Below are 112,935 nucleotides of genomic sequence, written 5' to 3' on the forward strand. Positions count from 1 at the left end.
CTTATTCCAAATCACCTCACATTTTACTCTGTACTTTACATTCCCTGTTCCACATCACCTATTTCTGTACTCTATACTGTACATTGCCTATTCTACATCACCTAATTCTGTACTTTGTACTGTACATTACCTATTTCGCATCACCTAATTTTGTACTCTGTACTGTACTTTCCCTGTTCCACATCTCTCCATTGTCTACAATGCATTGTACTTTTTCTATTTTGCATAACCTCATTCTGGACTCTGTACTGTATATTTTAAATTTCACATCCCATCATTCTATGCTCTGTAGTGTACACTCCCTATTCCACATTGCCCTATTATGTACCCTTTACTGTACATTTCCTATTCTACACCACCTTATTCTGTACTCTGTACTGTACATTCCCTATTTCACATCTCTCCACTCTGTATGCTGTACTGTACATTCCCCATTCCACATCACCTCATGCTGTACTCTGTACTGTACATTCCCTTTTCAACATCACCTCATTCTGTAAACTGTACTGTACATTTACTGTTCCACATATCTCCAAACTTAAAAATTTCATAAAGAAAAACAGTGTTTACTTGAGGCTGCTTACCTGCCCCTTCACTCCTGTCAAATAACGACATGTGGCTTGTCTGTACAGCCACTGCATCCCCAAAGAGTAACATAGGTTGCCTGCATTCATATTCAGGTGGCTTCAGCTGTATAAATTGTGTAACATTGCCCCTTACATTGTTGGTCAATGGAAAATAATAAATGCCCTGATGTGGGCCGTCAATGGGAGGGAAATGCCTGGTGTTCTAGGTCAGTGGAAGGAAAATCACCCTGCCATCAGTGGAAGAAACAAAATGGTCCAGTTTCAGTGGAAGGAAAATGCCTGGTGTTACTGGTCAGTGGGAGGAAATACCTGCCATCAAGAGGGTGGTCAAAGGAAGAAAGAAAAAGGCTCTGCTGTTTGTGGTCAATGGCAGGAAAATTGTTGGCCAGTGGGAAAAAAAATGTTCATTGATCAATGGACAAAAAATGCAGTGCTTTTTTTTGTCAGCAAAGGGGGTCTGTACTGAGTGGTGTCTATACTAAGGGGTGTCTTTACTGAGAGGGTCTGTACTGAGGGGTGTTGGTACTGGTGGGGATGTATGAGGGGTTAGGCTGCTCTGTACTGTGGTAGTGGGCTGGGGGGGGGGGATTTACAAAGAGAGCTGAGATCGAAAGGACTAGGGGTGGGCCAACATCCCTGTGTACTCGATACAGAGAACAGGGTTCCCCCTTATGGGATTTTAGAGGCCCTAGTGGTGATATAGCACCTACAAACAAAATGCGTATTATATATAAAAATAGAAATGTATTATGTTAGAAATGATTTCAAAAGATACATGGCATAAAAATACTTGCTGCGAAGACAATGGCTAATACAATTACATGACAACGTGACATAATGTCTAGATGTTGTGGGTCCTGAGAAACTGCAATATAGAATGCAGGGAGGATTTAGGGTTTTGGAGGAAGATCTCTGCTGGGGGAGATTGGAGCTATTGATTGAAATATTTGGGGAATATGGGCTTTCGGGGGGATTTGTACTGACAGGAAGTGGTCTTTCAGCTGTAATCTGTGCAGCGCACTGTGCGTTACTCTTTTCTGAGCCCTGCACATTGTGTGGTAAAGCGTAGGTACAATTACTGTGACATGTATGTTGTCTATACAGTGAGTAGGTTCCGGTTTTATTAACCATGTCCATTTAAGCCCCTCCAACTGTCTTCCTGGATCCTCTACACGCTTTGTAGCTTCTCATCTGCCATTTACTTTGGATTTCCCAGGACTACATACCCCAAGGTACCTTGCTGCCTGCAAACAGTGATTCCTTCACTTTCCCTGCCTCTTGAAACTCCTCCTCTTAGCAACTCTGCAGCTCAGAAGGCAGGCTCTGTGATTTCTGTTGCACAGCAGTCAAAAAAAATTAAATAAGGCACTGCACGCCCTATGTTGAAAGTATCAATATGCCAATACACTTTATATACATCAGTGATGACGTGAAAAACATGCAAATCATAAATAAATCACGCTTAAAGGGTCACTAAAGGAATTTTTTTTTTGCCTAAAATTAATGTCTGCAAGGTAGACAGACAGAATAGTGTAATGATTCTGTTAAAAACTAGTAAATACCTATTCAATTCCTTCATCTATATCACCTCCGGCATTCTAGTTTGTATTCTCTCATTCACTTCCTGGTTTGCATCGTTCGTTCATGTAAGAACTACATTTCCCAGTATGAATTGCGGCACACCCAGTAATTCACACCTCCTTGAGGTCTCTAACACATAAAGAGCATCCTGCCACACAGATGTAGTTCCCAGGAGGGGGCGAGCACGTTACTGACCACCGCAGTAAAGCCTCCCTTCACGGTGGTCAGTAAAATCAGACAAGCAGGAAGTGAACAGAACAGAGGGGAAATAGAGCAACTTCTGAGCAAAAACGAACAATGGGGAAGTGAAAAAAGGAATGTCTGCAGGCAAAGGATGCTTATTATGAAAAAAAAATGTTTCCTTTACAACCCCTTTAAAGTCCTTGAGTGTCATGAGTGTTTTGTTTTTTAATTGTGAAAATTCGTTTTTTCCTGCAGTCCAATATAGTGATCTACTCCACACCACCACAAATGATCACTCTCAGGTCATTACTCAGTAGATATCCATGACCTCTTGGTAAAGAAGGTAAGGAAGGTCAATACACCGCTCCTAAAGTGCCCCCACCCACTGAAATCAATGGGCAGTTGCGCTGCAGTGGCGCTGCAGCAGCGCTTTTAACCCTTTTTCGGCCATTAGCAGGAGTTAAAAGCACTGCAAAAACTACGGTAAAGCACCGCTAAAAATGGTGGCGCTTTACCGCCGACGCTCAGCCCAGTGTGAAAGTGCCCTTAGTGTGCAAAAAGAAACGCTGCCACTCCGCTCTCACCGGAGCCGGAATGCTTTATGCTTTCCAATTACCTAATATGGCTGTCCCAGAACTGTCTACGCATTTCGCCCATTCTGACTTTCTCATGAAGCTCTCTGGCCACCATTTTGCTGGAAGCTTATATTGCTTAGGCCGATCACTGATTGGAGAACTAATTAGTAGTTATAATACCAGTGCAAGCTGGCTGCATTGTTGAAGAAATGGGCAAACATTATATAAAAAGTTGAATGGTACCTCAATGTACCTCCACAACATACCTGCATTGCAGTGCAACAGACCTCAATGTGTGACTTTGGGCTTTCGGGGGGATTTTTACTGGCAGGAAGTGGTCTTTCAACTGTATTCTGTGCAGCGCACTGTGGGTTTCTCTTTTCTGAGCCCTGCACATTGTGTGTTAAAGCGTAGGTACAATTACTGTGACATGTGTGTTGTCTATACAGTGAGTAGGTTCCGTTTTTATTAAAGAGGAAGTAAACCCTGATGGTGTTACTTCCTCTTTGTTTCCCTGCAAAGGTAAAGCATAATGGGCTACTATGCATCGCATAGTAGCCCATTATGTGACACTTACCTGCATGAGAAGCCCGCAATGTCCCCATCTTCCTCACTAGTAGCGAGCGTCCATTCTTCACCCCTCTTCCTTCTGGGGCCACGAACTCTGGCTCTGTGACTGGCCGGAGTCGCATGAGCCTTAATCTAGGCTTACCTGTAGGTTAAAGTGGTTGGAAAGGGTTTACAACCACTTTAACCATGTCCATTTAGGCCCCTCCAAGTGTCTTCCTTGATCCCCTTAACGCTTTGTAGCTTCTCAGCTGACGTTTACTTTGGATTTCCAAGGACTACATATCCCATGGTACCCTGCTGCCTGCAAGCAGTGATCTCTACACGTACCCGGCCTCTTGAAGTTCCTCCTCTTAGCAACTATGAAGCTCAGAAGGCAGGCTCTGTGATTTCTGTTGCATAGCAGTCAAAAAAAAGAGAAGGCACTGCACGCCCTATGGTGAAAGCGCCTGTAAAGTGCCTCTCCTCTCACTCCAGTGTGAAAGTCTGAGGGCTTGTATGAAAGTGTCCTTAGTGTGCAAAAGGAAACGCCGCCACTGCGCTCTCACCGGAGCCGGCATGCTTTATGCTTTCCAATTACCTAATATGGCTGTCCCAGAACTGACGTCTCTGAAGGTAACAGCTGAAGACTCCAGCTCTAAGCATTTCTACACATTTCGCCCACTCTGACTTTCTCATGAAGCTCCCTGGCTACCATTTTGCTGGAAGCTTATATTCAGAATACATTTTTTTAAATACTGGTAATTGTTTCATAAAAAAATATTATGAACAAAATTATTTTAAAAAAATTGTTAAAAAAGAACAGAATATCTTTTTTTTTTATGAAAAAAATATTTAAAAAAAAATAATAACATAAAAAAAAACTACTGACACCAATGTCATCCCTACTAACACCATCCACTGCTCGAATGCGCATGTGTGTTCTTAAAGTTAGGGTGCGTGTTATACGCCTGTGTGTGTTATACGCCTGTGCTTGTTATATGCCGATAAATACGGTAATTGTTTCATAATAAAATATTATGAACACAATTATTTAAAAAAAATTGTAAAAAAATAAATAATAAAATAATAAAATCAAAACATATTATTTTATTTTTTAAATTATTTTGTTCATAATATTTTTTTTTAATGAAAAAATTATTAAAAAAATAAATAAAAATAACAACAAAAAAAAAACTGCTGACACCAATGTCATCCCTACTAACACCATCCACTGTTAGACTGCGCATGTGTGTTTGAACTTTGGGGTGCACACCCTAATGCAATAGGCTGTGCACACCTATGATCCTTTACCTGCAGACATTCCTCTTTTCATTTCCTCATTGTTTGTTTTTGCTCAGAAGTTGCTCTATTTCTTCTCTCTTCTGTTCACTTCCTGCTTGTCTGATTTTACTTACCACCGTGATGGGAGGCTTTACTGCGGTGGTCAGTGACATGCTTGCCCCCTCCTGGGAACTACATCTGTGTGGCAGGATGCTCTCTACGTGTTAGAGACTTCAAGGAGGTGTGAATTACTGGGCGTGCCGCAATGCATACTGGGAAATGTAGTTCTTACATGAACGAGCGCCGCAAATCAGGAAGTGAATGAGAGAACAGAAACTAGAAGGCCGGAGGTGATATAGATGAAGGAATTTTATAGGTATTTACTCGTTTTTTAACAGAATCATTACACTATTCTGTCTGTCTACCTTGCAGACATTAATTTTAGGCAAAAAAACTTTTCCTTTACAACTCCTTTAAGTTTTCAGTTTTCTTTAAATGGCTTGTGTTTGGGCTCAGCTGATGCAAATTAACTATTTCCAGTAGATATTGATAGAACCACTGTGTGTGCTGCAATGTACTGTAGTAGCATTGGAAAAATACAGTAAACGGTGTCATTTTGCGGCAGCAGTACAGCTCCCTTCCCGCCTGCTACCAAAATTAAATAGCTTCAGCCTAAGTGCTTGTCCAGCATTCAAGAGAAGCCTTGTATTTTTATCATTGTAAATTGTATGAATGATGGGGCAGAGTCCATGTCTGATGCAGTGGCGGCTGGTGCTCAACCTTTTTTAGGGGGGCGCAAACAAATGAAAGAAAAAAAGACAATTGCAGCCTCACTGTGCCCATCAAAGGCAGCCACTGTGCCCATCAAAGGCAGCCACTGTTCCCATCAAATGCAGCCACTGTGCCATGCCATCAATTGTCGCCACTGTGCCATCAATTGTCACCACTGTGCCATTAATTGTCACCACTGTGCCATCAATTGTCACCACTGTGCCCATCAATTGTCACCACTGTGCCATCAATTGTCACCACTGTGCCCATCAATTGTCACCACTGTGCCCATCAATTGTCACCACTGTGCATGCCAAACGCAGCCACTGTGCCATCAAATGCAGCCACTGTGCCATGCCATCAATTGTTACCACTGTGCCCACATCAATTGTCCCCACTGTGCCCACATCAATTGTCCCCACTCTGCCCACATCAATTGTCCCCACTGTGCCCACATCAATTGTCCCCCACTGTGCCCACATCAATTGTCCCCACTGTGCCCACATCAATTGTCCCCCACTGTGCCCACATCAATTGTCCCCACTGTGTCCACATCAATTGTCCCCACATCAATTGTCCACACATCAATTGTCCCCACTGTGCCCTGTAAAATGCTGCCAGTCAGATTGCCCCCCGCTGGCTCTGATATGCACTTCCGCACAGCCAACCAGCTGTCCTTATTCAGATAATCGGCGCACAATGTCCAGTTATCTGAATAGGCTGGCCACAATAACATACAATCATGCAATGCATAAGGCCTCGTACACACGACCGAGTTTCTCGGCAAAAACCAGCAAGAAACTTGCTGGGAGATATTTTTTTGCTGAGGAAACCAGTCGTGTGTACATTTTCGTCGAGGAAGCTGCCGAGAAACTCGACGAGCCAAAAAGAGAGCATGTTCTCTATTTCCTTGAAGGGAATGGAGAAAATTGGCTTGTCGAGTTCCTCGACAGCCTAACAAGGAACTCGACGAGGAAAATGATGTGTTTCGCCCGTCGAGTTTCTCGGTCGTGTGTATATTATTTGCGCGCAGGGCTGGATTCCAGACAAGGCCAACAAGCCAGGCCTCGGGGCGTCAGTGGGTGCAGGGGCGGCACTGCAGCTGAGAGGAGAGGACACTTTCATTTCTGGAGTCCCCCCCGTCATGTCACGGATGGTGAGAGGAGAGAAAACAATTTTCGGCAGCAGCACCCCCCAATGATCAATGTCATTTTTGGCAGCAACATCCCCCCCGGTTCTCAATGTCATTTTTGGCAGAAGCACCCCCCCGCCTCTCAATGTCATATTCTGCAACAGCACCCCCCCCCCGCTTCCCAGTGTCCTGCCGGATTTACTCCCTTTGCCGCCCCAAGGCCGGGTCCTTCAATGCCGCCCCTGCCTGCGCAGTACAGGGGGGGACATAATCCGCCGGGGGACTTTTTAAGCAGGACACTGGGAAGCAGGGGGGGGGTGCTGCTGCCGAATATGACATTGAGAGGCAATGAAATTTTCGTCGGCAGCAGCACCCCCCAATGATCAATATCATTTTTGGCAGCAACATCCCCCCCGGTTCTCAATGTCATTTTCGGCAGCAGCACCCCCCCCCCCCGCCTCTCAATGTCATATTCGGCAGCAGCACCCCCCCCTCCCCCCCCCGCCTCTCAATGTCATATTCGGCAGCAGCACCCCCCCTGCTTCCCAGTGTCTTGCCAAAAAAGTCCCCCGGCGAATAATGTCCCCCCCTGAACTGCGAAGGCGGGGGCGGCATTGAAGGACCCGGCCTTGGGGCGGCAAAGGGAGAAAATCCGGGCATGTTTGCGCGCTGCTGCAAAACGAATTTTTAAAAGCCTTAAAGGGCCCGTTCTTTTTTTTTTATGACTACAGGAGGGGGGGGGGCAGCGCCCGGGCGCCCTCTATGGACGGGCCGCCACTGGTCTGATGTGACTACGCAACTCAAAGCTGTTGACTAACAGACAAGTTCCTGGGAATTGACTTTTATCTGGGTTTCTGTAAGTTCTTAGCAACACTTTGTCATCATACATTTTTACACTATGTGGGCGACTTCTTTCTTTCTCATGGGCTGTGAATTGAAGCTGTGAATTGCTAGCCATGACACCATTCGCTTCAGCCTAAAGCAGAGGGAATTGCTCTGAATTGTTGGTTTACCATGTACTGCATGTCTCATCAACCTAAAGAAGAGGGAATTGCTCTGATCATTGGTTTACATTTTACTGCATGTCTAGACTCTTATAATTTGGAGTCTAGTGATCTGGTAAGCAAGCATTTTCTATAATCCACTAAACCAATAAACCTTTTTTGGAGCATCACATAAACGGTTTCACATTGATTTTATACTTGTTTCACTTCTTGATTATTTAGTGTGGCAACTTATGTTGTATATATAGTTTAATACAAATTGTTCTGTTTGAGTGTTGCCAGAAGCTTTCAAATATTTTGGTTAATTTATTTTATTTGTTTTCTACCAATCATTTTTCTTTATTTACATTGCATCTTTTATCCATCTTAGCAGAAAGACAGGATCTCTGTGAGCTCCCCTGTCAGAAGGGAGATTTGCCTTGTTTACACTGCGGGGAACAATCGCAGGTGGCCGGCGGACATCGAGTCCGCCGAACCCATTGATTGGCTCTCCTGCTGGCCAATGGGAGCGCGCAAGCGCCTCCGGCAGCGCGAGCGTGCCCACAAAATCGAGTTCACAAGCCGACTTACACCTTCGGTGATTCGCGGGATGAGCTAACCTGCCGCAATATAATGATGGCGGTTGGTCGGCAAGCGGTTAACGTAACGGCCCTTTCACATGTACGGACAAACGGTCAGTTTATTACAAGTCCGTTTACGGACTTGTAATGTATCCCTATGGGATTGCAGACGTTAGCGGATGAGTATCCGCTAACGTCCGCAACCATCCGCGTCCGCAAAGATCCGCTTTTGCGGACGGAAGAAACCCCTATTTTTCTTCCGTCCAGCGGAACGGATCGGATGAATACGGACAGACGGTCCGTATTCATCCGATTCCCCATAGGGGAGAGCGGAGGAGAGACAGGGCGGTCTCTGCACTGTGTGCGGGGACCGCCCTGTCCGCCGACAGCTCAGCGGGGATTACGGAGGAATCCCTGCTGAGCCAAACGGGCTAACGGAGCAGATCAATTACGGATCCGCTCCGTGTGAAAGAGCCCTCACTGTTTTGGGGAACAGTTAAATTGATGGGTTTAGTTCCACTTTACCTGCAGGTCAAATTCACCTGTCAATAAATTCTGAATGATCCCAGATATTTTTCAAACAGATGTCAAACTGATGTCATCGACACAAGCCCATCAGCAAAGGCACTAATTGTTTAATTATATTGTAAACCGCTGCGTAAACTGTTGACGCTATATAAATCCTGTATAATAATAATAATTGTTTTAACATTCCAACAATCCCAAAATTATTGCCTAAATTCGATTTCAGTTCTAGATTTATAAATGAGTGGTGCCCCCCCCCCCCATTCTTGAAAAGATACAACGAAGTATACTTGTGCTTTCCCCCTTTTTCATTTCTATGCAGTGCACTTCTCGTGATAGAACAGGCGTGGCTGGATTCTGCTTATAATTTCTGTGATGTCATGATGCCACAAGGTATGAAGAATTTTTTTTTTCTATTGTGAAAGAAATGCTATTCAGCATGTCTGGGTACATCTGCTGCTATGTGCTGCCGCGGCTGAAGAGACCCTGTATGTCACCCCCCCCCCCCCCCCCCCATTAGGCTGGCTCAGCACATGTCTGCAGCAGCAATTTCTGGAGAGAATGTCACCCTGCCATGTCTGTATGTACCTCTCTTGATGCATGTCATTAGCAAACTCTTGTCTGCCTCTGGCTAGTCGTGAATGCAGTACTGTTCCCTGTGTGTTTTCCCTGCAGGGGGCAGTTGCTAGGGTGACCAGCATTCCCCCAGCTCAGCCACAATCACACACACACTGGTTACTATTGCTTCTATTGTATGCAGACTGGAGGTGACAAGCAGGGAAGCCATCCAATACACTCTGAATTCTAACCACACATTACACACCCACCCTCAGCACATGCAAGGGGTTAATCATCCTGTTGTTTCTATTTCGCACCGCAAGCTAATGAACTTTAAGCATATGCTTCACATGAAAGGACATAGTATGACCAAAAAATTCTATTTGCTTTAAAAAGGATGCCAAGACTATAGAGCTTTTTCTTGGATCAGCCATGAATTCTTCCTTTGTTTTCGGCGTCAGAATGGAGAAGACCTGCGCTAAGTAGCAAGAATTAGGTAGGTGACATAAAGAACATGACTCTCTTTTGTATGGAAATGCTATAGCCTACTGGGTTGTTTTTTTGGCTGCTACACATATCACTTGTGGTATACATTCCATAGGTTGTCTTACTGCATAACCCTTTTTTGAACCGGTTGCTTACTGTGCATTGCAGAAGATTTGGGAAAAGGGAGGTTATGTAGAGAGCAGAATTTTACACAATGTTTTATCTCTTTATTCTATAAAAATGGGAAAAAAATATTGCAATAACGCGTACAGGACAGCTTTGAGTTATAGCTATGGTTTTATTGATTTTGACTATAAACTAAGGTGTAATCTGGCAACAAATGAACGGGCAATATTAGCAATATAAAGCTACCTATGTGATGTATATACTGTAGCAGCCTTTCTCAACCTTTTTACCCCCATAAAACCCTTAAAATAATTGTAAAAATCTCAGGGAACCCCTGCTAAAAAAATGATTTTATATCCAGCTCATGGTACATTAGCATAATTAGTAAGCTCAAAATAAATGAAATAAAAAGGAATATGAGTTATTTGGTGAATGTGACAACCAGGGCAGATCATTTTATTACCACCCCAAACCATCATAGACTAAATTGTTTTCAGTAAAAATGATCAAATTAAATATTAATAATGTCCAGAGAAGAAACACAGACATTAAAAACTGTGGCGGCTTTTTACATTGGTGGTCAATGAAGGAGTGACCCCTTTAATTCAGTGGTCAGTGTAGGGCTTTTTACAATGTATGCCAGTGGGAGAGGTACCCTAGATTAGTGGTCAGTGTAGGGCTTTTTACAATGTATGCCAGTGGGAGAGGTACCCTAGATTAGTGGTCAGTGTAGGGCTTTTTACAATGTATGCCAGTGGGAGAGGTACCCTAGATTAGTGGTCAGTGTAGGGCTTTTTACAAGGTATGCCAGTGAGAGAGGTACCCTAGATAAGTGGTCAGTTGGAGAAGGATCCCCTTAAAATTGTTGGTCAGTGAAGTGTCAGGCAGGAGATAAACCCACCCAATACTCTTAAGGATCCACTTAAGAGTATTGGTCAGTTAAGTGTCAGGCAGGAGATAAACCCACCAATGTGCCCGCTGCTCAAGGAACCCCTAGCAGCTTTTGGATCAAAGCTAGTTGAAAAAGCCTGGTATATAGTAATCTAATCAGGTAAGGTTAATTGTTTATAGGAGGAGGGTTTTTAACATGTAAACAGCAGTTTTTATACTTGTATGTGATTAAAAGTACCTTTTATCTTGTCACTGTCTTGAGATGATATCAAGGTACGCCTTGACAAGAGAGCAGTCAGATAAGCCTTTCTTCTCATTATGGAGCACACACCAATACTGAAAAACACACTGGGCTAGATTCAGATAGCCTGGCGTAATTTTCTGCGGGCGTAACGTATCTCAGATACGTTACGCCGCTGTAACTTAGGGCGCAATTTCCGTATTCATAAAGAACTAGAACTAGTAGCGTATGTGGTCCGGCGTAAGCCCGCCTAATTCAAATATGGATGATGTGGGCGTGTTTTATATAAATTACTTATGACCCCACGTATTTGACGTTTTTTACGAACGGCGCATGCGCCGTCCGTGAAAGAATCCCAGTGCGCATGCTCAAAATTACGCCGCAAATCGTCAATGCTTTAGACGTGAACGTAACTTACGTACAGCCCTATTCGCGAACGACTTACACAAACGACGTAATCGACGAAAAATTCAACGCTGGCCCGACGTCCATACTTAACATAGGATACGCCTTATATAGCAGGGGTAACTTTACACCGGAAAAAGCCTAACGTAAATGACGTAAAAAAATGCACCGGGCGGACGTACGTTTCTGAATCGGCGTATCTACCTAATTAGCATATTCCTTGCGTAAATCGACGGAAGCGCCAGCATAAATATGCAACTAAGATACGACGGCGTAAGAGACTTACGCCAGTCGGATCTTAGCCTAATGTCGGCGTATCTTGCTTTCTGAATACAGAAAGAAGATACGCCGGCGCAGCTTTGAATTTACATGGCGTATCAATAGATACGCCAACGTAAATTCTTTCTGAATCTAGCCCCCTGTCAGAATATCTTTCAATGCCATTCTCAAGAAAGATCTACATCCTGTCCCACACTGGATTACATGCATATAGAGTATTTGTACAATTTGAGCTACATAATTCAATATATTTTTATATAAAAAAGATCTCTGCTTGTGAGCAAAAAGAGATTTTTTTTACAGGTCTGCAATGAGTTCCATAAATCATGGTGAAAGTAAGCCATTCCTTTAAACTATGGTATGCTCTTCAGACATTAATACAGAAGTTGCGTTACTAGAACACACTAGAGTGCAAAATCTGGTGCAGCTCTATAAAGAAACCAATCAGCTTCCAGGTTTTTGTAAAAGCTTAATTGAACAAACTGAAGTTAAAAGCCTATTGGCTACCATGTGCAGCTGCACCAGATTTTGCACTCTCCAGTTTTAATAAATCAACCTCACTTTATCAATATGTGTAAATATTTAGCAGATAGTTTACCTTCAGATTCTTCCATGCAGTGACAACATCACAATCGTTACCGCCGAGAGTCAATGGAGGGCTCTTAGCTGTTCCCGAGTATGCAGGGGATTTATTATAAAACATATGCTATTTTTCATCAATGTCGGGAGATTTACTAAAACTGGTGCAGCTGTGCATGTTAGCCAATCACCTTCTAACTTCAGATTGTTCAACGAATATTTGAAAATAAAACCTGGAAGCTGATTGGTTTCCATGCAGAGCTGCACTAGATTTTGCACCATTCAGTTTTAGTAGATAACCCCCTAGTAGGTTTGGGTTGCTTGAGTTCACACAGACCAATCTGAAAATAAATGGCCAGTTTAATACTACCATACATTGGGGCAGATCCACAGAGAGAGTACGCCGGCGTATCTACTGATACGCCGGCGTACTTTCAAATTTCCCGCATCATATCGTTGTTTTGAATCCTCAAAACAAGATACGACGGCATCTGGGTTAAATCCGACAGGCGTACGGCTTCGTACGCCTTCGGATCTAAGATGCAATTTTTCGGCGTCCGCTGGGTGGCGTTCACGTCGGTTTCTGCGTCGAGTATGCAAATTAGCTATTTCCGACGATCCACGAACGTACGAGCGGCCGTCGCATTCTTTTACGTCGTCTCTAGTCGGCTTTTTCCGGCGTATAGTTAAAGCGGGGGTTCACCCGTGCATAAAACTTTTTCCCCCTAGATGGATGCTCGTTTTGTCTAGGGGAATCGGCTAGTTGTTTTAAAATATGAGCATTACTTACCGTTTACGAGATGCATCTTCTCCGCCGCTTCCGGGTATGGGCTGCGGGACTGGGCGTTCCTATTTTGATTGACAGTCTTCCGAGAGGCTTCCGACGGTCGCATCCATCGCGTCACGATTTTCCGAAAGAAGCCGAACGTCGGTGCGCAGGCGCAGTATAGAGCCGCACCGACGTTCGGCTTCTTTCGGAAAATCGTGACGCGATGGATGCGACCGTCGGAAGCCTCTCGGAAGACTGTCAATCAAGAAGGAACGCCCGCTCCCGAAGACCCATACCCGGAAGCGACGGAAAAGATGCATCTCGAAAACGGGTAAGTACTGCTCATATTTTAAAACAACTAGCCGATTCCCCTAGACAAAACGAGCAGGAATCTAAGGGGAAAAGATAAAAAAAAAAAAACATCATTGGGTGAACTCCCGCTTTAAAGCTGCTGTTTTGTGGCGTATAGTTAGACCTGCTATGTTAAGTATGGCCGTCGTTCCCGCATTTAATTTGAATTTTTTTTTTTCGTTTGCGTAAGTCGTCCGTGAATCGCGGGATGGAGGTAATTTACGTCCAAGTCAAAACAATGACGTCCTTGCGACGTCATTTCACGCAATGCACGGCGGGGAAATTTAGGGACGGCGCATGCGCAGTTCGTTCGGCGCGGGGACGCGCTTACTTTAAATGAAACACGCCCCCCTACTTGCCGATTTGAATTAGGCGCCGTTACGCCGCGAGAGATACACTACGCCGCCGTAACTTACGGCGCAAATTCTTTGTGGATTCAAAGCTACCAAAAGTAAGTTACAGCGGCGTAGCGTATCTCACATACGCTGCGCCCATCTAATTGTATGTGGATCTGCCCCATTATCTGCATATAGTAGAGGAAGCACTACTGAAGATCACCAACCTGCACCAAAACCTACTCGAAGGATGAACCCAAGGTATTCTTACCACAAATCTGGGCACGTCTCATGCTAGATCAGCTTTTCTCAACCAGGTTTCCTCCAGAGGTTGCTAGGGGTTCCTTGAAAAATTTGAAACTTCTGCCTTTTAGATGAGTAACCACTGATGACAATGATATTTTTTGGCTACTTGTAAGTGGGGTTATTCCCAATGACCACAAATATAAGTGACCATCACATCACACTAATGTACTGTAAGCTGTAAATATAGTAATTATTAGTTCCCTGAAAGATATTTTAAGTGGTCCCTTCGTGTTAAAAAGGTTGAGAAAGGCTATGCTAGATGTTTCACAACTATAGAATCATGTTTATATACTTGATTAGCATTTCAGTTATGTCTGCATTGATTTGGGTGCATTTGACCTGGGTTTCTTTAGAAAAAGAACATATTTTGGAAACACTTCATTGAAATCCACACTACAGCATTTAACCAAGTGCACTGTATGCAGCATTGTTCGTTTTAGGTGTGTTCCACAGCTGACTATAGTGCTTGGTGAATCCTGCAGAAAAGAGCTCTTGGTTGATTTTTTAGTGTGGAAAGGATGTATTCACACTCACTATGGGCCAGATTCACAAAAGAGATACGACGGCGTATCTCCGCATAGATAGCCCTAAGATCCGACAGGTGTAATTGACTTACACTGTCGGATCTTAGGATGCAATTGTGGGCCGGCCGCTAGGTGGCGATTCCATTGCAGTCGGCGTAAAATATGCAAATGACTACTTACGGCGATCCACGAAGATACGCGCGTTCGTCTCAATCTCTTACGTCGTCGCTAGTCGTTTTTTCCCGTCGCAAAGTTAGGCCTGCTTTAACATGCCTTATCTTTAGAACAGCCATGTTAAAGTATGGCCGTCGTTCCCGCGTCGAATTTCAATTTTTTTTTTTTGCGTAAGACGTCCGGGAATACGAAACGCCGTAACGCACGTCGCCGTTCAAAAAAAACGTTGGGGCGCCATAATTTCACGCAAAGCACGTTGGGAAATCTCCTAACGGAGCATGCGCAGAACGTTCGGCGCGGGAACGCGCCTAATTTAAATGGTGCCCGCCCATTTGAATTAGGCAGGCTTGCGCCGAGCGGATTTACGTTACACCGCCGCAAGTTTACAGGTAAGAGCTTTGTAAATCAGGCACTTATGCTGCAAACCTGCGGCGGTGTAACGTAAATGGGATACGTTACGCCGCCGCAGGGTAACGTAATTCTTTCTGAATCTGGCCCTATGCTACTGGTTTGTTGGCTTTATTAAAGTGTACCAACACCCCACGAAACTGGTTTTAACAAATATGACCATTGGGAGAGCTACATTTTACTTTGCCAACCGCATACAATTTGTTGCAGTGAAGACCCTATGATGACTGGGGCAGGAATGTCTGTGTGCTTTTAAGAAGTTTGGATGTAAAAGAAGTTATATTTCTCTGTCTTCCAAACCCCTTTAAATACTAATTTGAAAACGAAAAAAGCATGCAAACCTATTAAATCTGTGATTTTTTTTGTGCTTTCACTTAGGTAAATAATGGTTAATTGAAGCACACAAATTAAACTTGAAAAGCTGTAAACATGTCACATAAACTTTGGAGGCATTCTTTAGTCTCAAGGCCACCAACAGCAATGACAGATTTATGTAAGCTTTGAGGTTTTACAAGGTACACCCATCAATACTCCTTATTAATTTGACACAACAGGTCATATGAAATAGAGGATACTTAGAACAGCGAGTTCCGCCGCTGCTACACAGACTGACAAGATGGAGAAATATGAAAACTTGGGTCTGGTGGGAGAAGGTTCTTATGGCATGGTGATGAAGTGTCGGCACAAGGAAACTGGAAGGATCGTAGCTGTCAAGAAGTTCCTAGAAAGTGAAGATGACAAGATGGTTAAGAAAATAGCAATGAGAGAAATCAAATTACTGAAGGTAAGCCTGGATTTTCCATGTTTGTAGGATCTCATGCAGAGAACAATGAAAATCTTCAGGAGTTTATACATTCTTACTATTTTCCAATTTCAATGTGAATAGTATTTACTAGGGTTGTCCCGATACCGATACCAGTATCGGTATCGGGACCGATACCGAGTATTTGCGGGAGTACTCGTACTCCCGCAAATACCCCCGATACTGAAATAGAATACTTGTTCCCCCCCCGTCGCCGCCGCCGCAAAGCCGCCGCCGTTAATCAGCTGAATAGCTGTATCCCCGCCGCGTATAGACACTCCCCCTTGATCTGTCCAATCCCGCGCATGGGGGAGTGTCTATACGCGGCAGGGATACAGCTATTCAAACGAAAGCTGTAATGTTCCCCGCGCGCTGATTAACGGCGGCACGTGCGGCATCATCAAGGTATGTAGGACATGGCTGCATTATGTGGGGGACATGGCTGCATTATGTGGGGGACATGGCTGCATTATGTGGGGGACATGGCTGCATTATGTGGGGGACATGGCTGGAATATGTGGGGGACATGGCTGGAATATGTGGGGGACATGGCTGGAATATGTGGGGGACATGGCTGGAATATGTGGGGGACATGGCTGCATTATGTGGGGGACATGGCTGCATTATGTGGGGGACATGGCTGGAATATGTGGGGGACATGGCTGGAATATGTGGGGGACATGGCTGGAATATGTGGGGGACATGGCTGGAATATGTGGGGGACATGGCTGCATATGGGGGGAAATGGCTGCATATGTGGGGGGACATGGCTGTATTTGGGGACACATTTAAAAAAAAGTATCGGTATTCGGTATCGGCGAGTACATAAAAAAAAGTATCGGTACTTGTACTCAGTCCTAAAAAAAGTGGTATCGGGACAACCCTAGTATTTACAATGCATGCCTTGTCTTATTACGTAACATATTTCCTGATTGTGTAATTTATAACAGATCATTGTTGGGGATGGATCTTCATTCTAAACTTCATTCGAAACTCCATTGCAAAAGCAAACCTCCTCACATGCAGTACTCTTGGTTCTGTTTAATAAACACCCAAGGGGAAACCCTGTGGACTGCTATGACAGTAGTACCATCTCTGGCACATACTGTAGAAAAATGGTTGGCTATATATTTAAGTGTAATTCTTTCTGGGACAAGTGGTTCTGCTCAATAAAGACCTCAGGGAAGGCATTCTTTCCTTAAATCCATAAGAGTCCTGTAGAATGGCAGTAGTATCAACGTTGGTACGTGTACTGTAGGAAAAAAAGACTGGATCTATAATTGCGTGTTATTCATTATGGGATACGAATTTGTAAACTCTATGGGCCAGATTCACGAATAATTACGGCGGCGTAACGTATCCCCTTTACGTTACGCCGCCGCAAGTTTTCGGCGTAAGTGCTTGATTCACAAAGCACTTGCCTGTAAACTTGCGGTGGCGTAGCGTAAAGCCGTCCGGCGCAAGCCCGCCTAATTCAAATGGGGCGTGTACCATTAAAATTAGGCGCGTTCCCGTGCCGAACGTTCTGCGCATGCTCCGTTAGGAAATTTCCCGCCGTGCTTTGCGCGAAATTACGGCGCCCCAACGTGTTTTTTGAACGACGACGTGCGTAACGTACTTTCGTATTCCCGGACGTCTTACGCAAAAAAAAAAAATTGAAATTCGACGCGGGAACGACGCCCATACTTTAACATGGCTGGTCTAAATCTAAGCCATGAAATCTTAAGCCTGAAATAGCAGGCTTAAGATTGCGATGGGAAAAACCGACTAGCGACGACGTAAGAGAATGCGTCGAACGCGCGTACCTTCATGGATCGCCGTAAACAGCTAATTTGCATACCCGACGCTGGAAAACGACGCAAACTCCACCCAGCGGCCGCCGGAGAATTACACCTACGATCCGAAGGCGTACGAAGCCGTACGCCTGTCGGATCTTAGCCAAAAGCCATCGTATCTTTGTTTGTGCATTACAAATAAAGATACGACGCGGCAAATTTGAAAGTACGCCGGAGTATCAGCAGATACTCCGGCATAATTTTTCTCTGAATCTGGCCCCATACTTTTTTTCAATATAAGTAGACTGAAGCAGCAAGAGATGAATATCTAAGTTTTGTGATCAAATATTTATAGTTGCAGGAAAATGAACTGGCTTTATTATGTGTACCATCCTCTCTATTTAAATAGTGGATACCACTATTTGAAGTGACACTAAACAATATCAATATTTGTCAACAAAAAAAATCCATACGCAACCTCTACCTAATGGCACTGTAATCAATTTTTTTATGAAATTGTTCTTCTACTTCCTGGTAATGTCCTCTGTGAGTTCCTGATCCTCTCCTTTTCCTCGTCACTTTAATTGAAAAAAGCACTGTATGTCACTGCTCTATGCATGCTATGTGGTTGATTTACTAAAACTGGAGCATGCAAAATCTGGTGCAACTCTGGTGCCGAGCACACGCAAATATAAGGGCCTACTGGCGCCAAGGGGGCGCATATTTGCATGCATTAGCACGGATAGGCAATAAGCTTCTAATTGCTTCTTACGATCAGTGGTCACAGGGTCACAAGCCCCGTCCCTCCTATGCTAAACCCATAAAGGGCCAGCGGGAGCCAGCGAAAGGGGGTTAAGCTTTGACAAAAAAATAGAAGCTGACTGATTTCTATGCAGTGTTGAACTAGAATTTGCACTCTAGTTTTAATCAATCCCTATAGTCTATAGCCCCTAGTCCATCTCAGGAGTAAGCAAGCGAGGGAGGGGATATTCCTATATACATTGGGACCATGGAGAACAAATGTAGCCACCCTCTAATAGAAAGTCAAATCACAGCAGCAAAAAAAAAAAAAGAATTTGAAAATGTTGAGTAGAACTAATCCATCTGATGCAGCACATTTTCAATATTCCCTGATTTCCACCATTAGACTCTGACTCAGCTTCATCCCTCTTTATCCCAACACATTCATTTCTTTATCACAGACAGCAGGTGGATTCTTCATAGACTTCAGATTTAGGACTACATTTCTGTAAAAAAAAACATAGCAACCTCATTCGTGCCGACACACGCAGTTGTAAATAACATTTTTTTTTCCAGAAAGTAATTTAGAAATGCCAAATAATTATATTTTTAATTAAACAGTTTATATGAACAGCTTGTGAAGCTTATATAATACAGTCATAAAAACACAGACTAATAAGGAATCTTTCTACACATGTGGAGATTCATTGCAACATTTTACACACTAATCTTTGTCTTATTAAGTAGACGTGCATCTGTAAATGACTATTCCCTCCATTATATCATGCCAATAACATGGGTCAGGAGCAGAATAGGAAAAAAATTACTTTGTTATGGAACTGAGCTACTTTTTTTGGTCCAGTCCTATTCTTCTATGGCCTCGTACACACGACAGAGTTTCTCGGCAGAATTCAGCGAGAAACTCGGTCAGAGCCGGATTCTGCCGAGAAACTCTGTCGTGTGTACACTTTCAGCCCGATGGAGCCGCAGAGGAACTCGTCGAGAAAATAGAGAACATGTTCTCTATTTTCTCGTTGTTCTATGGGAGAACTCGGCCCGCCGAGCTCCTCGGCGGCTTCAGGGCTGAACTCGCCGAGGAACTCGACGTGTTTGGCACGTCGAGTTCCTCGGCCATGTGTACGAGGCCTGTGACATCGTGAAGAGCAAAGACTACATAAAATAACTTGCACAATTCTGTTTATATGTCTATGGGGTTGTTTTTCCGAAAAAAATAAAGGGTTATGTTATGTGTCCATAGTAGATGTCATTAGTTGTCAAAATGGCCTATATTATGAAATAATTATTGGGTAACAGGAAGGCTACAAACCGTCACCAATGATATCAGTTCACTTGAAACAAGCTTTATCCAAGCTCCAAGTACCTGCTGCAGAAACCTGCCTGAGATTGGTTCATCTTGGTGCATTTCACCCTTAAAGCGGAAGTAAAGCCATCGATTTAACAGTTTCAAAAAGCAGTTACATTTCAGGCATGCCGGGATTGCTAACTGTCCCATTGGTTGGGCTCTCAACCAAACGGTCAAACCATCCAATGGCTGGTGTCATAACTGATCACATGTGCAGCACCATGGCAGTTGAAGATTAAATATAGGCCAAGATGGCAGCTTCCTTGGCTGAAAATGATAGGTGGGTTTACTTACACTTTAACGGCTTAATCCTAAAAACAGGAACAATCTTAGGGAAGAGTGTTTTAAAACAGTATTTAATTAAGCCTCTTAAGCATCCTTAATTGCATGTTAAGGGCCTGTTCACACCAGGTCCGGTAGGACTTCGTTGGGTGGCTAATCCAACACAGTCCCACCGCAAAACAAAGCAACATGTCTTGTCTTCTACCTTGTTACTATGCTGTGCGCTCATAGGTCAAACACACATGAACGCCACCTGCTGCCACATGGAGGAGGCTCTGATGGTGGGAGACAGTTTATTGGGAGCATGTTATGCTACACTCTAAATACAAGTGTAGTGTGTTCCTATGGTTGAACCTAGCCTTTAATAAAATAGGGGCATTTACACCCCAAACCACCCACCTGGTGCCACTCCTAGATAATGTTCATGTACATGGGGTGATTATAGTGTGCCCAGGCACACCCAGCACACCCTGTGTGCACACCTATGTGTGTGCTGGATAAAGTATTACAAATGCTAAGCTGGACCAATATAATTATGTAAAAATATCCACACATGAAATTCTTCTTTAAGTATCCAAAATACCTCTCTACTACTCAGCAGGGAAAATTGGTCACCCTCTCTAATGGGGCGAGCATCGTTGTCAATGATTTTCATTCTAAACAATTGCACAGTAGATAGAGAGTATGTCAAGAATTGAAATAATTATTATCATAAGGTTCAATTATGGTGAAAAAAATATACCCTCAAAATATGAATGTACTTAACCACTTTAGCCCCGGACCATATTGCTGGTCAATCACTTTTTGCGATTTGGCACTGCGTTGCTTTAACTGACAATTGCGCGGTCGTGCAACGTGGCTCCCAAACAAAATTGGCGTCCTTTTTTTCCCACAAATAGAGCTTTCTTTTGGTGGTATTTGATCACCTCTGCGGTTTTTATTTTTTGCGCTATAAACAAAAATAGAGCGTCAATTTTGAAAAAAATATATATTTTTTACTTTTTGCTGTAATAAATATCACCAAAAATATATAAAAAAAATATTTTTCCTCAGTTTAGGCCGATACGTATTCTTCTACATATTTTTCGTAAAAAAGAAAATCACAATAAGCGTTTATTGATTGGTTTGCGCAAAAGTTATAGCGTCTACAAAATAGGGCATAGTTTTATGGCATTTTTATTAATATTTTTTTTTTTTTTTAGTAATGGCGACGATCAGCGACTTTTATCGGTACTGCAACCTTATGGCGGACACTTCGGACACATTTGACACATTTTTGGGACCATTGGCATTTTTATAGCGATCAGTGCTATAAAAATGCATTGATTACTATAAAAATGCCACTGGCAGGGAAGGGGTTAACACTAGGGGGCGAGGAAGGGGTTAATTATGTTCCCTAGGTGTGTTCTAACTGAAGGGGGGGAGGGACTGACTAGGGGAAATTACTGATCGCTGTTTATACATTGTATGAACAGACGATCAGGCATTTCTCCCCCTGAGGCCGTGTACACACGGTCGATCCATCCGATGAGAATGGTCCGACAGACCGTTTTCATCGGTTCACCGCTGAAGCAGACTGATGGTCAGATGTGCGTACACACCATCAGTTCAAAAACCGATCGGGTCAGAACGTGGTGACGTAAAACACACGACGTGCTGAAAAAAACAAAGTTCAATGCTTCCAAGCATGCGTCGACTTTATTCTGAGCATGTGCGGGTTTTGAACCGATGCTTTTGTGTACTAACCATTGGTTTTGACCGATGGTCAGCCTCCGGCGGCTGCGCACACGCCCCTAGTGTCTGATTCGCGAGGTGACGTAGATCTACGTGACCTCGCGCAGGGGAGCCAACCTGCCGCCCTATAACTGCGGCGGCTGGTCGGCAAGTAGTTAAAATGGTTCTTTAGGCTGAGAAGACAAATACATTAAAGTCAGCAGCAACAAATACTGTAGCTGCTGACTTTTAATAAAATGAAACTTACCTGTCCAGTGATCCAGCACTGTCTTCACCCTGTCTGCTTCTTCTCTGTCTTTGCATCCCTCTTGTTAGGAGGGACATTTTATTCAGTTTGACTTTTTATTGTTATAATTGATATAGACAAGGATTGTAATGCCGCGTACACACCATTACTTTATGTGATGAAAAAAAACGACGTTTTTAAAAACGTCACTTTAAATGACCGTGTGTGGGGGGAAACGTTGTTTTATGTTTTGTGAAAAAGGACAAAAAAAAAATTGAAGCATGCTTCAATTTTATGTGTCGTTTTTCAAAACGTCGTTTTTTACTTCACAGAAATTGACCGTGTAGCAAAAAACGACGTTTAAAACAACGTTTTTACACCCGCGCATGCCCAGAAGCTAGTTATGAAGCAAGCTTCAATGGAAAAACGTGGTGAACGTAACCTCGCTTTGCTAGAGCATTGTGAAAAAACGATGGTGTGTAGGCAACTTCGTCTTTGAAAATTGAAGTTTCAAAAACGTCATTTTTTACTTCACAGAAATTTTTTTTTTTTTTCATCACATAAAGTGATGGTGTGTATGCGGCATAAGGATTGATGGCTGTAACACATGTATACATTATACTTATGGACACTATACTATGGACACTATGCTTTCTTTATCTATTTTTTACCAACGATGAATTCAAAATATGTATGTTTGCATTGCATCTTATAGCTTGTACACATGATCAGAAAATTGTAAGAAAAATACTGCTTTCAAGGCGATAATCGTAAAAATACTGTTTTCGTACGATAATCTGATCATTAGTACACAGCTTTCTAGAGCCGCTCACGACAGTTTATCAGATATTATCCGATAAGACAAGCACAAAACTTTCTCTCGTATCGTACAATTTTCATTTAATCAGTACAGTTGTCATTCAAAAATACAATACAATACATTACATCACTTCCACATTTTTATTCTGTCGGAAAAAACGGACGACCATGTATCCAATAATCTCATCGTGTGTACCAGGCATACGATGCATATGAAACTAAGGGCCAGATTCACGTAGACTAGCGGCGGCGTAACGTATCGTAGATACGTTACACCGCCGCAAGTTTTCATCGCAAGTGCCTGATTCACAAAGCACTTGCAATGAAAACCTACGCTGGCAGCCTCCGGCGTAAGCCCACGTAATTTAAAGGGGCGTGTGCCATTTAAATTAGGCGCACTCCCACGCCGGACCTACTGCGCATGCTCCGTTTCGAAATTCCCGCCGTGCTTTGCGCGAACTGACGTCATTTTTTCAAACGGCGGCGTGCGTAGCGTACTTCCGTATTCCCGGACTTCTTACGCAAACGACGTGAATTTTTAAATATCGACGCGGGAACGACGGCCATACTTTAAACAGCACATACGTGTGCTGAGTAAAGTTAGGGCACCCAAAACGACAACTAACTTTGCGACGGGAAACTAGACTAGCAGCGACGTAGCGAATGCGAAAAACCGTCGTGGATCGCCGTAACTCCTAATTTGCATACCCGACGCTGGTTTACGACGCAAACTCCCCCCAGCGGCGGCCGCGGTACTGCATCCTAAGATCCGACAATGTAAAACAATTACACCTGTCGGATCTTAGGGATATCTATGCGTAACTGATTCTATGAATCAGTCGCATAGATACTCTGAGAGATACGACGGAGTATCTGAGATACTCTGTCGTATCTCCTTTGAGAATCTGGCCCTAAATGTGTACTTTGCCCATACTTATCTTCTCTGCAGGGTGCAATTAGTATTAATAAAAGTTACCTTTTAAAAAAAGTGAGGGCGTCCCTGTTTGGTACCTGTAACCTCGTTGGAAGATTTCCCCTCTTTTCACCAATGTTTAGGATTTTTAAACACTTTTACTTTCAGTGATATCAGTAAACTAGACAGAGCAGGGGAATCTCCCTAACTATGCCCACTTCATCCAAAACGAAAAAAAAAAAACCTTATACTCACCACCCAAACTTACTCAATCAAACCAGCTGCATCTGTCTCCCGCCAGCTCTGCAGTTAAAACTGACCGATCCAACACCACTGATCACTCAGTTCTCCCCCTCCACTCTGAGTAGCGAGCTGTGACTGTCAGTCAGCGGCTCTCTGCTCTCCCCTCCAGCGCTCACTGGAGCACTGAGCTGTGGAGAAGGCGGGAGGGACTGGCTCAGGCTCTCAGCGGGTCACTAAGATGCTGAACCAGGTGCCAGTCCAGGCTTCTAGGTGGGTTCCGACCATGTGGTCAGGATCTTTTCAGAGCCTGGACTTGCTATGTGACGTCAGCTGACAACAGGTCACAGGAGTGCAGAAAAACTACTCCTGTGACCCATAGGAAAATAGTTTTTCCCATACTCTTCCTTTTAAAGATTTAAAGAAGTAAGTGTGAAACATTGTATGAATGCAGAGAGAAAGCATGCGAATAATACCCAAGAAGCCAGCTCTTATATGGGAGTTTTGCTAAAACAGCAATTTTTAGTTTGCCAGAAGAACCTGCACAGGCAAGATAACAAAACAATATTTCCATCCTCCCCACTGCTCTGTTATTGTGTTGGCATAACAGAAGCAGAGAGACTATTAGACAGGCAAGATCACTCAGCGGTATTCACTTAGCACCTCTGGAAATGCTGTGTTGATGAGCTGGGATACTTTGTCTTACTAATTAATTACTTTCTCTTAGAGGGAAGGTTGAAAATGCAAACGTCTTATATTGATCAAACAGTTATTGTGATCCCTAATATATATTACAGAAACCAGACCTGTGACATGCATAATGCAGTAAGATGAATTCTGTGTATGTTATTATTCTGTCATCATTACATTTTATGTATTTAGACAAATTTGTCATGAGTGGAAACCTACCTTCTGAAAATGCTAGTTGACCGGTTGTTTTGCTGATCCCTTGGTCTCTATTGGTTCTGATAGCCTATATTGAAAGTGTTTACTCTGATGTGTGCAATAGACACTGCAGCAAGTCAGACAGACCCTTTCTTCCCCAGTCTTACATTCCAGCCTGCCCATTTCATTCATTGGATTTTAGTCCTTACAATCCAATTCAGCATTGTCTAGTGTAGTCCCTGGTCCACAGTTCTGGTCTGTCTGTCTGTAGGGACTGGGCTACTGTCACTACTGCGGCCCTGCACTTCCTGCACACATATCCAGCTGTTGAGGACTGTATGCAGCCAAGGAGGAAGCTAAAAGAAAGCCCTACGCACTACCCAGGAGCAGTGGCAAAGTTAGACATTCTTTCACCTGAGGCAAATACTCAGTTCTCAGGGGGGCAATGGTGCTTAGTGGGGGGACAAGGGGAGACAGTGGTGCTCAGTGGAGGAACAAAGTGAGCAATGGTGCTTAGTGGTGGGGGGGGGGGGGAGACACTGGTCCTCAGTGGTAGGACAAAAGGTGGCACTGGTGATCAATCTGAAACAAGGGCGGGTACTGGTGCTCAGTGGGGGGGGGGGGGGCGATGGGAAGTACTAGTGCTCAGTGGAAAGACAAGGGTGTCAGTGGTGCTCGGTGGGGAAACAAAGGGTCACTGGTGCTTCATGAGGGGAACAAGGGACACTGGTGCTCAGTGGGGGGAGATAGGAGGCATTGATGCTCAGTGGGGGACAAGGGGAGCATTGGTGATCAGTGAGGGGAGATGGGGTCCAGGAGCTTAGTGGGAGACAAGGAGATTATTGCTGCTCAGGTGTGGGGGGAGAAATTGGTGGTCCTGATGCTTAGTGGGGGACAATGGTGCTTAATGAGGGGATACGGGGTCCTGGTGTTTAGTGGGGGACAAAGGGGCATTGAGGCTCTGTGTTGGGGGAGATGAGGGGGGGTCTGATGCTTAGTGAGGGAAAAATTAGGCAATGGTACACTGTTTGGGGGAAAGATGGGGAAAGATGGGGGTCCTGGTGCGTAGTGGGGGCCAGTGCTCAGTGGGGGGGAGACAAGGAGGAGTGGTGATTACTAAAGGAAAAGGGGGCATTGGTGCTTAGTGGGAGGGAGACGGGTGTCCTAGTGCTTAGTGAGGACAAGGGGGCATTGGTGCTTATTGGGAGGAGATGGGGTGGGTTGGTGCTTAGTGGGGGACAATGGGGGCATTGGTGCTCAGTTAGGGGAGAGGGGGGTCCAGGTGCTTAGTGGGAGAGTGCCTAGTCTGCTGATCTTTCTCCAGACACAGATGCAGTGACAGTTCAGACGATCACTGCTGCCACCTGTAAACAATGAGGCAGCAGCAAAAGAAGACTTCCTCTACTGACTTATCTGCCAGGCTCTGACTGATGACATCATCTAATGCAAAGCCCAGGAAGCCAGTCGTGGAAGTCTTCCTTTGCTGCAGCCTTTTTGTTTAGTTGGCTGAGCTGTCACTGCGCTGGCATTCCTGGCATCCCTCCAATTGTGTCAGTCACAGGAATAGTAATACCGCTGTCACTTCTCCTGTCAGTGGTGACACCCCTCTCACATGACCCAACCCCCCCCCCCCCCCAGTTTTGGCCCTGCTCACGATCACAGAGAGGAAGATGAAACTGAGCTTCTGTAGACTGTGGAAAGGAAATAGTCTGCTGGGTGCAACTATGATTTTTGGGAGCTCTAGTCCTCAGACAGACTGAGCTTGTACAGACCAGCATGACCTTACCTCTGTGGAGAGGATAAGGAAGGTCTCTTCCCAAGCTCGAGGCAGATTTGGTAAGGACATTGTGGGAAACAGGCAGTGCTGCAAGCTGTTAGCAGAATGTTGCGCCATCGCATCAGGGATGCTGAGAGGCAGAGTAATGCACATCTGAGGTACATGAAAACACCACTGACTGATCATTGGGGGAATGCTATTGTCGCTGACCGATACTGCTACCTGATTGTTGGGGAGAACACCACTATCGCTGTCCAGTGCTGCCACCTCATAGTTTGGAAGAATTACACTGCCACTGACTTTGCTATGCTGCCAAAGGAGAACAGAGTGAGAGGTTGTTGACCAAACCCTACTGCACTCCTTTGAAGAGGAACTGTATTGTTTGCTTGGGAAACACTGCAAGCACCTATACCCAGGTTCATAGGAACTTATCTTGAGCTCTCCAACACTAGATCTGGGCCCCAATGTGCTAGAAAAGCTATTTGTTTTCCCAATTGTATAACCTGTTTCCTAAAGTTTTTTATATTTGTTTGAGGGGTTGTTGCCATAAAAAAAATTCTGGTTGCTGTATATATCTATATAAGTAGATTAAACTTCATATTTAACACAAGCAATAGCCAAATAACTAGCATGTGCAGCCAGACAGATCTACAATGTCTCTCTAAAGAACATTTCTCAAACAGCTGCAACAAGCCCAGTTTAAGGATTCTTCATAAAGAAAACTCTACTAGCCACTCTTTGTAAAGTGGCGAAATAGCATAACATTATTATAATGTTATGTTTTTATATATATATTTGTGCTCATAAGTGTACATACCCTGGCAGAATTTATAATTTCTCTGACATCTTCCACTCATGGTTAGTGTTTGGCTGAAGCCATTTATTATCAATCAACTGTGTTTACTCTTTAAATCACAGCAGAAACTACCCAATGACCCTGATGAAAAGTTTACATACCCCAGTTCTTAATACCGTGTATTGCCCCCTTTAACATCAATGACAGCTTGAAGTCTTTTGTAGTATTTGTGGATGAGGCTCTTTATCTTCTCAGATGGTAAAGCTGCCCATTCCTCTTGGCTCCAGTTCCTGTAAATTCTTTGGCTGTCTTGCATGAACTGCACGTGTGAGATCTCCCCAGAGTGGCTCAATGATATTTAGGTCAGGAGACTGAGATGGCCACTCTGAAACCTTCACTTTATTCTGCTGTAGCCAATGACAGGTCGGCTTGGCCTTGTGTTTTGGATCATTGTCATGTTGGAATGTCCAAGTACATTCCATGCGCAGCTTCCTGGCTGATGAATGCAAATGTTCCTCCAGTATTTTTTGATAAAATACTGCATTTATAAATTTTGACCAAATTTCCTGTGCCTTTGTAGCACAAAAAAACATCAGCGATCCACCTCCGTGTTTCACAGTAGGAATGGTGTACCTTTTTTCATAGGCCTTGTTGACTCCTCTCCAAATAGATTGTCTCTGCTGTTTGGTGTATTGTAAGCTGGATACTTTGTGGCATTTGCGTAGTAATGGTTTTCTTCTGGCGACTCGACCATGCAGCCCATCTTTCTTCAAGTGCCACTTTATTGTGCATCTTGAAACAGCCACAACACATGTTTTCAGAGAGTCCTGTATTTCACCTGAAGTTATTTGTGGGGTTTTCTTTACATCCTAAAAAAAAATCCTGGCAGTTGTATCTGACATTTTAGTTGGTCTACCTGACCGTGGTTTGGTTTCAACAGAACCTCTTATTTTCCTGTAGCACCTGGTTACTTCCAGAACCGGTGCTAGATTAAATTTAGAGGGGGTCAGAGCGTTAGGTAACTCTGACCATGTTGATTTGTTCAAACTTGAGCCTCTGTCTCAGCTGATCACACCCCAGGTCGGCAGGTGGCAGCAGTGGAGTCAAGGATTGGGTGCTCTTACCCAGCAGCCTATCAGGAGGAGTTTGCTTTGCTGTGCATGCTGGGGGGGGGGGTATTTATTAGGCAGACGCCATTTTCCTGGGTCTTCTCCTCGTGTGGCGCCCACCTTTAGGGTAGCCACTTCATGCCGCCCCGGCCAAGAATTTGTGTTATCATTCATATTCTCTGAAAAATGGCTAAGAAACCATAAATTCTGCCAGGGTATGTAAACTTATAAGCACAACTGTATATATATATATATATATATATATATATATATATATATATATATATATATATATAAAATAAAACAGTATCCTTTTCTGTGATGGAAACAACATTTTATGGTGTCCTTGTGCCTTGTCTGCCATCTCCCATTACAGGGATTTAAATTTTTGTGTTTGCATGTAGCCTTGCCTCCATCCTAGCAAGGTGTTGCTGAGGGTGTCTGATATGAGAAAAGTTCTCACACAATGAAGGTGTATTTTTAGATTTTTAGATTATGCTGCTCTAAAAACAAGTGAATAATGATGATCTTCTGCATCAACTTCACCTCTTTTTTTCACCAACCATGTTGCTAACTTATTACAGGATTACAAACAGAATGTGCTACTGGATGCTTCATGATTTCATGACACAGAACTGCAGAAAAGCCAATAATTAACTGTGTGTTATGTGACCTACAGTTCTGCTACTCACAAAAGAAGCTCCTAATGCCGCGTACACACCATCACCATCACCATTTTTCTATGTGATAGAAAAAAACAAAGTTTTCTGTGATGAAAAAAAAACCGACGTTGAAACTTCAATTTTCAAAAACGACGTTGCCCCCAACCTTATATTTTTTTTTTAAATGCTCTAGCAAAGCGCGGTTACGTTCAGCACTCTTTTCCATTGAAGCTTGCTTCATTACTTGCTTCTGAGCATGCGCGGGTTTAAAAACGTTGTTTTAAACATCGTTTTTGCCCACACACTATCATTTTAATTGACACAAAAAACTACGTTTTAAAAAACGACACAAAAAATTGAAGCATGCTTCAATTTTTTCTTGTCGTTTTTCACAAGACATAAAACAAAGTTTTCCCCCACACACGGTCATTTTAATTGACGTTTTTCAAAACTTAGTTTTTTTTAATCACATAAAGTGATGGTGTGTACGCGGCATAAGACATCTGCAATTGCAAACTCCAACTCTCACTTCGGGGTCTTCTTTTCCTCCCCACCATTTAGCAATGTCCTGGAGCCACACACCACTTCCAAAGGGTAAAATCAACTTTATTGTTTAACACAGGCATTCTATGATTAAACGGGTTGTAAAGGTTTGTTTTTTATCTTCTAAATAGGTTCCTTTAAGCACCAGTGGGAGGATAAACATCAGTGGCGGCTGGTGTTAATTTTTGTTGGGGGGCCTGGGTTGGGTGGGTCGGTCGGTGCACTTATCCAACATGGTGTTAATCTAACCCCTGAAGGGCTGTTCTAGCTGCCAGCATGCCCTTTCCTTCATATTTGTAGTAATAGCAAATATGTAACTACAGTTAGTGGCATCCAAGGGTCCCCCCCCCCCCCCACCTTACCCCCAGAGTTTCCTATTACGTTTGGATATTGTTCTGCTGTCGTCCCCCTCATTTCTTAACCAAAACTTGATTGGAGAGGAAATAGAGTTTTTTCTCCTGGTTCTGGATCCTAAAACCTGGTTTAAAAACGTATCGACACAGCCTAGCTCTTAAAAGGTAAATAATATTGAAACTAAAGGTATTATATATATTTTTTTAAACTTGTGAAGCCCTGTACACACGATCGGTTTGTCTGATGAAAACAGACTGATGGACCGTTTTCATTGGACAAACCGATCGTGTGTGGGCCCCATCTGTTTGTTTTCCATCGGTAAAAAAAAATATAAATTTTTTTCCTATGGATAAAAAAAACGATCGTCTGTGTGGAAGTCCATCGGTCAAAAATCCATGAATCAGAATCAAGTCGACGCATGCTCGGAAGCATTGAACTTCATTTTTCTCAGCACGTTGTAGTGTTTTACGTCACCGCGTTGGACACAGTCAGATTTTTGACCGATGGTGTGTGGGCAAGACTGATTAAAGTCAGCTTCATCGGATATCCAACGAAAAAATCTATCTGATTAGATTTCATCAGATATCCGATCGTGTGTACTAGGCTTTAGAGCTTTTCTCGTGTACTATTCCACACCCACCAACATAGTTAGCTGTTAAGAAGTCTAAAGGACCAATAAAACAAACTCACTTAGGAGCGCCATTTACCAACTTCCTGCCCATGGGGGTAGGTGAAATGTAACATCCTAACCTTATCATATAGTATTCTAAAGAGCATAGAGCCTGGAGCCCATTACTCTCAGACACCACTGCTTTCAGAGGGAATGTAAGATAGTTAGGGGCTCTCCACCTGATTTCTGTGGAAATACCAGCCTGCAAGCCTGGCATGCTGGGCTGGTGCTAACTGGAAAAGGGAGATCACTCTTTCTTTTTTCCTTTTTTCCTTTAAACTGGGCCCGATGTAATTCATAGGAAAATACACAATTGCCATGTTTAGTAATTAGGGTCCTAATTTTAGTGTGAATGAAAAACAATTTTTCAATCATCATATTAGAAACTAAAAAAGCATATGCTGAAACAGGAAACGGATGTGAGGAAACATTATTGTGCACAGAATACAGTGTGAAAGCACTGATAGCTAAAAGCTGATAATTAAAAGGAAATATCAGATAAACTACATACTCCGATCTAGTAATGGAGAAACTAGGGTAAAGACCTCTTATTGCGAGAGACTCATCTTGATTCCTATTCTCCTATGAACCCAGTTGTGTACTTGCAATAATAGAGAGTGTGCTCAGTGAATGTGATGTATCTGCCTATGCAGAGCTCTGTTGGTAAGCTAAAGTGACCCCTCCACATAGCGATTTGACATATCAAAGGGTCTAGAACAGGTAATCGGGCCTGTGTTGACTTGGTGGTTTGCAGTGCAGTGCAGTTTGTAGCGAGGGATGCAGCACATCTATATCAGAGTTCTCTCCATCAGGCCCCGTACACACGTCCGAGAAACTCGGCGAGCAAAACACATCGTTTTGCTCGTCGAGTTCCTTGTGAAGCCGCCGAGGATCTCGGCGAGCCAAGTTTCCTCATTGACTAACGAGGAAATAGAGAACATGTTCTCTATTTGGCCCGATGAGATCCTCGTCGGTTTCCTCGGCCAAAAGTGTACACACGACCGGGTTTCTCGGCAGAATACGGCTCCGATCGAGTTTCTGGCTGAATTCTGCCGAGAAACTTGGTCGTGTGTACGTGGCCTGAGTGTAAGTACACAGCAGAAAAACAAAGTGTTGGTGGGGGGTGCCTAGCAATTAGGCATATAGGTATCATTACAAAGGGGGCCCTCAATAAATTGCATTAGGGGCCTTATGTCACCGCCCTAACCTAATGTTTTCAGAAGCAGCTGCAGCCTCTACTTGTAGCGCTGTAGGCTACACTGTCAATCACACAACGGCCCTGAAGCCATTTTTTATCATATGACAATATGACTCAGTGTATAGATAGTTTGGAGTAAACCTGAAACAGAATCAATGCTTTTACATTCTTCCTGTAGGGTTAGTGTTCAAATGACTTTACTTAGCAAACAAGTTTTTCCAGTATGAAAAAGACAATTACAGAGCAATTTCAACTAGAGATTATTACATCTTTTGTTGTTCTACAAGCGGAAGACAAAGGCCAGAAATAGTTACCGTTGTTTACACTTGTGTTTCCTATGTCAGTTTCTCATTGGTATGCGTAGGTATTTTGCATTTTCACTTAACCTTTTTTTCAGTTATTTTATGATTTCATTGCTGTAACTCATCAAAGAAGTCATTAAAGAATTGCATCTCAAATTACTTTTGAATATCCGCCCGGAATGTGTTCTATTTAAAACTTGTTTTTTATTGACTGATCATTCAGAATATTTAAATCATTCCTAAAGTATGCATATTTTTTTGTAAGGTGTATCTTTTTCATCTTTGATAGAGAGTTGAAGTGCTTTTATTGCTGTCTGGGGAAATTCATCCTCTCTATTTGTGACCATTACCACTGCAACTAAAAGTTAGGTAAAATCCACACATACAGGAAAAGAGAAAACCTTTTCCAAACAGGACACTTGTTGCTCTAACAACTGGGATTTCCCTCAGTTTAGAGATCTGCAATCTCTTTCTTGTTAAACAGGCAAATTAAATACTAAATACCTTTTTTTATTTATTTTTTAACCTTTATAATGATGTTCTTTTCAACAATATCTCCAAATAAAACCGACAGATTTAAAAAAATTGAATACTTAAAATTTTCTACAGCTCCATAAACCTATGCAAGAACAATGCAATAGGTAGAAGTCTAATTTAAAGTGGAACTTTAGTCAGAAAGTTAAGTCTTGCTAAATCATTTCATGCAGACCCCTTTTGCAGGTATTGCTATGTAAAACATTAAACATAAGTGCCTATACTGTTTAAAACCCAATAATAAACTGTTAACCCTGCTCTGCACATGCTCAGTTGCTCTCCATTTTTGTAATTTTTTGGCATTGTGCTGATCTCTAGAGGTTGATCTGCTGACAGCATAATGATTTACTGCTGTTTAGGGGCTCTGGGCTTCAGCAAAATGGCAGCCTCCGGTAAGAAGAAACAGGAGCAATGCTGGAGGCAATGCACGTCACACTCTTATTTTGCTTAGTTTTCTGCTACAGGGTGCCAGCCGTGTATATACACGTGTAGCGGTACCCCCGTAGGGGCTGCTAGGTGACCCATCTGTCACCCAGACCTGTGTCCACTCCTCAGTCACTCTCAGGCAGAAAACAGTCCATTTGCTAGTTTTTGTTATTTTTATTAGGGAATTTAACTTGGACAGGGTAAGGGAAACATGGGATGCCTGGTGAATTGTATATCAGTTAATTGGTAGATTGTATATTGATCAATTGGGACAACTATATACACTGCTCTGTACAAGTTACCACTTCAGTCTCCTCAACACTTTCCTTGCTAGCAGACTATTCCTCTTCTTTCCTCCTGCACAACTCTTAACTCCCAGGAGCAGCTAGCACATTTAAAGATAGACCTGACACTGGTTCAGCCAGGCCTTAGCAATTGCCTTTTGTAGGCAGGGACCGCAGGCCCCTATGATGTAGCAAGAAATGAAAAGTCTTTAGTGCTAGTTGTCCTACTGCTGGACTAATACCCCTTTCACACTGAGGAGTTTTTCAGGCAGTACAACGCTAAAAATAGCGCTGCTATACCGCCTGAAAAACTCCTGCCCAGCAACCTCAATGTAAAAGCCGGAGGGCTTTCACACTTAGGCGATGCGCTGGCAGGGGAGAAAAAAATCTCCTGCTAGCAGCATCTTTGGAGTGGTGAGATGAGAGGTATGTATACCGATCCTTTACCACTCCTTCCCATTTTAAACAATGGGATACCGCGGTAAAACCGCCCGCAACGTGCCTCTGCAGAGGCACATTGCGGGCGGTATTAACCGTTTATCGGCAGCTAGCGGGGGTTAATACCACACCGCTAGCGGCCGAATCCTGCAGCAAATCTGACGCTATAGCGCCGATGTTTTTAGTGCCACCGCGCTCCTTCAGGCCCTGCCAGGCCCCCTGGCTGCAGCTGCCAGACTCCATTGCCCATGACATTGCAGTCCTCACTACTGGCTCTGCATCCATCTCTGACTGCATGCTCCCAGTCCTCTCATGCGTGCCTCCCCAGTCCTCCTGACAGCACATGTCACTCACCATCCTTCCTGGCTACAACCGATGGTTTCCTCCTAAAGACTTTCCCAACAGTACTAGCCCCTACTGTCCTCTCTTGCTCCTGGGGTGCCTCCTGTCCAGAACCTTCATGCTTACCTGAAAGGCTCCATCCTGCACCCGAACCCAGGCCCAAGGTCACCCCCCCAGACTGAAGAGCGCCCTCAAAGGCCCTAGTACTCCATCTCCAGTTCTTCCACCCAACAACTCCTCCCCAGCTGGGCTGACTCTAGGTATTTAAGGAGGCGTAATCCAGGTTGGGGATTGGTCAGGGCTCCTTCGAACACCCGAGGCAGCTCCACCTCTCCTCTCCTCCTCTCCTTCTAGAATCCTCTACTCTAGAGGAAAGAGGGAGGAAAGACTTGCAGCTGTAATTGCAGTGAAAGGCGGTTCTACAAAGTATTGACTCAAGGGGTTGAATAAAATTGTATGCTACACTTTCCAGATATTTATTTGTAAAAAAACATGTGAAAACCATTTATCATTTTCCTTCTATTTCACAATTATGTGCCACTTTGTGTTGGTCTGTCACATAAAATCCCAATAAAATACATTTACGTTTTTGGTTGTAACATGACAAAATGTGGAAAATTTTAAGGGGTATGAATACTTTTTCAAGGCACTGTATATTGTGTATATATAACTGGTTCTACTTTGCTACACATAATATATATTTAAAGCGTAACCTTACTTTTGTTGAGAAAAAAAAATTCCCCTCTGGGTGATCTCTGTACATTGCAAGGATTATAACTCTGTGTTTCTCTGTGCTGAGTAGGTCTAATGGGAGTGGTTTGATAATGAACTGTCAGGTGTGCAGCTGCAGGGCACTAATGAGGAAATCTGCTGGGCCAGCATCTATACAGATGTGTTCATATTGAAAGTATCTTTCCAAAAATGACATTTTAGTTGCAGGGGATGTCTGAAATCTGACTTGTATCTTAGGCAGACTTCTGGGAAAATTGATGAGCCAATCACACAAGCAGAAAATTATGTTTCTGGGGGGTGGTCAGTACACATTCTGTGTACCGTACACCTCCATGTAGCCATATTGCAATGCATTCTCAGAAAATTCCAGCGCTGCAGATTAAAAAGGAAAGGTAATTTTTAATAACATTCAATTACAATATGATTAGTGCCGCAATTATATGTGCTATATTATTTTTTCTTTATTTGCTATTTTTAAGAGTTACCCTTTAACCACTTAACGCCCGCCGCACGCCTATTTACGTCCACAGAATGGCACGTACAGGCAGATGGGCGTATATATACGTCCTTGCCTTCTAGCGGGTGGGGGGTCCGATCGGGACCCCCCCCCGCGGCGGGCGGCTTACCTCGGGGAGCGATTCGGGACGACGGCGCGGCTATTCGTTTATAGCCGCTCCATCGCGATCGCTCCCCGGAGCTGAAGATCGGGGAGAGCCGTATGTAAACACGGCTTCCCCGTGCTTCACTGTGGCGGCGTATCGATCGAGTGATCCCTTTTATAGGGAGACTCGATCGATGACGTCAGTCCTACAGCCACACCCCCCTACAGTTGTAAACACACCCTAGGTGAACCCTAACTCCTACAGCGCCCCCTGTGGTTAACTCCCAAACTGCAACTGTCATTTTCACAATAAACAATGCAATTTAAATGCATTTTTTTGCTGTGAAAATGACAATGGTCCCAAAAATGTGTCAAAATTGTCCGAAGTGTCCGCCATAATATCGCAGTCACGAAAAAATTGCTGATCGCCGCCAATAGTAGTAAAAAAAATAAAAATTAATAAAAATGCAATAAAACTATCCCCTATTTTGCAAACGCTATAAATTTGCGCAAAGCAATCGATAAACACTTATTGCGATTTTTTTTACCAAAAATAGGTAGAAGAATACGTATCGGCCTAAACTGAGGAAAAAATAAATGTTATATATGTTTTTGGGGGATATTTATTACAGCAAAAAGTAAAAAATATTGAATTTTTTTCAAAATTGTCACTCTATTTTTGTTTATAGCGCAAAAAATAAAAACCGCAGAGGTGATCAAATACCACCAAAAGAAAGCTCTATTTGTGGGGAAAAAGGATGCCAATTTTGTTTGGGAGCCACGTCGCACGACCGCGCAATTGTCTGTTAAAGCGACGCAGTGCCGAATCGCAAAACCTGGCCTGGGCATTTAGCTGCCTAAATGTCCGGGGCTTAAGTGGTTAAAGTGGAGTTCCACCCAAAAAAAACAACTATAGTACATACCGGCACATGCAGAACGCTATCAACAAGTGAAATAGCCACATCTATTTTTTTTTTCATAGTGTAAATACCCTATATTTGTTTTTTTTAGCTGCCACTTCTGGGCTTTCCCTCCTGCGGGAGTAGGCGTTCTTACTCCTTTCCCTGGCGCCGCAGAGCTTGCCGCAATGTCTCCTGGGAGCATAGTGTCATGTTTCCCAGGAGACAATGCGGAACGCCGTCCTAAATGAAAAAATTGTTTTGCACATTTGAATTATGCCAGAGCGTCTCTTTTACACTAACCTACACCGCTGCTGCTCTGTCCCCGTACTGAGCCGTGATAGTTTTTTCAACTGTTGTGAATGCCATCACAACGGGCTTGAACTTTCAATGACGCCGCCCATTGTAATGGCAACCATGATGTTTACGGCGCTACTTGTCATAAACACTGCGCATGCGTGAGAAAGAGCGGTGAATGCTGGGAGATGAGCATTCACCGCTACCTACAAATTAAATGCGACAAGTCACAAATGCTTGGCATTAATATTTCTACGTCTTTGCAAAATGTATTAACTAGAGAATTCCCTTTTATCTGGTCCCCTCACTCATTACCCTTTCTAGGTACTCAATTGACCCGACAGACCTCGCTATTGTACAGGCATCATTTTAAACCCTTTCTAGATAATTTACCCCCAACTCCTGAACCACTTGCACACCCAAGACCTGTCAACAGCCGGGAGGATAGCAGCATTAAAAATGATAATACTACCTAAGCTCCTTTATTTATTCCACACCATTATAATCCCTTTACCGCGCACCTTCCTTTCCTCGGTACAGAAAATTTTCAATCAATATATATGGAACCGTAAACCGCCTAGATGCTCTCTTCTTATCATGATGAAACATAGAAGACTAGGTGGGATGGGGGCACCCAACGTAACGGCCTACTATAAAGCATGTGTCATAGACCAACTTAAACACTGGTGGACTCCCTCCTCACACAAAACGTGGACACTCTTGGAGGCCAGCAGCACCCAACACAAAGATCTCAAATCCATTCTCATTGCCGTTGGGTTGGGAGCCCCTGTCCCTGCCTCTCCTATCCCCACAGTGCAGGTTTCCACTAAAACATGGTCCACCTTCGCTATTTCTTCCCCGGCTAGCGGATCACTCTGTAAGGTTTCCACACCACTTTCGGTTCTTCAGCATTTTATACCTGGCCTTGATCTGAAAACTTGGATCTCAAGAGGCCTTAATCTTTTAAAAGATTTATATTGTGCTTCATTCCTTCACACCTTCGAATATTTGGTCTCGCGATTTCACCTCGGCACACTTTTCCTATTTACAAATCTCATCCTTTTTAAAAAAAAAACGCCCTTTACCCGTTCATTTGGAGCTTTCACCCCCAATTGCATCGTTTCTCCAGAACTCCACTGCCCAGGTTAAGGGAATTTCGTTGTTCTACAACATTTACAATAACCAAGACTCCCCTTTCAAACCAACTACCATCACTAAATGGGAGAAAATCCTGGGTAAATCCTTCCCTGATAATCAATGGAAAGTAGCGTTCTCCGCCACCTACGCTTCTTCCAAGTGTGTAAACCACTGGGAGCTTTTTCAAAAAGTGGTGCATTCCTGGTATCTCACCCCCTACAAATTGTCTAAATACTACCCTGACCGTTCGGCCTTATGCTGGCGAAAATGTGGAGACATAGGTACATTATACCATATTCTATGGGCTTGTAAATCGGTGCGATCCTTCTGGAACAAGATCTTCTCCATGATCTCAGATCTTTGTAAGCAACCCATAGATCCCACCCCTGATCTTGCTCTGCTACATCTATCGATAGACAAATTTCCATCTAAACTAAGAGTGGTGATCATACAACTTCTGTTATCGGCCAAAATAACTATTACTAGGTTGTGGAACACGGCTGAGTCCCCTTCTCCCAACGACGCCATTAGTACTCTGAACCACCAATGCGAAATGGAGAAACTGTTAGCAATATCGGATCTTAAGACTAAACCTTTTAGGGCTAAGTGGGAATGCTGGTTATCAAATCCGAGATGTATTGTTAAAGATTGATTACTAGATCTCAGTGAGTTGATGATGCGGACTGTGTGTTTCTGTATAGCCTAGTTCAATGTAGTATGATCGATAAGAGGTGACCTTCCCCCCTTCCCCCCCCACCCTCCAGTTTCTATGGGCACTTTCCCTCCAACTTACTTACCTGGTGTAGATAATTGAGGATTATCACAGGGATGCACATTTCAGGTTAATTGTTTCAGTTATTACTTCCACCAACTGGTGCATCTTGTCACCTACGTTTGTCCTTTTTCTTCTCCTCTTGGTGCTCTGCCCTACCCTTCCCTCCCTCCCTTGACCTTGTTTTGTTTTGTTATTTCTGCATTGTTTTGATTACCTATGTAGGAGGTGTTGATGATGTCTGGTGGTGTGCTGTCCCCCCCTCCCGGGCACAGATTGATCCCATTGGGGTGCCTGGGTTGGAGTGGATAGCACCTGTATACGGTGCTTTAACAATGCACTTCTCTACATTCATTATATTGCTACCGACATCTGTCATTATTACTCAATTGTTTGTCCTTAGGTTTTTGGCAGATGTTGTCTACATATACACTGTTTTTGTCTTCTGTCTGTTTTTGCTTTTATGACAAAACTCAATAAAAGAATATTGAAATAAAAAAAAATAAAAAAAGGGCTTTTTTATTTACTAAACACAAAACTCCCTGCAGGAGACTAGAATACTTGTGGCTGTATACAATCAGCTACTAGACTGTCCTTTCTATTTATTTTCAGCAAGGTGGATTCAAAAGAACACGCGGGTATTCTTTTCTGTTACAATGGTATTTTATGTTTTATGTTTACCGACTATGCAACTGAAAGACAAAACTAGTCTATATAAAGGCTACTAGTTTTTCCATGTATCCTTTTTTTCAGGTAAACAGATTCCAAATTACGAGTTTTCTTTGCAATGTGTGTGTGTGTTTTTACATAACTTGGCTAGTCTGTGTTTACTGAGCATGGTACTCAAGTACGGCGCTAGCCTTGTTATGTAATTGAGAATCAATCGTTTCTCTGGTTTGTGTTTCTTGCCCTTTGCTGCCCTGTCTATTTTCCCTGTTAAACATCTAGTGAATAACACCTTGGCAACAAGCTTGAAATACACTACATCAAGCATGACGACAGTGGCTGTGCTTGGATGAATCTGGCACAAGTATTCGCCAAACTATGTGGCTTATATTGCATTCTGCTTTGTATCAATAGAGGGGCACAATGAAGTGCATTGTGGGATTAGACTACTTAAAATAAAGATAATCAAGGATGACTGGAGGGGAATATGTGGCAAGTAGAAATAATAGTAATCACTTATTATATATCTGCAGGATGAAATGCTTGTCCTGGTGCTAAGATCATGCTTATTGATTGCCCTGGGTCAGGATTAAAAATTGGACCTTATACATGTCACAGATTCTGGACTTTAATTTGTTCATTCATAGCCATAATGTATTACCTTTTACTTTCCATTTGTCAGCATTATTAGTTACTAGACTTTGTAAATTATTATACAGGATTTATATAGCGCCAACAGTTTACGCAGCGCTTTAAAATGTAGAGGGGAGACAGTAAAAGTACAACACAATTCAATACAGAAGGAATAGGAGGGCCCTGTTCATGAAGCTTACAATCTAAGGGGGAGGTGGTACAAAAGGTAATAGCTGTGGAGGACAAAAGGACAAAATAGTTGCGGGGGGGTGTAACTGTAGTGTAGAGCTGTGCCAATCTCTCGATCGACTTCTGTACAACCAGCCTGTTGGAAAATCTTTCCTCAATCAATGCTGCTGACTATAGCTAGTGATGCCGATGAGTATATTTTGATGGTGGGGAAGTCCTCCCGTCTCGCTGTCAGAATACAATAGCTCCATGGAAAGGATTCCTCTATTTACCTTGAATATGTGGATGGGGGAATCAATTAATTTAAAAATGAATCTTGTATGGGTTGTCTTACTTCCATGCCCTCAATCCGGTGATCTTCATGCATTGAGTTCAGGGGTCCTAGCATGCCACTCTGTACCCAGCTGGAATAATTGATTGCCTCCCAATCCCCTTATGACTATGTTGACAAGTTTGCATACAAAGCATAGCAGTGCAAGTGCTTTGGCTCCTAAACTCTACACATCTAGATCTCTAGATTTGGGTCAAGAAGTTAAGTGCAATACACGTCATTCCACTGACTTCATCCTGATCCACATATTTTTTTCCTTCCTGGAGTTCTTTCTTTAATGTGATATAATAAATTGCAAAAAAATTGAATATTGTGATCCAGTTTATCAAATGTGCCACAGTAAGATTGTAGGGTGTTATGGCTCTCCAAGAAAATATTGTGAATTACTAGCTCGGGAACATTGAGTCTGCAGTAAAGTCTTAACAACATGTTGACAGCAATAGCTAGTAGTGCTGAGTGTTTAGTCGGAACTCATAAAAGTAGAAAACCTTACACAGATGATTTGGTAAGTCCCTTCTGTTGCTTTTGTTGTAAATGGCGTAAAGCCTTTGTTACCCTAACACTATATTCCTGATATGTGCCTGCTGTACTACGTAATATGTATGAAAAAGTATCCTGTTCTCTCTGTATTGCTTTTTTTATGTGAAATCCCAGGTGTTCCTGCTAGTCCCCTTGATTCTTATTAAAAACTGACCACACTAAGCAGGAGAGCACAGTGTGGTCTGTTCTCTAGTCATACTAGGAACTTAGGGCCTTATCCACAGCCAGCGGGTGTAACTTAAATATTCAGATTTAAGTTACACAAATTTCTACCTAAGTGCCCGATCCACAAAGCACTTACCTAGAAATTTTCTGTGGTGTAACTTAAATCCGGCGGGCGCAAGGCGTTCCTAATTTAATGGGGCGAGTCCCATTTAAATTAGGCGCGCTCCCGCGCAGGACATACTGCGCATGCTCCCGACGTCATTTTCCCGACGTGCTTTGCACGGTTTTACGTTGCGCCGGGTTTTGAGAATCGCGACGGGCGTAAAAAAAAATACGAGTTGCGGCGGGGAAAAAAAAATGTAAAAAAAAAAAGACAGCGACGCGGGATAGAAGGGTCTACTTTTACAAGGTCTAAACAGTTTAGGCCTTGTAAAAGCAGCCATAATATTGCGACGGCAAACTAATACTTACGGAGAAAAAAGAAGCGTAAAAGCTTCGTGGATCTCCGTAAGTGCTAATTTGCATACCCGAAGCGGCATTTCGATGAGAAATGCCCCCAGCGGCGGCTGCGGTACTGCATCCTAAGATCCGACAGTGTAAGTCCCTTACACATGTCGGATCTTCTCCCTATCTATGTGAAACTGATTCTGTGGATCAGTTCCATAGATAGAAACAGGGATACGACGGTGTATCAGTAGATACGCCGGCATATCCCTTTTGAGGATCAGGCCCTTAGTCTGCTCTACTCCAACGATCAGACTTGTCCTGACATGCCCCACGCTGCACAGCCTTGCACTGGGAAGCTCAGTGTGTAACTGTTTCTCCTCCCACAGCTCTTATGCAGCTGATGAACAGAGGGAATGTAATCACGTATAAAAAGGGAAAACATTTTTTTTTTTTTATCTATAAAAACATGTTTTGCCTTTCATTTCTATTTTAAACTGAGTGGGTTGTTTTACAAGGTGATCGTTTACAATCACTTGAAACAATATTGTAAGCCTCATGGTTATGAAGTTTTAATGTGAGGTACATTGGAATGATCAGTTAAGTGGCTGATGCATATTTGCAGCTATTAAAAGACTTTACCTTTACATGTAACATGTACAATCCAAGCATCGTTTTGCTAAATTGGCAAAAGTATTTTTGTACAGGTCTTCCAATAAATCTCACCGTCTCTCTGCTTTTTAGTGGTCTTCACAATTCAAAGGATTAGGTTTCTAGATATCACTAGCAATATGCGTTGGTTTACTGTTGTAAGCCCTTCTCTTTTTATATGGATATATATGCCAAATGGATTACAATATTTTACTTCTGGAATTTATATAACACCTATATATTTCTGCAATGTTTTCTTTTTCAACAATGTATCCGATCATGTCATTACAGTAGTCATACAGTACCCTCCAACCTAAAGGGTAAGTGCCCCAGTAAACTCATCTAACCACCCACCCTCCTCCTCAGCCACATACTTACCTATTTCTGATACCCAATACACCCAGCTGCAAAGTCTACATCCAGCCAGCCGCTCTTCTTCTTCCAGCTGCCTACAAGTACAATTCCCTAGGTAGACACTGAGGCAGGGTGCGCAACAACTCTACAACAACTCATGGAGGTGGGGACAAAATGATATGGAATCTTTGTTTTATATTTCCCTAACCCTTTAAATTCACTTTCACGAATATGGTTTATCTTAGTATTCATAAAACAGAAGCATGTAAAAAAACTTTTTATTAGGTACTTAAAATTTTGTGTAACCTGTATCACTGCACTATAGTAGATTAGGTGATATGCAACAAGACTTATCATGCCAAAAGCATGTTTCCATGTTAATTTAGTGACAAAAATGAATTCTGATGCTCCAAATTATAGTATTTTAGAGCCAAACTGTTTGTAAAAGTCAATACATAAAACCCAGTAGTGCATACATTTAAGCAAATAGCTGTTTAACTTTGCTTGCCTTTACTTCTGTTCTGCCGTAGGCCACAAACCAGTGTAGCGCTCACCCCGAAGGAGCCGCTGATTAGTTTGGGACCGGCTTTCTAAGTTACCTTCTTGACTTGGTCTAGGGGTGACTTCTGTGAGTGTAAGTAAAGAGCAAGTGTCCAGACACCAATTCAGTTTTTCAATGCTTTATTCCAAGGCCCAACCTGGCCAACATCAACATGACACACGACAGAGAAGGTTTAATGAGCGTAGAGGAACTTTTAGTATCAGGCCTTGGATATTCAGAGAGAGCAAGCTGCTCTCAGCAATGATATAGCTCAATTAGTCGCCACCTCAATCAGGGTGGGTAAAGTGCCTCCGGACAGGCAGCTATCTCAGGCCTGGCAGCCAGAGCGCCACTTACAAATCACTGGGAGGAAACAGACCTCTGCCACAGGCCTGGCTTAAGGCCTCTGCCACAGGCTGGACAATTTAGGATTTGTGATAAAACAGTTTGAGCAAATCCTCCCAGTCAGTTCAATCAATGTCACCCACTGACAGCTTGAGCATACCTGTCATACGGTGTGGTGACTGGATCCCCGATGGTTCGTCTGGGCCTCCTGGACAACCTCTAATTCTAGGTTCTCCTGGGCTAATCCCCCATTGCTCAGCCCCTTTCAACGGTAGGAGGAGGCTCCGCATGGTACACGGCCTCGGCATGGCAGGACACGGTGGCAGGGCCCATGGATGCGCATACCCTGAAGGTGGGTACCGCACCTGGAACTTGGGCCCCGCAAGCAGAACCCGCCAAAAGCGGCGGCCACAGATATACCCCCCCAGCATGCGATGAGGGAAGAACTCCTCTGATTGGCTGCTGGGAGCAGGTGGGTCTGCCAGAATCCCTCTAGCACCAACTGCTGCCCAGGGGTGTCAACGTACCCCTGGAGCGCAGACTGACCTACAGGACAAATTCTGAATTGACAGCAGCCTGAATTTTCATAATTTGTGAATGGCAGTAAAACTATGCCTCCCATTCCCACTAACTTTTGTGTAGCGCCCGCACTGAAAGGATGGATGTTAACTGGTGATATTTTTTTTCACTGCAGTTCTTATTTCAGTAACTACATATTTAATACCTATTGTAATCAAAATTAAATTATAATAAAATATTATTAAAATAATTAACCCCCAGAGACATTGGTGGGTTAAAAAAATAACAGCCAGCATTCGGCCTGTGTGTATGCCACCCTGTCCAACAGAAGCCAGACATTTGGCTGGCTTCTTTTGGAGGAGCATGCTGGAAAACCAGCAACCAACTGACTTTGGGTCAGTGCTCTCAGCCAATGGTGGAGAATGTGGATTGGAGAGTTCTAGGCAGGGGGAGGGCATCCTCTTGTCAAAACACAACAGCTCAGCAGGAAAGATCGCTGTACCAACTTTGCATAGTTAGTTCAGCGGCTCCAACCGGACAGTTTGGGTCAGCTCTGGTAGAATGAAAAAAACCTCTTAAGCCTCGTGCACACGCTCGGTTTACTTGGCAAGAACCAGCAAGAAAACAGCTGGCAGAGCTTCTTGCCGAGTAAACCGAACGTGTGTATGAGGCTTTCAGGTTTCTCGACAAGAAAACTGCCCAGAATCTGGAATGAGAAAAATAGAGAACATGTTCTCTATTTTCTTGTCGTGAGATTCTCTGCAGTTTTCCTGCCGAGAAACCTGAGAGTGTGTATACTTACCTGTCGCCGTGGAAACCTGTGCATGCTCAAAATGACTTTGACACGCGTGGTATCTTCCTAGGCATAGGTAGAGTGCAGGAAGATGGCGGCAACGGTATCGAATGTGACAAGCGCAAGCTCGTTGTACGCGATGACGTCATAGCGTTCATAGCGTTCTTGCCATTCAAAAGAACCACGGTTCTTTTGAATGGAGTGTCTGTACACTCGGGCGGCAAGAGATTCTTGCCCAGAATCCAGTCAGGAAAAAAACGTTTTTTTCCTGACGAAATTCTGGCCTGTGTTTACAGGCTTAAGTGTGTACCAGTTATAAAACTATCCCAATGTATTGAAGCAGTTAGTTGACAAGCACAACGCATTGCACTTATGACTACTAGCAGTTTTATTTATAAACAACTTCCATGGAGATAGCAGAAAATCCTCTTGTTCAGTGTCCTGAGTGCACGTAGAATTCATTTTAGGGCTGGATGACTGAGCAGATGCCAAAAATGGCAGTTATCTGATACCAGGCAGATTGACAAAATTGAGCAAACTGCCAGCATCCTGCCTGATGAACGTGTGACCTACACTTGAACTAGTTGAGCATGTTCCTTATTCCTTTGTTCTTTTTCTATAGCCTGTGAAAATCACAGTAACTGTACATTCAAACTAATCTGCAATGGCAATTCCAATAAAATATATATAATATATATATATATTTTACAAAAAAAAATCACTGTTGAAATAAAAAAAAAAAGCCTGTGGGTCTGGTAGACACCCCACTAGATGATGACTCTGAGACAGTTTTTTTCAACCTTTTTAACACAGAGGAACCCTTGAAATAACTTCCAGGTCTCAGGGAACTGCTAAAATCTCTACAGATCATGGTGAGGGCATGGCCTAAAGCTGCATGGAGTAGGAAACGGTTGAGCAAAGCTTCGTTGGCAGTATCCTTTCTCTTTTATCCTGCTACCTATCCTGTGATCCTATTTACCTAGAAAACACTCACAAAACTTCTGCTAACAGCTGAGCCATGTCTCCTCCTCACAAAAAGGAATGCAGTCACAAAACTGGACAAATTCCACTCCTCTTCCTCTTTACATGCTGGCGGCAATCTCCACCTGCCAGGCGACATTACCATCTAAGATTGAGGCCTCGTACACACGACCCAAGGAACCTCGTCGTAATTGAAACATCGTTTTCCTCGACGAGTTCCTTGTTAGGCTTTTCGAGAAACTTGACAAGCTTTCTTAGCGTACACACTGTCAAGACCAAATCTCCTCGTTCTCAAACGCGGTGACGTACAACACATACAGCGGCAGGGGAAGTTCGATTCCACTGGCATAACCCTTGGGCCTGCTTTTGCTAATCTCATGTTACTGCGTGTCAAGTAAAAGTTAGGTAAGAGACAATTTTCACTTTTCAGACTGTTACAAGCGTGACAAATGTGCTATCTTCATTACAAACCCAACTTTTTACCGAAGGTGCGCTCCCGTCTCATACTTTATTCTGAGCTTGCGCGGTTTCTTAGCATACACACGAACGTGTTCTCGTCGAAATCCAGCCCGACAAGGAACACGACGAGGAAATTGAGACTCCCGTCGAGGAAAAAGAGAACTTGTTCCCTTTTTATTCTCGTCGAGTTCCTCGACAGTTTTCCTCGATGAAAAACATACACTACGACCGGTTTCCTCGGCAAAAAAAGCGCTGCCACCAAGTTTCTTGATGGATTCTGTAGAGGAAAATGGTCGTGTGTACGAGGCCTGAGGAAGTCAAGGTAGACATCTCCTTGATCAGCTAGGATTTTTTTCATAAGCTGCGGGACTGGGTCTCTGAATTGAAACACATGGAGGATGCTATTCCTCCTCTACAAGCCTCTTCTGACCAAGCAAGCTGTCCCATTACTTCCACTGCCCTTCAGATTATTTTTGCCCCCCTAGTGGACTACTACAGACAAAGGGGATTTTTATTTTTATTCAAGTATGCTGCATTTGTTTATGGTTGTTCTGTTTAATACACAGTTCCGGGTCTCACTTGCTCACACAACTTGGGGTGTGTGTAGAACCGGGTGGGTTAAGGGGGGCCATTAACTACGTGTAACACAGCTCTCCGAGCCATGTTGATTATGTGCTAATTCACACACTTGCCTTAATGACCTGTAACATTACATTTTTTGTTAGATATATGTTGTTGACAAAACCTGGGGATCCTAGCTCCACCATGCCCACATTTTTCCCTTATCCTCCCCATGGTCCCCTTGAAATTTTTTACTTGAAATGTTTGCGGTCTCAGAGATAAACTAAAATGCACTGCTGTTCTGTAATTTTTTGAAAGATCGGCGTGCAGATGTCAAAGTGTTGGTGGAAACTCATGTTGTTGACTCTTTGCAGTGTGTATTGAAGAAACCCCTGGATTGGAGGGGCGTTCCACGCCACTCATACTACCTACTCCAGGGGTGTATCCATATTCATTGCCAAATAAATCCCCATTGAAATTAAATTGTTGGAGCCTCAGGGTAGATATATTTTCTTACTAGTCAATATTTCTGGTAATCCCTGTTTGATTTTAAGCCTGGTATGTACCTCCCTGTTACACTTCTACCATTTTAAGCGAAGTCTTTACCTTTATGTCTCGACACTCACCGTTTACTAACTATTTGGCTGGGCGATTTTAATATGGTAGCCAACCATAGCCTGATTAGAATGGGCCAGGACTAAGAGCACCACAGCCAGATCAGGTGACCAGGTTAACTCGCCTTCTGACCGACTTTGCACTCATAGACACATGACGATACCTTTATCCCAGACAGGAAGGCCTGTTTCTCTACTCCTCATTCCACACTATGTGTATTTGTGAAGTGAATTACGCTAACTTATATTTATATAAACATTTTACCACGACTGATCCTGTGAACTTGTTACTCAAAAAACAAAAAATATATACATGTGTCTATGGTTGTTAATAATGTGCAAACAATCAACAAATAATGTGCAATAAATACCAATACAGTGCCCTGTGCCAAACTATAACATATGGACTTTCTCAATCCATATGTTATAGACCACACCTAAGAGAGGGAGTGTTGTCCCAAAAAATTTTGAATACCTTAGGGCCAAACTTATATGTTTTACAATGTTTTTAATATTGTTTTTTAATAGACTTTTAACAAGTAATTGTGAGAGTGATCCAGCTGTACAAAGGGGGAACTCGGTACACGTTTAAGGATAAATGAAGGGGTTAATGCATTAGAATGATTGTGGTAAGTCTCCATAACAAGAAGGGGGGTTGCCAGCAGGTTTGCACTTGGGGCAATACACACCCACCAGTTGTTAAAATAGAGGTTGCATTACTTCCAGGAATGGGGAGTGCAGCTTTCTAAGTATAATGAGAATAAGAAACGAATGGAACTAAGGTGGGGGAGGGGGAGCTATGTAAAATGTACAAAATAAATAAATAAATAAATAAAATGTTGCAAGCAGGTTTGCACCAGCTGCAGTGAACAATAGCCAGTAACTAAAATGGCGGCCAGTCCACTTCCTGTAAATGGAGTTTGGACTTCCTGCCGGAAGTTGCAGTAGTCCAGGGAATTACCAGTAGTCAAAATGGCGGATTTGGTGCTTCCTGTTGTATGAAGCATATGATAGGATAACAAGTAGCACAGGGGGGTATAAAAAGATTGACGAGCACCAATGAGGCAGCTTCCTGAGGACGCATTAAGTTGCGAAATGCATAGAGGCTGCAGGACCATTGCCAGCTCGTCATGTCCAGTCTGAGTATACCGAGGCTGGGAACGCAAGCGACAAAGTGAGGCATCACACGTGCGGACCAGGACATACTCGACTTTTATATACTCCTATTTACGGCTGGATCAGCTCAGTGCCGGCTCCAAGGCACTTTTATATGTATGTGAGTGAAATAACTTATGTTTTAATCATAATAAATTATTTGATATACTACAACCATGATAGTCTTTTATATGTCACATGAGGAGTGGTTGCTGATACCACCTGAGAGAGGGAGTGGTTATCCATATGAACCAAAGGCAGATTTCTGGGTCCATCTGGTGAGTGGCCATTTTATCCGGTGACGGTGTAAACACTATTTGCGGTGAAGGTGGAAACATAGCTGGGCATCATTGCAAGAAATTATCTGTTAAGGACTTTCTTAGCACATATTTATATCTTTTTTTACCTTTTATATACTTTTTTCGTATACAATACATTTTTCTTGCTTTTTGGAGCACATTCAATCTGTGGATTGTAATAGTAGTATAATTTTTTGGGGGGATTTATTTCACATTTTTTTGATGGATTGAGAAATCCAATGTTATAGTTTGGCACAGGGCACTGTATGGTATTTATTGCACATTAGTTGTTGATTGTTTGCACATTAATTAACAACCATAGACACATGTATATATTTTTTTGTTTTTTGAGTAACAAGTTCACAGGATCAGTCGTGGTAAAATGTTTATATAAATATAAGTTAGCACAATTCACTTCACAATACACAAATCTAAACCCAACCTTTAAGGTTGCACTTTGTATTGCAGCAAGACTTAATAAGAATCTTGATGACATCTTGGCGCCGGTAACACACATTTTTTTTCACTCCACACTATGTCTCTGATTTATTTTATTTTGTTCTCTCAACAATTAACCTCTAGACTACAGGCGGCTGGATTTTGTTCCTATCTGTTGTCAGACCATGCCACATACTGGGTCACCCTAATGCCCTTTACTAGCCCCACACTAAGCTGGAGATTTAATCTATTCTGGCTGTCTATATTACCTGATACTGCTAAATTGAACAGATCATGGTACATTAGTATAGCGGTCAGTTAGAAGAATGTTCCTTATATTGGTGGTCAGTGGGAAGAATTTTCCTACATGAAAATCAGTGGGAAGATGTGCCCTAACAGGTAGTTAAAACAATTCTTGGTGAATTTGGTTACAGTACATTTGTAAGAAGCAGAAATACTCTCTTCTCAAGCAACCTCTGCAGGAAACCCTGCGATTCAACCTAAACCCTGCTGAGAAAGACTGCTCTAGAGCTAGCCACCTGTCCTTTTAAATTTAGGAGCACTTTATTGCAGTAAAGATTGTTCATCACTATGTTTATTGGCTCAAAATGACCATAGACATTGGAGGGTGGTTGAATTGTGTCTGGATGTCAGATATATCTTTAGAATTGCTTGCATATAAACACGAATGGTCAGATATGCAGCGTCAGGGTCTAGGTCCCAATGTACAACAGACCAGCAGGTCTTAAAGCGGAGTTCCGGACACAATTTCACTTTTTAAATATAAATACCCCTCTAATGCACAAGCATAATGTATTCTAGTAAAGTTATTCTGTAAACTAAGGTCCGTTTTGTTAGGTTGTTACAGCATTTAGACACTTTATAAAATAGAAATTGACTGGGGCCATCTTAAGTGTGTGCATCATGAAGCCAGACTGTATGACTTCCTGGATTTCAGCCTTGCAAATCTCGCACAAGCAGTGTCAGATCAGGTTTCAGCACCTGTGCTGTCCAAGTTACATGATTCTTTGAGACTGGGGAGTGCACAGACTCCTGGAAAGGTACACCCACTACATTCCCAGGAGTCTGTGCGGTGTAGGTTAGGAAGCATTAAGCACCTAGGTGCAGGAAGTGGGAAGATTAACTATTCTGCCTAGCAACAACACTTTGAAGGCATCTAAAAAAAAAAAAAAAAATTCGTAAAGGACTAATGACATTTTTTTAAAACTACTGATGTAATGTTATATTTATGGGTGGAGCTCCACTTTAAGCCCCATACACACTATCAGTTTTCCTACAGGTTTTCTCTTCAGGTTTACCAAAACCATCTAAAATGAGGTCAAACCTCAAGAGTTTCAATGCATGCAATCAGGCAGGCCCTTACACTACATGGTTTTGGTAAACCTGAAGAGAAAACCTGCAGGAAAACTGAAAGTGTGTATGGGGCTTCAGACAATGGCTTTCATGGGTGTCAAGGCCTTCCCTCTAGTTTTTTCCCACTGACATAAAGCATTAAGAGATTCCAAATCATGACATAGCTGAGTTACCAAAATGGCAATCATGCAACTAGCAATTTTTCAGAAGAAGAATAAAAAATGGCAGCCTTCATGTTCCTCTCATGAGAGGTTTCTGTAGAACCTGGCACACAATCCCCTGGTAAAGGTAAAAAATATGCGCTGTCCTCTAAAAGGTGATTGGGTGTAGAAAGTGAATATCTAGTACTACAAAAGTAGGTGGAGGGATAAAACCTTCACCTGCAAGGCATGTGGGTGCTGCAGTTTAATTAGCCTGAATAAGGCTCGCAAACAGTGGTAAAAATAAATTAAAAAATGTGCAACCCAACAATAAATGAATACTAAATTAATGCTATAAGTGACAAAATAATTGGCAAAAAATTATATAATATATATATATATATATATATATATATATATATATATATATATATATATATATATATATATATATATATATATATATATATATATATATATATATATATATATCAAACTGATGTGTGATCAGAAACAAAAGTAAAAAATAAAAAAAATATATACGTGAAACCACAGCTCAATGAACATCAAGTGATAAAGGTCCATCAGACAGAAAAAAACTATATGTGATAAAAGTCCAAAATGAATTGCCACATGAGTGCACAATATTGCTGTGAATGTAGTTTCATGTCAAACAAGTCTCTGACGTCATCACGTTTCAGCCAGCTGAGTTTGAAAAGTCGTTTCAGTCTTATGGATGTTAGTATGTAACGAAGCCTGTGCAATAAATACTTTTATAAGGGAATACAACACCATGGAATTTTTTCTTCATCCCTTCCTGTGGTAACTGATTGTCGTCTCAGTGATCTACAGTTGATTGGAAGCCATCCCCACGGAGTTCAGCTCTGGAGCCTATGATCGATTTATTTTGTACTTTTGTTTCTGATCACACATCGGTTTGCTATATAAATATATATATATAGATAGATAGATATATATATATATATATATATATATATATATATATATATATATATATATATATATATATATATATATATATATATATATATATATATATATATATAATTTTTTGTGTTTTTTTTGTCACTTATAGCATTAATTTAGTATTAATTTATTTTTGGGTTGCACATTTTTTAATTTCTTTTTACCACAAAATTCCCTGAACATTATATACAGTTACATTAAATACACTTTATAAACCATCCCAACTATTTGAATATCACTTGTTGAGTAATTTTTCATAGCATAGTTAACATGTGATAGCAATATATTTAAAGGGTAACTCCACTTTTGTGGGGGAAAAAAAAATAGCAAATAAAGAAAAAAATAATATAGCACATATAATTGCGACACTAATCGTATTGTAATTGAGTGTTATCAAAAATGACCTTTCCTTTTCAATCTGCAGCACTGTTATTTTCTGTTTCAATAGTTTTTATTGGTATTTTTAAGAAAATGCAGATTAATTGAACACTGTGCAGAGCAGCAAACAATCCTCGCATGCTCTGAATCATACAACAAGAACTGGTACAAAACAAGTGAGGGGAAGCACTTTTATTTTCTGAGAATGCATTTCAATATGGCTACATGGTGTTGTTCTGTACACAGAGTGTGGACTGACCACTCCCCAGAAACATAATTTCCTGCTTGTGTGATTGGCTCACCAATTTTCCCAGAAGTCTGCCTAAGATACAAGTCAGATTTCAGGCATCCCCAGCAACAAAAATGTCATTTTTGGAGAGATACTTTGAATAGTAGCACATCTAAAGGGATGCAGGCCCAGCTAATTTCTTCGTTAGTGCTGTGCAGGTAGGGTGCACACCTGACAGTTAATTATGAAACCACTCCCATCAGACCCACTCAGAACAGAGGCACAGATAAACACACATGGATTTCTTCAGAATAACAAAAAGGTAGGAATCTGCAACAAAGGTTGTTATAATCCTTGCAATGTACATAGACACCCAGAGGGGAATTTTTTTTCCTCAACAAAAGTAGAGTTGCGCTTTAACATGTTTGCATTCTATTCTCAATTTATTTAATTTTCTTTTTCTTTTCTGCTCAGCAATTGCGCCATGAAAACCTAGTAAACCTATTAGAAGTTTGCAAGAAAAAAAAACGGTGGTATTTAGTCTTTGAATTTGTGGATCGGACAGTGCTTGACGACCTTGAACAGTTTCCCAGCGGATTGGACTTCAACCGAGTACGAAAGTATTTGTTTCAGATTATCAGAGGAATTGGATTTTGCCACAGTCACAATGTGAGTAGCACAATAACACAAGTTGTTGCCAGCAAGTAACTTTTATTGATGTGTTACACATTATTTGCACTTCAATACCTAATTTGAAGCATGACAACGCCTGATTAACATTTACCTCATAAGGTAAAAACACGTTAAAGAGGAAGTAAACCCTGACAGGTGTTACTTCCTCTTTGTTTCCCTGCAAAGGTAAAGCATAATGGGCTACTATGCATTGCATAGTAGCCCATTATGTGACTTACCTGCAGGAGAAGCCCGCAATGTCCCTGAGTAGTGAGCGGCCATTCTTCACCCCTCTTCCTTCCAGGGCCGCAAACTCCGGCTCTTACGGCATGACTCGTGTTAGAAACGGCACAGCATGCCCTTTCTAACTCTGGTGCATGCGCAGGTCTGGGAGATATTTCAAGCACCTACAGGTAAGCCTTAATCTAGGCTTACCTGTAGGTTAAAGTGGTTGTAAAGGGTTTACAACTACTTTAACACCACATTCTGTGTAGACGTTAAGATAGTAGTGATGACTGAAAGGATTAGCAGGATTGGACCTGAGTGTAAATCCATACTTGGCTATTTTGCCATAAGGAAAGTGTCCTACCCAGATGCTTTCCACTACTTTAAGCAATGCTATCATATGCAGATATACAATCCAGGATTGTACATCATACAGCTACATGGAACAAAAAAGGTGGATGGTAATGTAATGCTGAAGCTCCCTTTTAGGCTGCGATAAGTTAATGGTCTTGATCATGGGTGCTCAACCTGTGGCTCTCCAGCTGTTGCAGAACTTCAAGTCCCATCATGCCTCTGCCTTTGGGAGTCATGCTTGTAACAGTCAGTAGCTTGCAATGCCTCGTGGGAATTGTAGTTCTGAAACAGCTGGAGAGCCACAGGTTGAGCACCCATGGTCTTGATAGTCTCCAAAGCCCTGTGTGCAACTAGTCCAATGAGTTCATAAACGTAAAACCTCTGTTTAAGGTAAACCTGATTTAAAGAAAACCTGTATAATTCCCAGTTCACACTGGTGCAACATACATTTTGATTTTGACAGCACCTGTTGCATGATGTGTATAAATCAATGATTCCCTAAAAGGGCCGTCTTAACTGGTCCGACTTGCGTTGGTCCGACTTTGAAAAGGATTCCTGCACTACTTTGTCCAGACTTTGGTCTGATTTCAAGCCATTGAATATAATTGAAGTTGTATCCAAGTTGGATCAGCATCTTAACTAATCTGACTGGTGAAATGCGATTTGTGCTCAGAGGCAATGTTAGCACTGCAAAATGTATTGGAAAAAAGCAAACAAAATCCATACCAGACCAAAGTTGTACTCATCTCAATTCAGATCCTGTTCATTAAAGTCTGACCGATGTTTCAGGGCAAAGTGGGATCGAAAGTCATGAGACTTTAATGTTGGAGCAGTGTGAAACCAGCCTAAAGCAAATTAAGAAAAGTGCAATACAAAAGGCACCACAGGGTGATGCCAATCTACCGCTGAATAAAACCCCTACACAAATACTTATTTTTTGAAAACTCTTTCTCTCGAGGCAATGTTTGGGCTTCAAGATTAGCATCACTTAGACACTAATCACTGCATTGTGGGAGACTATATATGTATGCCCCAAAACTGTACTATTTTTTTCAATGGCTCCAGCAGTGCATCAGAGAGGCAGGAGTGGCTTTGACAAAAAAAGGGCACATACTGGCATCTGTTGTATTGTGCTAGTCAGAGTTTGCTATATACAACTTTGATACAAATTTACTTTAATTAAGGTGCATCTATATAGTAACAGAAGAGTAGTCAGCTACTGCACACCTCTGGTAATGAAAAGCTTAGCCTGTGTCTCACTGATATATAAAGGAAGATGCTATGGATGCAAAACCACAAATATGTCTCTATTGTTTTAGTTTGCTGCAATCGGATGTATGCCACCCTAGAGTGGAATATTTGTATTATAACCAGTTGTGGATTGCGCTAACTCCAATGCCAATTTAAATAATATCTTATTGTGTCAAGAACATAAATGAATTATGTAGGTAAATATGCCCTGCTTCTTGTGAAAAAACCTTACAACTAATGCTCCCAATACCTACTCCTTAATCAATATAATGTGCCATACAAACAAATACAAACAGTATCAAAGAAATCGTTTAGGTCCCAATATACAATGTTCCCCAAAAGGTCAATTAGTGAATCAGCCAAATATAGATGCAAAAAAACCTGTGCAATGTTATCAGTTTTTGCCAAAGATTAAAGTGCAAATGCAAACAAAAATATAAAACAAACACAATAGGTGCATATATTATCTTCCACTTTATTCCACTGAGTCCATAAAGTGCAGTGTGCAAATAGATTTTTGGTGTGAAATGACAAATATGATGAATGTCCTTAGTGAGTGATCACTCCTTTCACTGCTGACCCTTATTTGGTAGTTTGGTGTTTCTACTTCCACCCTTAAAGTGCTTTGCCACCACCACCTAGTAAAAATGGCCACTCACCAGATGGATATGAGTGTGCGCCTTTGGTTCATTACAGGATAACCACTCTGTAGCAATAAGTCCGCCAGCAGCCTTTCCCAACAGACTGTTGGGACTGCTTATTGCCAACAGAATAGATTCATCCATGCTAATTAGCTTTGATAAGGGAATCTACTGATTTCTCGCATTCAACCCCCCTAAATGAGAGAACTCATGACATGTGTGGTTAGACTAAAGCTGACTATACATGGATCTAAATTTTGATCCATGTATGGCAATGTGGTTGTACAAAAGTTGATCTACCGATTGACTTCTGCACAACCGCCCCCCTTGTAGATTTTCCCCACTCAATCAGCGCTGATGTGTGGATGGGGGGATCCACCTTGAATGTGTGGATGGGGGGATCTGTTCAGTTTTTTTTAGCTCAACCCACTGGTTGAAATTTCTATTATGTTTTATAAACTTTACTTCTTTATCTAGATCATCCATCGGGACATAAAGCCAGAAAACATATTGGTTTCTCATTCTGGTGTGGTAAAATTGTGTGATTTTGGTTTCGCTCGTACATTGGCTGCCCCAGGGGAGGTTTACACAGATTATGTGGCCACACGATGGTACAGAGCTCCAGAGCTTTTGGTTGGGGACATCAAGTACGGCAAGTAAGATGATTTTGCAATAATGTACAATAGTATAAGTTTCTTGATTGTGAAAGTTTTTCAGTAACTAATACTGTTGTAATTTTCTTACCAGAGCTGTTGATATATGGGCAATTGGCTGCTTGGTAACAGAAATGCTGACTGGGGAACCACTTTTTCCTGGGGACTCCGATATCGATCAATTATACCATATTATTAAATGCCAAGGTATATTTCATTTCATTTGATTATTAAATGCGTGTAAAACATAAATAACAGCAATTACAGTATTTCAACAATTGGTGAGCATGCCATTCATTTGTTATAGCTGGATTTCCATCACTGAGGTCTGTAGGCACACAACCAAAGTATCATCTCTTTGCTAGGATCACCTCTTTTACATAGAACACTTCTTTGCTTTAGTGGTCCTAACCTGTTTCAGAATATTGTGAAACATTTAAATAGGCTTATAAGGGATGGCTGTATTTTGTACTGATCATGGTAAACCATTTGAACAATAATTATACAAGGAAAAGTCACCTCTGTCTCTACCGACACTGGCCTTCTCTTCCTAAATCTGTCCTTGTGCCCTGTAAACAAAGCAAATCTGCCTAAAGCAATTCTGTAGTTGAGTTTAATGTCAAACAGAGCAACCTGCAAAAGAAAAATGTTTAAACTGAGTCTTTTGCAGAGCAACAGCCTTTTTACATCCAACACACCTCCATGAGTGTGACAGAGGATGCAAGCTTCTGACACTTCCAGAAGTGTCAAATGTAAAGACAAATGGAGGTGGATGTTGTGTTGGAAATGTTTATACCTACCACACTTACATGCTTAATGATACATAAAATAAGTGATTAAAACCTTTTGTCTATATAAGAATTAAATTGATAACGGTGCAAAAAGAGTAAACAATTACATTTATTTATACAGAAAATAAACATTATAATAATTAGAGATTCGACGGAGCAACGAAACGGTAAGATGCCGCAATCGTACATTTCCGGTCTGTATGACTAATAATAATAATTATATTTATTAATTATTATTACTTGTCAACCAACATTAGAATTCTTCTATAGCCTATGGGCAGAGCATTTCACCATAAATGTCCGCTTGCTGCGCTCATATGTTTTTAGCTACTTCGTCGAATCTTCATGTCTCTCTATGTCGAATCTTTTCTCTCTATGTCGACTCTTCTTCATGTCTCTATAATGTCGATTTTTTTCTCTCAATGTCGAATCTTTTCTCTTTGTGTAGAATAATATTGGACTAATAGAGTTACCGTATTTATCGCGGTATAACGCGCTCCCGCGTATACCGCGCACCCCCAAAGTGGCCCGAATTCCTGTGGAAAAACAGTTTTTTTGTTTTTTTGTACTTACAGTTTTGGTGTCTTGCGCGGCGTTCATCGGCGGCCTCGTCGGGTCCGGCGTCCATCTGCGGCTTCGGGTGTCCTCTTTGGCGGGTCGGGCGTCCGTCTTCGGCGGGTCAGGCGTCCGTCTTCGGCGGGTCGGGTGTCCTCTTCGGCGGGTCGGGTGTCCTCTTTGGCGGGTCCGGCGTCCTCTTCGGCGGGTCCGGCGTCCTCTTCGGCGGGTCCAGCGTCCTCGCGTCCTCCCCGCTCGTTTCCCGCCACGAGTTTTGAATACTGCGCCGGCATATACCGAGCGCAGTACACTCGTGTAACGTCGGGCAGGCTCGGCAACTGTCGCGCTGACGTCCTGTACGCTCAGGACGTCAGTGCGAGAGGCGCCGAGACTGCCCGAAGTTACACGAGTGTACTGCGCTCGGTATATGCCGGCGCAGTATTCAAAACTCGTGGCGGGAAAGCGGGTATCGGCGTATATATCGCGCACCCACGATTTTGCCCTGATTTTCAGGGCAAAATAGTGCGCGGTATACGCCGATAAATACGGTAAGTTTAGGCACATTCGACCACAACGAAAACCAAAATAAAGCATTTGTTTATGTCAGATCTTTTGGTTTTCATCCCCTGTGTTTTCGTTATGGTTTGTTAAAATGATAGCGAAAATACCTAAAATTCGGACGAAAATGCATTCGGACGAAAACGAATGCACATGTCTAATAAGCATTAGATTCTCTTTGGTGCCTCTCTGTCTATCCTACGTCTTTGATCTTGGCATAACCATTCCGACATTAGCCTGTCAACAGCCCCTGGTGAGATGGAGCCTACATACATCCAAACACACAAACATTTACATTTATATATATATATATTTATATATATATATATATATATATATATATAATATATATATATACACACACATGTGTCCAATGGGGCATGGTATTTTTAGAGCAAAGAGAGTCCTTTAATTAGAGAGTTCCCTTGAAGCTTCTTGTTATAAATATAGATTTCAAAAATCTCCACCACAATGTGACTCTCATACAGACCGAAGATTGCAAGATAGGGTGGTAACTGCTTTAAGTGAAAGTTCATGTAATTTTCCTTGAGACAATGAGGATAAGGCTGCAAGAAAACCAGTGGGTGCATTGCCGGTTCACCGAGTTACAGGCAAAAAAGGAGTAGGAAGCTTTGAAACAATATTGAAGAACTGTTGAGGAGATAGCCCAGGCTTCCTATGTGCATCTCAAAGTTAAACTGGAACCCAGTAAAGCAAGAAAGTATAGAAGATAGAGAATCAGAAGACTGGGGGCTATGGAATGATAGCAAGTCAAATGCTTATTGTTTTATGAATATATAATCCACCTGTGTTGTACATTTTGAAAAGCTGAGAAATTTGATATTCATGGTAAAAATTATTGCAATGATTTTTGTGAGTGGGTATAATTATAATTCATAATTATATAATTATAATTTGTGAAATCTGTTGAGCTTTTCGTAGATCTGCAGTCTTTGAATTTAGAGTAGTTTCACTATGGGACTTCTCCTTCTGTGCTAGGTTGAGATGGTTTGATCACTACTAACCATCTGGACAGCATATTGAGATAATTGAGTGTATGCATCATGAGTTGAAGTTTTGGCAGTGTATTAAATATTTTTATTGTCCTTTATATCTGTCTAATATGATTTTGTGCAAAAACAATCATGCTGATATACTAAAGGAGTTTAGGACATTTACTCAATAAACTGAGTTCAGATTCACTTAATTTACCCAATCATGTGAAAAACAAATCACATGTTTTTTGCACATGCTTGGGTATTCAAAGTATACACAGCTAACATTAATTGATAGATTTTCATCTGTTTTAGTAAATCAGCCTCACTGTATCAACTGTTAACAAAAGAAAATGTCATAGAGAATAGTAGGCCTGTTTATATGAGAAAAAGTACACTTTTCTACAGCTATATTTACAAAAGAGTAAATGCGTGACATTATAATAATTAATATTTTCTTTAACAGAAACATATTGGCTAGGGATGAGCTCAGGTGTGTTCGGATCCTAGTCTGAACTTGCCTAAGTTATCCCACCAGGAAGCTGTCACGGCGCCCAGCCAATCATAAGCAGCTAAGGCTATCCCCGTCCTGCAGTCGCATGTATACAAGGGGCATAGGATCCCTGTTACATTGACAGATGTAAATATGGGAATTCCCCTCATATTAATCATTAATACGAGCAGAAAAAGGCTGCTTTCACACTGAGGCGGTTTTCAAGCGTTTTAGCGCTAGTCTCTAACTAATGCGCGAAAAAACCGCCTCCCCATTCATTTTAATGTGACTTTTTACACTGGGTATACACCGCTCCCAAAACTTCCTGCCCATTGAAATGCATGGACAGGGTTGCCGGAGTGCCTGCAAAGCATTTCGGCAGCGCTGCAACACGGGCGCTTTTAACCCTTTCTTCGGCCGCTAACGGGGGTTAAATGCACCCCACTAGCGGCCGAAAAGCGCCACTAAAACAACGCTAAAACTAGCGACGCTTTACCGCCGACTTTCACCGATTTCAGTGTGAAAGTCGCCAAAGATCTAAAAAAAGGTGAAGCAGTAGTTTGATGAATTTATAAAACTTCAAATGCATGCTTAGATTACTGTCCATCATGGCATGTCAAAAAAGTAAAGTTAATATTTTTTGTCAGTTACAACATTATAAAACACTATAAAACGACATAAACCCCTCTGTCCTCACTGTGTCAGATTAATAAACACAATGGCAATCATCAAGGATAATGTGAGTTTGTATACAAATGTTTCATTAAGCGAGCACCACAGAGGACTTATCTGATATGTGTAGGTCTGTCAATGAAATCATTTCACAATAAACTGTCATTACATTTGCAAATTACAGATCGCTTAACTGTATATTGTAGGTAACCTAACACCACGACTTCAGGATCTCTTCTACAAGAACCCACTATTCGCCGGAGTGACCTTGCCAGAAATTAAAGAGGTCGAACCTCTTGAAAGACGATATCCTAAGCTTTCTTCTGTCATATTAGATTTAGCCAAGGTATTACATAATAATATACAACAAACAATTATATGTTCATTATGATCAATGTTGTATATCTTATTCTATGTTTGGCTCACCTTTAAAATCCAGTGCAGAGTGAAATGACTGTGTTATTCATAGTAAATAAACTTATTCCATCCATCATTTTATTATAGATTATAGTAGAAAAGTTAATAGATGATATGTTATCTAGGCAACACTACTGTTCACTCACAGCCATAGTTGGGGCCTAAAGGGCTGGATGTAATCATCTTTTAAATCCTGCTATTTGGACAAGCTTTTTACCAAAAATAAACTAATGTCAGCACTCAACAGCAATGGAATCTACAAGTTTATGTCTGCCAAAGTTCTTCTTTAACATACCGGGGGTTATTTACTAAAGGCAAATCCACTTTGCACTACAAGTGCACTGCAAGTGCACCTGGAAGTGCAGTCGCTGTAGATCTGAGGGGGACATGCAAGGAAAATGAAAAACAGCATTTTTGCTTGCACATGAATGGATGATAAAATCAGCAGAGCTTCCCCTCAGATCTACAGTGACTGCACAAGTGCACTTGTAGTGCAGAGTGGATTTGCCTTTAGTAAATCAACCCCAATGTATTAGATCAACATTCAACATTGTGTAGGATTCTCAAAAGTCTTTCATTGATTAAAATAAATATAACATCCCAGAAGTTGGCTCTGATGTCTCAAATTGTGTTAGCCAGTATATTAGAGGTTGATCTTTAAATGAAGCACTAATGGACGTATGAGTTAATTTGCTGGTCGATGAGATGTTCCTTATGGAAATTAGAGAAGCATGTCTTTTTATACCTTTTCGTGGGTGCAATATATTTATTTAAACCAACTAAAGATTTTTTTTGAGGCTCTAAGGCCCCTTTTCAGGCCTCTTAGGCCCCTGTCAGTTTTTTAGGTGGACCTGATTGGAGGCTCCATACAGGTCTATGGATCGACGGAAGTCAGCGGTGACATGTCTGCTGACACCTGACCCGCTCCGATCCGCTAAAGTCAGGCGGATGGAAACCATATACCACCTTAAAAGAAGTGAACTGAGACAGCACTCAAGCATGACACAGATGAACTTCAAGAACCTGTAGTGTGACACACTGTATTTGTTATAATGTTGCATGTGTAACTAACAACATGTCAAATCGCATGTCACGGGGGCTTATTGCCAAAGCTTAATTTTTTTTTTTTTAAATCTTCTTTATTGATTTTCATTAACATCGTTAAAAAAACATTCCATCTTTCATACCTATACATAAAAATGTACATACAATCCCCTTCCCCATTCTAACCGGTCTCAACATATTCTCCTTAACCATCATAAACTTTTTAGCATAAGAGATACTTCGGGATCCCGGGTTCCTAGTCTACTCTATGGTACTGTCCTCTTATCTAGGCTTTGGGTTAAACAATATTATTTCTCTACTAAGAGGTCATGTCCTCCGTAGTTTCTGAAGAAGGCGAGAGAGAGGCCCGGGGAGACAGGTAAATAAAAAAAAAAAAAAAGGGAGAGGAGGGGGAAAAGTCCCCCATGTTGAACTAAAGTGCATATAGCCATTACCTAGGGGGAAATCTACTTAGCGAGATTATACCTATTTACTCCCCGTGTATGTGGACCAGACCCATAGGGTCTTTCCTCTTATACTCATGTTTAAAAAATGAGTTACCCGCTCTCTAAAGTGACAGAGTGCCAGTGCAATAAATCAGTTTTAACGAAAAGGGAGAGAAAAAAAAAAAGGGGGCGGAGGGGGGGACAATCCCCCGTGTTAAACCTAAAGTGCATATAGCCTTTTCGTGAGATCATGCATATTTAATCCCGGTGTATGTGGGTCTGACCCATAGGGTTTTGCCTCTTATATTCGTGATTACAAAAATTGAGTTGACCGCTCTATAAACTGACAAAGTGCCAAAAAAAAAAATGCCAAAGCTTAATTGAACAAGATAAAGTCAGAAGCTGATTCACTACCGTGCACAGCTGTACCAAATTCTGAGTGCTCCAGTTTTAGCAAATCTCCCCCACTGTTCATAAAATACACTAAAAACAGGATCCTTCTAATTGGTATAGGCATTTATACACATTGTGGAACATTTTGTTCTGTGTTAGGGGTAATGCTCATGGGTACACAATTTGCTATGTACTGATCTGTATTTATATGGATCTATATGTTGCAGTATTGCATGTTATGGACTTATGCACACTGCTCCATTTTTGATCAGTTTTGGTCTGCAGCGTTTAGCTGTGTAAATCAAAAATAGTAAGATCTGTGTTCATTACCTTGCATATATACTTTTTTTTTACACCGAATGCATGTAAGCATTTTTGCTAAAATGTAAGCATTTTTGCTAAAAAAAGACATGTGTACAGCATACATGGACCCTATTGGCTGCCATTGCTCAGGGTGAAAAACAAATTATATTCTGATAACTGTATGTACTTAACATTTTTATTTAATGTATTTAGTTACATTTTTTTTTTTTGCACATGCTTTTATTTTTCATTTACAGGCAGACCAACTGGTTAGAAAAGTGACAGATGTTGGGGTTTGTCTTAAATCCTGTCGCTGTCACTTTTTTTTGGACAGCTAAAGCCAGCCATACCTGGATAAAAAATGTGCTGGTTTAGAAGGGACCAGTTGAATTTCGATCCATGTATAGGCAGGCTGGTTGTACAGAAGTCGATCTACTGATCGACTTCTGTACAACCACTCTGCTGGGTTTTACCCGATCAATCAGTGTATTCTGATGATGGAGAAGTCTCCCTGCTGTGAGAATACAATAACACAGCGGTAGTGATTCCCCCATCCACAATGAACGTGTGGATGGGGGTCAGTTTTTTTTTCCGTTCAACCTGCTAGTTAAAAAAAAGTGAATTAAAGTGTAAGTAAACCCCCTATCATTTTTAGCCAAGGAAGCTGCCAACTTTGCCTCTGTTTAATCTACAACTTCCATGAAGCTGCACATGTGATCAGTTATGACACCAGCTATTGGATGGTTTGACAGTTTGGTTGCGAGCACAGCCAATAGGAGTGAATATGAAAAAGTGTAGCGCTTATTTTTGTGAAAAAGTCAATGCGAGTGTTCATTTTTTAAACTTTTTAATAAATACTACCTTGTACGGTATCACACTATGTGAGTTTTTTTTTTCCATTACGCATGTTATGTGGTTACAGTATCTCTGGCTCCAACAAGATTACATGTATTTACACTTCCTGGTGTTTACTGGAATTTGCGGTGACAACTGATATATGGATTTAGGACCAACTGGATACATTTACTGACTAATTATATAAGCCTGTTTTGACGTGGGTGGTTTAAACCTCACCAAGTCAACACCATCTGGTAAGCCTCCTCCTTACATCGGTGGTGGTGTCTCTATCCTTCCACAGAGAGGGTCACATCCATGTGGGACTCTTCATTTCAACCTTGCAGTTTTTTTCGACACTTTTGGACTGTTATTTGTGTGTGGTCACAATAGAGGACTGTTTTGTTCTGTTTTTTTTTTTTCACGGATCACACTCAGTCATTTGGTGTCACTGAAATTAGGATTTCATATATATGTATGTTTGCCACAATCCTTTTCACAAAAATAAGCGCTACACTTTTTCATATTTCACAGTTTTTGCTTTGTCTAAGCTGTGTTGGCAGCTAATATTTGTGTTCACTCATTGCACAGCGCAGTATATCCCATATATAATTTTTTGCACAAAAAATAGGAGTGTTATATTTCCTGTACGTGCCAGAAATTAAATTGTTTTATTAGAACAGGTAGAAAGAAATTCAGCATTTGTGCTGGGTGCTATAATTACATGCATATTGATATCAGACTACAGTATTTTTTGATAGTTGGCCCATTTAAATTAGGCCATTGTATACTACTGAAACATTTAAAACACCATGGTTAAAATACTAATGGAAACATTTTAAATACTGTAACTATCATTATCTTGTGTTGCAGAATTGCTTACAAATTGACCCAGACAAGAGGCCCCACTGTGTGACTTTGCTGCAGCATGACCTGTTTAAGAAGGATGGATTTTCGGACAGGTGTGTATGAATCAGAAATAGTATCATAAAAATGCTCTTACGAAAGCAAGAAAAAAGGGAAAAAAGGATACGGGACTTTAAATGAAGCCTCTCTGTTGATACAATATAGATATAACTATTTAAACATACCCATGAAGGATTATTAGACCAATCCCGGTGGCTAATCCCCCTATAATGTAAAATAGTTCATAGTTATTTTAATATTTTGAAACATTTTAATAAATGTGAAAAATATATATATATATAGTGCATCATGTAAAAATACATAATGCATCGGGTTTATAAAGAAAACCATAATTAATAATAATAATAATAATAATAATAATATATCAAATATTTAATATATTATTATTATTACTTATGGGTTTTTTTTATGAACCCGATGCATTATGTATTTTTACATGATGCACTATATATACAGTATATTTTTCACATTTATTAAAAATTTTCAAAATTTTTAAATAATTATGAACTTTTTTACATTATGGCTATGGGGATTATCCACCGGAAATTGGTATAATGAATCCTTCATGGGTATGATCAAATAGTTATATCTATATTGTATCAACAGAGAGGCTTCATTTAAAGTCCTGTATCCTTTTTTCCCTTTTTTATTGCTTTCGCATATCTCTAGGGATGGAAGCCTGCCTCTGTTTTGGTTGGGTATTAAAAGGTCACTTTACTGTTTTCTTTAGCATAAAAATGCTCTTAGTTCTGACCTGCCACATATTTTTTTTTTAAAGAAAATCTTGTTAAAATACGAAACTCTTGTAAATGCATATTTGATGACTAAACAACATAAAGGAAATCTATATCCATTTTAAAATTGTGGATAAAGTAATCAATAGTTTAAAACCCTTACCAACATATTTTTGCTGTCTGGTTTCTGATTGACAAGATTTTCCTGCACTTGCTGACTCTTGACACAGCAGCAACTAAGGCCTCGTACACACGACCGAGAAACTCGACGAGCGAAACACATCGTTTTCCTCGTCGTGTTCCTTGTTAGGCTTGTCGAGGAACTCGACAAGCTTGCTTTGCGTACACACAGTCAAGCCAAAATCTCCTCGTTCTCAAACGCGGTGACATACAACACATACAATGGCAGGGGAAGTTCGATTCCACTGGCTAAACTCTTGGGGCTGCTTTTGCTAATTTCATGTGTTTGCGTGTTAAATAAAAGTTTGATAAGAGACGATTTGCACTTTTCAGTCTGTTACAGCTTTAAAAATGTGTTATCTCCATTACAAATGCTCCTTTTCTCCCGTCTCATACTTTAATCTGAGCAAGCGCGGGTTTCTTAGCATACAGACGTTCGAGTTTCTCGTCGAAAACCAGCCCGACCAGAAACTCGACGAGCCAAATCTGACTCCCGTCGAGGAAATAGAGAACTTGCTCTCTTTTTGGCTCGTCGTGGTTCTCGACAGATTCCTCGACGAAAATGTACACATGACCGGTTTCTTCGGCAAAAAAATATCTCCCAGCAAGGTCCTTGCTGGTTTTTGCCGAGAAACTCGGTCGTGTGTACGAGGCATGAGAGTAGATCTCTCCAAAAGAGGTGAATTTCTCTTCCTTTTTTCAGGGACAACACAACATTTTTTGATTTTTCCTACATTCAGTTTTGGTGACTTTAGGATTGATTTACTAAAGGCAAAATGACTGTGCACTTTGCAAACTGCAGTTGCACTCTGAAAGGGCAGTTGCGCCAGAGCTTAGTAAATTAGGTAAAGCTTCACTTTGCAAAGAATATCCAATCATGAGCTTGTAAAATTAAAAAAAAACGTCATTTCTGCCACATGGTTGGATGATGGAAGTCGGCAAAGCTTCTGCTCATTTACTAAGGTCTGGATCAACTGCACTTTGCAAAGTGCACAATCTTTTTGTCTTTGGTAAATACACCCCATTGTTCTTCTGGAAAAATAAAGAGGGTGAAACTCTTGAGCAGCGGCACAGATAGGAGTATAAGCCTGACAGAAATTCTGATCCCAAACAAGGATAAAAATCACCATTAGGTCATCACAAAATCACATTCAATGATGTAATCACCTTGTAGCAGCTCAGAGCAAATTACCAAAGTATTGGTTCTATTGATGGGTGAGAATATTTGTGGATCAAACTGCAATGCTTAGTTTTTTCTCTAAACATGCAAAAGCAATAATATGTCACAAGCCGGCTGTATTTTCCGCTACAGCACCAAGACTCTGTGCAGCTTTGCATTTTTTTTCTAAAACAACCAGCCAGAAGGAAAATCCAGACAGGAGTAATCAAATGTTTAAGAGCCGGTTCACACTGGGGAGACCCGTCGGCGACTCAGCCGCCTGACAACTCGCGTCCCATTCTATTCAATAGGACCTTTCTAATAGGAGCGACGCAGGTCGCTCCGACTTAGAAAATGTTTTTTGTACAACTTCGGGGGCGACTCGGGGCGACTTGCATTGACTTCTATACAGAAGTCATTTTGCAAGTCGCCTCTGAAGTCGTCTTCAGGACACCTTGCCGAGTTGCCCCCAAAGTCGTGCCGCCCCAGTGTGAACTCTTAATGTTGGTAATTAGACAAAAGCTTGTTTAGTTTAGGGGTACAGGGACAGGGGTTATACATACATACTTAATTCCTGGCTCCGGAAATCTCTCTTCATCAATGCAACTGGTCCAGCACTGCTGCCTCCTCTCTAAGGTGCTTAGGGCTATGGTCACATGCTCACCTCCAACACTTACAATACAGGGTTACTGGAAATGCAGTGCAGGGAGGGGGGCATTGCAAGAGTAGAATTTCTCTAATTCCAAGAGTTCAGCTTTAACAATGTATATTGGAAAATAAATAAGCTATACAATTTATAGTGGGATATAAACAGTGAATGAGGAAAATTGTTCTACTAACCGAGGAAGTCATAATAATTAAAGTGAACCTGTAATCCATTTTAAACTATTAAAGGCCTGCCTAAGGTTAAGTGCCACAAGATGCCGTATATTGCTTGTACGTGCTGAAATTGTTTCATATATGTCCTGTTCTGATTCAGTTAGTCATTGGGGCCTGATTTTCCCTGAATATGTGGCTAAAGCTCTGTACACACGATTGGTTTGTCTGATGAAAACAGACCATCAGTTTGTTTTCCATCAGTGAAAAAAAATAGAACATGTTTTAAAATTTTCCTATGGATAAAAAAACGATAGAAAAAAACAATCGTCTGTGTGGAAGTCCATCGGTCAAAAATCCACGCATGTGCAGAATCAAGTCAACGCATGCTCGGAAGCATTGAACTTAATTTTTCTTAGCACGGCGTAGTGTTTTACTTCACCGCGTTGGACAAGGTTGGATTTTTGACTGATGGTGTGTAGGCAAGACTGATGAAAGTCAGCTTCATCGGATATCCCACGAAAACATCCATCGGATTAGATTCCATCAGATATCCGATCATGTGTACAGGGCTTAAACTTTCTTCTGTCCAATGAGACTGCTCCATTAGCTCGCAAGGGCTTTCTCATTGGACATAGCAATGGTTGTTGCCAGTACCCCCAGGTATAGAAACATGTGTGGCTGCCACCTTGTGACCTTTATTGTTCTGCTATGGCATCATTGTTATATACAATAAATTACAAACATATAGTGACCATGCATTATTATGTATTCTTCTGTTTCAATTTAAAGGTTTTCCCAGGAAGTCAGTGCAAAAGTCCAGAAGCTTTCCAAAGACAATCAACTACAACCTAAGAAAACAAAGAATGTTAAGAAAGAAAAAGATGATTATCCAGGTGAAAAGAAAGCCCTGGCACTACAGGTAAAATATAGTTAAAATATAGTTATTTGATAACACATCGCCGAAGTGTAAGCTTGCGGTATTTAATGAGAACTAATCAGCATCCGGTGAATAGTAAATTAGATTCTGTCTATTTGCCTGGTGGAGATATTTCTTCACTTCCATCCTTAAAGTGTAACTAAAGGCAAAAGCTTTTTTATTTTTTGGGGGGGATTATAACCCCTGTCACTTTTTATTGCTGTCTGTGCCCCCGTTAGGAAGATTCACCCTCTCTATCTGTCCTGTTTACCATTATCATGGTAAGTGAAAGTAAAAGAAAATACTACATTTTGGCTTGTCCCCAAAAAACTAATGGGGGAGGAAAAAATCCTGCATTGGGAAAACTAGTTATGGTGACCTGGGGGTCTCCAAAACCTTTTTTTCATTTGCAGGGATATTCTCTTACTTCCTGTTTGGCTATGGGACAGGAAGTGAAGGGAAATCTCTGCAATGGGACACAGATGGCGAAAGAAAAATCTGATAGGGGTTATAACCCTCCCCTACTCGAAAAAAAATAAAAAATAAAAAGGTTTTGCCTTTAGTTCTACTTTAATAAAACTGTTGTCACCAAGACATGAAAAAGGGTAAATCTCTCTAATGGAGCCTGGGATGGCAGAAAAACACAGTAGAGGTTTTAAATCTTTCCCTACTCTGTCCAAAACTGGATGGCTGCATTCTTGTGAATATTGAAAAGTGTATGGCATGCACCCTAAAGGCTGGTACACACTACACACTACACATTTATTTTCCAGGCGGAAACCGATGTACTCACTATCCAAAGATAGTTCAGCGATCTCCCCTGCTGAGCTGTTGTGTTCTGACAGGGGGATACCCCCCCCCTCCTCCAGAACACTCCGATCAGCGCTCTCTGCCATTGGCTGATAGGGATTTGATCTGATGCTGGTATTCCAGCATGCATGTCCGACAGAAGCCGGTCAAACAGCCGGCTTCTGTCAGACAGACCGACATGCACACAGGCCGAATGTCGGACATTTTTTATAACCGGCCATTGTCTCCCTACATTTGGCCCGTGTGCACCTGGCTTAGAGGAGTTGTAAATGAAAAAATGGATGGATTGAGAGCAGCGCAGCCATTGGCTGGCGCTGCTGTCAATCACATCCAGTGACGCGGCGCGCCGAGGGACTAGGCCGAGTGATTCAGTGAGCGGCTATGGCCACTCGCTGTATCACGGCAGCGCGCTCGCAATTAGTGACCACCATGCGAGCTCTCGCATGACTGTGGTGACTAATTGCGGGGAGGACCAGAGACAGCCGCTGAGGGACCCCAGAAGACATGGATCTGGGCCACTCTGTGCAAAACGAACTGCACAGTGGAGGTAAGTATGACATGTTTGTTATTTTAAAAAGAAAAAAAAAATTCCTTTAGTAACGCTTTAAGACATTGAATTTAAGATTAGGTTATTAATATTTATTTGTTGGAAAGTAACCTCCAATAAATAAAGCGTTACAGTAAGTGGTGACTAGGTTAGGTTGAGCCAATGCTGTGAACTGATAAATGGTAGAGACGTTTTTCACAGTTCTGAACAGGCCATGTGGAGACCTATTATAAAAAAGAACTAAAGATAATCTGCCTTTAAAGAAATTTAGAGGCTCCAAAGGTCAGTCTCTTATGCTGTGTTACTGAAAAAACGGGATACCAGCATCATGTATTTTTTTTACAGAACAGTTCTTAGAAACACATAATTTATCCAATATATTTTTTTTGTTTGCAGGATTTTAATATCGATCACAAAGTGAAGGAGACTAAACCTTTAAAGGTGAAAATCATTAAAATGGATTCCGAAAAGGCTGAGAAAACTGATACGGCATCTAATGCCAGTGGTTTATTTACTGGTACCACTAATCAGGGAAGGACAATACCTTATGTCACACTAAAAGAGTCAAGCAACAGCCTAGATCATCATAAAAGCCCAGCTGGGATGATTCCTCCAATAAGCTACAATCTCACTGCCATTTCTCCACATTTATCTTCCAATGCCACTGCATCATCTGGCTCCAGCCATGTTAGTTTCAGGTATTTGAAACTCTGTTATTTTTTTTTATTTTTTTTTATTTGGTAGTGACCTATTCCCTTTTGCTTTTATCCAAGGGTGAATTAAAAATAGCCATCTAGATGGGACTTTATAGGTGCCAAAAACAACACTGAACAAATTAAAAGTATGTTTTTAATTCAAAATAAAAAACATATTTGAAATACATATAAATGCTTGCAACAGATACACTGTATTGCACAATTTAAAAATACCTCTGAATCAGCACCCCTTACTATAGAGACTTTTCTTACCATTTATCTTCACATGGATTAAACGACACAGGACAGAGTAGTCCTGTTAAATAATACCATTCTAATTACAAGTACTGCATAAGACTTCTCCAATCACAGGGTGGAGTTGCAGTTCTGACATGTTTTGTAATCAGCTTCATCAGGTAGACAAAGGTATCCCAAGTCCATAACTGAAAACCCCTTCTCTGTAAAACCTATAAAGTCCCATCTATATGACTAGTTCTGATTTATACTAACAAGGGAGGTGGTGTTTTCAATTCAAGTGTGGTTAATTAATTTACATTATTATATTGCCAAAAGTATGTGGGCACCTTCCCGTCACACCTACTGTAAATTATTGAGTTCAGGTGTTCCAGTTAAGGAGTTTGGAAAAGGCCCTTTTATGTTCCAGCATGATTGTACACAATGCACAAAGCCAAATCGATAAAGACATGGTCGGACCAGTTTGATGTTGAAAAATTCAAAAAAACTCACAGAGCTCCGACTTTAACCTTATTGAACACCCTTGAGATAAAGTGGAATGGTGATTGTGAGCCAGGTCTTCTTCTGCAACATCAGTACCTGACCTTACTAATGCTCTTTTGACTGAATGAACACAAATTCCTACAGACACACTCCACAATCTTGTGGAAAAAGTGGAGGCTGGGAGTATGGTCCCAAGGAGTAGGGGGGGGGGGGGACAGACGACAACTCCCAATAATTCTCATGGCTTTGGAATGGGAAGTCCATCAAGCTCATATAGGTGTGATGGTCAAACTTTTGCCCATATAGGGGTACATTTATAAAGAAGGAATTATGTCCTTCACTAAACATTTACTGCTTTAATAAAATAAGATAAAAACATAGTGTATATTTAAATACATTTAAATATAATAAATACATTTTTGTAAGTGAAATATTATTTAAGAACATGGGGGGTAATCCACAAAGATCCTGCGTAACGTAAATTTTACCATTTAAGTTACACTGCCTTAAAATTTCTACCTAAGTGCCCGATCCACAAAGCACTTACCTAGAAATTTTTGGCTGTGTAACTTAAATTCCGCCGGCGCAAGGCGTTCCTCTTTTCATGGGGGCGATTCCCATACTGCGCATGCTCGTGACGTCATTTTCCCGACGTGCATAGCGCGAAATTACGTTACGCCGAGCTTTGTGGATTGCGACGGGTCAATAAAGTTGCGTCGGGGAAAAAAAAAGATACGGCGGAAAAAAATAAATTCAAAACAAAAAAAAAATCGCGTCGCTGGACAGAAGGGTCTGTTTTTACAAGGTGTAAACAGTTTACACTTTGTAAAAGCAGCCCTAATTTTGCGTTTGCAAACTAAAACTTACGGAGAAAAAACGAAGCGTAAAAGCTTCGTGGATCTCCGTAAGTGCTAATTTGCATACCCGAGGCGGCATTTCGACACGAAATGCCCCCAGCGGCGGATGCGGTACTGCATCCTAAGATCCGGCAGTGTAAGTCCCTTACACATGTCGGATCTTCTGCCTAACTATGGAAAACTGATTCTGTGGATCAGTTCCATAGTTAGAAACAGGGATACGACAGCGTAACAGCAGTTACGCCGGCGTATCCCTTTTGAGGATCTGGCCCTCAGGGATACGACGGCGTTACTCCCGTCGTTACGTCGCTGCGAGTGTTAGTTTGCCATCGCAAAGATAGGGCACCTTTTACAAAGTGGAAAATTACTCCACCATGTAAAAGTATACCCGTCTTTCCCGCGTCGCTTTTGAATTTTTTTTTTAAAAAATATTTTTCCCGGCGCAAGTCTTTTTTTCACGTCGCGATTCACAAAACTTCGGCGCGTCGTAATTTCGCGCAAAGAGCGTCGGGAAATTTGCACCGGGAGCATGCGCAGAACGTCCGGTGCGGGAGCGCGCCTAATTTAAATGGTACCCGCCCCATTTGAATTGGCCCGCCTTGCGCCAGACGGATTTACGATACACCGCCGCAAATTTCCAGGTAAGTGCTTTGTGGATCGGGCACTTAGACAGAAAATTTGCGGCGGTGTAACGTAAATAGGTTACGTTACGCTGCGCCCAGGCTACGTGAATCTGGCCCTCTGTAACTCTGTTTGGACAGAAATTGTTACTTGCATTTCTTTGATCATATTTGAAATGTACAAAAACATGTCATGTTTGGAGAGTAACTTTAGACAATTCTATACAATATATAATGTTCGAAATTATGTGACCCATTTTGAAATTTTCACTGGCATGCCGCATGCTTCAACCTGAAGCAAGGAATAATGTTAAACAACCTTTACTATCTCTTCCTACGCAATTATAAATAGTAGTTGTGAGACACTTTTATGGGCATATTAAAGAAAAGTAGAACTATGGACAAGACTTTTTTTATTTTGGATAGAGCAAGGGAGGGTTATAACCCCTGTTGCCATTTGTGTTCCATTGCAGAGATTTCTCTTCACTTCCTGTTCCATAGCCAAACAAGAAGTGAGGGGAAATCCCTGCAAATTAGGAAATTCCCTGGGGACCACCAGAACTAGTGCCCCCATTGGAAGATTTCCCTTCTATTATTTTTACTTTTACTTTCACATTCAATGAAAATGGTAAACAAATAGAGAGGGTGAATCTCCTTAACCTCCTTAGCGACATTCCCGAGTCTGGCTCGGGGTGAATTTTTCATACCAAAAGCGGTATCCCGGAGCCTTGGGATTGCATTGCAGGATACAGGGGGAAGTTACTTACATTGTCCCAGGGTCCTTCGATGTGTCCCTACTGTGTGTGCGGGCTCTTCCGCTGTGTCTCCTCGCTTAAAACACAGTGCCGAGTGCCGAGCTCCGTTCCCTGCGACGTTACGACGCACGGGGACAGAGTTCGGCGCCAAATTCAAAAAGTGAAACACACAATACACATACAGTATACTGTAATCTTACAGATTACAGTACTGAATGAAATAAATACACACCCCTTTTGTCCCTAGTGGTCTGTCCAGTGTCCTGCATGCAGTTTTACATAATAAAAACTGTTCTTTCTGCCTGCAAACTGTAGATTGTCCATAGCAACCAAAAAGTGTCCCTTTACATCAAAAGTGCTTTTAGACCAGCTAGAAAACAGCGATAATAAATTAGAATCACTTGCAGAATTGAGCGATAGCGATTTGTGGGGAAATTCGTCATCAAACAATAAAAATAATGACAGCGACAATTCTGCAACTGAGCAAATTTCAGTGTTTTCGATTTGATTACATTATTGAATAATTTTTATAATAATTACATTATTATTTGTTATAATTATTTATAGTTATTTATTATATTATAATTTATGATTTTGTGTTTTAAACTTTATCATACCCGAGATGTCTAGACTCTTGTTTGGACAGATTTAAGTGAGTTATTCCTAAGAATTGCAGGCCTACAATACATATCACCAAATTTCCATGCAAAAAAATTGTACTGCTTTTGGTACAAAATTCCAGACATAATCATACCGCCAGGGAGGTTAATGGGAGCACAGACAGCAATAAAGACTGACAAGTGTTCTAATCCTTCTGCACTCTATCCAAAACTAAAAAAAGGTTTTGCTTTTAGTTATACTTTAAGATCGATATTATATTGTCTTTTTTTAAAAAAGATAAATAAATCCCTTTAGTTTCACTTACCTAAAGAGCAGCTTTGGGGAGCTTGTCTGCTCAGTTTGTGATAATTCAGGAAAGGGGAATATAACCAAAAATTGTGTACAGACTTTCGGCCTGATTTACTAGATTTTTAATAGATTTTGCAGGCAAGGAAATCCAGGAGCAGGCAGATGGATGTAAGTTTTGGTTATTGTAAATATAAAACCATTAGATTTGGCAACATCTCTAATTACAGTATTCTCTTATATTCAAATCATGACTTTTCTTCCAGAGCACCACTAACTGTAGCCACTAGTCTTCCTCCAGGAACCCTACTAGCTGCAGCCATCAGTCTTCTACCTCCACCAGTTTTAACCACTGATTTATGGGTCCTTCTACTACTGGCAATAGTTCTCTTACTAAGCACCCTTCTAGCAATGCCCAGCTGTATGTCTCCAGGGGACCTTCTGGGCCTTGCAGTCATGACCACTGGGAGGCATTAATGCTACGTGACTACAGTGTATTGCACCTATGCAGTTTGGAAACTGTATTTGGCCTGCAGTTGACCTCCATCTGACCTCTTTCAAAAAGATTTTGCATTGCCATAGACTTGTATAAGAGGGGCCCATCAACACAGCCCTAATAATATCAAAATGCAATGCAAAGGGGTCCATCAACACAAGCCTTAAAATATCAAAATGCTGCTTGTTCTTTTTAAGCTCAGAAGACTGCAGTTCAGAATATTTGTTTTAGGAACCTTCTGCACGACTCATGGATATTTACCCAATATATAGCCAACTTCAGCCTGTGAAAGGTCACAAGCAAAACATGGAGAATAACATGAAGGTGGGCATGATTCCTTGCGCATGTTTCTACGCCATGACATTTGACTGGCGTAGTTACCACACATTGCCAAGGCCAGACAAATAAACAGGAGCGAGGAGAGCACACGTGTTTTCAAGTTCTGTGTATATACATTTTAGCATGTGACTGGGTACATCACAGGCACATAGCAAGATATGTGTGGATATGAGAGGAATCGATGAGCGGAAGTTCCACTTAAGGGTGGAACTCTGCTTTAACCTATTGCATTTTCTTGCAAAATGTTTTAAAATTCACCTAAGATTTTAATATTTAAATATTTGTTATAATATGCTAATATTACTATGTTATTTGTTAAGGACTGCATCTTTTCTTATAATTGCAGGGCAGAAGAAAAGAGTAAAATATATGTAAGCAGTTTCAAATTAAATGGAGGAAGACCTTCCCAAGGAAATTCTTATAATCCAAATGTTTCAAGTCTGGTAAAGTCATTTATTTATTTTTTATAAATAAACATTTCGGGGTCTAGATAATGCAGTAACCCATTGCAACTAATCATCTATCTTTTTTTGCTCTTATTGATGAAAGGCAAAGTCTGATTGCTATAGACTTTACATGCTATTATTTCTTTTTTGTATTGTGTAGTTCAGTAAATAAATTCAAATGCCTCTTTTATATGGATTTTTCCACCTAGCATTTAAGTACAGTTGGATAGTTCAGAAGACCTCAATTGCTGAAAGCTTGATAAATGAAGTACAGGGTGTTTCCCCAGAACATGATTTGTTGTTTTTATTTTAGTTTTTTGTTTCTTTTTCTGATAGGCCTCTATATAACCTTGTTATTGGTTAGCCAAGACTATCTCAACTTCTAGTGCATAGCCTCATACATAACAAAGATTGCCCAGGCCACTGAGCCTTCCCACCTATTCCTCAGAGGTTAACATACTGTATACTGTAATACTATATGTAAATACTGTAAGTGCCACCTTGTGGGCTTATGTCTTTGTTGGTATATACATTCCTCTGAACTCACATGCTAGTTACATTTTTACAGAACTCTGGGAGTACAGCTACCACTATACAGGGATGGACTGGCCATAGGGACTAAAGGGAGTTTCCCGGTGGGCCGATGGCTCAGTGGGCCGTTTTTTAAAACAGAGATGCTGCTTGGAGGACTTTTTCTAACACCCTGGCAGCACCCCAGTGTGAAAGCACTCAGGCTTTCGCACTGGGACTGCAGCGGAAGCGTTTTTCAGTCGCTTTACAGGCGCTATATTTAGCCCAAAGGTGCCTAAAAAACGCCTCAGTGTAAAAAGGGGTCCTACACTCACCCCCTCTCTTTTACACTCACTCTCTTTTTCTTACACTCACCCCCCTCTCTCACCCACCCCCTCTCACCCCCTTTCCCTCAACCCTCCCTCTCTCATTCCCCTCTCTCTCACCCTCTCATGATATACAATAATGGATGGAGGGGCCTTATTGAATTAAAGTGGGCCAGTCTGGATGAAGTCCAGGGCCAAATTTTTGTCCCAGTCCAGCCCTGCCACTATACGTCCAGCTTTTGGATGCTGGACCTTCGAGTGTAAGATACAGAAGCTGCAGATTCATTTGCAGCTGCTTTGCCTGCCTCTCCTGCCCATTCATGGAAGATTTTGTATGATGTAAGCCCAATCACTAAAGTCTTTTGTAAATGGACAGTGGAGGGGAGGGAGGGGCAGGTACATAGTGATAGCTTTACTCCCAGTGCCTAAATTTGTAAATAGTAAATAAAAGAGAGATGTCCATGACCAGATGGCATACATCTCACTGGACCCAACCCCTTATAAGCCAGCAAAATTCTAAAACGAATGCATTTCCTGGAGTTCTTTTTTTTTTAAACAATCCATTCTGGGGAATATATCATATTACAAATGTGGTAAAACAGAGAGGCTGAGTAAATGGAGCTCCCTCTACATGCTAATTTCCTGTGTTTAATACATACACAGTTGCCTCAAAAAATACTCTAAAGGCACCTCACAACCTGTACCCTGTGTTTTTCACAAGATGTGTATTGATCATGTGTTTTCATGATGTCATTCGTTGGCCTGTACATCAGCTATAGTAGAGTAAGTCTTGACATTACTGTGTCAGAAGCTTCTGTTCGTGTTTAACCCCTTCCCGCCCACGCTTTAGTCGAAAGACAGCTACAGCGCAGCTCTCCAGTTCTGGGAGGGTGTCCATGTTCGTCATCCCAGGACTGTGCCTCCCGCAGGGCCCTTTACCAAGTCATCAGCTGTGTCCAATCACAGCTGGTCACATGTAAACAGACTTGCCGGCTTTTGACAATTCTTTTGTGGCACAGTATTGCATGACTGCGCAATTGTCATTCAAAGTGCCACAGCACTGAAAGCTAAAAAATGTCCTGGGCAGGAAGTGGGTGAAAGTGCTCGGTATTGAAGTGGTTAAACATGAGGCATGCTGTGTGGCACAGCACAGGTAATGCATAACCTGTGTCTGTGGTGTGAGAACTGAGCTTGCTATTACTATATATACCAAAATCCCTGTGTCTCTGTCTAGTGCTCTGCAGGTGAGCACTACATAGTAATTAGATCTAATACAGACACAAAAAGGCAGAGCAATAACAGAGATTTCACCTTGCTGGAAAATATGTGTTTTCGTCATATTAACACTTCCAAATTTGAGATGTAAAACAGAGGACATGGCTAGGCATGCACTGGATGCTTTGTGACATGGAACAAGAAGTTGTATTCTCCCTCTGATGAACAGAGACATGCTACGTTGTCAAACTGTAGCCACAACAAGTGAGCCAATCATTACAAGGTAAAGCAAACAAACAGCACAGGGAATATAATTACAATAATACCTAGGTAAAAACAACAAAAACATTTGTAAGTGCACAATATCTTTAACAAGGCTTTGTTTTCAGTGTGCAAGTATGACAAGCCAGAATAATTCAATAAAGCAAAGTAAATGTACTTTTTAGAAGTCTACGTTGCACTTAGTAACTCATAGATGCTTTTGACAACAGGTTGCCAATGAAAAGAGCCTTCTTCAACTAAACAAGAAAAAATGGGAGTTTTCAAGAGCTGACATGAGGCTGCCTGAGTTGAGCTATGGTCATTTACCAGAACTTAAAGGCACAGAGGGATATAATTTCTATAGTGGTATGCCTTTTATTTTATTTTCTTTATCTCTTGCTTTTCTGAAACTATTTCCCAATATTATTAAAGTATACACTCACTGGTCACTTTATTATGCACACCTGTTCAACTGCTTGGTAACACAAATTGCTAATCAGCCAATTACATGGCAGCAACTCAATGCATTTAGGCATCTAGACATGGTGAATATGACTTGCTGAAGTTTAAACCAAGCATCAGAATGGGGAAGAAGGGCAATTTAAGTGACTTTTATCGTGGCATGGTTGTTGGTGCCAGATGGGCTGGTCTGAGTAATCCGAAAACTGCTGATCTACTGGGATTTTCACGCACAACCATCTTTAGGATTTACAGAGAATGGTATGAAAAAGAGAAAATATCCAGTGAGCAACAGATCGGGGGACGAAAATGGCTTGTTGATGTCAGAGGAGAATGGGCAAACTGGTTTGAGATGATAGAAAGGCAACAGTAACTTAGCTACTTGTTACAACCAAGGTATGCAGAATATGATCTCTGAATGCACAACACATCGGACCTTGAAGCAGATGGGCATCAGAAAACCACACTGGGTGCCACTCCTGTCAGCTAAGAACAGGAAACTGGACAATAGAAGATTGGAAAAACGTTGCCCTGTCTGATGAGTCTCGATTTCAGCTGTGACATTTAAATGGTAGGGTCAGAATTTGGTGTAAATAACATGAAAGCATGGATCCATCCTGCCTTGTATCAATGGTTCAGGCTGGTGGTGATGGTGTGATGGTGTAATTATGTGGGGGATATTTTCTTGGCACACTTTGGGCCCCTTAGTACCAATTGAGCATTGTTTACGGCCTACCTGAGTATTGTTGCTGACTGATGTCAATCATTTTATGACTACGGTGTACTTATCTTCTGATGGCTACTTCCAGCAGGATAATGCACCATGTCACAAAGCTCAAATCATCTCAAACTGGTCTCTTAAACATGACAATGAGTTGACTGTACTCCAATGGCCTCCACAGTTACCAGATCTCAATCCAAAAGTGCACCTTTGTTGAATTTATGCCACGAAGCATTAAGGCAGTTCTGAAGGTAAAAGGGCTGTCCGACTAGGTTCTAGCAAGTGTACCTAATAAATTGGCCAGTGAGTATATATACCCTTTCATAGCAGCTACTGTTTACTTAGAACCCCCTGGGATGGGTCACTTTACTTAAGCAATTGTGTGTTATTTCAAACCATGTTATGTTTTCAAAGCTGAATCCCAGGCACAAACATTTTAATTTAAATATATTCCTCAACAGCTGCAAAGAATATAAATCTACTTTGTGTGCACTAAAAGCCTTTGCAAACACGGTTATTAGAGCTGTGGGAGGGACCTATCAGGCCCCACCCACTACAGGTTGCCTGCAAAAATCTACAGAGGGGTAGATACGAGACCAGTCATCTTGCACAAGGAGAGAGAGCAGCAGTGACTGGTCTTTACTACAGACAACATGTCATACTGGATTACTGCACAGATCTGAAAGAAATACAAAAAGCTACATTTCTTATACTATGCTATTTGTTTATCCTGGAGTGCAGTTTAAAAGCTTTAGGTTAGCTAAAATAAATCCTCCAGACTTAATAGCTCAGGCCCCGTACACACGACCGAGTTTCTCTGCAGAATTCAGCCAGAAACTCGATCGGAGCTGAATTCTGCCAAGAAACCCGGCCGTGTGTACACTTTCGGCCGAGGAAGCCGACGAGTTCCTCGTCGAGCCAAATAGAGAACATGTTCTCTATTTCCTCGTTGTTCAATGAGGAAAGTTGGCTCGCCGAGATCCTCGGCGGCTTCACACAGAACTCGACGAGCAAAACGATGAGTTTTGCCCGTCGAGTTCCTCGGACGTGTGTACGGGGCCTCAGAGTCTTCTGTAAAGCTGTAGTGAACAAGCTCTTGATCTCTGGAGTAGAGTCAGATGAATCACGGGTTCCTTTCCCCATGGTTCAGAAATTGTGTTACAGGAAGTATACACTATAGGGTTGATTTACTAAAACTGGAGAAGGTGGCAAGTCCTCTTTCAAAGCTTGTTAAATACAGCTTAATTTTGGACTCTATTAACCATTGCGGCACCAGAAGTTCAGCAGCAGGAAGAGGACTGAGCACCCTGCATGGAAGATTTCTACAGGATCGAGTTTCCTGCATAATACAGTTAACCTAGGTCATAAAAGCTATAGATATAAAATTGGAGGGGTGGGGGGGGGGTTAAACTTCAGCTTTAAATAACAAAAGTTTTTAGAGAGGCGGAAGCCAGTATTAAGGACAGGCAGATGTTTCAATAAAAGAATAATGGTGCAGAGACGTCTGTTCATCCTCAAGTGCTCATTTGTGCTCCCAGTATAGTTTTCATTACCCTGTCCTGGGCTGACTGCCATACCAGGCTGCTGATTTTTGGTTGGGATTGGGCTACATGGAGCAACTTTTTTTTTCTGTAAAATGTATCTGCTAAATGCAAAAATGTATTTATTTATTTAAAACAAATGTATTCTGTTCAACAAGCACATACGGTGTGACACATGCTATAGGCTCAGAACCTGTTTATTCAATGTGTGTTTTAGATGCAGTGCATGCTGCATCTTTGATGAGCTTTTATTAAAGTGCATGTTCTACAGTGCCTAAAACGATTATAAAATGCACTTAAAGTGAAACACACCAAAAAACTCACAATGCAATTGTGAATGGGCCCTTAAACTTATTATATTGATTGCACAATCTGCTTTATATCAATTAACAACAAATGTAGTGCAAGAACCTGCCTTATTGGATATACATTACTTGGATTGAATTGTAAGATAGGTCCTCATGTAGCGCTCACCCCCGAAGGAGCCGCTGGTTAATTTTGGGATCGGCCTACTAAGTTACCCTGGTGGTGTCTAGGGGTGTAGTTGTGAGAACAGCAATAGAGAGTGAAGGTCCAGACAGCCAATAAAAGGGTTTTCAATGCTTTATTGTCCAGGCCAAACACGGCCAACATCAACATGAATTGGGAAGGTCAAGGTTGATGAAGGAAAGAGAAGAGAACATTGCGGTATCAGGACTGGATAGTAAATGGAGCAGTCAATACTGCTCTGTATAGTACCAATTTTGTAACTCGTCGCCACTCTACCTGGAGTGGGTAAAGTGCCTCCGGACAGACCCCTATAATAGGCCTGGCAGCCAAAGTGTCACTCTGAACTAGGTGGGAGGAATAGGTCTCTCTCACAGACCCGGCTCTAGGGCCTCTGCCACAGGCCAATTTCAATAAAGGACTTAGGTGGATAAAGAGAGCGAATCCTCCCAGTTGACTTTTCCTATATAGGCCCCCGGATGACAGCAAGCATACCTGTCAGTGGTCCGGACGCCCGATCCCAGACTGGGATTCTCTCAACAGGTCATGGAACCCAGCGAAACACTGGGGTCCCTTTTTTTCTCAGGATGAGGTTCAATGCAGTTTTCAGCTTTGGCCAGGTGGGCCCGCGCTGGCGGGGTCCATGGAAGCGCGTACCCTGAAGGTGGATACCGCACCTGGAACGGGGACCCCGCGAAGATTTCTCAACACATGACCCCTGTCACAGATATACTCTCCCCCAGCATGCCCAGCGAGGAAAAACTCCTCTAATTGGCTGCTGGGGAAAACTTGCTCTGCCAGAACCCCTCTGGCGCCAACTGCCGGCAAGGGGTGTGGTATTGCACCCCTGGAACCACAGACTGACCCAGTGGACATTCCTGGAATTACAGAAGTCCCAAATTTAGACAAACCACGAATGGGAGCAAAGTAACTCTCCCATTCCCACTAAATTTAGCGTAGTGCCCATGCTGAAAGCAAGGGGGCGCTACACTCATATTATAAAGCTTTGGGAAATAATGGAGATTGTACAGTTATACAGTTACAGTATGACATGTTTGGAGAGCTTTAGGATTGTGGGTGCAAGAGTCTACCTGATGAGCATGGGGTTCTATAAAATGGTCTCTTCTACTTTCATTATAGACTCCATCAAAATGACAATGCAGACTGGTTTTCGAAAATCGTACGATCTGGTATTGAATAAAAAAAAAATCCTGCTTGTCCAGTCGGATAATATCGGATTAACTGTCGTGGTCGTCAATCGAAAGCTGTGTACTAACAATCAGAATTAATCACATCCCTGCGCATCTTCTAAATTGCAGTGCGTTTCTCTGCAGGTTGGGAATGCACACAACTTTATGCATGTCCCCAGCCACAGAGATGTTAACGTAGCCTTGCTCTGCCCTTGTTCAATGCCATTATATGGGGGGTGGGAGAATTAGGAACTTTTTATGTTTCAGGTCAGTTCACAAGAAGTCACAAGGATACTGCATTTTTGGCAAGATTATGCAATATTTTCTGTACTTGCTAAATACAAATTGACATGGAGATAGTAAAAAAGCTTAATTTGAAATTTTTTGATATTGTAAATAACTACTGTCAGATAAGTAATACATTATTTTGTAGTTCGCAGTTCAAAGTTGGGAAAGAAAGAGAACAAGACAATCCCAGACTCCCGCATCCCTTCTCTTGCTACAGTTGATACTCATAATTCAAACACAGCCTTACCACAGGTGAGACTATTGTTTTATACAATCTGCTGTGAATAAAAGCAAAAAAATCTGTTTGCCTAAATGAATTAGTACTAGGTGTCAATACATATCTATACACTTCACATTAGTAATACAAATAATAAAATAAACAATGTGTTAAAATACCAATAAAGTGCCACTAGTCATAATGTGCAGTAAGACATAAAAGTCCATTAATGTCCTAAAAAGTTCATTAATAAATGTCCTTTAGAATCCTATTTGACTTGCACCACACAATTCATGCATGATTTCCACTTGTAATAATGTGCAATAAGAAATAAAAGTTTATAAGTTGAACATCTTAGTGCAATTGGCACTAGATAGTGGGAAGGGCTGCAGGCGTACTTGATTAAAAGTTTTCAAAAGTGAATCTGTGGCGCAGTGTTTTAAATAATAATTAATAAAAATCTGTTATTGTAGTGTACTGAAGATACTTTGTTCATTTATCTGTAAGAAATATAAAATTAGTACTTATACTTACATTACATGTACAGATAAAATAGTCCTATGGGCCCCCTTACCTTCCCTTCCCACTTCCTGGTTTCTCTAAGGCCTAGTACACACGATAGGATTTATCCGCGGATACGGTCCTCCGGACCGTTTCCGCGGATAAATCCTCTGAGGATTTTGATCCGATGGAGTGTACACACCATCGGATCGAAATCCGCGCCGAATTCCCATCGCGATGACGTGTCGCGCCATCGCCGCGATGATGACGCGGCGACGTGCGCAACGCTGTCATATAAGGAATTCCACGCATGCGTCGAATCATTACGACGCATGCGAGGGATGGGTTCGGACGGATCGATCCGGTGAGTCTGTACAGACCACCGGATCGATCCGCTGGAGCCGATTCCAGCGGATAGATTTCTTAGCATGCTAAGAAATTTTTATCCGCTGGAAATAGGTCTAGCCCGAAATATATCCGCGGATAAATATCCGCTGGATCGTACACACCAGCGGATCTATCCGCTGAAACCGATCCGCGGATCAATTTCAGCGGATCGATCCTCTCGTGTGTACGGGGCCTTAGGCACCGGTGACATAGCCAGGGCCTCACTGATGCACCCTGGGAAGGCTGTGTCCAGGGAGATCTTTTTCTAAACTATGAGATCTTGGGGGGCTTTTTTTGTTTTTAGCGATAAGTGTAAAGTCATATGGTGCATGTTTGAAATTAGGTGCATGATGCTATACTCATTGGGCGAAAAACAAAAGCTCCACCCACCCTCCAGGATCTCACAATAATTCTCAGTAGTCAGGTTTATTACAGGGGTGAATGAAAGTTCCCTTACTGGCCACTATCTTCTGAGATTGGGGAATAGCAGGGTTGTCTGAAAGCTAAAAACAATCCCAGAAAGCTACTTTCCTGAACAAGGGAGGTGCATGTAGGGCGTAGGGCGGACCCTGGGTTACAAACAAGATAGAGTCTGTAGGTTTGTTCTTAAAGGTAAAAAAAAAATCCCTAAATAGCTTCCTTTACCTTAGTGCAGTCCTCCTTCACTTACCTCATCCTTCAATTTTGCTTTTAAATGTCCGTATTTCTTCTGAGAAATCCTCACTTCCTGTTCTTCTGTCTGTAACTCCACACAGTAATGCAAGGCTTTCTCCCTGGTGTGGAGTGTCGTGCTCGCCCCCTCCCTAAGAGGGGAGGGGGCGAACAGGAGAGTCAGGACGCCCACTAACACACAGCTCCTTTTTCTAACTGCAACATAGAGAGCGTCCTGACTCTCCTGTAGTCCAAGGGAGTGGGCAAACACGACACTCCACACCAGGGAGAAAACCTTGCATTACTGTTTGGAGTTACAGACAGAAGAACAGGAAGTGAGGATTTCTCAGAAGAAATAAGGACATTTAAAAGCAAAATCGAAGGATAAGGTAAGTGAAGGAAGACTGTGCTGAGGTAAAGGAAGCTATTTAGGAAAAATATGTTTTACCTTTATAACCCCTTTATACCTGCCTGGCGGTAGTTCCCGTGTCTGACTCGGGGTTAGATTTCCTGCTGCGAGCGGTAACCCCGAGTCAGACTCGGGGCTTGCCTCGCTAGATCTACAGGCATGGTTTACTTACCTTGTCCCTGGATCCAGCGATGCCACCGCGCTGTGTGAGCGAGCGGGACCTCGCTCGATTCACACAGTGCCTCTGTGTGACGCGATCTCCGTTCCCTGTGACGTTACGACGCACGGGGACGGAGAGACGGCGCCAAATTCAAAAAAGTAAACAAACACTTTACATACAGTATACTGTAATCTTATAGATTACAGTACTGTATGTAAAAAATACACACCCCCCTTGTCCCTAGTGGTCTGCCCAGTGCCCTACATGTACTTTTATATAATAAAAACGTTTCTTTCTCCCTGCAAACTGTAGATTGTCCATAGCAACCAAAAGTGTCCCTTTATGTCAAAAATAGTTTTAGATCAGCTAAAAAACAGCGATAATAAATTATAATCACTTGCAGAATGGTGCGATAGCGATATGTGGGGAAATTCGTCATAAAAAAAAAAAATAATGACAGCAACAATTCTGCAACTGAGCAAATTTCAGTGATTTTGATTTGATTACATTATTGAATAATTTTATTATAATTATATTATTATTTGTTATAATTATTTATATTATTTATATATTATAATTTATAATTTTGTTTTTAAAAAAATGTCATACCGGGATGCCTATTAGAATCTTGTTTGGTCAGATTTAAGTGAGTTATTTCTAAAAATTACAGACCTACAATATAAAACGCCAAATTTCCTTGCAAATAATGGTACCGCTTTCAGCATGTTTTTTCTGAAAGAATCATACCGCCAGGGAGGTTAAGTTGAATCTGTTTGTAATTTGGAACAGGTACATTTTTTAAGAGTAGCTCCAGCTAAAAAAAAATTGTTTTAATCTTTTCGGATAGCATAGGGAAGGATTAACACCCCATGTAATGTTTTTTTTTGCTGTTTGTGCCTCTGTTCAGAAGATTTCACTTTCTGTCCCAAAGGCAATTGGATTTAGACAATTCTGGGTTGTTGTAAAAACAAGGATTGGTGATAAAGCATCAGTGGAGGTACATTTTCCCATTATAACTCTTACAGGAAGTGAATTTCCCTTCCTATGGGTAGATTTCCTCTCACTTCTGTTGTCTCCCTCCGTTTGTAAGTAGGAGTCGTTTGTAAGTCGGATGTTTGTAACTAGGGAACCACCTGTACTTGCAAATATTCAGAAAACATGTTGGGTTAACTTTAGAAAAATTGAAAAGAAAAAAAGGTGCTCTAAGTGCAGTAGTAAAACGTTATATCCCAAAAGGGCTAAAAACACTTAAGGATGGATGTGTAGGAGCACATCATATTAGTAATATAGCAGGTAGTCCGGCGTTCTGGTAGTCCAAGGAGTCTCAAGGGATATCCGGAGGTGTAATTCTTTGATAGCATATTCTGAAGTGGCCAGCAGATGGAAGCCACAACTCTCCTGGATACTGGGAAGACAGCTAGGCTGTCTGATACAGCATGGAAGCCGTATCCAGGAAGTGACGTCAATGGGAAGGGACCAACAACCAGTGTGGACAGTAAACCGGAAGTGATGTCATCAAAAATGTTGGGTTGTTTGGTGATAAAGCATCAGTGGTGTTACCTTTTTCCAACAATATCTCTTACAGGAGTGAATTTCCCTTCCTAGGGGTAGATTTCCTCTCACTTCCTGTTGTCTCCCTCTGTTTGTAAGTACAGTACCTGTCGCCGAGAATGTGTTTCCAGCACGGACATGGTGCCGACATCTCGCACTCGCTGGAATAGGAAAAGCACATTCCAGCGAGCGCATCATAGAAGCGACGGGGATCCGACTTGGATTCCCGCCAATTCGAGCTGCGGCGTTTGGTATGAATCATGAGGGGGAACTCCACGCCAAATTTTAAATAAAAAAAAACGGCATGGGTTCCCCCCCAGGGGCATACCAGGCCCTTAGGTCTGTTATGGATTGTAAGGAGAACCCCTACGCCGAAAAAATGGCGTGGGTGTTCCCCCACAATCCATACCAGACCCGTATCCAAGCACGCTGCCGGCCCGGTCAGGAAAGGAGTGGGGACGAGCGAGCGCCCCCCCCTCCTGAGCCATACCAGGCCGCATGCCCTGAACATGGGGGGAGTGGGTGCTCTGGGGCGCCCTGCGGCCCCCCCACCCTAAAGAACCCAGTCCCCATGTTGATAAGGACAGGGCCCCTCTTCCCGAAAACCCTGGCCGTTGGTTGTCGGGGTCTGCGGGCGGGGGGGGCTCAAATCGGAATCTGGAAGCCCCTTTAATAAGGGGGCCCCCAGGGTACCGGCCCCCCCACCCCAGGTGAATGAGTATGGGGGGTACATCGTACCCCTACCCATTCACCTGGAGGGAAAGTGTAAAGAAAATAAACACAGGGTTTTAAAATAATTTATTAGTCAGCTCCGGGGGTCTTCTCCACTCTCTGGGGGTCTTCTCCGCTCTCCGGGGGTCTTCTCCACTCTCCGGGGGTCTTCTCCGCTCTCCGTAGGGTCTTCATCCATCTTCTCCGCTCTCCGCTGTCGTCTCAGCGCTCCCCGGTTCTTCTCCCGCTCACTCTCCGGTGCCTTTTTCGGGGCTGGCCACCGCTATCTTCTTTGAAGCTCTTTTACTAGCGGCGGCCAGCCCGGTCTTCTTTTCTTCTTATGTTGACTCAACGCTTCCTCCCGCTGTAATGCCGGGTGTGCGAGGCGGCGGCGATTTATATAGGCCTCTTATGACGTCACAGTCCCATCATGCTCCAGGACCCAGGAGTCGTTTGTAAGTCGGATGTTTGTAACTAGGGGACCGCCTGTACTTGAAAATATTCAGAAAACATGTCAGGTTAACTTTAGAAAAAAAAGAACTAATTTGTGTCATATTTATTGGGTACAATTAAAATAACAAGGTGCCTCTACAACTTTTTATAATTCCCATTTATTTTTTTCTCTTGCAGTTTTCAGGGAACGTATTACCTGACACCCTGGATATCACAGAAGCAAATTTCCCACCAGTAGAACACTAAAGGATCATTTAAAATAGGTTCACTTGACTAAAACAATTTGGACCCCTCCAATTTACATTAACCGCAATTAATGTAAAATAAGTGTTCCTAAATAATGATCATTATGAAACATCTGGGACCTTATCTTGGATACCAAATGCTAATCTATTCAGAATAACATTACAATTGATTTTAAAAGACTTTATTTTACTGAATGATGCATGAAGGATGACATTGGTTTGCCTCTGATTAAAGACAAGTCAACATTTTTTTTTTTTTTTTTACTTTTGTATATCGGAAAAAAAAGCTTGCAGCTAGAAGAAAATTGTATTGAATGACTATATATACTTGGAGCTCTGTGGACTAAGGAATCAGATAAGTCTCAATCTGAACTACATTCTAAAACCAAGTGTGTATAGTAATGTAATATGCACTCTTTCCTTCAAATGTATTCATTCCAAGGATGAACTCACTATCAGACAACATTTACTCTCTTTTATTTCATAAGGAACTAAATATTCAGACACAATAATATATTCAAAATCAAGTGCAAGAAGCAATGATGGTGTATGTAGTGCAATAACACAGTATATTTATAAAGGTCAAATTGTATTTTATTGTTTTCCGAAAGAATACAAGATTTCCAGTCTTTTCTGCCATATAGGAAAAAAATGTCTGAGACTTGCACAGAGAATGTATATCACACTAATGTAATATTATCAGTTTTTTTTTTTATTGCACCTGTTATTTTTTAAATTCTTTTCGTTCATTTCAACATGTCTTCCTTTCCTTTTACATACTCTACTTTAACTTTCCATCTCCATTTAGAAATTTTATAAGATGACAAAAAGGTTAATGGCAAAAGAGTTAGCTGTTAGATCTACTGTACCAAAACAATTAACCACTTGCCAACCATATAACTTACATATACGGCGGTAAGGTGACACTGCTGCATCGGATCACATACCTAGCACGTGATCTGACCTGACGGTGGCCTGCTCCCACTGTGATTATAAAAAGCGGGAGCTGATCTGTGGGTACAGTGGACTCAATGTCCGCTGGCACCCACCGATCATCCAGAACGGCGGTCTGCCTATGTAAACAAGGCAGGATAGGAGGGAAGGCATGGATCCTGAGTTCCTGCAAAACAGGGCTAAGATCGATGTCTTTCCCTAGTAATTAGCACCTCCCACAGTACACTAAAACACTGGCTAGGCACACATTTAACATTTGATCGCCCCGGATGTTTATACCCCTTCCCAGCCTGTGTCATTAGTACAGTGACAATGCATATTTTTAGCACTGATCACTGTATTGGTGTCACTGGTTCCCAAAAAGTGTCAATTAGTGACTGACTTTCCGCGCAATATGGCAGTTCCGCTATAAGTCGCTAATCACCACCGCCTTTATTTGTATAAATAAATATTATATAATATATATATATATATATAATATATATATATAATATATATATATATATCCCATAGTTTGTAGACACTATAACTTTTGCACAAACCAATCAATATACACTTATAGGATTTTACCAAAAATATGAAGCAGAATACATACTGGTCTAAATTGATTAATAAATTCAATTTTTTTTATTGCATGTGTTTTATGGCATAAAGTACAAAAATATTTGTTTGTTATTTTTCCAAATTTTTGGTCTTTTTTCATTTATAGCGCAAAAAAAATTTAACCCGCAGAGGTCATCAAATACCACCAAAAGAAAGCTCTATTTTTGGAGATAAAAATAATATAAATTGTATTTGGGTACAGCGTTGCATGACTACATAATTGTCAGTTAAAGTAACAAGGTCAAGTGGTTAAGAGAAGCTTCTATTGGTTACCATCAAGTGTTTTTGTAAATTCATCAATCTTCCTTATGCTGCTTTACTAATTAAGCAGTACAACACATTTTTACATTTATACTGTATTTTTTATATACAGTCATCCAACACTTTTACAGGGGCTTGAAGCCCCACCCCTCCTGCCACACTCACAGTGGTTCCTAGGGCACTTACGTTCCACTTGAGACCCTAGGACCATAATAAGGACCAGGACAGCTTCCCACAGAGAAGATGGAGGGATTTTGTTCCCCCCATCTCCTCTGTGATAAATGCTGTTGTAGCAGGGGGAAGCAGCTGATGAGACACAATCTGTGTTTGAAGAGTTCCTGCCACTGTATAGTGCTATTATAAGGGGACTTGTTCTTCTCTTGTGATAGCAATAACGTTAATGCAGTATTAAACATAAAGGGGCAGATCCACAAAGATCGCCATACTTAACATGGAAGGTCTAACTATACGCCACGAAATACCAGCTTTAACTATACGCTGGAAAAAGCCGACTAGAGACGACGAAAGGTATGCGCCGTCCGCTCGTACGTTCGTGTTTTGTCGGAAATAGCTCATTTGCATGCTCGACGCGGAAAACGACGTGAACGCCACCCAGCGGACGCCGAGAATTGCATCTTAGATCCGAAGGCGTACGAAGACGTAAGCTGTCGGATCTAACCCAGATGCCGTCGTATCTTGTTTTGAGGATTCAAAACACGATACAAACGTGGGTAATTTGAAAGTGGATCTGCCCAGGAGGTTTATTATATTGCAGCTTACTAATTCTTAGATGTGAGGGCTGCATTCACTTCCTTTTTTAAGGCTTTATTTCCTTATTGTCACCTGGGTGATCTGGCCAGTAAGTCTGTAAATGCGTAGGTGTGAATAGGCCCCTATAACGCTGGGTTCAATTGAAAATGATTGCTTCCAAATCTTTCCATCTTGGTCTTCACATTGCTTGATGTAGAGAAAAAAGTGTTATGCCCTGTACACACGATCGGACCTTTGTCGGACCAAATTCACATCGGCATTCCGACGGAATTCCATCGGAGTAAATAGAACATGTTCTCTATGTAAACGGATGGAATTACTCCCGATGGGGCATAACACATGGTCGACTTTTTCTATCGGAAATTGTGTGTACGGGGCTTTACTCATTCTTTCACATGCTTTTTCTGTCTTTGACATTTGACTCTCTAGTGGTCTTGACAACTTCAGGACCATCATGTTACATTCCTTTCCCATCTAGGCATTTTTTTAGTTCCAGTACTGGTATGGTTTGACTGACAACAAAACAACAACATTGTACCCAAATAAATATATTTTGTTTTAAAACAAATAGAGCTTTCTTATGGTGGCAGTTAATAACCACTAGGGGTTTTATTTTCTACTATAAAGGAAATAAGACTGGCCAATTTTGAAAATAACCTGTTTCCCTAACTTTTTTGTAAAAATTATATCACATGAAAATGACAGGACAGTACAAACACCCCCAAAATGACCCTTCTTTGTAAAGTATTTTTTTGCCTTATTGTTTGGAGTGAAAAAAACTGCTGGTATTGAGGTGTTTTACAATATAAATTAAGATGCACATAGAATGTGTTAACAAAAATGTATTGAAAGTGAAAAAACAATTCCACCATCCATGGTGGTCAATGGCACTATAAAAGAAAAATCCCCCAAATTCCACAATCATTGTTGGTCAGCAGCATTTTAAAACCCCCAGCCCATCTCTGGTAGTTGCTGGCACTTTAAATCCCCACAAAACAGTCCAGCAACACTTTAAATTCGTTTTTTGAATTTTTTTTTCTAAAAAATCTTCTGTTTCCTATTATGCTCACAGTACAGGGAGTGAACTCTTTCATATTGCACACAAATGGCAAACTAAAATACAAAAGTTTTGGGCGTAGATATACTTTTAAAGGGGTTGTAAAGGAAAAATGTATTTTTCATAATAAGCATGCTTTACCTGCAGACATTCCTCTTTTTCACTTCCTCATTGTTCGTTTTTGCTCAGAAGTTGCTCTATTTCTTCTCTGTTCTGTTCACTTTCCTGCGTGTCTGATTGTTACTCACTACCGTAAAAGGAGGCTTTACTGCGGAGGTCAGTAACGTGCTCACCCCCTCCTGGGAACGACATCTGTGCGGCAGGACTCTCTCTACGTGTTAGAGACTTCAAGGAGGTGTCAAATTACTGGGCGTGCCGCAATGCATACTGGGGAAATGTAGTTCTTACATGAATGAGCGCCGCAAACCAGGAAGTGAATGAGAGAACAGAAACTAGAAGGCTGGAGGTGATATAGATGAAGGAATTTAATAGGTATTTACTCGTTTTTTAACAGAATCATTACACTATTCTTTCTGTCTACCTTGCAGACATTAATTTTAGGTAAAAAAAAAATCCCTTTACAACTCCTTTAAGATTACGGAAACATGTATCATATATTTATATATATATACTGTATATACAATATACTGTACTTATAACTTTCATGCCTTAATGCAATGCCTTCATTTATCTTATGTATCTGGTCTGGAGTAGCGGAAAAATTAAGAGCCACAAATGCTCTTTACCACTGGTATAATTTTCGCAAATTACGTAAATTCTATTTAACATTTTGATTGTTTCAATAAACAATAAGACAGTTCCATCTGCTTTTCTAAAAATTATTAAAACAAATGTTTCCCTTCTTTATTGAGTATATGTAAGGATTCCACTGTAGCTTTAGTAGACCACGTGACTTCTGCGGGGCCCAGCAGGTCAGGGGGCCCAGTGTGATCAGTCTGCACAATTATATTTTGAGACAATAATAGCATTGGTCATATATACTTTAACCGCTTGACCAATTTTCAGCTTTCGGTGCTCTCACATTTTGAATGACAATTTACTCATACAACACTGTACCCATATGAAATTTTGGTCATTTTTTTCAGACAAATAGAGCTTTCTTTTGGTGATATTTAATCACCTGTTAGATTTTTAAAAAAAAATGCGCTATAAAAGAAAATTCTGTAAAACAAGACATTTTTCTTTGTTTCTGTTAAACAATTTTGCAAATAAGTAGTTTTTCTTCATAAATTTTGGTAAAAATTTATACTGCTACATAATCTTTGGTAAAAATAAGTACAAATTGGTGTATATTATTTGGTCTTTGTGAAAGTTATAGAGTCCACAGGCTATAGTGCCAATATCTGAAAATTGATTACACCTAAAATACTGACGGCCTATCTCATTTCTTGAGACCCTAACAAGCCAGAAAAGTACAAATACCCGCCCAAATGACCCCTTTTTGGAAATAAGACATTCCCAAGGTATTTAGAAAGAGGCATGGTGAGTTTTTTTAAATTGTAATTTTTTCCACAATTCTTTGCAAAATCAAGATTTGTTTTTTCCTTTCTTTTTCTCACAAAATTGTCATATTAGTAAGTTATTTCTCTCACACAGTACATGCATACCACAAATTACACCCCAAAACACATTCTGCTATTCCTCCCGAGTATGGCGATACCACATGTGTGAGACTTTTACACAGCGTGGCCACATACAGAGGCCCAACATGCAGGGAGCACATTCAGGCGTTCTGGAGCACCCAGACCACTTCTGACATTTCTCTCCTACATGTAAAAATCATCATTTATTTGCTAGAAAATTACATAGAAACCCAAATCATTATGGCCGGGATTCAGAAAGGACTTACGACGGCGTATCTCTAGATACGCCGTCGTAAGTCCAAATGTGCGCCGTCGTATCTTTCCGCGTATTCTGGAACTCAGATATACCTGAATTTGGCAAAGATACGACCGTCGTATCTTGGGTGCATATTTACGCTGGCCGCAAGGGGCACTTCCGTAGATTTACGTGTCAAATATGCAAATGACCTAGATACGCCGATTTACGAATGTACTTGCGCCCGTCGCATTAAGCTACGCCGTTTACGTAAGGCGTACGTCCGGCATAAGTTTACCCCTCATAAAGCAGGGGTAAGTCATGTTAAGGTATTGACGTCGGAAACGTCGGAACAGCGTCGTATTTTACGTCGTTTGCGTAAGTCGTACGTGAATGGGGCTGGGCGTAGGTTACGTTCAGGTCGAAAGCATTGAGCCAACATATCTTAGGGAGTATTTGCGACGTGATTCTGAGCATGCGCGCGCATGCGCCATTCAATCGGCCATGCATTTACATGGGGTCACGATTAATTTTAATACAACACGCCCCACTACCAGCCTACTTTGAATACGCGGGCTTACGCTGGCCATTTTACGTTACGCCGGCGTAAGAAAGGGAGCAAGTGCTTTGTGAATACAGTACGAGCCACTCTAGGTTACGTCGGTGTAGCGCATATCAGATGCGCTACGCCGCTCTAAAGAAACGCCAATCTTTCTGAATCCCGGCCTATATATATATATATATACAATGACGGTCGTTGCAACTTTTTATTTCGCACGGTATCTGTGCAGCAATTTTTTAACGCGTTTTTTTGGGGAAAAAAAATGTTTTGTGCTATAAAAAAAAAACAGTAAAGTTAGCTCAATGATTTTGCATAATGTGAAAGATGAAGTTAAGCCGAGTAAATAGATACCTAACATGTCACCCTTCAAAATTGCACACGCTCGTGGAATTGGGCCAAACTTTGCTACTTAAAAATCCCCATAGGCGATGCTTTAAATTTTACTGGTTACATGTTTTGAGTTACAGAGGAGGTCTAGGGCCAAAATTATTGCTCTCGCTCTAACGTTCGCAGCGATACCTCACATGTGTGGTTTGAACACCATTTTCATATGTGGGCGGGACCCCGTGTCGTAACGCGTAGGGATTGGACGGACGTACACCTGGAGTGACGTAAGCCGGCGCTGTGGACGCCGCTCGTTTTTTTATCTTTGCTGCACAGTTTTAGTTTTTTTAATGTAAGCGCAGGTTTTTCTACATTAAAATTATCACCTGAGCCTACGGTACCTTACTATTGGAGTACCTCCTCTTTTGTTCTCTCTCCTATTCATTTGGGTCTGAGCACTGCTGGATCTGTTAAGGAAAGGTTTACCAGTCCACAGGAAGGAGCTGCTGGGACTATCCATAGAAGGCTGCCAGTGTGGTGTACATTTGATGCCCTTTTACTATTGGCCTGGAGGTAAGAGTCCTGTGAGCCCATTAAGGGATACGTTTATCATCAGTCAAGTATTAAGCAGTCACTGAGCGGATATTCAGCCTATTCAGCGTTCCCATTCTGACAGCATCATCTATGTCATTCATTTTGGGACTTATTTTTGCACTTTTTTGCACATTTTTTTCACTTTATTATTATTGATATTTGCAGACAGCTGGGATACATGATGTGCCTGTGAAATCCCCCCCCCCCCCCCATCCTGTGAGTCCAATCTTTTTTCTTGATTTTACACCCAGGGATGTATTTAGGTTTTGTGCTGCCCTAGGCCTGACTAAACGCATGCACCCCCTAATTTAAATATGACCCACCCCTTCTTGTCAAGGACACTAGTTCTGATGGCCGGGGGGGGGGGGGCAATGGTTTGCCTTAATTTGCATAGATTTCCTCTCACTTCCTGTTTGGCTATGGGACAGGAAGTGAAGGGAAATCTCTGCAGTGGGACAGGGCTGGTAAAAAATTTGAAGTGACGCCCCCCCCCCCACCCCCACAGTTACAGAATGCCAACCGCCCACATACTGGAAGCAGTGCGTCCGATTTATGGGGGTGCTAAACTAATTTGCCTAACAGTGTAGCGCAAGCCTGGGCCTTGTTGTCCTAGGCCAGGATACAGCATTGTTTACACCCTAATAATAAATAAGATACACTTAGATGGCCGTGCCTTCTCCTTCTTATCTCATGAATGCTAACTGTCACAATTGCTTATAATCTTAACAGAACTGTCAAGCCAATCAAATGGATGGTGTCATAACTGATCCCATGTGCAGCATAACAACTACAAATCAGACCGATTTCTTGGCTGTGAAGAAGAAGGTTTAGTTTCACTTTAAGATGGATATTGAAAAGCCAAGAGCCCTATTTATTTCTATAGGGATTTATCACATATAGGTTCACTCCTAGTCCTAAGTACAATGTTGGTTATAGAAAATATTATTGCAAATGTTAAATGTAAATGTTTCTGTATTGAACAAAGTCATGTGTAAGTTCTTATTTAATAAAATGTCATGTAAACTTTTCTATGCCAACTAAATATTTCAATCTAGAAAACTAAGAATATTTATTTATTGTGTTAATTTTTATGGCTTTACAGAGCGAATAGAGCTATTTACTTTAGTTTTCTCCAGAAGGACCGAAAACTGCAATGATCCTGCCACAGATATACAATATGCTATACAGTTTTGTAAATCTAGAGAAAATAAATTAGAACAAAAACTGAGTTGTTACCATTAGTTTCTAATATTTCCATTAAATTAAATGAATAAAAAAAAGACTGCACCAGAAAGTCAAAAAAAAAGAGACAAACATGGAGAGAGCCTGAAGTATGGAGAGAGAATTTAGCTACTGCTTGAGGTGCTCTCATTTTGGCAGGGAGCTGCGGTCTGACCCTCTCAGAATGAATTCTTGCTGCACCACCCTAAGGATATGTAGCTCACCCTTGTATGGGAGGCTGTTTTGCCCAAGGTTCTTTCCCAAGCTAGAGTATCTGCAGCCAGCCACACAGTCTTAAGCCGCGTACACACGACCATTTTTAATGTCCTAGAAAAAACTATTAGCCAGATTCACGTATGGCGGCTTAAAGTTATGCGGGCGTAGCGTATGTAATTTACGTTACACCGCCACAAGTTAGAGAGGCAAGTGCTGTATTCACAAAGCACTTGCGTCCTAAGTTACGGCGGCGTAGCGTAAATGTGCCGGCATAAGCGCGCTTAATTCAAATTGTGAAGAGGTGGGCGTGTTTTATGTAAATAAAGCATGACCCCACGTAAATGACGTTTTGAACGAACGGCGCATGCGCCGTCCGTGGACGTATCCCAGTGCGCATGCTCCAAATTACGCCGCAAAGACTCATTGGTTTCGACGTGACCGTAAATTACTCCCAGCCACATTCACAGACGACTAAGGCCGCGTACACACGGTCGGACAAAACCGATGAGAATGGATCGAGGTTCAGTTTCATCGGTCCAAACCGACCGTGTGTATAGCCCATCGGTCTGTTGTCCTTCGGTCCAAAATTTTAAAACATGCTTTAAAAATCGAACCAATGGCCCGCTGCCCGATCGGTCCAAACCGATGGTTAGTACAGAAAGCATCGGTTCAAAACCCGTGCATGCTCAGAATCAAGTTGACGTATGCTTGGAAGCATTGAACTTTGTTTTATTCAGCACGTCGTGTGTTTGACGTCACCGCGTTCTGACCCGATCGGTTTTTGGAACGATGGTGTGTATGCACATCAGACCATCAGGCCACTTCAGCGGTGAACCGATGGAAATGGCCGTCGGACCATTCTCATCGGTTTGGAACGACCGTGTGTACGCGGCAAACGACGTAAAAATTGAAAAATTTGACGCGGTTCCGACGTCCATACTTAACATTGGCTGCGCCATCTTTTTGGTGGTTTATCTTTACGGCTGAAAACGCCTTACGTAAACGGCGTATCTTTACTGCGACGGCCGTGCGTACGTTCGTGAATAGGCATATCTCGCTGATTTACATATTCTAGACGGAAATCAGCGTACACGCCCCTAGCGGCCAGCGTAAATAGACAGCTAAGATACGACGGCGTAGGAAGACTTATGCCGCTCGTATCTTAGCAACATTTAAGCGTATCTAAGTTTGAGAATACGCTTAAATATACGACGGCGCAGATTCGGAGTTACGACGGCGTATCTACTGATTTTTTTTGTTGTGCCTTAGATTTGCTCAGGTGATGAGCGTTTTTTGTTTGGTTTTGCTCAGGTCATGAGTTTTTTTTTCTTAATTACTGCACATGGTGAGGCATGTAGACTTTAGTCTGGTGTGTGAATGTGGGGGTGACACTCCTGACAGTAAGGTTTGTCACCCTGGGTCGTCGGGGAGAAGTTTTCCCCACGACCGTGTGAATGTGGTATGAATGAACAGCGACATAATTGGGGCCTTGGCGTGGCTTTGCTGCTCCCAAGTCCTGCATGGTGGACTTGGGCTAATCCAATGTGATGTGGATGTGGTGTGTGTGAGCTAGGGACCACAGTGGTGTGCATGCGTGCATTCTCCTTGTGCCATGATGAATGTGTGTGTTTAACGTGCAAAGATGCGTTCCACGAGGCAATTCCTGACTGCTGTTCCTTCAGCAGATGGGGTAGTCTCGGGCAGGGTGGGGAATGTCTGGTTCGGGGGTCAGGTCATCACATATGTCAATCTCCAGGCCCTTTCTCATGGCGTATTTGTGTAGCATGCAACATGCACCGATGATCTGGCACACAAATGTAGCACTGGTATTTTTGTCATGTAATGCTAAAGATTGCATACCACTAGAGGGAGCCAAATGCCAATGTGAGAGAGATATATTAACTTACACAGGCAGAGCAGAAAATGTTTATTGACTGTGAAGATACTCACTTACCCATAATGCTCACTCACATGAACACTAAATGGCTGAACTGCATGGTGGGTGGGTAATAAAAGGCAGAGTGCAGCCATTTTCTGTCTCTTCTGGATGCATGGTCTGCCTGCAAGGATCTGTGAAGGAGTGTTCAGAAGAGGGCCTACATCGTGCAGAGCAGAACAACATCCATTGACTCTGCCTTACCACAGTGTGCTGGAGAGGCAGTGTGATCGGGTCTGAGGACCCAGGACCCTTGAAGGAGCAAAGTGGATGTCCGGTTTGCTTGCGGAGCGGAGCTGTGTGACAGTGCTGACTGGCAGCAGGACTGAGACAGCCGGAGTGGAGGTTCACAACTTTCCAGACCTGGAGTGGTGAGAGGGCTGTCGCCCAGAAGTTATTTAACACCCGTAACACACTTAGACTCATTTCACAGTGTTGCTGGGACCTGTAGTCCTACGGGGAGGTCTCATTCAAATAGACTGAGTTCAATCAGGTTTAAAATCCTATGCTTCATTGAGGGCTGACTGATGATTAAGTTATACCTACACCAAAGGCATCTACAAGTGTGTTGTATAGCAGGAATTGTTATCACTCTTCAGTTATGTTACTTCATTACTTGTTAAACCATTGGATTACAAACACTGCAGTATAATCGCTAGCCGAAGACAAAGAAGACCAGAGACTACACTTCTCATTGGGAGGGTTTGTGCTGTGGATACAGTAAGACAAAAGGCTGCCTTATACCTCAGGGGAAGCTCTTGAGAAACTGTATTGTGCTGTGTTGATATCCTTGCATTGGTATGTTTGGTGCGGCCGTACTGGAAGTGGGAAGGTGACCAGTGTCAAGGCATTGTCACTCTGAGCACTAGTCCCACTTGGAGACGCGCCACAGTAGAGGCTCAAGGGACCTTTAAGTGTTAATAATTTGTGTACACTCATTGCACTATTATAGTAAGTTGTATGTTGATGCAGTTATTATAACTACTGTCTTTATACTAGTTCCAGTAAACTTACATTTTGGTTGATCACAATTGGTGTGAGGCTTGTTCATTATTCTAACAGGTGGAACAACGGATGCCCAGATAGCGATAAAGGTACACTATATACACACTGTTATGTGGGGTTGTTCCGTTTAGTGAAGGTTTCACATCCACACTGTTACACAGCTGTGTCAAGCGGGTTGAGACAAATTATTTGGGGTAGAAAAGCAGAGTACAGGCCCAATCAATTACCAGCAGCTCCTTCGGGGGTAAGTGCTACACAAAGTTTGGGGAATACAGGGTACCCCGGAACTTATCAAGGCATCGGAAACGGGACTTCAGGAGGCCAAATGTGCGTTCCACCACTGCACGTGTACGTATGTGTGCAGCATTGTAGTTTATCTCTCCTCTGGTTTGGGGATTCCGGAATGGAGTCATGAGATGGGGTCCAAGTGCATATGCAGAGTCACCTGGAAGGGAAAAGACAGGAGGATGTTAGTCGTGCATGTGCCCCTCGTGATGTCTGCATCATGGGGTCGGACAGTCATGCCTGACTCCCATGTCACTCACCAACCAGCCAGCTTTCCCTGTACACGTTCTGTTCGAATTCTGTTGGGATGTTGCTTTGACGGTATATGTAGCTGTCGTGGCTGGACCCTGGGTGTTTGGCACGGACGTGCCATATGAGGCATTGGGCATCGGCTATCACCTGTACGTTGATGGAATGCCAATGCTTACAATTGCGGTATATGTGCTCTGTGGCACGGGGGGGGGGGTGTAGTGCCACATGGGTGCAATCAATGGCCCCCACGGTGCAGGAATCCTGCAATTCTGACAAAATCACCACTTGCCTTCTGCCACAGATGCTCATGGGTGGGTCGGATGATGTGGTGGGACATGCGTGTGAGGATTGCGGGGACAACCTGGTGCACACATCTGCTCATGGTGGTTTGTGACATCCCAGCCACTACTCCACTTGTACGCTGGAATGATCCGCTGGCGAGGAAATGGAGTGTTGCCAGTACCTTGACCAGTGGCTGCACTGCATGTGAGCGGTGTGTTGGGCTGGTGATGTCATCATTCAGGGTTGTGGCTATTTCCAGGATGGCAGCAGTGTTGAATCTGAAGATGCGATACACCTCCGAATCCCCCATGCCAAAGACGTTCATGAGCGTTCGGTAGATCCTCTCCCGTGCCCTCCTCCTTCTACGCGCCTCTGAACACACTAGTAGTGCTATGACCATGCCTGCCCCTGGCATGTTGGCATACGGATGTGTTGTCCTGCAAGTGTGGTTGCTCAGCTCGTCCGTAACGGTGCTGTTGAAGCTGCTCTCCAGCTGACCTGCACTTGTCTGGTGCAAAGTTACCCCTGCTTTATGAGGGGTAACTTTAGACTGGACGTACAGCTTACGCCTGCGTCGGGCGCACGTATGTTCGGGAATCGGCGTATCTCCCTCATTTGCATATTTGAATACAAAATCAATGGGAGCGCCAGATGCGTCCAGCGTAAATATGCGCCCACGCTATGCTAACGCAGAAAAGTTACGTCGGTCGGAAGAAGCCTATTTTCAGGCGTATCTGGTTCTGTGGGTACGGCGCATAGATACGCCCGCGTATATATACACTTCTCGAGATACGCCGGCGTAACTTCTTTGAGAATCTGGGCCTATATGTTTTTTTCTACGTGATTCTTGTCAAGCCTGCCTTGCATACACACGATCATGAAAATAAAATGCCCGAGCAAAGCGCAGTGATGTACAACACGTACAACGGCACTATAAAGGGGAAGTTCCATTTGGATGGCGCCACCCTTTGGGCTGCTTTTGCTGATTTTGTGTTAGTAAAAGTTTGGTGAGAGACAATACGCGCTTTTCTGTCTTCGTGCTTTTCAGTCTGTTTCAGCGTGACGAATGTGCGATCTCCATTACGAACGCTCGTTTTACCAGAACGAGTGCCCCCGTCTCATAACTTGCTCCTGAGCATGCGCGTTTTTTCCCGTCGTTAAAGCCTACACACGACCGCTTTTCACGACGTGAAAAATGACAACGTGAAAAACTATGAAAAAAGTTAGAGCATGTTCTAAATTTTTAATGCCCATTTTTCACGTCGAGAAAAATACTCTGGAGCCTACACACGATCGTTTTTAACCACTTCATTACTGGGCACTTAAACCCCCTTCGTGCTCAGACCAATTTTCAGCTTGCAGCGCTGACGCATTTTGAATGACAATTGCGCGGTCATACAACACTATACCCAAATTATATTTTTATCATTTTTTTCCCACAAAGAGAGCTTTCTTTTGGTGGTATTTGATCATCTCTGCGATTTTTATTTTTTGCGCTATAAAAATTTTGAAAAAAAAACCAATATTTTTTACTTTTTGTTATAATAATATCCCAATTAAAAAAAAAAAATGTCCTCGGTTTAGGCCGATATGTATTCTTCTACATATTTTTGTTAAAAAAAAATCGCAATAAGCGTATATTATAAATATAGGGAAGTGATGAGCACAAATAAATTAGATAAAATATACTAAACTAATTAGAGAGTGATAAAATGCCGTATAAATAAATATATATAAATAATAAATAAAAATATATATATATATATATATATAGTGATAAAGTGCTGAATAATCAAGAATAAATGCCAGCGAATCAAAATAATGACAATAAAACAAAAAATAGGACCAATTCAATAAATGCTGTAGCACAAACTAAAATGTGCTGAATAGGCAATCCTGCCTATTATGTGCCAATGTGCACAGTGCTAATAAAGTGCTGATGTAACAATAGAGTTCAAGTACTAGTGAATGAGAGATGATGCTTTATATATCCAATGCCATATAAGCAAGAAACAATTCATTAAGGTAAAGTTCAGAAACTGGTGTATTTCATATGCTCAAAGTAATTCCTATAATGGAAAATCTTCTTTCTTCCTGATACTGGGCTCACAGAGCGCTTACCTTAGCCCCTCAGGGCAGTAGCTCAGAGCAGCGTAAAGTTGTCCTCTCCCGAACAGCATGTCAGCTTGTGTGGGCATCTGTTGTGAACCAGGCTGGTCTTCAGAAAGATGGATGCCTCCAAACAAATTCCCAGCGTCCACAGGTCCAATCCAGGAAAGAAAGTAAAGATTCCAAGATCGTGAAGTACGTTTAGCCAAAAATGTTTATTTAAAAGGCTTACATGCAGCAGAAAAACGATTTAAAATAGCAATCCAAGTATCTGGTGTAGCTATAGCACGGACGGACGTCACTTCCGGTCACATGGGTGCCTAATTCCTTACTTGTACTCAGAGTCTCAGGTAATCGTGCTAGGGAAAGGTCTGAGAGGAAACAGGGAAACTGACCTGAGGTGGGAAAGTGACGTAAGGTGGGAAAGTGACCTGAGGTGTGCCAGGGTCAAGTGGTCAGTATGCTACGAATGGCAGCTGAAACTGCACCTGTACAGAAATTCCGGCCCGGAGTGAACATTAAGATGCTACCCTAGTTAGGCAGCATGGAATGGCTACGTGTCATGCCCTATGCTAGCAGAGAAGGGAGTACTAGGGGAAAAGGAAAGTGGCCTATCTCTGAGTACATCCGCAAAAGTCAGAACCAGAACACCGACGCCCCGAAGGAGGAAGGAGGGCGGGTTTAAATACCTCCTGACTCCTCCTACAAACACAGGCTGACCTGCGGTCAGCCTTTCACATATATCGTCACGTGGCTTCATCAGAGGAGTATCACAGCACTTTATCACTATATATATATATTTTTTTTATTTATTATTTATATATATTTATTTATATGGCATTTTATCACTCTCTAATTAGTTTAGTATATTTTATCTAATTTATTTGCGCTCATCACTTCCCTATATTTATTTCTTACACAGTGAGTTGTCTCCACTTTAGATTGAGCTGCATTTACTTGTTCACACTTATTAGTTTATTCATCTAATTTACTTTGACCAGCGCATAAATAAGCGTATATTGATTGGTTTGCGCAAAAGTTATAGCGCCTACAAAATAGGGGATAGATTTATGATTTTTACTAGTAATGGCGGCGATCTGCGATTTTTTTGTCAGACCTGCGATATTGCGGCGGACGTATCGGACACTTTTGACCAAATTTTGGGACCATTCACATTTATACAGCGATCAGTGCTATAAAAATGCACTATTTACTGTATAAATGTGATTGGCAGTGAAGGGGTTAACACTAGGGGGTGAGGAAGGGGTTAAATGTGTATCCTAGGTGTGTTCTAACTGTGTGGGGGGAGGGGACTGACTGGGGGAGGTGACCGATGCTGTGTCCCTATGTACAAGGGACACAGATCGGTCTCCTCTCTCCCTGACAGGACGTGGAGCTCTGTGGAGCTCTGTGTTTACACACACAGATCCACGTCTCTGCTGTCACCGCTGATCACGGGTACCTGACGGACATCGCGGCCGCCAGGCACACGCATCGGCTTCCCACGTTGTTTCCCCACTGCGTGCACCCAGCGTGCGCACGATGAATGTCAACAAGAGGATGTCCAAAGACGTCCACTCGGCACTTGAGAGCCGCGCTGTGGACGTCTTTCGTCCATAGTGCGGATCCCAAGTGGTTAATGACCATTTAAAAAATGTACGCGCCATTAGTCACTCTTCTGGCTCAGTAAATTGTCTATTGGTATCTTTTTTATGCTTTATTATAACTTGAACTTGGCTGGGATGTAGGGTAACTGGGATACTCCAGTAACGTTATGTAGAAACTTAAGGACACTTGTCTCCTTCTCAAAGCTTCCTAGCGCAGTCCTTGCAGCAGCAAATGATTGATTAAGCTACATAGGGACATCATAAGGAATGTTAATTTTTAAACAGTGGATGACACTGATGCAAGAGGGACACTAGCAGCACACAGTCACTGGGATTCCACACACCATCTGTATTTACAAATGTTTTTGGATATTTGGATGTCTCCTACCAATATCAGCCAGACATTTCTCCCATAAACATGCCAGGTCAGATCACCAAAAGAAAAACCCTTTAATCAGCTTCAGCAAAGTTCTATAGAATAGGCACCCCAGCTTGCACAGCTGGGACCTCGATGAGAAAATAAACAAACACAGCTGGACTCCCTTAATATTCATACCAGACCCAAAGGGTAAAAAAAAAGGTAAAAAAAATATTAATAAAAATGCCATAAAACGATCCACTATTTTGTAGACGCTATAATGTTGATACATATGTATGATACGCTCATATGCATAATTACTAAACCGCATGTTTTTTTTTCCGATCCACTGTACCTTAGTAATCCTTTGTTACTGGCCGCTTCCTGTATATGGATTCATCGGGTAGTGTGCGGGTATTCCGTCACTTCCTCGATGCCGCAATGTCTCCTGGGAGCTTCTGTCATTGTTACCAGGAGACATTGCAGAGGTCTGTTCTTTCTAAATCCCATGATAACTCGCGGCAGACCTCCGCAATATCTCCTGGGAAGAATGACAAAAGCTCCCAGGAGACATTGCGGCATCGAGGAAGTGACGAAATACCCGCACACTATCCGATTAATCCATATACAGGAATCGGCCAGTAACATAAAGCAGGGCTCAAAATTTCAAGTCCTGAGCTACTAGCCAGGCCTCAAGAGTTACTCGCCACCAGTTGCCCCACCTAATTCATACACTGCCCTGCGCCTAATTGCACCCGTAAACACGCCCTCGTAGATTATCTCATGGAATGACAATGTTTTATGCAGAATCAAGTTACAAAATTAAATATTACCAACAACAACTTTAACAAAATGGGACAGGGCACTGGGGGCAGACCAGAGGGACAGGGCACTGGGGGCAGACCAGAGGGACAGGGCACTGGGGGCAGACCAGAGGGACAGGGCACTAGAACTGGGTCTCTTCCCCATTCTCTTGCTGTCTCCTCTGCAACTCCCATCCATCCTCTATCTCTCTCATTCATCTCATCATCAGGAGCCTGTGTGTGCATCTCAACGCTTGCATGTCCCCACTTCCCCCTTTTATTCAGGCTGGCAGAGAGGAGAGGAGCTGCAGCACAGGGGGGGGGGGGGGGGGAAGTACAATCCATCGCTGAGATCCACACAACTGCACAGCCATTGACACCATAGCACAGCGCACAGCACACATTGAGACCAGTCTGTTCACAGTGCTCAGGCTAAACTGTTGGACACTTACATAGAGCACAAGGAGAAGAAAACTGCACAAACTAGAAGGCTGCCGCTCTCATGTCAGGGCAACTTTCAGTGAGCGCTGCACCGGAGTGGTAATTTTTGCAATCCTCCACCTCACTCATTACTTTCTGCTCTCCAGCTACATTGGTCGGGGCCCGGGAGAGGGGGGCAGGCTCAGAGAGGTCATACTGTTGGGTCCCATGGCTTAATGAGAATTGTAAGGAGAGCACCTGTGTACTGCTCTGCCTGTGCGCGGCTCACCAGACTACTTTTCCCGAGCATGCACCTTTCCTCTTCGGCCGCCAATCTCATCGGGACTCTAAGTGTAGGCACAGATTGGAGGGAGATTGGTCATGCAGCCCTGTCATCACTCGCCCCCAGCTTAAATCCACTCGCCAAATGCTAGTAGGCGAGTGGAAATTTTGAGGGCTGACATAAAGGATTACTAAGGTTCGCCAGCCCCTGACAGTGACTCGAGCTGGGCATCACCGCTTAGTGAAGGATTGGATCGGCTGCTCTAGTCCTGCAAAGGGAACTGCGTTCCTGCTGTGAAAAAAGTGCAGGGACGCTGTTCCCACGCGTTCACGCAGGACTTGAGCCCTGATTAGGACCCCATACCCTTTGTATGACCAATTCCTTACAAAAAAGCCTTCAAAATAGTCACGTTTGATTTTTCCAGTTTGGGTCACATAGACTTTAATGGGGTTTGTCATTCAGTTCCAAACTTTTGCAATGTTTAAAAGTTCTGCCACAAATCGAAGCAGGGGTATTTTGGCCCATGTCTAATTGCTAATTGCACTTTTTTTGTCGCGTAATTACTGAAAATTACACTTAAAATCGTATGGTAGACCAACTAAAATTTCAGCCACAACTACCAGGAAAATTGTTCGGGATGCAAAGAAAAACCCACAAATAACTTCAGGTGAAATACAGGACTCTCTGAAAACATGTGGTGTGGTTGTTTCAAGATGCACAATAAGTGGGTACTTGAAAAAAGATGGGCTGCATGGTCGAGTCGCCAGAAGAAAGCCATTAATATGCAAATGACACAAAGTAACAAAGTAATGCTTACATTACACCAAACATCACAGAGAAAAGCCTTAAACCTTCTGGCACAGTCATTTGGAGTGATGAGACAAAAATGTTGCTTTTTGGCCACAACCATAAACACTTCATTAGGAGAGGAGTCAACAAGGCCTATGATGAAAGGTACACCATTCCTACTGTGAAACACGGAGGTGGATTGCTGATGTTTTGGGGATGTGTGAGCTACAAAGGCACAGGAAATTTGGTCAAAATTGATGGCAAGATGTATGATCCAAAACACAAGGCCAAGTCGACCTGTCATTGGCTACAGCAAAATAAAGTGAAGGTTCTGGAGTGGCCATCTCCTGACCTCAATATCATTGAGCCACTCTGGGGAGATCTCAAATGTGCAGTTCATGCAAGGCAGCCCACAAATTTACAGGAACTGGAGGCTTTTTGCCAAGAGCAATGGGCAGCTTTACCATCTGAGAAGATAAAGAGCCTCATCCACAAATACCACAAAAGACTTCAAGCTGTCATTGATGTTAAAGGGGGCAATACACAATATTAAGAACTGGGGTATGTTAACTTTTGATCAGGGTCATTTGGGTAGTTTCTGTTCTCATTATGATTTAAAAGAGTAAACACAGTTGACTGATAAAAAAATAGCTTCAGCCAAACACTAATCACAAGTTTTTGTGTTATCATTCATATTCCCTGAAAAATGGCCAAGAATTCTGCCAGGTTATGTAAACTTATGAGCACAACTGTATGTATTGTAAGGGGTTAGCTCCGTAGCGGGGGGGTGTGACCCCCTGGATGGGTTCACTACACACTGAACAATACAGAGAAACAGCCGAAGACGGTTGAAAACAAAGAATTTGGTTTATTCTTCCATCTTGCTGGAAACAAGTGCAAGCATCCAAACAGCATAAACAAAATCAAACATAAAATAAACCCTGGCCACTTGGGGCGTGTACCTTCACCACACAGGAACCTATCTATGGAGTCTGGCACAGCCTACTGCTGAGCAGACACTGCTGGTCATACAGCAGAAAAACAAATAGTCTTTTTGATTTTTATCACACAGAAAAATCAACAGCACCTCACCTCTTCAGAAGTATTTCTGTTCACTGCTCTCCTTCACTCAAAAAGCCTCAGGATGCAGCAATCAGTAGTAATCCTCTGGATTACTTATAGAGGCCTTAATTGCCTCATTCTGAACAGCTGAATTTAACGCCCTTAAATCTTTCTGGCTGCTTCTGCAGCCGACACCTGATAATAACTGGTATATTGTCTAAACAAGGCAGAAATGTATCTCCCGTCTGTGACAACACCCACAGATTTACCTGACTTCCTGTCACAGTATATATATATATATATATATATATATATATATATATACAGTATCTCATAAAAGTGAGTACACCCCTCACATTTCTGTAAATATTGTATTATATCTTTTCATCTAACAACACTATAGACACTTTGCTACAATGTAAAGTAGTGAGTGTACAGCTTGTGTAACAGTGTAAAGTTGCTGTCTCCTCAAAATAACTCAACACACAGCCATTAATGTTTAGTCCGCTGGCAACATAAGTCAGTACACCCCTAAGTGAAAATGTCCAAATTGGGCCCACCCCTTCAACATCTGCAGCAATGCTGGCAGCACTTATACATCTATTTCCTAAGGCAAAACCTCTGGATATGACGCCGAGCATGTGCACTCAACTTCTTTGGTCAACCATGGCAATGCCTGTTCTGACTGGAACCTGTCCTGTTAAAGCGCTGTATGTTTTTTTTTTTATGTCACAATGTAGAGAATAAGATTTCCTATCATCTGTGCCCAGTCTTGCCACACAGAGGTAATCCAGCTCTGAGCAATCCTCTTTTATTGTTTAGTGAAATAAAACAGACTTACAGAGAAAAACCAAAGTCCTTGCTTGAGTGACAGGTTATTTACATATCTTGTGCACTAGCTTGCAGACATGCACAGCCTTTGTAAAAATTGTACAATTCACATCCCCCTCCCCTCTCCTCCTCTCCTCTCCCCTCCAGCTCTCCCAGGATTGGCTGCCTTATCCTGTGTTTTGACTAAATGTTTTCATATGGGGTGATCCACAGTTCAGTGTTATGAGGAAATGCTGCAGTGAACAGCCATCAGAATATACATATACATTGACAAGTGATTAGGGGAGATGTATTTAGTCCGAGCTTGAGTAATCTTCTTCCTATTATTGTTCTATGTGTGGTGTGTCTGAGGTCACCTGATCATATATGCAATGATCCTATATTACTAGGATGTGTTATGTGGGGGAGGGGTGGATTTCTCACTTTTTATACTTACACCCAGTAAGGCTGAATGAACTTAGGGCTGGTTCACATTAGTGCGCTGTGCGAGATCGCAAGTGATTTGCACCGCACTGCTGTTCAGATCACATGCGATGTCTGTGCGATGCGATTTCAGCCATACAAACTCCCCAGCAGTTCGCATATGGCAGTGTGAACTGCCGTGCGAGTCGGGGGGCGATGTGGGAACCCGCAGTGGATTTGCAGGGTTCCCGAATCGCACCGGTGTGAACCGAGCCTTGGTGGGAGCAGTCAGGTGACATTTGTAGGCTGTATGCTTTGAGGCTTGGTTCACAGTGGTGCGATTCGGTAACCCTGCGAATCCACTGTGGGTTCCCACATCGCACCGACTCGCACGGCAGTTCACACTGCTATATGCGAACTGCTGGGGAGTGTCATACAATGGTAATGACTCCCCCATTTCAGCTCGGATATCGCACTGCGAATTGACAGTTTGGACATGAATCGGATCGCATAGGTGTGAACACCCATGCGATTCTGTTGCGGACCACAAAAAGGGTCCTGTCCGTGTTTGGTCCGAATGTGATGCGATTTCAGCCATACAGTTTGTATGGCTGAAATCGCATCGCACAGACATTGCATGTGATCTGAACAGCAGTGCGGTGCGAATCACAGGAATGCGGAGTGTACAGTGGTGGGTAGTACATGCAGGATGGTGTCAGGAAATTGGACAGTGTCAGATAATTTTTTATATTTTACAATTACATTTTTTTTTCCAAAAGTTTTTTTGGGACCAGTGAATTTTTTTTATTTTTATAAATTTTTACAATTACATTTTTTTAATTATTTTTTTTTACAATTTATTTTTGTACTATTGATGAGAGGGTGGGGTTTTATTTTTTAAATATATTTTTTCACAGTGCTTTTGGGAAAGGGGGTGGGGGGATGGGGTAGTGGTCGGTGTCAGTGGTCAGTGGGGTAGTGGTCAGTGTCAGTGGTCGGTGTCAGTGGTCAGTTTCAGTGGGGTAGTGGTCGGTGTCAGTGGGGTAGTGGTCAGTCGTGTAGTGGTCGGTATCAGTGGACAATGTCAGTGTCAGTGGGGCAGTGATCGGTGTCAGTGGATGATGTCAGTGGGGTAGTGGACGATGTCAGTGGGGTAGTGGTCAGTGTCAGTGGACGATGTCAGTGGGGTAGTGGTTGGTGTCAGTGGACGATGTCAGTGGGGTAGTGGTCGATGTCAGTGGGGTAGTGGTCGGTGTCATTGGACGATGTCAGTGGGGTAGTGGTCGGTGTCAGTGGACGATGTCAGTGGGGTAGTTGTCGGTGTCAGTGGGGTAGTGGTCGCAGTCAGTGGACGATGTCAGTGGGGTAGTGGTCGTGTCAGTGGACGATGTCAGTGGGGTAGAGGTCGTGTCAGTGGACGATGTCAGTGAGGTAGTGGACGATGTCAGCGGATGGTGTCAGTGGGGTAGTGGTCGGTGTCAGTGGACGATGTCAGCGGGGTAGTGGTCGGTGTCAGTGGGGTAGTGGTCGGTGTCAGTGGACAATGTCAGTGGGGTAGTGGTCGGTGTCAGTGGACAATGTCAGTGGGGTAGTGGACGGTGTCAGTGGGGTAGTGGATGGTGTTAGTGGTCTCGGGGCTCTGGACCGTGTCAGTATGGGGGGGCGGTTGTGGTATCATTTTTTTTTACAATTTTGGATTTTTTTTTTTTATCAGCCCTGTTGGGGGCGTTGGTGACATGTCAGGGGTCTAAACAGAGACCCCTTGCATCTCCCATTTGAGACAGAGAAAGGACAGAGGACAGATTCCCCAGTCCTTTTCTCTGCACAGAAAATGAATGGAGAGAAGACAGCATCTCCCCTACATTCATAAACTGAGCATAGTATCACACAGGTTACTTTGCTGAGTTATAACAGGACACACAGCGATCGGTAACAAACGCTCTCTGTGTCCCGTTCAGAAAAGAAAGGGGCTGGTAATTGACATACCAGCTCCTTTCTCCACTCTCCATCCTGACAGATCTACCCACTCGCCCCCGCCCACCCCCCGCAGCCCTCGGGAGAGGAGAGAGAGGGGAGGGAAGCCGGCGGCTGAGGAGGACGGAGGAGGAAGACACAGGGGATGTGGACACACGGGGGGAATGTGAACACACGGGGGAATGTGAACACACGGGGATGTGGACATACAGATCAGGACGAGGGGGGGCGGAGGAGGAAGAAGACACAGCGGGGGGATGTGGACACACAGAGAGGGATGAGGGGGGGCAGAGGAGGACATGGCGCTGGAGGAAGACACTGAGGATAGTCAGGGATGATCGGTGCAAGGGGGGGGGTCAGCTGTGAGCACCGATCCCCCCTGCATGGCTTTTCGGGTGAAAGCCGCGGGAGGAAGAGAAGCAGATGATGAAAATCCATGCAGGGAGGATCGGTGCTCACAGCTGACCCCCATCGCACCGATCATCCCCGACTGTCACTGGAGATTGATGTGTGTACAGAAATGACAGGGGGCCGTGAGCACGCTCTGTTTTTACCAAGAACGCGCTTTGCCTCTCCTGTGCACGCTCTGACCAAGGGGAGTGTAGAAGTGGGCAGGGAGTCTGCTGACATCATGACTCCGCCCACCAAGCACCGATAACAGACCCACCCACTGAATCTGCTGTTTTTGGGGGCTTCTAACTGATAAACGGGACACATTTGACAGGTAAGGATACATGCAGGAGGCATGTATATCCTTATAGTTCAGCACTATGGCAGTACTTTATAATTGATGAGAGTGAATTTACATCCACTTTAAACCTAGGCAAACTGTATGTAGAGTAGGGCTGCGCATCTTCACCGGTCTCACGATTCGATGCGATTACGATTATCAAGTCCACGATTCGATTCGATTCGATTCGGCGATGCATCACGATTGCAGCGCAAGTGCGCATGGCTCTCCCCCCAAAATACTAAAGGAGATGATCAGAGACTGCAGACATGCTACAGGAGATGATCAGAGACTGCGGACATAGTACAGGAGATGATCAGAGACTGCAGACATAGTACAGGGAGATGATCAGAGACTGCAGATATAGTACAGGAGATGATCAGAGACTGCAGATATAGTACAGGAGATGATCAGAGACTGCAGACATAGTACAGTAGATGATCAGAGACTGCAGACATAGTACAGGAGATGATCAGAGACTGCAGACATGCTACAGGAGATGATCAGAGACTGCAGACATAGTACAGTAGATGATCAGAGACTGCAGACATAGTACAGTAGATGATCAGAGACTGCAGACATAGTACAGGGAGATGATCAGAGACTGCAGACATAGTACAGGAGATGATCAGAGACTGCAGACATAGTACAGTAGATGATCAGAGACTGCAGATATAGTACAGAAGATGATCAGAGACTGCAGATATAGTACAGGAGATGATCAGAGACTGCAGACATGCTACAGGAGATGATCAGAGACTGCAGACATGGTACAGGAGATGATCAGAGACTGCAGACATGGTACAGGAGATGATCAGAGACTGCAGACATAGTACAGTAGATGATCAGAGACTGCAGACATAGTACAGGAGATGATCAGAGACTGCAGACATGCTACAGGAGATGATCAGAGACTGCAGACATAGTACAGTAGATGATCAGAGACTGCAGACATGCTACAGGAGATGATCAGAGACTGCAGACATAGTACAGGAGATGATCAGAGACTGCAGACATAGTACAGGAGATGATCAGAGACTGCAGACATAATACAGGAGATGGTCAGAGACTGCAGACATGATACAGGAGATGGTCAGAGACTGCAGACATGCTACAGGAGATGGTCTATATTTCTCCTCCATACAGCCCAGTCCCTGCAGTGACAATGACTTATCACAGGTGACACATCAGATTCCACTACATGCCCGTACCCTCCCTGTGTCCCCGGATAACAGCACCCCCTCCTCCTCTGTACTTACATGC

The 112,935-nt window shown here is 42.3% G+C and overlaps 1 protein-coding gene across 2 annotated transcripts; it reads left to right on the forward strand.

Annotated features, from left to right (window-relative positions):
- Positions 1 to 9,294: 9,294 nt before the first annotated feature.
- On the forward strand, positions 9,295 to 88,729 carry CDKL2 (cyclin dependent kinase like 2). Of its 2 annotated transcripts, XM_040327696.1 has the most exons (13): positions 9,297 to 9,802; positions 15,735 to 15,964; positions 53,094 to 53,288; positions 56,240 to 56,418; positions 56,510 to 56,622; positions 60,686 to 60,825; positions 64,790 to 64,878; positions 68,525 to 68,654; positions 70,405 to 70,706; positions 75,761 to 75,857; positions 78,403 to 78,538; positions 83,003 to 83,109; positions 88,075 to 88,729. In XM_040327696.1, exons 2-13 carry the CDS (start codon positions 15,797 to 15,799, stop codon positions 88,141 to 88,143), a joined length of 1,725 nt encoding a protein of 574 aa, XP_040183630.1. In that variant the 5' UTR covers positions 9,297 to 9,802; positions 15,735 to 15,796; the 3' UTR covers positions 88,144 to 88,729. The 2 variants fall into 2 exon arrangements, with proteins under 2 accessions (XP_040183640.1, XP_040183630.1); XM_040327706.1 differs by lacking the exon at positions 83,003 to 83,109 and having other exon boundaries at positions 9,295 to 9,802.
- Positions 88,730 to 112,935: the final 24,206 nt, after the last annotated feature.

The sequence above is a fragment of the Rana temporaria genome, chromosome 1, assembly GCF_905171775.1.
Source record: "Rana temporaria chromosome 1, aRanTem1.1, whole genome shotgun sequence".
Lineage (NCBI taxonomy): Eukaryota > Metazoa > Chordata > Amphibia > Anura > Ranidae > Rana > Rana temporaria.

Coding starts and splice junctions, on each gene's coding strand:
- CDKL2 (XM_040327696.1), top strand. CDS start 15,797: ATGGAGAAATATGAAAACTTGGGTCTGGTGGGAGAAGGTTCTTATGGC. Junction 15,965..53,093: donor GAGAAATCAAATTACTGAAG/GTAAGCCTGGAT, acceptor TTTTCTGCTCAG/CAATTGCGCCATGAAAACCT. Junction 70,707..75,760: donor TCCAGCCATGTTAGTTTCAG/GTATTTGAAACT, acceptor TTATAATTGCAG/GGCAGAAGAAAAGAGTAAAA.